General features: G+C 44.6%; 3 protein-coding genes and 2 pseudogenes across 5 annotated transcripts in view; 4 read left to right on the plus strand and 1 right to left on the minus strand.

Moving 5' to 3' along the window:
* The first annotated feature begins 18,897 nt into the window (after positions 1–18,897).
* On the plus strand, positions 18,898–83,467 carry HK2 (hexokinase 2). 2 transcript variants are annotated; one of them, XM_053588636.1, is made up of 18 exons: positions 18,898–19,417; positions 44,302–44,464; positions 56,746–56,894; positions 61,455–61,574; positions 62,570–62,665; positions 63,233–63,332; positions 63,600–63,783; positions 66,584–66,739; positions 67,402–67,635; positions 69,022–69,326; positions 70,743–70,891; positions 71,078–71,197; positions 75,146–75,241; positions 75,687–75,786; positions 75,882–76,065; positions 77,235–77,390; positions 78,577–78,810; positions 80,907–83,467. In XM_053588636.1, the coding sequence occupies exons 1-18, from the start codon at positions 19,355–19,357 to the stop codon at positions 81,049–81,051; spliced, it is 2,754 nt and encodes a 917-aa protein (XP_053444611.1). In that variant the 5' UTR covers positions 18,898–19,354; the 3' UTR covers positions 81,052–83,467. The 2 variants fall into 2 exon arrangements, with proteins under 2 accessions (XP_053444611.1, XP_053444610.1); XM_053588635.1 differs by lacking the exon at positions 18,898–19,417 and adding an exon at positions 39,319–39,425.
* LOC128583365 (metal cation symporter ZIP14-like) lies at positions 26,807–31,947 on the plus strand (annotated as a pseudogene). Its single transcript, XR_008379449.1, has 3 exons — positions 26,807–26,822; positions 27,601–29,743; positions 30,905–31,947. The product of XR_008379449.1 is annotated as a metal cation symporter ZIP14-like (transcript).
* Positions 83,468–96,769: 13,302 nt separating the features above from the next.
* On the minus strand, positions 96,770–97,266 carry LOC128583732 (60S ribosomal protein L27a-like). The gene has a single exon (XM_053588236.1). It carries the CDS (start codon positions 97,263–97,265, stop codon positions 96,819–96,821), a length of 447 nt encoding a protein of 148 aa, XP_053444211.1. The 5' UTR covers position 97,266; the 3' UTR covers positions 96,770–96,818.
* A 7,106-nt stretch (positions 97,267–104,372) lies between these two features.
* On the plus strand, positions 104,373–105,008 carry LOC128583733 (protein N-terminal glutamine amidohydrolase-like; annotated as a pseudogene).
* A 38,135-nt stretch (positions 105,009–143,143) lies between these two features.
* POLE4 (DNA polymerase epsilon 4, accessory subunit) overlaps positions 143,144–143,614 on the plus strand; it is a 5,784-nt gene continuing 5,313 nt past the window's right edge. Inside the window, exon 1 of the mRNA XM_053589747.1 lies at positions 143,144–143,578. Within this exon, the coding sequence (XP_053445722.1) occupies positions 143,159–143,578 (420 nt within the window). The 5' untranslated portion in view covers positions 143,144–143,158. The remainder of the gene's footprint in view (positions 143,579–143,614) is intronic.

Consider the following 143,614-nt stretch of genomic DNA (forward strand, 5'->3'; position numbering starts at 1 on the left):
AGCTGGGTTCATCTCTTGGTTTTCTATTCTGTTCCTACATCTACCTCTCTGTTTCTGTGCCAGTACCATGCTGTTTTGATCACTATTGATTTATAGTATAGTCTGAGGTTTGGTAGTGTGATTCCTCCTGCTTTTTTTTTTTTAATTAAATCATAGCTGTGTACATTAATGCAATCATGGGGTACAATGTGCCGGTTTTATATACAACTTGAAATATTTTCATCAAACTGGTTAACATAGCTTTCACGGCATCTGCTTTGTTTTTATTTCTGAGTAATGTCTTGGCTATTTGAGGTTTTTTTCTGATTCCATATAAAACAAAGTATTATTTTTTCGAGATCTTTAAAGTATGACAGTGGAGCTTTAATAGGGATTGCATTAAAATTGTATATTGCTTTGGGTAGTATGGACATTTTAACAATGTTGATTCTTTCCCAGCCCTGAGCATGGTATGTTTATCCATTTGTTAACATCTTTAGCTATTTCTTTTCTTAGAGTTTCATAATTCTCTTTATAGAGATCTTTCATGTCCTTTGTTAGGTAAACTCCCAAATATTTCATCTTCTTTGGCACTACTGTGAACGGAATAGAGTCCTTGACTGTTTACCTCTTTCATGTTTATGTGGATGGAGCCGGAACATATTCTTCTTAGCTAAGTATCTCTAGAATGGAAGAAAAAGTATCCAATGTACTCAGCCCTACTATAAAACCAAAATATAGCTCTCATATGAAAGCTATAACCCAATTATAGTGCAAGAAGAAGGGGAAAGGGGAGAAGGAGGGTAATCGGTGGGACCACACCTATGGTGCATTTTACAAGTGTACATGTGAAATTTACTAAGCGTAGAATATAAATGTCTTAACACAATAACTAAGAAAATGCTGTGAAGGCAATGTTAACCAGTTTGATGAAAATATTTCAAATTGTATATAAAACGAGCACATTGTACACCATGATTGCATTAATGTACATAGCTATGATTTAATTAAAAAATAAAAACAGTGCAGTTCAGGGGGCAGCTGTGACTCAAGTGAGTAGGGTGCCAGCCCCATATACCAATGGAGGCGAGTTTGAACCTGGCCCCGGCCAAACTGCAACAAAAAAATAGCTGGGCATTGTGGCGGATGCCTGTAGTCCCAGCTACTCGGGAGGCTGAGGCAAGAGAATTGTCTAAGCCCAACAGCTAGAGATTGCTGTGAGCTGTGACACCACAGCACTCTACGGAGGGCGACAAAGTGAGACTGTCTCTAGAAAACGAAACAAAACAAAAAACAGTGCAGTTCATTTTGAGCAGCATTTACTATTCTGGTGAAAATAAAACATACACACTTTACAAGCTATGAAACACAAATTGTACAATTCTCATGCCCTTACATTTGCATTTAAAACTGGAATCGCACAATATAAAGACAAACAGTAAAATCCATGCTGATAATTTAGAAATTTAACCTTTCTGTACTTAGAATGCTACTAGTAGCAAATGGAAAACAAGTTAAGAGAGCATGGAAGAAAGAAAACAGCCTTATATTTTAGTGTATTTTATGGTCCTTATTCTTTGAACAAGGAGTCCTACACTTTTATTTTGCAGCAGGACCCACAAATTATGTCTAGATTATAAGAATATAGGTTTTTAAAATCTGTTTTCTAGCTTTTTCTCAATGAAAATTCATTACTTGCATAAAAAATAGGCACTTATTTTTAAAGTTGAATTCTGTGATGGTTAATTCTGTTTCAACTTAGTTGGACTAAAGTGTCAAGATATTTGGTCATTCTATATTTGATGTGATTAACATTTAAATCAATAGACTTTGAACAAAGCTAATTACCTTCCATAATGTGAGTGGAGCTCATTCAATTAGGTGAAGTCCTTAATATTAAATATCATAAAATTAACTATGAGTAGCTAGAAAAATTAACATTTTCATTTAGCAAATATTTATTGACACAAAGAGTTTCCTATGTGATGAGAGTACAAAGATTGATAAAATGTAGTCCTTTTTCCCCAAGAAATTCCTCATCCTTTAGAGCAATGGTTCTCAACCTTCCTGATGCCACAACCCTTTAATATGGTTCCTCGTGTTGTGGTGACCCCCGACCATAAAATTATTTTTGTTTCTAGCAGGAAGGTTGAGAACCACTGCTTTAGAGGGAGGTAGTCACAGAAGCAGAGAGTGCAACAATGGGAAGGCTCCTAGAAGTGAATAGTACATCATCGGTTTGTAGGATACAAAATTTGATACAGATCTGTGAAATAAACCATAAGAGCTCAGAGCTTACCGTGTGTCTGAATGCAGATACAGGGTGGATCAATCTCATGGTTGAAGTTGTCTAAGATAAAACAGAACTTGGGTTGGACACAAAAGTGACAACTGAACCGCATCTTAATGACTAAGTAAGGATTGAGTGAGTAATGAAGGGAGAGAGAACAGGGCAATCCAGCTCCAATGCCTTTGAGTGTGCTGGTTCTCCTCCTGGAAGTGTGTTGGTCCCTACTCTGCTTGGCTGGCAGGTGGGGATGCCATACACGTTGTGTTTTCCATGAGCAGTTCCCCCTGAGCTGTGCATCAAGGCAGCCCTCTTTCCTAGCCAGGCAATCTAAAATAGCCTTCTGGCATCTTTCTCTCAAAGCACCACATTTGTCCCACATAGCATGTACAAATTGTATCACAGTTGGTACTACATATTTGTTTGCTTTTTATTTTTTTAATGTCAGTCTTCTCTATAGACTGTACACTCCATGCAGGTAAGGGTAATGCTCTTCATGGTTTTTTTCTTTCTTTCTGTCTTTTTTTTTTAGAGACAGAGTCTCACTCAATCATCCTTGGTAGAGTGCCATGGTATCACAACTCACAGTAACCTCAAACCCTTGGGCTCAAGCGATCCTTTTGCCTCAGCCTTCCAAGTAGCTGGAAGTAGAGGCACCTGCCACAACATCTGGCTATTTTTAGAGACAGGGTCTTACTCTTGCTTAGGCTAGTCTTGAACTCCTGAGCTCAATCAACCCTCATGCCTCGGCCTCCCAGAGTGCTGGGATTACAGGCATGAGCCACACGCCCAGCCCAGACACTTCATGTTAATCAATGAATCTTTGGACTTGATTCAATGCTTGGGATTAAAGGTGCTCCATAAATTCTTGTTGAATGAGCGAATGAAAGAAAACCTACTGGACAAGGGGAACAGGGTCTTACAGGGCCGGGTAGGAATTAACCAAGCAGCATATGACACCAATTCGGAGAGAACTCCAGGCTTGAGGGCACGGCATGCAGGTGCTTCTCTGGGTGGCTCATCTGTCAAAGCTCTTAGAACTGCATGTTGTTAGTTCTTTAAGCAGGAATAAATATTAACACACTATAATTACCCTCAACCTGCGTGGTCTTAGTTGAAGGCCTTATCCATGAATATAATCACCAGACACACAAAGTGAAGAGAGATCAGAATTCTCTGCCCTTCTTCCTCCCACCCTCCCACTCCTTACCCTGGGATTTGCTGCCCTTTCAAGCTTCTGTGTTTTGCCTTCACTATTTTTTTGTTTTTCCTTTCTCTATTCCCAGAAGGCTGCCCTTTCTTTTTGGCTCTGATTGTTTCGGAGGGGTCTCAGGCAATCTGGCTCTTGACTTGGGGCATGACTGCTGCATCAACCACCCCATGGTCTTGTCTTTCCTCCTGGTCTGTGGACATCTCATTTAGAGAGCCTCCAGCACCTGCCTGCCCCTGCTGATGGCATCTATCCATCAGCATGTCAACTCTGCAACCTGACAATCACTCTCTGAGGCTGCATACATGTAGCTCTCTCTCAAGAGGGAGGGAGAGCCATTTCTCATGCTCCTGTGGATAAAAACAGACCCCTTTCTCCATAGTCTCTTTCTACTTCTGTTTTCAACTTTTATATATACAGTCAATAGAAATTAAAACCAGAGCTCAGTGGGCTCCAAAGTTACTGCTGGAAAAACTACTAGTACCACCATATATATCATATATATTCAAAATTTCTTTACATTTTATCATCATGCACTTACTATAAAATTCAGCGAGTATGAAAAGCAAACAAAAAGTCTTAATTTTCTCCCCCAGGCTCCCACTGGCCCACTTCCTCACTGTGAGTCTCCCAAGTGACTTTTTATTGTTGCAGTTTGGCCGGAGCTGGGTTTGAACCCGCCACCCTCGGCATATGGGGCCGGCGCCCTACTCACTAGCCACAGGCGCCACCCCCAAGTGACTTTTTGAAAATCTGTGCATTTAAGAGTGTGCACATATCTGTACTCTCCCCCGCCCCCACTCATCCCTTGTTAGCATCTTGCTCTGTTCTCTGACGATGTTCTGCATCAATAATCCAAAAGTGTTCTAACTTTTTATAGTTTTATAGTATTTCATTCTGCGGAAAAATAATTATGTACATTAAGAAAATGGAGTATGTATTAATAATTTTACACAAACTATAATGGGACAATGGTCTTTTATTGATTTGTAAAATTTGCTTATATTTTAAAGAAGTTTGTTTATAATAGGTTTATCCTGAGGAATTAAACAATTTAATGTAGGTTAGTTCAGCTTTCTTTTAAGGCATCTGGGGTTTTGTGTGAGGCTTAGGAAACCTTTAATTGCAGGTTATTACAAAAATTTTCCTATGATTTTTTTCTTCTAATTTAATTTTTTAACATATAAATCATTGCTTCTCCTGGAATTTATTTTGCTATAAGCAGAAAGATAAGAATCCAAATTAACTTTTCTTCCCATGATGTCCCAACACCATTGGTTAATCCATCTTTCCCTTGCAGATTTGAAAAACCAGAACTTTAGCATATGCTCAACCCCCGCATGTCTCTGGATCTGTTTCTGGACGTTTTATCTGTCTACTAACCTGTTGAGTCATATCCAGCTCATGTTTTAAACTCTTTAACTTCTATTATTATGTCAGAGGGGTTACAACTGTTTTTTAGGCTAGTGTTAAGGCTAGTGTTGGTAGCTGGCAAAACTAACTAGGCCATATGCAGACTAAATCCTTAACTCTGGCCTAATTAACACTTCATTTAGTTCAGTGCCAACTCCTACTCCAAAACTGCTTCTGATGCTTCTAAGATGCACTAGGATGGAAACATTTAGACACCATTAAATCTTGCTCCCATTTAAGCCCCATAACCATCCTATGAGGTAGTGTGTTCTCTGAATTATTTTGATCTTATGAAACAGAGACTCACTGAGGCCAGTTCAGGTGATAATAGGTATTGTGTGTCCATTCTTATGGGAGACATGAATTTTAGCCATGTATTTTATTTTATTTTTTTTGAGACAGAGTCTCAAGCTGTTGCCCTGAGTAGAGTGCCATGGTGTCACAGCTCACAACAACTTCAGACTCTTGGGCTTAAGCGATTCTCCTGCTTCAGCCTCCCAAGTAGCTAGGACTACAGGCGCGCTCCACAACGCCAGGCTCCTTTTTTGTTGTTGCAGTTGTCATTGTTGTTTTAGCTGGCCCAGGTCAGGCTCAAACCTACCAGCCCCAGTGTATGTGGCCAGCACCCTGCCCACTGAGCTACGGGCACTGCCCAAATCTTAGCAATTTCATCAGAAAAAGTCACACCACAAGATCTCATAGAAAGGTCTCGTTTTTTTTTTAAAATTGCGCATCATTTATTTAATTTAAAAACATAAGCATACAGGGTGGTGCCTGTGGCTCAAGGAGTAGGGTGCCAGCCCCATATATTGGAGGTGGTGGGTTCAAACCCAGCCATGGCCAAAAAAAAAAAAAAAAAAAACTGCAAAAAACAAAAACAAGAACAAAAACCTAAGCATACAAAACATCTTACAAGCTTAAAGTCATGCATATTTAATGATCTATACCAAACATATTAGAAAGCTGGCCTAGGACAAGGGCTGGGAAGGAGAATGGGTATAGGTATTGGTGTTGAAGGGTAAAAAGAAAAAAATGAAAATGAAAAAATAAAAAAATACAAATAAAGGGACTTTGCCTGGGCCAATGAGAGTGTGCTACGTATTGAACATTAGTGAACCACCTACATCTGAGGTTCTTTAAAAAATTAAATTTTAACATGTAATACTTCAGACACTGGGATGTGAAAAGAGAGGTAGGAAGTTACAGGGCAAGCCTGAGGTGGTGCAGGGAGGAGGTGGAGGAGGAGGCAGATGGCCAAACATTTCAGTGTTGTTATCAGTCAGGGTGAGACAGCTTACACTGAACAGATGACTCCAAATCTCAGAGGCTTCAAACTAAAAAGATTTCTTGTGCATACTACTTATGGGGACTCTGTTTTCCCTTAGGGATTCAGGCTGATAGAGGCTCTACTTCTGTGCTTCTGTGATAGCCAGAGCTCAATTTTTTGTGTGTGCACTTGCTGAATTTTTCACTGGCTAAAGCAAATCACATGACCACATCTAACTTTAAAGTTAGGGTTGTGCCAAGTTTCCATGAACTTACAAGGAGAACTAGAAATATTTGGTGACTAGAACTAATGATCACCATGGGTAGTGACTACAGCTTATAGGGACATGAGCCATCGGATTAATTAACCTGATTTTCAAAGTTAGAACAGGACTGTAGCACAGTCATGTTGGCTCAGAAATCAGCTGATGTCCACAGGGGTGGAGTAGGGTTGCAATGTGGTTAAATCCTGATGACATCAGTTGTCTGCACCTGTTCTGCAGGCATGAATTAGGCTCAAGACTTTCCAAAGGTGCAGCAATGAGAAATATACGCACACATACACAATTCCTGGGAGGGCACGTCAACCCTGATCTTTGCCCTGGAAAGCTGGCCTTTGTAACTCATGATTCTGTTTCAATCCAAAGAGATATTGGATAAAACACTGCCTCAGCAAAAAAACAATGAACAGTGATGTATTGTTCCTTTGGATGTTTTAGCTGATACTTTAATCTCAACTCCCTGCATTCCTATGTCTCCTTGAGATATCCACCAGAGTTGCACATGGGAGCAGCCGACACATTTTCTCTGATGGCTAAAATTCTACCAATAGGGATATCGTATTTTCCTCTGTGATAAGATTTAGAGAAGCAACTTTGTAGTGTTCTTGGATTGACCAGTAAGTAAGTGTCCTGTGGCCATTAAGAGTGCCAGCATGCTAGTTCTGCAGAAATGTAAGTATTAAATAAAGAATTTTAGCCTCACTGGGTTCTAGAACTATTGCTTCATATAATCCAATCTCTAAACTGTCTATCTGGACTCCCCTACAAGGAGCAGGTGCTGGCCCCCCAGCACCTGTGAAGCAGTGATGGGGGGGACATGATTTGCTTCCTATCACATCCCTTCTTCTCCCGAAAAACCCTGCTATTGTTTGAGATCCGTCAGATGACTAGTGGGGAGGTGAACCTGTCCTCAGTGTTTGGGGTGGGCCTAAGCCATGTGTCTCAACCTCAGCACCACCGCCATTTTGATAATTCTTTGTTCTTGGGGCTACAGTACATACGACAGGGTGGTTAGTAGCATCCCTGTCAGTGGCACTCCCCACTCCAGTTGTAACAACAAAAACTGTCTTCAGATATTGTCAGATGTCTCCTGGGAGGGAGGCAACCCCCTGACCAGTTGGGAGGCACTGGTATAAGCCAACCATGATAATTCTATTCCTCCTTCTGGGTAGCTAACTGGTTTAAGAATGTATATGTCACACTTGAAGGATGACTTCTATAAGAAAAAGTAAAATTAAATAAAAAAATGAATATGTGTGTGACAGTTTGAGAAAGAATGCTGTGGAGATATTTCAGGAAAAGTCTTCTTCCTCATAACAAAGAGATTTGGGAGGACACGGTTCTTTCTCTTTTTCTGGATCTTGTTCATGGTGGAAGTCTGGGCACTTTGTAGTCATCTCTCCAGCAGTTTGAAGATGAAGCCAACTCAAGGAGGGAGGCAGAACCCAGAGGTTCTCAGGAAAAAAGGGCCAGAGCTCTGATGCACTGGCCTGGAGAGTGGCCAGGAGCCGACTCACTGCCAGGAAGCTTTTTATTTGAAATGACAAATATCCTTATTGTTGGAGGCAGGGTATTCTGTTACTTGCATCTTGCATGTAAAACCTTCCTAACTAAAGTCATTGGAAGACAGTGACAAAGACAGAGGAGCTTTAGTCTTCCACTGCTGCCACGAACGGGCCCTGGCTCATTCCTGCTGGGACAAGCGCCTTCCCAATTAAAAGCGAAGCATTTCCCATCAATAAAGAGACAGGAGGTTAGGAAGTTTACTTGAGTGTTTGGCAAGTTCATAAGAAGAAAACTGAGCTCCTGCTGTCTGGATGAGGCAGTCGATGCTGCTGGTACAGGAAGAGATATAGGACCACAGAAACGCAAAGGATTAAACTGGCTCTTAGGGGTAGAATGAGTCAGATTTAGCTGCTAAGACAGATTCAACCATCTCCCAAGCCCTGGAATCAAAACACCCAGAGTCACGCTAGAGTCCTGGCATTTACCATCAACTAAACATTGGAGTCACCTGGGGACCTTTAACAACTATTGATGCCTTGGTCTCACCCCAGGACATTCTGATGTAGTTGGTCTGAGATGTAGCCTGTGCAAGTTTTTTTAACTTAAATATTTCAATCATTAATGTATTCGGGTATCTTTAGTCCCAACCCCTTGTGGTTTCCACTCTATTGTGCTGCCTTCACTCCAGTAGGTTATTTTCTTAATTTAATTCCAGTTTTTTGGAGAATGGATAATACATGCACCCGATACAAGACTACATTTTAAAGTCTCTCTCTCATGCCTGTCTCCCAGTTCCCAAGTTACTTTACCTAGAAGATAGTTTACGACTACACACAGGTATATGTTTATTTTATTTCATTTTCAGTTACTTTTTATATACCAGTGGTGCTTTTCTATGCACATTGTTCTCCATCTTGCTTTTTTGACTTAACTGTATCTTGCAGATACTTCTATATTAATAGAGACTTTTTTTTATATGGTGGCCAGGCAATTCTGTGGATCTGCTGTACTCTACATAACTAGTCCCCAGATGATAGAATTTAGATCAATCCCAATCTATCTATGGCAAAGGATGCTGCAGTGGGTATACTCAGTATATGTGGGTATAACTATAAGAAAAAATGGGATTGCTGGGTCTAGGGGCAGGTATACTTATAATTGATGGGGAGTGTTGAATTGATTTCATGGAGGTTGTGTTCTACCACCTGCAATGTACTCTTCCATTGTAATAGTAAACAAAAAAGACAAAATACCTAGGAACTTAAACTGTACCAGGAACTTAGAAGAAGACTAGAATAAAGAAAGAGGCTTAAAAGGGCTTCGCAAATTTAACTTCCTCTTAGAGAAATCTGTTCACTTTAGAGAGTGCCTCTTTTTCTATGGTAAGGTGTATCAAATTGTTATTTGATTTTTGTACAGCTAATAAGCAAAAAGCAGTATGTTAGTGTGTTTTAAATTTGCATTTTCATTATTCTGGGTGATGTTAATCTTTTCATATATCAAATAGCCATTTGTTCTTTTCCTGTTAACTCTCAGTGTCTTTTACCCAAGGGTTGGATTTCTTTTTCTTAATAATTTGAAGAAGCTCTTTATACGGTAGAAAAATGAGCCTTTTGTATCTGATGTATATTTTTGTCTAGATTGTCTTTTGGCTTTGTTCAGTAGAGATTCTTTTATGGATCTTTTCTTTAATGCCATTTAGATTTTTAGTCTCTTTTAGAAATGGCATCACCAGTCTAGTATTTCAAAAGCAAATGAACAAGGTTCTTGCCATAGTTTGCAGGAATTACTTCTTTACTTTTCTTTTTTTTTTTTTTTTTTTTTTATTGTTGGGGATTCATTGAGGGTACAATAAGCCAGTTACACTGATTGCAATTGTTAGGTAAAGTCCCTCTTGCAATCATGTCTTGCCCCCATAAAGTGTGACACACACTAAGGCCTCACCCTCCTCCCTCCATCCCTCTTTCTGCTCCCCCCCCCATAACCTTAATTGTCATTAATTGTCCTCATATCAAGATTGAGTACATAGGATTCATGCTTCTCCATTCTTGTGATGCTTTACTAAGAATAATGTCTTCCACTTCCATCCAGGTTAATACGAAGGATGTAAAGTCTCCATTTTTTTTAATAGCTGAATAGTATTCCATGGTATACATATACCACAGCTTGTTAATCCATTCCTGGGTTGGTGGGCATTTAGGCTGTTTCCACATTTTGGCAATGGTAAATTGAGCTGCAATAAACAGTCTAGTACAAGTGTCCTTACGATAAAAGGATTTTTTTCCTTCTGGGTAGATGCCCAGTAATGGGATTGCAGGATCGAATGGGAAGTCTAGGTTGAGTGCTTTGAGGTTTCTCCATACTTCCTTCCAGAAAGGTTGTACTAGTTTGCAGTCCCACCAGCAGTGCAAAAGTGTTCCCTTCTCTCCACATCCACGCCAGCATCTGCAGTTTTGAGATTTTGTGATGTGGGCCATTCTCACTGGGGTTAGATGATATCTCAGGGTTGTTTTGATTTGCATTTCTCTAATATATAGAGATGATGAACATTTTTTCATGTGTTTGTTAGCCATTCGTCTGTCATCTTTAGAGAAAGTTCTATTCATGTCTCTTGCCCATTGATATAAGGGATTGTTGGCTTTTTTCATGTGGATTAATTTGAGTTCTCTATAGATCCTAGTTATCAAGCTTTTGTCTGATTGAAAATATGCAAATATCCTTTCCCATTGTGTAGGTTGTCTCTTTGGTTATTGTGTCCTTAGCTGTACAGAAGCTTTTCAGTTTAATGAAGTCCCATTTGTTTATTTTTGTTGTTGTTGCAATTGCCATGGCAGTCTTCTTCATGAAGTCTTCCCCCAGGCCAATATCTTCCAGTGTTTTTCCTATGCTTTCTTTGAGGATTTTTATTGTTTCATGCCTTAAATTTAAGTCCTTTATCCATCTTGAATCAATTTTTGTGAGTGGGGAAAGGTGTGGGTCCAGTTTCAGTCTTTTACATGTAGACATCCAATTCTCCCAACACCATTTATTGAATAGGGAGTCTTTCCCCCAAGGTAAGTTCTTGTTTGGTTTATCAAAGATTAGGTGGTTGTAAGATGTTAGTTTCATTTCTTGGTGTTCAATTCGATTCCAAGTGTCTATGTCTCTGTTTTTGTGCCAGTACCATGCTGCCTTGACCACTATGGCTTTGTAGTACAGACTAAAATCTGGTATGCTGATGCCCCCAGCTTTATTTTTGTTACTAAGAACTGCCTTAGCTATACGAGGTTTTTTCCGGTTCCATACAAAACACAGAATCATTTTTTCCAAATCTTGAAAGTACGATGTAGGTACTTTGATAGGAATGGCATTGAATAGGTAGATAGCTTTGGGAAGTATAGACATTTTAACAATGTTGATTCTTCCCATCCATGAGCATGGTATGTTCTTCCATTTGTTAATATCCTCTGCTATTTCCTTTCTGAGGATTTCATAGTTTTCTTTATAGAGGTCCTTCACCTCCTTTGTTAGGTATATTCCTAGGTATTTCATTTTCTTTGAAACTATGGTGAAGGGAGTTGTGTCCTTAATTAGCTTCTCATCTTGACTGTTATTGGTGTATACAAAGGCTACTGACTTGTGGACATTGATTTTATATCCTGAAACATTACTGTATTTTTTGATGACTTCTAGGAGTCTTGTGGTTGAGTCTTTGGGGTTCTCTAAGTATAAGATCATGTCATCAGCAAAGAGGGAGAGTTTGACCTCCTCTGCTCCCATTTGGATTCCCTTTATTTCCTTGTCTTGCCTAATTGTATTGGCTAGAACTTCCAGCACTATGTTGAACAGTAAAGGTGACAGAGGACAACCTTGTCTGGTTCCAGTTCTAAGAGGAAAAGCTTTCAGTTTTACTCCATTCAGTAAAATATTGGCTGTGGGTTTGTCATAGATAGCTTCAATCAGTTTTAGAAATGTGCCACCTATGCCTATACTCTTCAGTGTTCTAATTAGAAAAGGATGCTGGATTTTATCAAATGCTTTTTCTGCATCTATTGAGAGGATCATATGATCTTTATTTTTGCCTCTGTTAATATGGTGGATAACGTTTATGGACTTGCGTATGTTAAACCAGCCTTGCATCCCTGGGATGAACTTCTTTACTTTTCAATAGGAATATTAGAATCACTCTTTTTTAAAAAATCCATTATTTTTGGGTGGATTGATTTAAAATTTATAGATTAACCTAACAGGGAAAGAAATTCATGAAGCACTATTAGGCCTTCCTATTTATTCTAGTTTTCATCCTATTTCCAAGTTCCTTACACAGGAACTTTATCTTTTCATGCAGTATTATAATGAAATAAAAGATGTCATTATTATCTGTTGATTATTAATTTTGAAAGCTGTTTGGGTGATTATAATACAGTAGAACCACTGTAAGTTGACCACCTAATGAACTATAACAAACTGGTCAACGTTCAGAGGTGGTCAACGTAAGGAACTAGGCCTGCTGTACTGATATGTACATGTGGTCCAAGTCCAGTCTATGAAAATCAAATCAACTTAAGGAAGTGGTCAATGTAAGGAGGTGATCAGTAGGGGAGGTTCTACTGTATAGTGAACATACAAGGAGCAGGAAAGGTGGGATGCCCTGGGGGAAGCTGGCTGTAATCCAGGTAGGAGTATTTTGTAATTGATATTGTTTATAATTGCCAACCTATGGTAATTAAAAAAAAATAGACTGGGCGTGGTGGCGCACACCGGTAACCCCAGCATTCTGCGAGGCTGAAGTGGGTAGATTGCTTGAGCTCACATGTTTGAGACCAGCCTGGGCAAGAGCCAGATGGTGTCTCTAAAATAGCTGATTACTGTGGCAGGCACCTGTAGTCCCAGCTACTTGGGAGGCTGAGGCAAGAGAATTGCTTGAGCCGAGAGTTTGAGGTTTCTGTGAGCTATGATAGACACCACAGCACTCTACCCAGGGTGACAAATTGAGACTTTGCCTAAAAAAATAAAAAATAAAAATAAAAGGTTCTATTATTGTTTATAAATGCTCTATAGCAAGGCACCCCTCATTGCCTGTAGTAGGGCCAAGTGGCCCTATCCCTTGGTATACCTTGTTCCAAAGAGCAGCAACGTTGAGAAGCATCATCTTGGAGTTTTTCACCTCTCCCCACCTCTCATATTCAATAACTTCTCATGTCCTGTTCAAGCTATCTCTTATGTTATTCTCATTCCCCCACCCCCCTGCCTCATCCTTTTGCCATAAGTCTAGTAGAATCCTTCAGCATCCTTTCTCAGGACTCTGGTTTAACTCTCCACCAAAATGCCCTCCAAATTCCTTCTGGCCCAGGAGCTGTGTCTTTAAGCATCAATGGTATCCTATTACCTCCCTGCCTTTCAGCTGAGCCCTGTCAACATGCCCAGCCTCCTTCTGGCTAAAATAATCTCTCTAAAGCAGAGCACTGTGTTTCCATTTGGAACAATCCAGCATCTCCCATGTCCTTGAGACTCCACATTTATTGTTCCTGCCACTTGGATTTTTTCTGAAACCACCGAGATCTTATTGCATAGAAGACTTGATATTATGGCAATGTGTTTAGAAAACTGGTGTTCAGAATCTCCGAGGTAGCTGGGTGTTGTGGTGGGCACCTGTAGTCCCAGCTACTTGGGAGCCTGAGGCAAGAGAATCACTTAAGCCCAAGAGCTGGAGGTTGCTGTGAGCTGTGACATCACAACACTCTACCAACGGTGACATACTGAGACTCTGCCTCAAAAAAAAAAAAAAAAAGTATCTCCCAAGGTACCTCATAATCTCCCCAACTTTGCTGAAGAGAAAAATGGGGCTCAGAAAGGCCCGGGACCATGCTGTGTTCCCATGTCAGCCTCAGCATGCCACCATGTCCTGCTCAGCAAACTGTTCAAGGGCCATAGCTACGGCCCCAGGCCCATCAGGATGAAGGGATCAGACACAACAGCCCTCATAGTTTGGATGGCCTTGGACGAGGCCTCCTGGCAATGTCCCATATGGTCTTTTCCTTATCTACGGTGACACCAAATGCAGCTGTGGGCAGTTGCTAAGTTACAGCTTGTGTATAGAGAGGATGAATCATCCAGCTCTATGTCAACTCATTTATAGTCAGTTTTCCTGCTATCTATTTGCTTACTGACCATTTCCCCCCAATTTAACTCCCATTGAGTACAAATTATCCTATTTTTCAATCTTTTTTGATGTGTTTCAGATTTTAGAAAGCCAATTTGTCTAAGGGCATTTTAAACTTCTCAGTGTAGCACATTCAGTGACTGTTGGGTGTGGTGGATGTTCACCAAGCTTTGGGATTTTCCAGCCACTTTGCACTTCTTTCTTACATTTGGGAACATTTTCACCATATGACTCCTCACTCTTGTCAATTTTCTAGCTTCCCTTGCAGCTAGGGCATGGGCAGGGTGATCCAAGTTCTGACAACCAGCTACAAAATGCCAGTTTGGAAGTAGATACCATAAAGAAGGAGGTTCTATGCAGAACTTTTATCAAGACACAGACATTCAGCTGTCAAAGGTGGCTATGACCTGACTTGGCTGTATAATCCCATGCTTCAGAAGTATCAATAGAGATGCCAGTCCAGTGGCCATAGAAATAGCATTTCTGCTGGCAGAGTTTGATGGTATAACTTGCGTATGATTTTTGGCTGACTAGCCTCTGAGCCTACTCTCTGACCCTCCTGAAGATCCTACAAGGGACCTACTATTTTTCCATGAACTTTTTAATTTTGTACAAACTAGCTTAAATGGATTCTGTTTGTAACTTTGACAGATAAAATGAGGTTGTCGTGTGGCTTCCATTTTTCTATTTTACTTTTCTTCAATTGCCTTTCTTCCCTGGTCCCTCTAATTCATACACTGTAATTGAACTCTGAAACAAAGGGATTATCCAAATCATTAGGACCCAATAGTAAAGGTAATAGGATGCAAGGAATCATGGATATTTACATTCAGGGCAGACTTACCCTCAGTCTTAATTTTTTCTACATCATCCCATTACTTATGATAATGCTGGAAACTTGGTAAGTCCTAATTAGAAAAATGCATATTTGGTAGTTGGAAGTCATTTGGCAAAGTAATCTCTTCCTAGGACAGCTCCTGGGAAGCCCAATGGCCAGGCTCAGCTCAGTCCTATATGAGACCAGCACCAGCACTGTCCTGGCGTAAAATCGGAAGTGGCATTTACATCCCTCAGACAACCCTTGGCTGACTCTGGCTTGTGGCTCTGTCTCTTCCTCCTCCAAAACTTCATTCTATATAAAGATGTGGGCATTTTTGGCTCTTAATGATACACTTTTCTATTCTGTAATATTTGTTTTATATGTTGGCTTTATATCTCTGACCAAACAGTTAATCCCTCAGTGGCAAGAGTCACATCTTGCATTTCATTTTGTATTTTATTCCAAGCAGAATGTCCTGAATATTGTAATGGTTTAATAAATATTTGCTGATTGATTTCTTTCCTGAAGTGGTAGAGTATAATTACATCTGTTTACTTTTTGATGTGTGTGTGTGTGTGTGTGTGTGTGTGAGAGAGAGAGAGAGAACTGAGAATCAATAAATAATGAACTCCAGGCATGGAGTTTGGAGCCAAGAGAATCAAAGAAAAAAGCCACAACCTGTGTGGGTATCTTCTCCTTGGTTTGTCATGTATAAATTGGGGTTTATAATAACACCTACTTGAACCATCTCCTCAGGTAATTGGGGCTTCCTGAGAGATAATATGTACTTTAGAAACAGTACATATTATTTGTGATTATTCTCTGGTCTGCATGAAACAGGACCAGAGAGGGTAGTGGAGAAGAGGTACTAACAGTATAGTGTTGAGAAGGAATCATAGCTGATCTTACCCCATTGGCTTTGATCTCACCTTCCTGGGGTGAGATCAAAGATGGGTTTTGTAGCACTGGGCTATTAAATTTCCATGTGTTTCTAGGCAGCAGGCATCCTCTACTCCAAGCCAAAGTCATGAATTCTATCTCAGACTTTACAACAACTAAACCTATATAACCCTGCCCCACTCTCATCTTGGCTTGGATCCTAGTTTTATCTCATAGCTTCCACATCTTCCTGCCCCTGGTCTCTGACCTCCTGCCCCCCATTCACATGGAGGGCAGGTATTGCCCTAAAAAAGCAGGATTCCATCAATTCCTGCTTTCAGATTATCTGTTGGTTATCTAAGTCCATATACCTATGGTATGTCCATATACCTATGGTGTCTCCATATCCCAAGAGAGAAGTTAAGAAGTTGTAACAATCAGGTTAAGAGATACTCCGTTTGTGAATTAGAGTAGACAGAGAGGTGAAGATTTTGGAAATACTGTTAACCCTCTCTACATGCGTGTGTATTGTAATACAAAATGTGAACAACAGTTATCTCTAAGATTTCTTCTATTAATTTATGTAATAAATATTTATTGCATACCTGCCATGTGACAAGCATCATTTTAGGCATTGAAAATATGAGGTAACAACATAGATGCAGACCCTGCCTTCATGTAGCTCACATTCTACTGAAGAGAGAAAGAACATATAAAGAATATAGTGCCTAGTGATTGTCACTTGGGGAACTACTTGAGATGTGGGAGAAAAAGGCCCTCTGAGGAAGTGACATCTGAGCTGAACCACAATGAGAAAGAGTTAGCTGGAGCCAGGTCTGGAGAAGAATATTCCAGATAGAATAAAAAGGAAGAGCAAAGGTCTTTTCCTTGGTTGGAAAAGAGTCTGGTGTTTGTGAGGAAAGCATGCCAGTGAGTATGCCAAGCAGTGTGCTGGGGAAAGTCTTACTGGACATGGTGGAGAGGGAGACAGGGGCCACATTATAAAGACTTAGCAGTCACTGCCAGGAGTTTGAATTTTTCTTCTAAGAATGGGGGCCATCCCAGGCTCTGAGCCTGGGAAAGACTTAGTATGGTTTATATTTGAAATAAGTCACTTGACATCTGATTGAAGAGATTGTAGGTGTCCAGTTGAAGGTACACAAGCATGGAAGCAGGGGCCCAAGGTAGGACACTGTGGCATGGGCTCTGGCCAAGATGTTGGTGGCTTGAATAGGTGTCCAAGGACAGGAGAGAAGTGGTCAGCTACAGGGTCAGCTACAGCAGAGTTGACTGCTTTCTGATGAATGACTGAATGTGACTGGAAAGGGCAGAAAGGGATTGAAGATGACATAGGGGGATGGTGATGCTATTTGGTGAGACAACTGGGAAAGGAAAATATTTCTGGAAGAAAAGTGGAGTTCAACTTTGGACATGTTAAGTATGAGGTGCTTATCACTTCAGTGGAAGTGACAAATGGCAGCTGGAGAAACAGTCTTGCAGCTCTGGGAGAGGTCCTCACTGTGCATTTACTTTTGTGAGTCATCAGCGTGTAGATGATGTAATAGTCACAGGGATGGGAGGGACCATCCAGGGAGAGAATGTAACTAGTTTAGCCCCAGAATACCCTCGAACTTACCAATAGAGAAAATAGGGTCTGAGGAACCTGGGGAGTGAAGTTAGCCAGAAACCAACGAGCGGAGCCTCCCTGCCCCTACTGAGTGAGGAAGGTATGCCCAGATGGAATATTTGGTTAACTGCTCCCAACATCCTTGAGAGGCAGAAGACGACCAGGGCAGGGAAGAGGAGAGAACACGAGATTTGGCAACATGCAGATGATTTGGTGACTATGGCAAAAGCATTTGGGGCCCGACTTTGGAGTGCAGGGAAGGAGGGGTGAGGATGTGTATTGGACAAGGTACATGGCTTTCAAGAAGTTTTGCTGGATCATAGATGTTTTTGTTTTTGGTTATCATATATTATTATTTTTGCAACAAGAATTTATTACTTGTATAATAAGTCTATACACGTTGTAGATAGTACCCTGATGTTTGAGGGAAAGAGAAACTCCTCAGTCTAACCAAGCAGGCCTTCATCTTCCCTCCACTGCCACTTGCCCAATCCCAGGCTTGCCATTCTCCACCAGCACCGATCTTGTGTCTGCTGAAGTTGGTATTTCATTCTTGCATCTATCTATCTAGTCAATGGAGTTTAGTGCCAGGCATTAGCTGTGGCTCTGGCTTCCACTCCTTTCAGCATCTGTAAGACTTACAGCCTCCCATCCCACACACACCCAGGATCCAGTTATACATTTACCAAGGAGCAGAGTTTCACCCAGGCATCAGTCTCAGTGCTGCAGAGAATGCTTCTTTCCCGCCTTCTACTTCCCTGCCTCTTAGAGAGGCAGGTTAGGAAAATGGGGGAAGAGAACACAGTCTTAAAGTCAGATGGACACAGTTCTTTTCTCCTTCTGCTACTTATTAGCTATGTGATTGTGGGCATGTCTTTTAACGGCCCTATGCCTCAGTTTCCTCATGTGAAACGGGGTTAGTAAAACCTATCAGTGGTGAGGTTAGATAGGTCAACTTTTGTATTGCCTGGCACAGAGTAAGCAGCAAGTAAGGTGGCTCACTTTGCATCAGCGTTGAGCAAACTGGTTGTGCCATGATAGGTAAGAACTAGGATGTTTCAGACGTGTGACGGGGCAATAGGAACCGCTCGTAGGATCCCAACGTACCAGCCATGTGGTGTCTTTCCTCACAGGGCGTGTGCTGGTCCAGTGATCCGTTTTTCCAGCCGTCTTACACCCCGGACCCATGATCACGCGTCCCCACCCATGACAGAACCTGACCAGGCGGTGGCTCAGGCGCCTTTCCGCTCCAGCCTCTAGCCACGGACCACACGTCCCATCCCTGGCGCTCGGCCCCGCCCCCCGCCCAGGCGCGCCTCTCCAGCGGGCCGGCTCGGGTGTCTGAGCGGCCGCGCCTGCGGGCTGTGCGCGCTGATTGGCTGCACCACGACGGCGGGCGGCCCGCGGAGCACACACCCTCCCCGTGCAACCAATGGGCGCGCACACGTCACTGACTCGGCTACCCGCGAGCCGGCAGCCCCTCAATAAGCCACATTGTTGCACCGAACTCCAGCGCAGCAGTCCCGGGCCGCAGCTAGCGACGCTGTGTCATCCAGCTAAGAAGATCTGCCAGCCGGAGCATCGCGCGTGGGAGCTTGAGAAGTCCGATCGCCCTAGTGGAGCGGGGCTGCGACTCTTCTCAAGTTGAACCTTAGTGATTTTGTGGCTGAAGTTAGCGTCTTGGCGTGGGACAACCGGACACGTCTCCAGGAGTGATACTTAAGCGACTTCTTAGAGTTGGGACTCCAGAAACCTAACTAGAGACCCAAGATCTTCCCCAGCCGGGCGCGCCATCGCCGTTAGCCTTCTTTGTGTGCCACCCGGACTCTCCGCTCCCGACCCGCAGCCAAGCGCAGATACAAAGCGGTTGGACCGTGTCGTCCGCCTTCCCTGCACGCACTCCAGCCTTGGTTTCCCAACTCGGCGCCGTCGGGCCACGGCAGGATGATTGCCTCTCATCTGCTCGCCTACTTCTTCACGGAGCTCAACCATGACCAAGTGCAGAAGGTAAGTCAGCGAGGTCGGAGGCAACTGGCTTGCTTCTGATAAAAGTGACGTGGTCTTCGGGACTCTCCTTCTCTACCCTGCGGAGACCCGCTTTCCCCGCTCTCCGGAACGAGGACGAGGACGAGGACCAGGAAAAAGTCTGAGCAGCCGAGAAACTCCTGGGCGAGAAGAGCCACGTCTGCTAGACACCGGCTTGCGTTTGAGCGCGTGCGAGGCGCCGGGGCGCGCGCACCGCCGGGCTGTCTCCATGCCTGCGGTCCGGAACGCGCTCTCGTCTTTCCCCTAGACACTTTTTTCTGTTTCTATTGGGGCGGGCATCCCGCACGGAGTCCGGGATGGCTAGGCCCACGTGGGAGGAGCCCCCCCTTCTGCAGCCCGAGTTCCGGCGGGAGCACGTGGGGAGAATCGTGGCCTGGGGGAGGAGGCTCCTCTCCCTCTGTGGGGCTACCGGGCACCTCTCGCGCGTTTCAGGACCACGTTTAGGGGACAAGCGGTTCCCCTTCACTTTCCTTGCGGCCTTGCGGAGGTAGGCTTGGAGAGAAGCCGCCTCGGAAAGGATCTGGAAAGGGGGTAAAGGAACTCCTCCCGCCGCGCCCCCTTCCCGGAACTGCGGCTCCCGGAACTGAGGGGCGTATATCCATCCCCCACCCCCGGGACTGCCTCGGGACCGCCCCGCTTCGCGTCCCCAGGCCCGGCCTCCTAGTCTGGGGGAGACTTTGTTACTTTCTAGTTTGCTCCTAAAAGTTACTCGGAGAGGGTCAGCCCCTCATCCCAAATTTCTTAAGGTTTTTGCCGTTCTGAAAGTGAGCTTTCCTCCTGCCCTAGGCCCCGACCGGTCTGTGCCCACATGGCTTTCAGCGTCCCCACCACCGGAGCTCTCTCCCTGGCCCGATCGTGTACATTAAAAAAGCGCCTCGGGCCCTCTGGAGAACCTGGATCTCCCTGCCTCGGGGAAAGTGGGTGGGACCAGAGCTGGGCCGGGCTGGGGGCACTCTCTGAATTCAGTTTCTGAAAGGCCCGATATTAAGGGTTTGGCTTTGAGCCAGAGCCTTGGCTGGGGATTTGAGGTAGAGGATGAGCTGGGGAGTGGCTAATGGGGTTGTTTTAGTGCTGTGTGGCAATGACTGAACGTTGCTCAATTACATGCTTGAAATTTCAGTGTCTGGTGGGAACACATTTTTGGGAAAAAGTCTTGACATTATCGTTCCGTGGGGCAACCTGCCCGTATTCCCATTCTGGCGGTCCTGAGGGCAAAAGAGAAGATGATGGGTTTCCTCCATATTGATGTAATGAGGGCAGATGAACCTCCACATAAAAATTGATGTTACTCAGCCTCAGAGTGGAGGAAGGAGTCGAGGGCGGCAGGTTGTCTTGAGTTTTACCATGTTCATAAACGGTTGTTACTCTCTAACTTATTCCTGGGACGTGGCTCTACATTTTACTTCAGTTTACTTAACAACGTGTTTTTGAGCTGGCAGGGTCTTGGCAACTTCTCAGCTTCCAAGATATGAGTTAACTCTTGGTGAAGGATATTATGTCTTGGCAAGTCCCAAAATACTAAGTGGAGTTTCCATTCCATAATCTTAGGAATGTCTTCTCAGTTGGACGTCACCCCGAGGACATTTGAATTCTTGTATAAATTTACTGTTCCCAATCCAGTGGGAGACACTAGCACTGGAAACTCAGTGGAGTTTTATCACTATCATTGGGGATGGAGGTTATCTCTCTAGTCCCAGAGTGGAAAGGGCATTAGCCAAGGTATCTGGAAGTGAATTCTAATCCTTGTCTTGTGGACTATTTAACCACGGGATTCTGAGTCTCTTTGGATAACCCATTTCTTTTTCAAAAATGCAGATGATGACAGCAGGCTTGCTCACTTATGAGATTGTGATGATTAACCACCACAAAGTGAAATCATCCCTCCTATCAAATTCTTTACCTTGGCAGCAGCCACCTTTCTGCCTGAGAAATGTTCCTGAGACATGTGTGCATTTCCTTTAAATTACCAATGGGGGCAGAATAGAATCAGGCCTTTAACTCACTAGGGGTCCAGAACCTCTAACTTAGACTCCCTGCTTAGGTGAGCATAGCTGTTTTGTACCAGCTGCAATTAGATAGGAAATAGGAAGAGAATGAGAAAATATTTTGGAGCCATGTTTCTGCATTACTGTTGGAGGGAAGAATTAGGAGAGAATGATGAAGATTGAGTTTAATTTTATAGTCTCTTGAAAAGATCTTTTGATTTGGATTCCTCTGAAATCCATTTGTGAAAACATCATTTTACATATTCTGGGTTATTGTCTGAGGACACAGGGAAGGCTTAGGTTTACCTGCCCAGCAGGACCACTTGTCTCCTGATGGAAGTCCATAGTTTGCTGCATGAGAGACAAGAGAGTCTCTCATTTGGCAAAAGTGAATATTTGTGTTTGTTCTTGAACTTGGAATTCAAGAGCAAACACAGAGCATTTACTGTGTACCTGGGACCTTCTAAGCTCTTTACATATATTAAGTTATTTACATTCACACCAACCTCATGAGGTAAGTACAGTTGTTATCAGCATCTGTTTTGCTGGTGAGGAACTGAGGCCTAGAGTAACTTGCCCACGGTCACTAGCTTTTTTGTAAGAGCTGGGGATTGAAGCCACACAGGTGGTTCCAGAGCACTGTGCTCATGACCACATACTTGTCTGCCTCTGGGGAACATTAGTGGGCTCATAGGCCCCACCTGTGTCCTCTCATGGATGCTGGTAGTACCCTCATCCTTTCCCCACAAAAGGAACTAGCTCTCCTGTTTGATCAATGACATGAGTTAGTACCCTCTGGCTATTCCAGCTGAGAGCCTTGGATTCATTTTCACAAACTTTCCCTTCTGACTTTGTTAACTGGTCTCTGGGCTACTTTAGAGGCCTCCTAAGGATTTCCCTGCTTCTAGTTTCTTTTCTTGAGCCAGACTGGATCATTTCAGAAGGCTTCTACAACTGCACTGGCTGCTGAATACCCCCGATGCCTCTCCTCCCATCTCAGCCTTACCTTTCTCTCCATCCTTTCATTCCCAGAAACTTAATTTCCATCCTGTCATGCCTGTGCATACTAGGTCCTTTATTCCTTGTTCTTTCTGTGAACTTGAATGCTTTGCTTGTCTTTTTCCCTTTTAACCTTTTCTAGCTCAAATGCTGTCCCCTCTCTCAACTCTCTCTACCTCCTCCCCTTCCTGTGTACCTACATTAGTGCCCTTGAACCTCGCATGGCATTTGTTTCATTCCATCATACATTAGAGTTGGTTTTTAGTTTGGGTTCCTTCCTCAGGACAAGAAGGATCCTGGGTTTTTGCTTTTGTCACGATAGTTCCTGGCCACTGGTGAGATGCTGAGTTAGTGCGGGAATGAAGGAGAGGATCTTCCCCTATAAAGAAGCTGAGTGAGAGCTGCAGGAAGTGGAGGAGGGTGGGAGGCAGCTGGGGGTGGTTAGCCCTGGGTCAAAGGGATGGGTGTGTGGGTGGACACTTAGAGGGAAAGGCAGTTCTCGGGATTCTTTGTTCAGGCTCAGCACCTGTGGCTCAAGCGGCTAAGACATACACCTGAGTTGGCGGGTTCAAATCCAGCCCAGGCCCGCCAAACAACAATGACAGTTGCAACCAAAAAATAGCTGAACGTTGTGGTGGGCCCCTGTAGTCCCAGCTACTTGGGAGGCGGAAGCAGGAGAATTGCTTGAGCCCAGGAGTTGGAGGTTGCTGTGAGCTGTGATGTCATAGCACTCTACCCAGGGCGCTAGCTTGAGGCTCTGTCTCAAAGAAAAAGAAAAAGGATTCTTTCTTCACCCAAAGCATGTTCTGAGGCTAATCATGTTCTGAGCTGATCTTAAGGGGAGAGGAATGAGTAAAAGTTTCCTGTCCTCCTGTAATCAAGGTTCGAGTCCTGTCTGAAGAGACAGAAGATTGTTTTTATATTAATTGAGGTAAATTAATATATCAGATATGGGATCTTGTCTTTTTTTTTTCCAGTTTTTTGGCCAGTGTTGGGTTTTGTACCCGCCACCTCCAGTATATGGGGCCGGCGCCCTACTCCTTTGAGCCACAGGTGCCCCCTGGGATCTTGTCTTTTAAGAATGAGGATTAGGGTTAACCACAGAAGTGAAATGAAGTGTATACCCCTTTCTTTAGCCATTTACCACATTGTTTTAACATGAGCAGGCTAAAGCCATTTTTATTGGAATCCTGTAATATAGATTGCTTACTAAGGCCTGGAGGGGAATATCTTGGATGCCAAGATTCAACAGAGTCCAAGGTAGCCAAAAATTTTAATGTTTTTTGAGAACCTACTATGGGAGCAAGGCCTTCTGCAGAAAACAAAAACTGATAAACCTTTCTGTTGTCCTCAGAGATAAGACTTCAGGAAAAGATAATTAATGGCCACTGAGTCAAAAGAGGGTGTATTATCATGGGTGGGTATAGAGTTAAAGACCTAAAGGAACATTTTGGCCACCTGTAATGTGCCAGTAATCTCTAGATATGAGAGTAAAGTGTCGAGAGTCAACTACAGATTAAAACCTTAATAAGATTATTTTTGGCTAAGTTAATTTTCATGGGGGAAACTGAAATTGATAGGTATGATTTGTCTCGTTGGTTCAACTTGTAACGTCTTAGTATCCTTACCCCAATACTATCCCTTCTCCTGTTCAGAAGACAACTGATGGTAGTAGGAATACTTTGAAGCTTTTGCTAACTATTCCATTTGTATTATATTGTTAAACTTCTATTTCAGAGAATGCTAAGAAGCCCCTCCTTTTTTTCCCCACCCTTGAATGAATTAAAATTCCCTCTGAAGCTGCTCAGCCAAAGCCAACTTTTTTTTTAAACATCACTTTTTGAAGTGGAACTTTTCCAGCACTCTGGGGAATGTTAGGGCAGCTGGGGGTCCTAATCCAGGGGGCATGAAAATGTGGCAACTGGAGTAAGAAGATCTGATGTAGCGAGAGAACCTGCGAGGCCCAGAAAACTGGCTTCCTTTGTTCAGATGCTTCCGGTTTAAAAGACCAGCTCCTGATAAGAGGTTCCTCATTATCATTGTTGAGTTTGGAAGTCAGCAAGTTTGGTTTGTTTTCCAACACTGTATGTTGTCTGCCTTTGCCTTTTCAAAGCAGAAAAGGGGCAAATCAAACCCCAGAGTTCACACGGATCACGTGCCATGCTTCCTTGCCATGAACTGGCTGTTTCTGCTTATTTCTAAAGCAGTTTCCTCCAGCCTTGGTGCTGTTGACATTTTGGGCCAGATAAGTTATTTTTTCTCTTCTTTGAGAGGCTATCCCAGCCTTTCAGAAAGAGTTTCTACCTTATCCAAAATTTTAGGGGCAAAGCTTGTTTTTATTTTTTTTTTAATTGCCGGGGATTCATTGAGAATACAAAGGACTAAGTCACACTGCTTGCATTTGTTAGGCATTCCTTTAGATCAATAGTCTCAACTAGGAGTGATTTTTGGCCCCCAGTGGAATTTGGCAATGTCTGGAGACATTTTTGGTTGTTGCAGATGGATGAGATGCTAGTAAGTAGAGGCTAGGATGATGCTGGATATGACACAGTGTTTAGGATACCAGGTCCCTGCTCCCCCAAAGAGTTATCTGGCCCAAAATGTCTATAGTATTGAGGCTGAGAAATTGTTTTAGAAGAACATGGTCCACCCATCCCCTACCCTCTTCAGTTTTCAAGTGTGTATCTCATGGTCAAACAGTTAGTTAGGAGCCCCAGGTGGGAGCAGAGCCCTCAGCTGTCATCAGTGTGCCATGGCATGGGACAATCATAGTGGGAATTGGCTTTTACGAACGATGAACTTAAGGTGAGATCTCCAGTCCACTGCAGTCAGCAGATGCCCATGTTCCCTCATTGAAGGACATGTTTCCAGGGGGCAGGAGCCAGTTGCTGTGTCTCAGCCAGAAAAATAGGCAATGCAAGTTCATCAGGAAGCCAGTGGGAAAGAAGTCTGCTCAGTTGTCCTCAGTAGATGGCACCCTGGCTGTGCTGGAGTTTCTATGGAGGCCAGGCATCTGCCAGGCTTCCAAACAAGACAGACATGTGAGTTGGCAGAATGTGAGCTCAGAAGCTACCCTGGCTAGAGAGCAAGCTCGAGGGGCTGGGACACCTACTGAGGGACAGTCCCGCATTATTGAGAGAGGCTCCTTGGGAAGAAGGGTCAGGCTTCCTGGAGTTGAATCCTGGCTTGCTGCATAAAAAGCAGTGTGAGCTTGGGCTAGTTATGTGATACACCTCTCTGAGCCTCGGTTTTCTTCTCTTGTAAAGTGGAGAGATTGTTTGGATAATACTTTAATTGGGTCATTGTAGGGATTAAAGAGAAAGAAAGTTAATATATGTGAAGCTGTTAGAATAGTGCCTAACATATAGTCAATACTTTATATATTAAATATTGGTACAGATGGTCCCCAACTTATGATGGTTTGAGTTAGTGATTTTTTGAGACTTTATGATGTTATGGAAATAATACACATAGAATAGAAGCCATACTTTGGGTACCCATATAATCATTCTGTTTTCACTTTCAGTACAGTATTCAATAAATTACATGAGATATTCAACACTTGATCATACATTGGTTTTGCGTTGAATGATTTTACCCCATTATGGGCTAATGTAAGTGTTCTGGACATGTTTAAGGTAGGCTAGGCTAAGCTATGATGTTTGGTAGATTAGGTGTATGAAAAGCATTTTCAATTTAAACCCTTTGGGATGTAACCCCATTGCAACACAAGCAGCATCTGTCCATAAAGATACTTTCTTTCCCTCTCCATCTTGACAGGAGTGAACAGAGATCCTGCTTTGACTTGGGTAATTCCCAGGGGCTCCTTTTAGGTAGTGTGGGTCCAGGCTCATTTGCGCCATCTGTCTGATATTGGATTGGGTCAGAGAACAGAGAGCGCAGAAGGCTGGGAAGTTCCTGAAGCCAGGGAAGAAAGAAGTATCCTCATTGTCCGTTTCAAATTCTAAAACCACTTTTCTGGGCATAGCAGACTCATCTTTGAGCTCTTCCTCTAACTTGCTTTCCTTCTGGTCCTCTGAGAAGCAGTACCCCCATTCGAAGGTTTCTGGGACACCTTGTACACGGGTGCATCTCAGGTTGAAGCATCTTCTTTGATATCCCATGACAGACACGGCTATGCTGAGTGATCACAGCGTTGAAACTCCTTTTCACGGGAGAAACCTAACCCGCCCTCCCCTCAGTAACTTCCCAGAGGAGGGCAGAGGTTTCTGAGGGCAGTTGCTGAGGCTGCTAACTTCTGCTGGAGAAGTTTAGGAGTTTGCCAGTTAGATTCTTGCTCCCCATCCTCACCTCTGCCCCAGACTCTGGCTTCTCACTGGGGAAACCAGTGCCCTGTGCTGCTGTCATGGGATTGGGCCATGGTAAGTTCGGATCCACTGATTCATGAAGTGTCACTGAAGGAAACAACCACTTTCACCTTTTTTTTTTTTTTTTTGCACATTGGGTGAGGTTCCCCTGCTATCTTGGGGCTTAGCAGAGAGCTCTTGCCCCAAATTTCTCCCAACTCTGGGCTGTTCAGTGTGTCCCCTCCTGCTGACATTGGGGTGCCCCGGGTTCCAGGTATGGCCCAACAGAGTATGTGGAACCCCCCCATCCATCAACCCCGTGAGCAGCCTTTGTGTTATCCAAGTCAGGTGTTAGGAGTCACGGCCCTGCTCTCTGGACAGAGAATTTCATTTTCTCTGAAGTGCTACCTTCTTTTAGGGGTGGTCACACATTTTGTACTTTTGTCTGTGGATCTTTAAGGATTTCCTTGATGTTCCTTTTCCTGGACAGACCTTGGTAACCTCATTGCAGGGTTAACCAAGAGAGTGACTCAAGGCTCGTAGAACTTGGAGCCCACCCGCCCCCCACCTACCCAGTCTTCCTGCCCCTTTCAGAATCCTTGCCTAGAAGGCCTGGAGGTGGTCCGTGTTCCTAGCCTCTTCCTTCTGGCATCTCCATATTGCCTGATAAAGGAATGAGGCCAGATGTTTTATCATCTGACAGTTTTAATTAGAGTTAAATGAGGGCATTTAAAGCTGCCATTTTTCCTTTGTTCTTACTTGAAGGACTTCCTCTTCCTGCTTCCTCTCAAATTTTCCCATCTCAGGTTTAGGGAGGGGGTGTTCAGGCTAACTGCATGAGGCATGGACTAAGGCTCTTCTGCCTTGGCGGACTGCCTGGGGCCTTGGCACCACCTGGAGTCTTGTGGGCGAGGCTGTGCTGCCTTCTGCCATTCTCTGGAGCTCCGGGCTAACTTAGTCGCCTTGAAGCTGCTGCACCCAGCCTTCCACAGTGGCCTCCTGCTGGCACCACTCAGCTCATGGAAAGCTGCTCTTGAGGTTCATGCTTTGTCCTTGGGTCCCTGATTATGCCAGCCATCAGCACCTCTGCTTTCCTGCAGGAGCTTATGCATCACTATGGCAAGGGTGATAGCCTCACTCTGCAGCGGCTGAAGGCCTTGCTCAGCACTAGATGTTGGAGTGGGCTAGAAGAATGTTACCCTGCCTGTGCAGGGCCAGAGGAGCCTCTCGATGTGCTTTGCTTCTGGAAGACTCTTTGCTGCCCACAGTTGCAGTGCCCCATCTTGGATTGGGAGGAGTGAGTTCCAGGAGCCAAGTGCAGTAGAAGTGTGGTGATTAGGTCTCCTGTGTGGCCATCGTCTCCCTCTGGTCTTGCATGGGGGCCAGCATGGTGTCTGTCATGAAGAAGACCTCTTACAAGAGGCTGCTTTCTGTACCTCACAGCTCTGGTGATTGGAACCCTCTACTCCAACGCCGCCTTCCAGTTCATCCTGAGGCTTTTGGTTTCAACCTCTGGAATATTATTATGTCTCCAAGTCTACAGTGGTGTTTGGGAGCTTTTATCTTTTCTTTTTCACAGAGAAGGTCTTGAAGATGCTTTTTAAGCAGAAAAATGAACATCGCACAGACATTGCCATTATGTCTCTGAGACCCTGTCTTTAAAGGACAAGGAGCAAGACAATGATGGAAAAGTTGCAGAGGGAATTCTGGACCACGTGATTCTTCAACACTGCAACAGCGATCTGAGTGGCAAGGCCCATGGTAGACAAGAAGGTCACAGCAGCCTTACTCTGCATGCAGGACCTGCAGGCTTCCTAGAGCACCTATTATTGGCTAAAAGGTGTCAGCAGTCTGGCCTTGACGATCATCCTGAGTAATGGCCTCCATAGTTTCATTGATGGCCAGGCCATTGATGCTTCCTTTACTGTATCTGTTTTCCAAGGCATCAGTACCTCAGTGGCCATCCTCTCTGAGGAATCCCTGCATGAGCTGGGAGTCTTTGTTATTCGGCTCAATGCTCAGATGAATGTCTTCTTCAGCTTCCTTTCCACCTGCTGCTACTCCATGAGTTTGGTCGTTGGCATCCTGGCCGGCAGCCACTTCTCTGCCAACTGGATTTTTGTGCTGGCTGGAGGAATGTTTTTGTGTATTTCTCTGGCCTGCCAAGAGGATGAAAGGAAGGGCATCATCTTGATCCCCTTTGTCACCCAGAACCCAAGCCTCTTGACTTGGCTCACCATCATGTTGGTACTCACTATATATATAATCAGGACAGAGCCAGATTGGGTAGGCCCTGGGCTGCCTGATCCCAGGCTCAAGGACTCAGCATCCATGAAGCACCACGGAAGAGGCAATTCTCATAAGAATTGATGCAGACTGTATTCCTGCATTCAAATGTCAAACTGTTTTTAAAATGTTCTATCCTAGGAATAAGCCACTGTGCTAACCAGTCTCTTGGTAGTGCCTGTCACCCTCTCCTCTCCTTTTCTCACAGTGATTCTGGAACCTGAATGCAGCTTCTTGACGAGCCTAACTTTTTTTTCTGATCACTCTGGCCTTTTTCTCTTGGAACCACTGCTGAAAGATTTTGAATCCTTTTCCTAACAATGCAGAAATACAGCCAGGGGTTAATCTTGAGTTAGAAATATCAAGAGGTGAATCCAAAGTTTTGGGCCCATGAGTCTAAGTGTGTGTCCTGGACCTCAAGCTGCCCAGTTTCAAACCGGATCTACCCCGTCTCACAAGTGAAGAGACAACAAACAGGAATCCTTCCCACTTGTGCAAAGTCTGTTCTTTCTGTTGCCTATTACTTCTCTAAGAGAACTGAAAATCAGAGCAGAGAAGTCGGGTTGGAGAAGGGGCAGGGATCTTCCCGAGAGAGAGGGGAAGTAGAATGAGGACGCAGACAATGCATATCTTGTCAAGAGGCTCCTTTGTTCCCACTGGGGCGCTGAATATAGGTCCTGAGGCAGCACCTGCTGTTCCTGGCCATCCAGGTGAGGTAATATGGAGGTGTAGTTGCCTGGACCCCTTCTTTCACTGACAGAATGGAGGATCAGGAGCTCTGCCAGAAAATAATTGGTTTTGCTGTAATTTCTACCTTCCCTTCCTCTTTCGTCTTCTGAGAAATTTTTAGCTGCCTCTCCAGAAGCACATTCTGAGCACAAACAAGGTGTTAGAGGGGAAACTGCACAAACTATCCTCCCCTGACTTGTAGAATGAGGCTTCAGTTAATGTTCTACTTAGACAAGGATTGGTCATCAGAAATGGAATCAGTGCAGGCAAAATTTGGGATCTGCTAATTGTATAAATAAAAGTACAAATAATGGAGGACTCTGACCTACCGGGTCAGAAACTTGGATTGGGGCACTGTGGATGTTTGCAGAATGGTGGCCTTGATGATTATGCTGTAAATGAGTTTTAAATATCTTCTCTATGTTACCACTTCCTCTCTTCTCCCCACAAAAAGACTGAATTCTGTATTGAATTGAAGATCAACTGCTCTAATTCTTTCCAGAAAATAGATGGATATACATATCCATGAAACTATAGGCCAGCCTCAGGCGCTGTGGAGCCCTCACCTTAGAACTCTGGCTTCATTGGGAGCTAATCTCCAGGTTCACTAGGTGAACTGGTTTATTATTATCTTATTGATAATATGAGATTCTTTAGCTACTTTGGGGAGCCAATCTCTCCTGCAGCCTAGGGCCATGTTTGCAAACAGATTTGTATTCATGGCTATCAACAGTGCTGGTTCATTGCCAACACCTGTATTTTTCTTTTCTTGCACAGAAAAACTGTCCACTCTCTGTCATTAAAAGCAGCATCTGTTTTGCTCTTTCTTCTTGGGAAACATCCCACAAACCAGGAACATTCTTGAAAAGAATAAGAGCAGGAAAACTGCTGGTAATACTTAAAAGTTTTTTCCTTACCTTGCCTGTTGACTTTGATAGATTTGAGAAAAGGCTGAAGAAAGAGGAAAACTTCAGCAACCAAGATTCTAGATTAAATATCAGGACTGACTCCCAATAGGATTATGGCCCAGTTTTACCAAAGAACCAATTCCTTGAATGTTGGAATCTTAACTTTTTATATTATTATTTTTTGTTTTAAAATGAATCTTCGTTTCTGTTTTATTTTTCTCAAACTGTTTTCAGGAGCTAGCAGAAAATAGCACTCGAAGTTTAAGACTCTGGAAAATTTTGCTTTACTTCACTTACATTGCTGCATTACATCGGTAATTTTAGCATTCCCAGTATATCCTGTCATTCTTTATAAATACCCTGGGGAGTAGAATGCCAAGTTAGAGTTATGGGGTTTCTAGTTTGGGAGATGAGCTCAAAAATGTAATCTTTAGTAAATTAAAAAATAAAATATGAAATAGTAGGGTGCTTTTCCTTTTTGCACACACCTGTATTAAGCTAAGAAATTTCTTTTCATAGACAGCTGCCTCAAAGAGAAATCCTCTTTAAACTATATTTGGAGCAGAGGTCAGTCCTAGCTGGTGCTTAGGAGGGGTGGAGACACTCACATCATCCGACCGATTTGTAAGTTGCCAATGACAACAGATTTGCCTCATGAGTTGAAAATGGGGCAACTTCTTTTTGACTTTTAAATATTTTATTTGGTGTTTTAAGGATTTGCACATATCAGAGTCCAAGATGTGAAGAGTTGTTTTGAGGACTTTATCACCCCTGGCATTAGCAGCTTCAGCTTCCCTTTTTCTGGGTGGACCAGCTCCTACAAATGTTAGCAAGGAAAGTATGTCTCATGCAGGAATGGTAAGCCAGGAACAGGGGCTCTGCTACTTCCCACCTACTCCCTGGATGGGCAGGTTGCCATTGTCCTTGCCCTAAAGGTATTTTGTATCTTTTGTCACCTTGGAGTTATTCCTTTCTTGCTCATCCTTCCTGGAGGGTTTAAAAAAGAAGGTTTTTAGGCAACCTAAGATCTGTTTTTAGTAAGTTTTCTTCCAAAGAGATGGTAATATGTTGGAAATCTGCTTTTTAAGAAAAGTCTGATTTTTGCACGAGAGGTTAAGATTTTATTGTTCATATTCACCTTTACAGTTCTGCAATTCCATCACAGTATTTTTTTCAAAACTTAGGTGTTATGAGAAGAAATTAGAAAAGGAAATTAACTTATATGAACTGTAAATGTCTTGTTTGTAAGATTCTGTAAATAAAGCTATATATTCTGTAAAAAGAAAAAATTCTTTTTTCCTGTCTCAGTCCCCTCCACAGCCCTCTAGCTGTGTCCCATCAGTTGTTTGTATTATAGTAACTCAGGCCACCCTCAGGCCTGAAGAGGCCAGGCACAACTGGGGACAGTACCTGGCCTAGGGGAAAGCCAGAATTCAGTCTCAGGCAATCTGACTCCAGAGTGGCTGCTCTTAGCCCCCAGCATAAAGCTGCTCAGGACAACTAGAGATGGTCAGTTTTGTTTCAGTTGCATGGGGTCATATGTCAGGTGCCAGCTGGGATCCCAGTGAACCATTGGGATCATTATAGCCCAAACCCTTCATTTTATAGTTGAGGAAATCAGGTGCTGGGTACTAAGGGACCAGCCCAAGTTCACATAGGGTGAGCCCCAGAGCAGGACTCCGGTTTACTAATCCCCATCATTGTGAACTTTCATCATTTACGTGGGGGTTCCCCAAGAAAAAAAGGAAGGATTTGCCTAGTGGGTAGAGGACTGTATAATTTCTTGTCCAAACTGGGCCACTTTCATTAGTGAAAGAAGGCACTATTAACAGGTGTGCTGGTACCAGTGTCATAAACAGATTGTCTTGGGCAAGCAGCAGCGGATGGGTGCCTTGCCTATGGTGGATGTGATCTTGGGGTGAGTGGGGAAGACTGGGAGAGTCTGGGGCTGGGATATGGAGCAGAAGGACAGACACAGAGGGATTTGGCCCAGCAGTTAGACAGGTGGCAGCCTGGGCTTACAAACCATGCCACCGTGGGGCAGAAGGCTCAGGAACAGACCCTGGCAGAGTCTGACCTCTAGGGAGGTCAGTGTGCCAGGCAGGGCACCAGGTAGATGGGGAGGAAACGATGCGGCCTCCAGGCTCCTGTGCAGTGAGGGCGCAGGCCAGCTCTTCCCCCTTCATCAGGCTACTCTTCCATCTCTTCGCTCTTGCCTTTGCACACCTGCTGTATATAAACCACACCAAGGTTTCTTGAGCACCTTCTATTTCTCAAGTATTGAGATAGCTGCTGGCATCACAGATAAGAAGTTGGGTACATGTAGTCCCTGCTTTTAGTCCTCTGGGATCAGTGAGGATGAAAGACACAGGTGTCAAAAGCTCATTGGCAGCACTGGCGGGAGAGGCCATCTGTGCTGGGCCCTGGAGGGCCAGTGGGAGTTTGCTAGGCCCAGAGGAGGAGAACATCCTAGGCAGTGGGGCCAACATCTACATGTTTCTAACCTTTTGAAGACAAATACTCCTCAGATTTGTATTAATCTGATTTAAGTCATTGTACATCCATACTTTATTACAGTAACAAACTGCCTACTGTCTGACCTTACTTTTAGTTTGTAATTTCTCGTCAACACACGTACCTCCCTCCAGCAGACTGAGCCCCTTGCTGGCAGAGGCTGGTGTCTCAGTATCTGCAGGTGAGTGGTCTGTGGCAGGGTCTTGTGCGTCTGGGGTGCATTGCTCCTTTGCACTGCTGCCCGCAGCCAGAACAGAATGTCTGAGGACAGAGGACCCTGGGTGGGGTGCCCCAGTGCCCATGTCTTGGACCCCTCACAGGTGCTGCTGCCTGAGGTCTGCCTGGCGGTAACTTGAGGCAGCTGAGAGCTAGAACTGGCAGAACAGGAAACCCTGTGACTCACAATGGTGCAACAGGATCCTGGAGGAGTGGCCTTGTGTGTGCCTCCCTGGTCGGCTCCATACTCCCCCACAGCCCCAGGCACGTGCGTCAGAACTGCCATCTCCCTGAGGTGGCATGGCAGCGCCCACAAGGGTCCTGCTTGTCCCATTCAAAGCAAATGTCACAGCGGAAATGTTACCTTTGGTCAGTGGGCTTTCAGAGGACAGGAGACTTAATAGCTCCGTGTCCGGCGGTGTGTCTTCCTCCCCAGCTCATCTTTTTTTTTCTCTTTATCAGAAACATCTGGCCCTGCCTTGGCAATTTTACAGGATAAACTTGCTGCTCTTTGTACAGCGTCAGCACTCCCAAGAGGAGTCTGTGCGGGCATTATTATTAATGAGGTCACTGATAGCAGTTGCCTGGCTTTCCCAGGATGAACACACCTGGGCCCCAGGTGAGGCACTTGCCTGGCCACCGGATGTTGTGGGTCCTTCCAGGGACTAGGCCTGGGGTTGGGGACACTTCCCTAAGTCTCAGTTTCCTTGTCAAAGACTTTTGGTAAAACTCTGGCAAAGGAATAATACAAAAATATGAAATTCTTTGGAGGTAAGTTGCAAGCATGTGTCAGCATGTTGAGTCACTGGAAGGCTGTGTGTGGACAGATTTAAATTCTGAATCTTCCCTTGGTTTCCCTCTCTTGACCTCTTTGATCTCTTTTGGCTCTTTGGTCACATGTAGTAGAATAGAGCCACGTCTGGGCCACCTGCCTTTTTTTCTTCTTACTTTTTTTTTTTTTTTTGAGATAGTGTCTTGCTTTATTGCCAGAGCTAGAATGCAGTGGTGTCATGATAGTTCACTGCAGCCTCAGACTCCTTAGCTGAAGCTCAAGTGATCCTCCTGCCTCAGCCTCCCAAGTAGCTGAGACTGTGGGTGAGCACAACCATGCCTAGCTGATATTTCTGTTTTTTATAGAAATGGGGTCTTGCCATGTTGCTTAGGCTGCTCTTGAACTCCTGGGCTCAGATGATCCTCCTGCCTCAGCCTCCCAAAGTGTGGAATTACAGTGGTGAGCCACTGTGCTCAGCCTTTCTACATCTTTTTAATTGAAGTATAATACACATAGGAAATCGAATACACCAAGAAACCACCACCCAGTTCCAGTAACAGGTTATTACCAGTACCAGCCCCACTTTCTGTCTCTACACCCTCTTCCCCTACCTACCACGACTAAGTATAATCACTACCCTGACTTCTAACAGCATAGATCTGTTTTTTTTTTTTTTGTAGAGACCGAGTCTCACTGTACCGCCCTCGGGTAGAGTGCCGTGGCGTCACACGGCTCACAGCAACCTCTTAACTCTTGGGCTTTCGCGATTCTCTTGCCTCAGCCTCCTGAGCAGCTGGGACTACAGGCGCCCGCCACAACGCCCGGCTATTTTTTGGTTGCAGTTTGGCCGGGGCTGGGTTTGAACCCGCCACCCTCGGCATATGGGGCTGGCGCCCTACTCACTGAGCCACAGGCGCCGCCCAGCATAGATCTGTTTTTGTAGTTAATATCAGTGGACTTGTACAGCATGTCCCTTTTGTATCTGGCCTTTTTCACCCAGCATTATGCCATGCTATGAGATTCACCTATGCTGTTGCATGTGTTATTGGATGGTGCACTCTTATTGCTATCATATCTCCTATACCTGTTTTGACTGTGGTTGATTTAAAACAGATAGAACAGGTCATAAGGCTCTTGGCACCCAGAAGCCTCGGTCCTTTTTAAATTTCTTGCAAGGAGGCCAGGTTGGAACATTGGCCTAACATTGAGATGACCTAGTTGCCATGTTCAGGACAAGAACATAAGTGTTAAAGAAAGCTGCCTGGGAAGACATTCTAGATATTAAAGCTGAAATATCCCAAGATTAGAGAAGGAAGTTCAGCTGTGCCATGGGGTCTCTGCATCCTTCACTCTGAGGCTTCTTAGCTTGTTGGAGTCATTTTCTTATCCTATTTGATCACTTGAATGTACCTTTCTATGAGGAGGGTGTGTCCTGTAGAAATGACTGATGAGCATTTGCTCATTCATGTATTATTTCATTCTGCTTGCTTATTAAAAGGATTTGGTGATTTGGTTAAGCTTTCAGTAAAATGATTTCTAGAACAAGGAGTCATCAAATGGGCAAGGATGATTACCAAAGAAACCTTGGCAGAGAGCTTTCAGCTTTTTTTTTTTTTTTTTTTTGTAGAGACAGAGTCTTACTTTATCGCCCTTGGTAGAGTGCCGTGGTGTCACACAGCTCACAGCAACCTCCAACTCCTGGGCTTTGGCTATTCACTTTGCCTCAGCCTCCTGAGTAGCTGGGACTACAGGCGCCCGCCACAATGCCTGGCTATTTTTTTGTTGCAGTTTGGCCAGGGCCAGGTTTGAACCTACCACCCTTGGTATATGGGGCTGGCACCCTACCCACTGACCCACAGGCGCCGGCTGAGCTTTCAGCTTTTTGACAGTCAAGGCAAAAGGACAGTTCTGGAGGTAGCCCTTGTCATCTCACTGGTCTGTAGCAGGAAGCACAATGTGTCTGGGCAGCCACACTTTTTCCTGGCTGGGGAGGGAAGTGTTAGTGAACAGCACAGCAGCTTTCCACTGTGGACAGGTCTTCATGATGCTTCCTTCCTGTGGTCTCTTGATTAAAGGTTATAGAATTAAACTATGCCAATAAGCATTTTGTGGGGATCTAATGTAATGTAGTGAGGTGAGTAACTCATAATCTTCCAGGATCTTGGGCCTTGTGCTGGTACCTCCTGAGTCTTGTGCTGTCTCCACGTCCACATTTATCCACTGAGATGGCTTAGCCCGGAAGCCATCTTCTGTGAATGCCAGCCCCACAGGCCACTTAGACCTGAGATACCTCCCATGGTCTGTCTTCCACTGTGCTTCCTTTCTTACCTGACAAGATTCTGCCCTCCGTGCATTCCAGAGGCGCTTGTGGGTCTACAATATGAGCCAGGTTCTTTGCTGTCTTATAAAGCCCCAGAGAGCAGGGATCTTGATTACTGTAAAAAAATTTTGCTGTGATAAAATATGCATGACAGAATTTTCCATTTTAACCATTTTTAAGTGTATAATCCACTGGCATTAAGTATATTCACATTGTTGTGCAACCAACACTACTATTCATCTCCAGAATTTCTTTTAAAATTATGCTCTGTACACCGTAGTGCTTTGTATATAAATGGTGTTCAATAAATGCTATAAGTGGGAGATGCTGAGTTTGCAGTAATATTTAGGGATTCAGGGGCTGAATGATGGGAATCTTACAGATTTAGACTTTCCTTCTACACTTCCCACTTCGGGTACTCAAGGTAAGATTTGTACCATGTAGTACTTCTTATAAAAACTGTCAGCATTGGAATATTGCTTTCAATCTGATCACGGCCCATGTTCCACCGGGACCAGAAAGGCCTTGGGATCCAGGCATTGGTCACCAACCATTTGATTAGAATTGGTCTGTAAAATGAGATGGACAATTTCATCTCAGGTCAGCAGGGTTGTTTTTCACTTGGGTAATAAGGAGGATTCCTTAGTCTGTACTAAGTTGGCCTAAGTTGTGCAGGGCCTCAGTTTCTCTGAGATCCCTTTCTGGCTCTGCACTCCAGGCCTTTTCCTTCCCGGCTTCCTCATACCTGGCCAAGGCTGGGTCTGACTCACCCTGCCCACTGCCCACTTTGAAGTGGAGCCTCTGTGGGGGTGACCTTTTGCTGCCTCCATTCCTTGCATCGTTCCTGTGGCAGAATTTCCCCTCCTTTTTGTGCTGATCTGGAGGAATATGAGGGCACTTAATGGGATGGGTGTTAATGGCTTTCCATTTGGGGCATTAACTTATTTTATCTTTATAAAATCCTCTTTAGGATGGGGTGAAGTTCTCTTTAGGGCTTCCCCTGCCACCAACCTCAATTCTGTAGAGGAAACAAGTGTGTCAGACTGCTGTGTCATGGGAAAAAATGAAACTGACCAAAATTGCCCAATAAGGAAGTTTAAATCTTACCATTGCTAAATAGATATCAACTAAAACTGTTATCTCTTTTTGCCTAACACACACCCTCGCCTCCTGGCAGGCAGGCAGATGGGCAGCAGCCCTGTGTCTGAGCCAGGCTTTGCTCTGGCCTGCCTGTGACACCCCAGGTTGGAATGTCTCCACCTTTCCTCCTCTCTCCCAGATGGAGACTTAAAGAGAAGCAGCCTGCATGCACACCACAGAAAGAGAAGGAACAATTTGGGGAAGCAGCCAGGCTTTTTTAACTCGAGCATGAGTGAATAGGGTTGAGAAATATCCTTGATCCTCCAAGGTGCCACTGGGCAGAGAGACCTCTAGGAGAAAGAGGTGGAGGTGGGGAGGAAAGGGGGCCAGGTAGAGCTCTACCCTTGTTATCTCACTTATGCAGATGACTGTTGTGTTCATACCAAGTTATAGTGAGGAAGTTGGGGCTCAGTTGGGGAGTGAGTCCTCCAGCGTCACACACCCCACACAAATGCTGCAGCTCACGTTTCTGATGCCAAAGCCCTCAACTCTTCATCACCACCAGCTGCAAAATGAGGGGCGGCTGGAATGATTCTGCTTTGATGGTTTCCAGCAACTTAAATTTCTTTCTTTTTTCTTTTTTTTTTTAATTTTCTTGTTTTTCAGCAACTTACATTTCTTAACAACAAGTGCAGGGTTTGTCTTCCTGACTCCAGGGACCCTGGATCAGCACGGGATTATTTCACAGAGACATACTTGGCCTCATATCTTAACTACTCACTTTCAAGGACCCTAGGCAGAAAAGTGGTAAAAATGAGTGAGCAGTGTCGCCCAGAACAGGGCCCACCATTACCATATTCTTGTCATAGCGGAAACCTGCCAGAGGAGAAGGGCAGATTCTGTGCTCCCAGGCTGAGAGGTGTCCCTTTGGTTAGTCTGGTATGGATCTTTGGAATTCTTATTGTTTTTAAAAAGCTCCTCATGTGATTCTGATGTGCAGCCACATTTGGAAAGTCTTATCACAAGTGGCAGAATGGAGATTAGACAGAAGTTATCTTAAAGCAGATTTATCTTTGATTGAGGAAAATCTTTCAACTAGAGTTGACCAACAATGGAATTTAGGGAAATAGTGAGCCTCTCAGGCTTGGAAGCATTCAAACCTAGGTCAGATGGCTATCGATTAGGTGAAGAGAGACCAACTAGACGAACTCAAATGCTAAGTTCAGTGGGATTTTACTCCAAGGGGGCCTTCCCTTCTAAGAGTGAGTATTTTTCAGCTGTAGTCTCACTGATGTGTGTACACACGGTGTCCCCTAAATGGTTTTCTCTCAGGACTTTGAGCTTGGTATTCCCTCCCTCCACTGCTTGGTGCCTGAGAGTGGGCAGGATTCTGAAAGCTGCATTCACTCCCTTCCCCCAGTCTAGGAAAACTGTCTTCAAATGGCAGCCGTTGCTTCTTTCTGACTTCTCCTTCCCTTGGTACCATTCATTCAACGTCACAGCCTGCCAAGGCTGGGTGGGCACTGCTGGTGTGTTGAAGAAGCTATGACGTTAAGTGATTAATCATCCCTACCTGAGTGGCGCTTATAGGCTGAGTGGGTGCATCATAATGCCCAGGTGCCATCTACTCCCAAGTTTTGATCAAGGTGAAAGAGGGGAGGTTTGGACCAAGGTATTGGCCTTGGCATTTTTCACAGCTGTTTCATATCTTTTCTCTTAGTCTGTCCTCCTGTGCTGGAAGGAAACTGGAGTCCTGGGGGTTATTCAAGAAACCACAGGGCATGCACCACGCCCAGGCTAAGAGGGGCCCACAGCACCTTGCTGGTGGTCCTGAGGGCCTGACATTAGAGCTGGTAGGCCTCTGTTGAATACCAGCTCTGCCCCTCACTATCCAAGTGACCTGTAAAATGGGTACAGAAGTTTTACAAGAAGACGATGGAGATCAAGTCAGTAAAGCTATAGGATGATGCCAGACAGATAAGAAATGCCTGATAGACTGGACGTGGTGGCTCATGCCTCTAATCCCAGCACTTTGGGAAGCCGAGGTGGGTGGATTATTTGAGCTCAAGAGTTTGAGCCAGCCTGAGCAAGAATGAGACCCATCTTGGGCAGCACCTGTGGCTCAAGGAGTAGGGTGCTGGCCCCATATACCGGAGGTGGTGAGTTCAAACCCAGCTCCGGCCAAAAACTGCAAAAAAAAATAATAAGAAGAAGAAAAAGAAAAACTAGCCGGATATTGTGATGGGTACCTGTAGTCCCAGCTACTCAGAAGGTTGAGGCAAGAAGATCATTTGAACCCAAGAGTTTGAGGTTGCTGTGAGCTATGATGCCACATCACTCCACCCAGGGCAACACAGTGAGACTCTGTCTCAAAAAGAAAAAAAAAATGAAATGCCTGATAAATGTGATAAATGTTTAACCACTGTGGCTGTCATCACCATTGCTGGATATGTGAGAGATAGTTAAGATCCACTGACTGACGGGCGTATGACTTGAGTCAGGGGTGACCATGCAACTTGATTCTTCCAGGGCTAAGGATGAGAAGTGTCCAACTGGATTTCCAACAACTTGTAGCAGTTTAAACATCAAAGATAAACTAAGTTTGGCTGCTATAGAATTTGCTTTTTTGTGTACATGACTTCTCGATCAGGATGAGGTGGTGGGACCTCTGCTCTTCCATATAGGAGCTCTCCTTCCGCCTTTGAAAAGGCCCAGAGCCACCAAGGGAGGGTGTGTGTGGGGGAGGGGAGGCACCCGTCAGGGAGGTTTGTGGAACAATCTTTTTTTGGGAGAGTAGCAAGGTGGGAGGACAAAGTCCAGAGAAATGTTTGCTGCCCCCTGACCTGCTCAGCCAGCTCTGTGGGCCACACTCCCCGCTGTCTGCCCTCTGTATCTATGTCAGAGAATGAATTGAACTGAAGATTTCCATAATGGGCATGGCCAGCTTGCATGGCTGCAATGCTACTTGGCCTGTACAGACTTCAGTGGAAAGGGACAGTCACTCAGCAGCATGGACAAGAGTATAAGTGAGCCCCACTGCTCCATTTGTCCTAGCTCAGCCCTTGGATCTGTGGCCTTCTCCTCTGTAGCACAGAGGGACTGGCTGACACTACATACCTCAGAGGGCTTTCTGAGGATGAAATGAGTTAATGGAAGCAAAACCTTGGGAACAGGGTCTGGCATGGAGCAGGTGCTTCGTAAGGGCTTGCTGTTATCACTGTTGCCCATGAAAGCATTTTGGGCTGGATGTAGCTTGACATTAGTCTCTGGTCTGGGTGGCCTGAAATTTTGTATATCAGCACCAAGATGTGTAAGTTGTGACCAGTCAACATGTCATTGGATCTGGACTGGGAATCCTCTGGGGTGGTCAAAGTTGCCCTGTGCCTAGGATCACTGGAGACGGCTGGACGCTGTCTGACACTTCACCAGTAGGGAGGGGGCTTGTTTGGTGGCAGGCTAAAATCTCACCCTTTTGCCTCCTGTCTGTCAAATGTCATCATGCAGGGGGGGCATACCCTGTAGGAAGCAGAGGTCAGTGACTTAGCTTGGGGGATGGAGTCCTGGAAGACTGAGGCAGATTCAGGACAGTGGGGCTCAAGGTGAGTGAGGTACCAGGAGTCAGTAATCAAACAGGAGGCCCAGTGTGGTGGCTTACTCCTGTAAACCTGGCACTCTGGGAGGTTGACATGGGAGGATCGCTTGGGCTCAGAAGTTTAAGACCAGCTTGAGCAAAATCTAGACCCCCATCTCTACTAACAAGAGAAAAACTAGCTGGGAATTATTGCAGGCTCATGTAATCCCAGCTACTCCGGAGGCTGAGGCAAGAGGATCATTTAAGCCTAAGAGCCTGAGGTTGCTATGAGCTATGATGCCATGGCTCTTTACTGATAGTGACAGAGTAAGATTCTGTCTCAAAAAAAAAAAAAGAAAGAAAGAAAATCAAACAGAAGGGACAGTTGGATTCTTCCTGATTTAGTCCTATGGACTTTAGTCTGAGGTAGCTTTCAATAAATGCTGGCAGGGTGGCACCTGTGCCTCAGTGGGAAGGATGCTGGCCCCATATACTGAGGGTGACGGGTTCAAACCTGGCTCCGGCCAAACTGCAACAAAAAAATAGCCAGGTGTTCTGGTGGGCACCTGTAGTCCCAGCTACTTAGGAGGCTGAGGCAAGAGAATCGCTTAAGCAGGGAATTGGAGGTTGCTGTGAGCTGTGACGCCATGGCACTCTACCGAGGGCAATAAAGTGAGACTCTGTCTCTTAAAAAAAAAATAAAATGAAAACAAATAAATGCTGGCAATAGGGAAATTCTGGGAAATCCTCCTTTCTGTAGTTCCAAACCCAACATGACAAGCCTGATCTCTCTCCTGGAGAAGGGAGTGAGAAATGGTTTTGGTTGCTCATCAGGAGGAAGGTGCCCTTCTACCATTCTCTGCTCCTACTCTGTCCCCTGTGCCACCTTGTAGGTGAGAACTGCATCTCGCTATTGCCTTGTGTTTAAACCCTCAGCAGTTGTGGAGGGGGCTGGGCTGATGGCTGGAAACTCTCCTTGCTGACTCACTGCTGCTTGCAGCATTTCCTCGGACTCTGTTCTTTCAACTTTTGGGACTTAGAAGAGTGATAAAAGATGAGTACTAGTCAGGATCCTTGAAATGATCTGAGGAGGACCAATGTCATTATTCTACAGGGACAAAAATAGACCCAAAAGAAGAGTTTGCCCAAACTCCCTAAGGAGTTAGGATACAGCTTGGAAAGAAGATGTGTTAGGAAACTTTTCTCTTTTACTTTGTCACAAAGGAGGACACTGCATTTGTTCTTTGTTCTTAAATGATTAAACATCTTTTGTTGTTACTCTGGAAATCTTAGGCTGCAAGCTTAGTTAAAAAAAAAAAAAAATTCAAGAAGCCCTGACAAAACTGCTGGAAAGCATGGAAGACGCTACTAGTAATGAGCATATTTGTTGAGAAAGTTATTATAAAAGTTGTGCTTCAGGCTGGGCAAGGGCAAAGGACAGCCAGCCATCTACTTGTGTTTCTCACAGGAATGACAGTGGTAGTGGCCATCTGCTGAGCTTTGCTCTTTGGAGTCCTAGAATTTCAGAGCTGGAAAGAGCAGTGTCCCTTCTGGTGCCTCAGTTTGGTGACACTGGTTGGGGTGGGGGGTATGCCACTCATACCTGAAAGCACTGTTGGGACCTGGTCCAATACTCCTGAGTCTCTCCATTCCTGCTCTCCTACTGGCCAGGGGCGCCACCTGTCATGGACACTGCTGCTGGGAACAGTGATAGTGGGGAAACTTGTATGTCTCTTTGGATGAGTTTCTACCAGACCTTTTCTTTTTTTTTGTAGAGACAGAGTCTCACTTTATGGCCCTCGGTAGAGTGCCATGGCATCACACAGCTTGCAGCAACCTCCAACTCCTGGGCCTAAGCGATTCTCTTGCCTCAGCCTCCCAAGCAGCTGGGACTACAGGCGCCCGCCACAGTGCCCGGCTATTTTTTGGTTGCAGTTTGGCCGGGGCCAGGTTTGAACCCGCCACCCTCGGTATATGGGGCCGGCACCTTACCGACTGAGCCACAGGCGCTGCCCCAGACCTTTTCTTGATTGGAGAAAACTAGGACTATCCACGGCCAAGGCAGATGAGAGCTTCCAAGAAGGAAACCATCTGAAAGGGCTCCTAATACTTCTCCTTCTCCGGGTGTTAAATCTGGGAAATATTCACACAGATTAATGTTGAAGGCAAGGTCAATGAAATGGGTAGGGAGTGTTTCTTCTAGTGCTGAGCACAGGACTGGTTGCGTCATCATGTATATAGAGCCTCTCCTATATGTCAGGCACTGTGCTAGGCTCTGGGGGATGAGAAGGTGAGCACATAGTCACTGTTCTTCTAGTCCCTTTGTCCTTATGGTTCAGGCACTACTAAATATGTATTTCCAAATTGTGGATGGTCTCATGAAGGAAAAAGCTTGAGTGGCTGGAATAACAGGGAGGCTTGACTGTTACTTTCAGGAGGATCAGAGGATGTCTCTGCAGAGAGAGGATTGGTAAGAGACTGCAGGGCCTGTGTGCACAGGGTCCAGAGTGGGGAAGCTGGGGAAATGAGCCAGGGATAGTATTCTGCACAGAATGTAAATACATGACAATAAGATTAGGAGGTGGGCAGAGGCCGGACCTTGCAGATCCATGAAAGGATTTCAGATTTTATACCAATGGAAAGTGTTGAAAGTTTTAAGCTGTGGGTCAGTGGAGTGTGGCTGGGGGTGGAAAATGGATGAGGAAGTAAACGTAGAACTGGGGGTTGTGTACGTCCAGGTAAGAGGTTGTGGCTACCGGGCCTAGGGCCAGGGGCAGTGGAAGGGACATGACCGGCCAAGTGAGGTGTGTGGGGAACAAAAGATGAGGGTAACAAACCCTGGTTCCAGGGACGTTGTCACAGGCATTCGAACTCAACCATTCTGAAAAGAACTTACCTCTTCTCAAATAATCCTTTTCCCTGATCTGTACTATTCTCTAGAAATAAAATTAAACCTCTTTTTATAATTTCAATTTTTAGATTTTTTTTTTTGTTAAGACACAGTCCTTTCACATCAATTCCTATTACTGGTCTTTCATAACAACTTTCTCTGTGGAGCAAATTTTTCTTTTGAAGGGCTGCACGGTGCTCCCTGACACGGGCCAATGCCTACTTTATTTAACCCAGAGGCCTTTACTCTCATTTTCCTCCTCTTTCAGGTTGACCAGTATCTCTACCATATGCGCCTCTCTGATGAGACCCTTTTGGAGATCTCCAAGCGGTTCCGCAGGGAGATGGAGAAAGGGCTCGGAGCCACCACCCACCCCACTGCATCAGTGAAAATGCTGCCTACCTTTGTGAGGTCCACTCCAGATGGGACAGGTACTGCCCCTGGTGGGTGGCGCTGGGCGCTTTATTGCTGAGGGGAGGTTTTGTTGGCTTTGCTCAGTGACCCAAGAAACCATGTGTGAGTGAAGGGTCCTTGGTTTTAAGCCTCAGAAACCAGCCAGGGAATAGAACAGAAAACTGTGGGATGGTGTAGATGGCAACCTTGACAGTGGAGGGAGAAGCTGTCCCAGCCATTTGCTTTCCACCTTTGTGCTGAGAAAGGCCGCTTGGCTCAGTTTGGATCTGACAGCCCCACTGAAATTGCACACAGTGGTGGCGAAGAACAGCACAAACATGCCTCCCATGGTCACGACCACAGGCCATGGCAGGGGCTCTCTGTCCCTCCTGCACATGTCCCAACTGGCACCTTCTATAGGCATGCTGGAGAAACAGTGCCACACAGATTGTCCTAGATTGTTTCTTGAACCCCATGAAGAAAGTACCAGAAGTCTGAATAAACTTGGGGAAAATATGAAAAGCCACTGTGCATATGAAGCAATTAAAGGCTCTTAAGCCCTGCAGTGTGAACCTCTTAAGCTCGGTTTAATCCTCTTATTTGGATACAGACTCCTAATTTCACGGTGCAGCACCCAGAAAGTGATTTAATTATAGGGAAGAAAAGGGTTATGGTCAGAAAGGTGTGGGATAGGCCAGCTTGCAGAAGGCCTTGCGTGCAAGCCTAGAACACTGAGTCCTTCAGTAGGCGCTGGGGAGTAAATGCCAGTTTGTGAGGAGTGTGAGCAGAGCTGTCTATGAGGCGTCTCAGTATCTGCAGAGTGAGGAGGGTCATGTGAGGCTGGGAGAGGACAGACATGGCCCTGGTGGGTGGTGGCTGGCAGTGGCAGGTGGAGAAAAGAAGATGCGAGGGTGAGTTCAGCTGCCCGGGGGTGCATGTGGTTGGGTCAGAGCTTTGACACACCCGATTCATGTAATCCTCACAGTAGATGCCTCCATTCCCCAGACAAGAAAGCTGAGAGGCCCAAGAAGCCTGGGGGTGGGGGTAGCTGCTAACACCTAGAGGGCAGGGGTAAGAGCCCAAAGGGCAGCTGCCAGTGCAGTGGGAGGACCAGGGAGCACAGAGTCCGGAACCCAAGGGAGGTGAGATCTCCGAGACACTGGCTGGTGGCTGGGGAGGCGTCTGCAGAGGAGCCCTTGGGATGGTGTGTGTGTGTATGTGTGTGGCTCCTGGCTTCTTTATATACTTTATCTCTGTGCTATTTCCACCACATTTGTGTCCTTGAAGCTTACCTCCCCAGTGTTTCTAGAGACCTGGTTTGTCTAACATTTAGGACTTTGTACAGTTCCTAAAATAAATATGTGTTTGCAGAAGCCTTAGGACCCAGTCTGGACCCAGAACAGAGGGTGTGACCTTGTTAGGATTATTTTGAATATGTGTGTCACAGCCCTTCAGAGAGCCCCTTGAGGTGAGGGGCCTCTGAGTTATCCCTCTCCGCCCTCTGGGTTGGTATGTTTGCTGTACCCACAACTCCCTGACTGGAAACCACACCTATTTCCAATGTTTTTATTTGATGTTCTGACATTCACTAGCTTCAGAAGACTCAGGAAGGGCATTAATCTATTCATGAGAGATCTCATGACCCAAACACCTCTCATTAGACTGCCTCTCCAACATTGGGATCAAGTTTGAACATGAGATTTAGGGGGACACACATCCAGACTGTAGCAAATGGACACTAGTTAATTAATGCAGAAGACAAGAGTCCTCTGTGACCCAGTATAAACACTATAGCTCTGTGAGCTATAGTATTACGTGGAGTGTGATCTCATTTTGTAAAATAGTTACATGTATTTATCTATATTCATATTTGCAGATTGTGTATGTACATGTTTATGTTCAGCTGCATAAAATCTCAAAGATATGTATCAGACTGCTAATAGTGGTTATCCTAACATTTGAGTTTGGCAGTCTCTAGTAAAGGGAAAAATGTGTATATATGAAAACTGAGTGATTCCACTTCCGATTATATACCCTGAACAAATTCCCACACGAATCCAAGGAGACATGGTCCAGTAACGTTCATAGCAATGTTGCTCATATGCTGTCATATTGGAAAGTTTACAGTGTATTCATGTGATGGGATACTATACGGCACACCTTATATAAATGAGCACATATATGGATACATCTCAAACAATGAGTGGAAATGTTTGAGAGGGCATATATCTCATAGAAACTGAATGTAAGTTTGTTTTTTTTTTTGAGACTGAGTTTCCAGCTGTCGCCCTGGGTTGAGTGCTGCGGTGTCAGAGCTCAAGCAACCTCAAACTCTCGTGCTTAAGTAATTCTTTTGCCTCAGCCTCCCAGGTAGCTGGGACTACAGGCACCCACCACAATGCCCAGCTATTTTTTTTTTTCTTTTTGGTTGTCGTCATTGTTGCTTAGCAGGCCAGGGCCAGGTTCGAACCCGCCACCTGATTGAGCTACAGGCGCCGCCCCCGAATGTAGATTTTTCATAGCCCCTCAAAGCATTTGTCTACATTGCTTCTGGATACATACACACACATCGTAAAGTCATCAGCCTATAAACTGGAGTATGTATACCAGATAACTGATAGGGGTTATTTCTGGTGAGAAAAAGGGAAATGGACCTGGGGAGGAGAAGGCGCACGAATGTCATTGTAAGTGGTCAGCACTGAGGCTCTTAAGTTTGCTTTTTCAGTTGAGGGTGTGAGTTTTGGGATGTGGCAAGGAGGACTGGTGACTCCCAAGTCAACACAGACTATCATAATAAACAAGAATCCCTTGTCCTTGGCACCCCAGTAAAGTGCTGAGAGGAAGGCCTGGGGCCACAGCCTGGACTGCTGCTACCCAGGCTGGTGGAGATGAGTCTTTGCCCCTGTGGTGCCTGTTCAGTGCCACCTTTTTTTTTTTTTATCAGCATACTAGATTTTCTTTTTTTTTTTTCCTTTAACCGTATGATTTAATTCTTTTTCAGTGCCATCTTTCTCAGAACCTCCTTTCTCAGCCCAGTCATTCTCATTGTTTCTTTTCAAATCTGAGAAATTAAACCTCAGAACAGAACTCTGATCCAGAGGGATCTAATCCTTAAATCAATAGCTTTCTAACTTTTCTGGACTGTATCTTCATGGCAAGAAACACCTATGTGTAAATATTTATATAAATATTTGGTGTCAGCCAGGGTATATAAAAAAAGGCCTTTATTTGTTCTTTCACATTTTTTCCCAATTTTAAAAATGCTGAAAGAATTCTATAGTGCACATCCATATTTTACTAGATTTGCCTTATCACACTCATCCATCCATCCATCAGTCCATCTTGTTTTATTAATTGCATTGCAAAATAAATTGCAGAAATCAATTCATTTCGACCCTGAAACTCCAGCATATATCTTAGAGTTTAATATTTGTTCTTTTCCATTTGATGTAAGATCTATATGTAATGTGATCACAAATCTTAAGTCCATCACTTGATCAGCTGACAAATACATCTGTTTAATACAATCTCTGTCAAGATAGAAGAAATTGCTATCACTCCAGAAAGTTCCCTTAGGCCTCTTTCCAGTTCATCCCTGTCCCCCATTCCCTGGAGGCAATCACATTCTAATATTTTCCATATATATAAGTTTTACCTGTTCCGGAACTTCACATAAATGACTCAGACAGTATCTGTTTTTTATTTGAATCTTCTTTTACTCATCATAATGTGACATTTATCCTTGGGGTGCCTATCAGCAGTTCATTCCTTTTGGTTGCTGATTCCATGATATGATTGAAATCATATATGATGTGAAATTGATGGACAGCTGGACAGTTTCCAGTTTGGAGCTTTTATGAGTAAAGCTGCTATGAACATTCTTGCACAAGCTTTTTTGTAGTCACATGTTTTCTTTTTCTTGGGTAAACATCTAGGAGTGGAATTACTGGGTCATAGAGTTTGGTATATGTTTAATTTTTAAGAAACTGCCAGACCTTTTCCTCAAGTTGTTAAACCATTTACTGTCCTACAAACAATGTATAAAAGTTCTCCCTGCCCCATATCCTCATCAGTATTTGTTGTCTGTCCCCCCAACCCCCGCCCCTTTTTGCAGTGGAGAGTTGAGTAAAGAAAGCATTCATCTGTATCTGCCAGGAACCACACCACCCTGACCTCTCTGTAGGCAGTCTTAGTCTAGGTGACAGCAGTGCATGTGATTACTGAGGCTCTACCTACAGTTCTGTCAGGGCCACCACATACATTCAAGGGGGCTGGCTTTCAAAGGACAGTTCCTTCTTAAGAGGGACGTAGGAATAATTGACCTCATTTAATGAGCATCTACCCTTCTCTGCCCTGTTTCTGTTTACTCTCTATAAATACCTTAGATGAGAGACAGTCTCCCTTTAAAAATAAGGCAGCTGAGGGTAAAAGAGGGTTGATGGTTGCCAGGGTCATCTGTGGTCAGATGGTGACAGTACTGAGATTCAAGTGTAGGTAGCCCTGACTCTACGGCCATTAGAGTCACAGTTTACATCGGCTCATGTTGCTGAACGAAAGTTTCCAGGGCAAATCAGATTATTATCTTTTAAAACGGATCATAAATAGGAGTTGGCTCTGTACGAGTAAAATAAGAAGCTCAAGTAGAACCCAACTGAAAATCTACAAGTGTTCCAGCTTCCTGTTCTAATTTAGCAATGAAGTGTCTTTGTGGTATCTTTATACCCTCGTTGTTTTGGCAAGGTCATTTCGACATAACTATGCCTTATAAGGCAGAGAGAGGGTGAGGCACTGTCAAGTCGATCATTTGATCCTTCTCCACTTCCCTGAATTGCGAATTATTTTCACAGGTAAATTTATCTCCATCCTCAAGCCAGACTGAACTCCCTGATAATGATGCTGCTGACAGTGATGATGATGATAAAAATTGTAAGCTAAGCGCTGTATTCGAGCCATCTCATCAGGTCTCACAGCGATCTAATGTTAGGTACACTGAACTTCATTTTAAAGAAGAAGAAAATAGATTTAGCAAAATGAGGCAAGCTGCCCCAAATCACATAGTGAGCAAATAGCAGTATTGGGGAAGCATCCCCAATGCCCGGGCCCTTGGGCACACCACGGATGGCATGTTTTATGTTTATGCACCCCCTACACTGCTAGCGCAAAAACGCTATGCATTAATTCTTCTTTTAGTAACAGGTTAAGCTGTTCATTCAGTCGTCCTCCTGGAGGCAGGGTCCTCTGTGCTAAGCTGCCTTGTGCCTGCCTTTAAGAGTGAGAATTGTGCTGGAGAGATAAGGTCTATGCAGACAAAACAATTAGAGAGAGATACTGGGCCATATAATGTAAGCACACGATATGATAAAGGGAGACGGGGCTGGTGATAGGTTGCATGGAAGCTAGTTAAACCTGAAAGAAGCCCTTATCTTGGTTGCTCTGTGTTATATCAACAACTATGCAGGAGAGACATATATCAACAGCTAGTACACAAGAAAGGTAAGTGTATTTATGTGGTGTGGACTGTACTGATAGATAGCCTCTGATAGCAGATGGCATTTACACACACCAGGCGTTGCACCCGATTACATTGAATCTTGACAACTTAAGTGTGTATACATGTATGTACATTATTTTCCCCCCCAAAAGGGGGGAATAATCATAACCTTTTATGATTATTCATAAAGGAGGTGCTGGCTAGAAGGTTATGATTAGTCCCCCCTTTTTTAAAACAGATGATGAAGTCCATGTGTCATATATCTAATAAATTACCCTAAATCACATCACTAATACATGTTAAAATAGGATTTGAACTTAGGTCTGCCTGCCTAAACAGCTTAATATGCTCAAAACCTACCCAATATTGAAATAATCTTGTTTTAATCCTTTGAAGAGTGATTTCATGATTTCACATCTGTGAGGCTTACGCCATTTCTCTCTGTGACTGGCACATATTTTCAGCTTAAGAACTATTTCCTGAGTAAAAAAAAGCACCAGGACACTGCTTTCCAAAGGTGATCTAGGAGCTTGAACTAACCTAGGAGCTTGTATTTCATGTGCTCCAAGCCCCAAAAGGAAAAAATAAAGCCCTCTCAACCCAGCCCCTCTGTAGAGGAAAATGGGAATGTTTAGTGCAGTCACCTGGGGCCACTGGAAATGCTGTTGTAGGGCTGGAGGGCGTTGGAATTGGATGTGGAAAGTATAGGTGTGTCTTTGACCACTCCCAAGTTAAGGCTGCATCTCTCAAGCACTGGGTGACAAGGAAGGGCCAGAGGCTCTATGGTCAGATCTATTATAGTCCAGCCATCCTGATTTGCTTGAGCCCCTCCCAGGCTTACCACTGAAAGTCCCATGTCATAAAAAACCCTACTGTCCTGGGCAAATTGGGGTGGTTGACTCCTCTACGTGGCCCTGGAACCCAGGCCTTCATTGCTGTTCAGGTGCACTAGTACAGAGGCCTTCTAGCCAGCCTCCATGGTGGTATTAGAGCCCTTCTGAAAATAGTCTGACCTTAAGAACAAAAGAAAGTCCTTGGCAATGGCACTTACTATGTGCTTTTATTGTTTTTATTTTTATTTTTTAAGAGACAGAGTCACACTTTGTTGCCCTTGGTAGAGTGCCATGGCATCACCTCCAGCCCTTGGGCTTAGGTGATTCTCTTGCCTCAGCCTCCTGAGTAGCTGGGACTACGGCACCCACCACAACACCTGGCAATTTTTTTGTTGCAGTTTGGCTGGGGCCAGGTTTGAACCTGCCACCCTCGGTATATGGGACCAGTGCCCTACTCACTGAGCCACAGGTGGCACCCTACTGTGTGCTTTAGCTGTGTCTTATGAGCTCTATGTTATAGTCACTCTGGACATGCCATTTTTGGCAGCCGTAAATCAGAGCCATCTCATAGTTATACCAAACCTCTGTCCTGCTTTACTGGACAACCAAGCATGCCAGGAACCTCCACACCTGCCTATGTCCCCTTCTCTTCATACTCACTAGGTCTTGGCTGTCTCATCTTGCCTTCTAAGAAGCCTTCCTTGTCTGAGCAGAAGTAATCATTTGTTCCACAATAGCTCTTATCACGAAACTTGCTCACTTTCTCTCTGGCAAGTCTAGGGTGCATATGGCACCAGGCAGCTGAGAAGTTTTGGTAACTATCCACAGTGCTCAGTGTTGAAACAACTAATTGCAGAATGGAAGTATTTTGTTGTAAGGTCCTAGAATGAATTCAGTTTTGACTCTTAAAGTAGTGATTTGCAAGCATTTTTTGAAATGGATTTTTTTCCAATTTTGGAGGTTTGAGCCACATTTCCAAATTTAAACCAAATGAAAATCTTACACAGAATTTTACATAAAAGACAGTTAGAAGCAGAGAGAAGTAACATTGGAAGTGAGGGTGCAAGGGGGGAGCCATACCTCAATTAGCCACCCTTAAGCCTCACTAGGGACAGCCCTTGCTACCTTTTAGCATCTCCAGAACATTGGGAAGATGTGTACAAAATCCACTTGTCTAAAAAGGGGGCCTCTGGACTGCATAGTTTGAAGTTTGTCCAATCCCCTGCCACCCTGGGGTGAGGGACTGGGTTCCGACTCCACATTTCACCCTGGCATCACCATTTCTCAGCACAGTGCTTTAGATAAAGGGGCACTGCTGCTTAAAAAATATCAAACTAAAACAAAACTGCTAGCAAGTCACTCTTGGTCACTCTGGTTGGCACCCTGCCCCAAATGCCTGAGAAGAGGAACAGGTGGTGATCTATTTTAATTAGTGGCAAGAACCTAATGATTGAAATAGACCCTGCTGGAAAATTTGTTTGGCCCTTGCCCCTCACCCTTCAGAAAATACACAGACATTGTCAGGTACCAGCCCACCTGTTAATACATACTTTTAACAGTGCTGGAGTGATGACTGTTCAAATAAATTACTGATGTCACTTCAACTAAAATGACATTGTCTATCATGCTCAGGCAGTTAGTCAAGTGCTGTTTTAGTCCTCAGCCTTTCCCTGTGACAGGGGAGTTCCCAGAGAAATTGAAACCCCTTTATCTTGCTGACCTTATGTGCCTGATAAGAGTGGAGCTGAAAGTGAGCAGAATGGTACTCTGGATGGGAAATGAATCAGCAGCCAAACCCCGCCAGAGGGAACCACTTGAATCTTAACTGTTGGGCAATTTGATGGGAGGTGGCGCAACCAATACTCCAATACTACAACAACTAAGTTCCGCTTAGCTGTGGACCAGCACCATTTCCTTGAGTACCTTCTTTTCTTTTAGTAGAGTTAGTGCCCCTTCTCTTGTCTTTTATTTTATTTTATTTTAATTTTGGGGCGTAGGAGTGGGAGCACTTTCAGTGAAGAGGATCTTCAGCAGAGGGCACTTGGAACTCTGCAGTGAGGTGGGAACAGAGGTCTGGTATCATTGTGAGAGGGCACTGATTGAGATTACCAAAAAAGGGCCTGCACCAATAGGCTTTATTTAACAGGTTCCGGGTCCCTCTGGGAGAAGGGGATGCCACCTCCTGCCTGCTGGTGTGTATCTGCTGCCTCCTTCACCGGTGCCTCCTCTCAATACGGAAGGTTGGGTCTGAAAAGGGCGTGGCCATCCTGGAAGCTCAGGAGTGGGCTGTGTTCAGGCCACTCTTGCTTTCTTTCTCACCACTTTATGGTTTCCAGGAACCAGAGCCAGGAAAGATGTGGGTGTGGTACTTAGGGGCAGTCACAGGCTTTGGAGTCAGACGGACCCCTATGTGACCTTTACGAAGTGACTCAACTTCTGAGCCAAAGTGTTACTTCCTCATCACCCAGCCTAGCTTGGAGGCTGCTGCCACCTCTGGGTTTTATGCTCCTGGCATTGTTAGCTAAGAATTCCCAATTTAAGGATTTACCGTGTTCCCGTGAGCAGCACCATGGCTTATTGCAGTAGAAAACCTGGGTTTTCTACTGCAATTGAACCTTGATTTGAATTACTTGACCTGAGTCTCTGTTTTCTTATTTGTAAAACTGGGATTATAATGCCTAACTGGGTCATTGAAGATTAATGGGATAATGTCTATAAACAAAATGCCCATTGCTTAATACACCTTCATTTTCTCTTGTGCTAAAGACATCTACATATTGGGCCTTTAGTCTACTAAATCTCTCTCACACCTGCCATTGTCTTTTCATTGTTTTATTACCATGATAATCCAGATGCAAGTTTTAACATGCAAAGAGCTTTTTTAGATTATCAAGGAAACAAGTGTATCTTTTTAAAAAAGAGGGATGAAAAGATAGAAGCAGATGATTCACAGAAAAAGGAGTCCAGAAGACCAGTCAACATTTCAAAATATTAATATCACTCAAATGAAAGAAAACAAGTTTAAAAAGTGAGGGATCACTTTGGTCTAGCAGGTTGGTGAAGATTAATTACTACTTGGGACATGGGTGAGTGAAGCACACTGGATTGAGAAGAAACTGATAAACATTTAGAAAGATAATATGGCAGTTATTTTCCAGCTTGAAAACACACATCTTTGGGAACAGAAATTCACACCTTTTTTTGAAAAATGTGTGTTACAGCTTCCCCTCTATTTATAAAATAAATGCACCTAAGGACACCCAAGAACCTTTAATAGTGATTATTTTGGGATGTAGAGAAAAAAGGAGATGGTACTGCTTTTGTACTGATTGTCCTTCACATGAGTCATATGTTCACGCTCACTCTGCTCTGGGCTTCTGGAGTGTCCTGATGTTCACAGTGGAGGCAGATCTTGAGCCACCAGGTAGCAGTATAGAGGGTTTGGAGTGACTGAGGAGAATGATAACAACAGTGGCAATGACCGCAGCTGGCGATTGGTGGCTTCCTGCGTGTCCGTACATTCCTGGGTAATGTAGTCCATATTTCATGTGAGCCTCTGGAAATAGCATCATGTTCTACAGGTGAGGTGACACGCACAGAGAGCCTGTCACGTGCCCGTGCCTCACAGATAATGAAGCTGCTGAGCTGGAATTCAAAATGAGACCTGTCCACCTGTCCCTGGGGGCCTCTCATGCATGGCATGGAGGTGGCTGTTAGGAGAGAGGGGTCCACACACTGCCCTGAGGGTCGCCTCCGGATTTCTGGATTCACTTTCTGGGCGTGCCCCAGATCCTGGACATGGGAGTACAGCTCTTGACTATGGTACTTGTGGTCGTGTGTGCTGGCAGAGGGCGGTGCTGAGAGGAGGGTTCAGAGGGTGTCTGTTCCAGGAGTCCATAAGCAGAGCCAGGGATGATGGTCCCTCTTGAGAACTGAATTACCAGCAGTACTCTATTATTCATTGTTCCCCTCAGTCCCTCAGAAAAACACTACCAAGCCACCATTCTTGATGGAGCTGTGCCCGTCGAGTGTGTCCAGCTGGGCTGACCTTGGGTGATGACCAACCAGGGTCAGCCCCGCCGCCTCGATCCCCCGTGGCCACTGATTCAGCGGATCGCCTGTGTCCTGGATTCAGAGCGCTGATGAGGCAGTTCATCTTTGATTTCCTTTTCATCCCTCATGACAACCACCACGTAGCGTTTCCTGGTATCTGGCTGAGGTCCCACTATCAGGGAAGGCCCAGAACGGAGTGTCTGGAAAAGTCACCCATGGCCACGAGGCGGGCAGAATCACTCCAGACAGGGGTGACATTGCTCTTGGCAGCCGGCAGCTGGAGCTAGTGGAGGGACTGCTTCTAGTCGACGGGTAGGGGATGGAAAGTCAGTACTCCCGAGGGGAGGAATGCTGACGTCACCAGGGCCGAATGCAGTGGCTTTTCTTGGACAGGTTTTCTGCCCATCATGGGCTGGGGAGACTCAAGTGTTGGTATGAGCACTGTTTGCCAAGAGCCTGGAGAGAAAATATCTAGTACTTAGTGTGTCCTGAGTTGGTACAGTGCTGGGTTCTTGAGGAACATTGTCTAATTTTTCCCCTCTTGGCAACCCTATGAGATAAGATATTCCCATTTTAGAGATGAGGCAGTTGAGGCTCCAGGCTAACAAAATCGCCTCAGCTAAAATGTGGCTGGGGTTCTGATGTAGGCTCAGAGCCAGTTTTCATCTGACATATCCCTGATGGCTGGTTGTGTGGGAGTCTACTGGAGGAAGTCTGCCCCGAGTTTCCCCTGCGGACACCAGGTACTTCAAGGCCAAAGAACTAGAGCGGGGGGGGGAGAGGGGGGGAGGCGCAGCGTGGGGGGGAAGGGGGCTCTGGGCACAGATCAGACCTTGTCAAGTCATTTAATTGGAGCATTACCCTGACCCTTTGGCCCATCCTGTCTTTCTTCACATGGGAAGGGGACTGAGTGCTGATAAACATGCCAAGAAGTGACACCCCCCACCCCAAGAAGTTTCCCAACCCCCCGAGGAAACTGCCTCCTCTCCTTAGACAAAGTGTGTGGCAGGGCAGTGGGAGTCCAGCCAGGAAGCTGCTGTGGGGGTGCGCCTTGCCTGTCCTTGCCTGGCTGCGGGCTCTGCGCCTCTTCAGCACTTTCGTTCTGTGACACACAATGGGGTACTTCCCTGCAGCAGACTGCATTATTAAACATCCAGAATCTGGATGTTTCCCGTCCACACTGCTACTTCCTGGAGGGAGAGAATAGTACCTTCCTGGTGACACATGAAGATCTTGGCCCATTTGTGTCTGTGGCTCCCTTTCGGAGTCTCAGTCTTCCCCTCCCTGGCTCCCTCACACCTCGGCGGCTTGTCCGAGTGTCCCAGCTCTTACACACTCTGGGGCCAGCATTGTCTCACACTCTAGTGAGCCCAAGATCCTTCTGCAGAGCATCTGCTTGTCTCATTTACTAGGCCTTAATTTACAGCCAGTTGGACCCATTCCACTCATCATGGGACCCTCTAATCCCACTGTAGGACATCGCCATCCTGGTATGCAAACATTAGAAAGGACATTTTATACTGTAGTCACAATTTGGCAAAAGGCCCAGCGCCCTGAGGCCTGCGGCAGCTGAATGTTCTGGGGGTCTGAAGAACAAAACTGAGGCATGGACTCCTGGCGCAGGACTTGCTGGGCCCTGGGACCTTGGTTTGGGGGCTTGCTGAAAGCACTTAAGAGATAATTGGCTCTTGTGGGAGGGCGAGTGCCCCCAAATGGGAAGTGAAACTGTCTCATTGTTGCTGTACATTAGAAAAGCAATATGAAAGTACTCAGCAGTAGGAAAATCAGTCCACAATGGAGTGGAGATAAGTAAATTCCCTGGGCTGCAGGTGACCAGCATTCATGGAGGGACTGGGAATTGAAGTCTTGGTTGGTTTCTGAAGCAGTTTGACCTTCTCATCTTTTCTGAAAGTAATAGTGGCCCTTCTTCCTTTCTCTGCAGAACATGGAGAGTTTCTGGCCCTGGACCTTGGAGGGACCAACTTCCGTGTGCTTTGGGTGAAAGTAACAGACAACGGGCTCCAGAAGGTCGAGATAGAAAACCAGATCTACGCCATCCCCGAGGATATCATGCGGGGCAGCGGCACCCAGGTATGGTCTTTTTCTGAGGGCAGCTGCTGCCTGAGAAAAATCTCTCTGTGCCTCTCCAGCTGCTCCCAGTCACCCAAGACACCCCTGGGTACCAGCTCAGGGGCAGGGATTTCCTCCTGGCTGAAGCTTGGGCTATTCCTGCCATATTTTATCCACAGAATGTGTTTAGGAATAAAAGGAGTGAGTGGAAGGGAAATAGTAAGGTGCTATCCGGTGTTGTCATATCTTAGGTCCCAGGGTGTGGAAGAGGTAGAGCCCTGTGACTCCTGGTCTCCTGTTCTTTCCACTACACCAGGGCACCTCCTGGGAAAGGAATTTCTGACCATGAGTGGAACACGTGAGGGAGATATTTTTAGACCCTTTATTTGTCCTCTGTGGGGTGGCTCTGAGGTAAACCTGCTTTCCCTGATTTAATGCTGGGGTTGGCAAAGGGAGGCTGGGTTCCTGGGCATTTTAGCTTTCCTGGGTGGCGGGGGTGTGTAACCCAGCTCCAGTGTAGTGTCAGGGAGGACACAGGGCAGAGGCTCCTCCATTGCCTCCCCTGTGCATGCTGCGGTACCGACGAGGTGGGGCCTTGTGTTTGGGTAGTCTGGCTGTGCGATTCTGGGCAAGCGATGGCACCGGACAGAGAGGCTCAGTTTATTAATGTGTAAAGAGGAATGATAGTGCCTAGACCGAGGTGTGGGTTAGAAAAGATGATGCCTGTTCTGTATTCAGTACAATGCCCAGCACATAAATGAGTACTCTTGCTGTTTTCCACAGGGATATCTGTCTATCTAATTGCTTCTTCCTACTCTGCTCTCAGTTTCTGTGGCTAGTAATTGCATCACTGCCCAGCATGGAGGATATGGTCACCTTTTCTTCTGTCTTCCTCCACCAGCTCCATCCTCCAGGTTACAAATATTTGAGAAACTAGCAAATAAGGCAAAACCAAAAAAAAAAAAAAGGGCCTAAAGTTTGGCTGTGATTGTGAAAAAGACATGCAACATGATGATGATATGCTGGGCGAATGTCTAAGTTTTTATGAGAACAACATCCTGCGTGCATGTCTTCCCATCTGCATAGCCTATTGCTCGTACTTCCACACCGTGAAGGGCCCAGGCACCTCATGCACCTTGCAGTGTCCTCCCCAAAGCCTAGCAAGGGCTTGAGGCTCCCACTGACAATGACACATGTCTCTGCCAATCAAGAAAGAGAATCTATTTCAAACACTCAAGATGTGAGTTAAGTTTTACTTGAAAAACTTACATTAAAATCTTTCACACCACATAGAGTATATGAAGAAAATTACTTCTATTTTGCGTACTATACATAAACAAAATGTTTTAGTCCACATTTTTTAAAAAAAACAATTATGAGGCTCACCTCGAGGAAACAATATTGGGACGTTAGAAACATGTTGAATAAATGGGAAAAAATGCCATATAAAAGTGAAACAGAAAGAAAACTAGAAGAAAATTTAGTTGTCTATTTCACTCTAAAGAATGGAAAGAATACTGTGTGCCTAAAAAACAAAAGAAACCCTTGGAAAAAAAGGCTGGAAGGAAGTTCATAGTGGCTATTTTAACGGTGAAATTATTGGTGCCATTTTCCTGTGTTTTCTATTTTTTTGGTATTAGGCATCAATTTTTTTTTTATTGTTTCAGACAGTCTTATTTTGTCACCCTCGGTAGAGTGCTATGGCGTCACAGCTCACAGCAACCTCAAACTCTTGGGCTCAAGTGATCACCTTGCCTCAGCCTCCCAAGTAGCTGGGACTATAGGAGCCTGCCCCAACCCCTGGCTATTTTTAGAGACACCATCTCGCTCTGGCTCAGGCTGGTCTCAAACGCATAAGCTCAGGCAATCCACCCTCCTCGGCCTCCCAGAGTGCTCGGAATACAGGTATGAGCCCCCACACCTGGCCTCAGGCATCAATATTTTAATTTAAGAAAAACAAACTAAAAATACAATTTAGTTGAAATCAGGATCAAAGCTGGGCATCATGTCATGTGCCTGTAGTCCCAGCCACTCAGGAAGCTGAGATGGAGAGATCATTGAGGCTAGGAGTTCAAGGCTATCGAGTGCTATGATTGTATGTCTATAAATATCCATTGCACTCCAGCCTGGGCAACATAGTGAGACCTCATTTCTAAACAGAACAAAACAAAATACAACAAAACTCCAAGACCAGATCACCAGCCCCCAAAGTGCAATGCTCTTTGAAGAACTGTGAACCTGGGCAGTGAAGGTCTCTAGGTAAAATCTGTCCTTTGGCACATTCCCTGAAGAGAAGTGTATCGCACACCTGAATAGCAGCTACTCAAGATCTTAAAAGCGTATCTTGTGGAAAGGGAAGATTCTCAAAGCAGATTCTCAGACCAATAGGGAAAGGGCACCATTTAAACTTCATAAAATGAGGCCCATTGAGCCTTTTTTCGATAGGAGGGTTTTAGCATTTTTTCTCAACATCTTTATCTTGGGTTCTCAGCAAACAGAAAAGGAGATAGTCTTCCAATTCAAGAAAGCAGATGATCTCCTCTTCTACTTTCAAACAGGTGTAGGTTCTTTGAACCCAGCACTGGCCAGTGGGACTTTTGGCAGTGATGGAACTATTCTATTCTGTGTCTGCCCTGTGCAATATGGTAGCCTGGGCTACCCGTGGCACTGAGCACAGCTGGTGTGACTGAGGAACTGAATTTTTAATTTAAAAAAATTATAATTAATTGAAGTAGTTACAGGTAGCTACTGGCTACTGAATTGGGCAGGGCAATATTTAATGCCTCTTCTCTGCCTCCCCTGTAGGAGTTTAATTGGGAAGGGAGCAGAGGTCATGGCTGGGTGTGGGGAAATTATTTTGCTTCTAAAGACCTCTGCCCCCAATCTTCAATTATCAATCTTATCTCTTTGTACAGCTTCTACAACTTCTTTTTTTTGGATAAATGCTGTTTGTGCTAAAGATTATTTTCACTAGGATACCAGGAAGAAGGTGCTGGGAATTTGTTTAATATACATATTGTATAGTTTGCCTCCAACCAACTTTCTGACAGGACAGAACTTGCTTAGTATCTCTCTATTTACATACTAAAATACTTGACCTCTGCTCAAGGGAATTAGCTCGTGTGCCTTAGTGATCCCCGAGGTGGGATCCCCAGCCTTATCTTTCCCAGCCCTTGCTCTTAAATGTTTTGGTTTAGAGGTCAAAGCTGCAGCATCAGCTGTGGTCAGCTCTGCATGGAATCAGCCAGGGGACACAATCAGTGCAGAAGGCTCAGTGAGAATCAGTCACCTTCCAGACTGGGGTGGCCTCGTCTAGCTTGTTCCCTCCCACTGACCATAGCTCAGAAATCAGGGGATCCAGTCAGCCTGCCAACCTGCCTCCTTCAATCTCTCAGTTCCTTTATAAGTGCAGATATCATCTGTGGTTTAGTGCAATGCTTTCAACTAAAATGCTTGCTGACCCTGAACCCAGTTTCTGCTGAAGTAGGTCCAGGGCGAGGCCTGGAGGTGGAGGTGGGCACGTCTGACTTGTGCCCAGTGACGGTGGTGATGCTGCTGCTCCAGGACCATAGTGTGGGACCTGTGTGTGAGTGGAATCTCCTTGCTCATTCCTGGAGAGGAAGAGAATAATTGTCTTCTCACACTCACCTTGGCTTTTAGCTTTTGCCACCTGGTGAACTTGGCTCTTGGAATCTGCCCAGCCTCTTTGGCCTCTGCTTACTTTTTGCTCCAGAATGCCCATGGCCTCAGCCCCTAAGCATCTAGCCGTTCACCATCTTCTCTTTGAGGGTTCTGAGTGGGCAAGAAGTAAGCCAGGAGGTGGTAGGTTTGGGGGATGATTGTGAATATGGTTTTTGTAAGGCTTGGGAGCTGTGGGTCCTGCTCAGCTTGGTCATGGCTGGGAGGATACCCACCCACAAAATGCTATTTATTCTTCAGAGCTCTTCATGAACCCAGTGGGTGTTCTGTTTTGAAGTTAGAAAACAAAGATAACTTCTTTGAATTGTCCCCAGAGATTAGCTTTCTAGAATGGAGAAAAAATATAGAAGTTTCTTATTTTTGTTTAGTTGGTCATAGAATGCCAACAGAGATTGTTCTACCCCCTCCCCCAGTCACAAGAGACAGGGCTGCTAAAATACTTCTTGGCAGTGAAATGGGCTGTCTCTCTGGTAAGATAATTACCTGGGCATCCTTGTCAGTGGGATTCTGATAGGGCTACCAAAGGATGTTCTGTTCCCAGGGCATTCAGTGACTTTCTGATTAATGCTGGCCATGATTTCCCCTGGCTTGCCGGGTGGTTTTGATAGTGATTTGGGTAAGTGTTTAAGTGAAAGACAACATTTAATGAGTGCTAATTAATGTTAAGCCCTTATATACATAATTGACTCATTTACGCCTTTTGGTAACTTCATGAAGACGGGTCCAGTTATCATTCCCATTTTGTAGATGAGCAGATGAAGATTTCGGAGGTGAGACGGGTTCTGCAACTTTGAACTGGTTACTCTCTGAGCCAGAAGTCCGTGCTCTTAACCTCTGTGCTGTTCTGCTTCTCTCTCCTCTTCCTGCCTCGTGCGCCCTCAGCTGTTTGACCACATTGCCGAATGCCTGGCTAACTTCATGGAGAAGCTGAAGATTAAAGAGAAGAAGCTCCCGCTGGGCTTTACCTTCTCATTCCCCTGCCACCAGACTAAACTAGACGAGGTGAGATGGGTTCTTCAGACATATTTCTTGCTTCACCCTTGGAGCTGGGAAGACTGGGATTGGCTCCCGAGCCACCTGCTCTGGGGTTGGTGACAGCTCTGCGGGGTTGTGCAGATGGGGTTCTGTTCTTCTGGATGACCCCGTGTGTGTGTGAGTGGCGGGTGGGTGTGGAGGATAATGAGGAAGTGTCAGAGAAGGGTGGAGTGTTCTTTCTTACCCTCCCTTCCATGCATATTGCACAGTATCCTCATCCCATCCAGAGAAACGGGAATGAAAAGTCAGGAACTCTTCTTGCTCCAAGGTGTTATGATAAAGACCCTGGGAAGAAATATTCTTGGGGAATTAATTATGTGAAGATGTAAAAGTATAGTCATGTGTCGCTTAGTAATGGAAGTATGTTCTGAGAAATGTGTGGCTGGACAATTCCATCATCATGCAAACATCAGAGTATACTTATACAAACCCAAGTTGTGTAGCCCACTACACACCAGGCTGTGTGGTAAAGCCTCTGGCTTGGAGGCTACAAACCTGAACTGAGTACATACTTAATTGTAACACAATTACAATATCTGTGTATCTAAACATATCTAAACACAGAGAAGCTAATGCACTGTGCTACAATGTTACAACAGCTGTGACATTGCTGGGCAATAGGAAATTTTCAGCTCCATTATAATCTTCTGGGACCACTCTCATTGACCAAAATGTTGGTCATTGGCCAAAATACCATTATGCTACACATGACTGCATCTTAGTTTGGTAGTTTTATAGCCTCCCCATTCCACTTGTTGGTGGCAGTGCATCATGAAGAAATCATTCATTAATCTCCTTTCCTGGTCTTCCTAGGCTAGTCAGGAAGCAACACCCAAATTCATGACTTCAGGTTAGCCCAGCAGCATCTCTGGTTAGCATCTTTGCTAATGATGGCTATTTGAGGAGTGCAGTCTGAGTTTTAATTGTGGGAAATCAATATTCATTCTTTTGTCCTTTTCCAGAGTTTCCTGGTCTCGTGGACTAAGGGGTTCAAGTCCAGTGGAGTGGAAGGCAGAGATATCGTCTCCTTGATCCGGAAGGCCATCCAGCGGAGAGGGGTAACTGGGGTGGCGGGAGTTTGGGGTCTGCAGGCTCTTTGGGATCTGCTCTGAAATCTTTCCCTGTCTATCTTTGACTCAACTGGAGAGGCTTTTGTGAAGCTTTAGGAGAGATTTTCTTTTCTTTTTCCTGCCAGGCTGACATGATCAAATGCCTTTAGGGTTTTTAGATTATCACAATGGATAAATAATTTTAGCCTTGGTGCAAGAAAAGCTCTTTAGTCCTTAACCTGAAGAAGACTTGAATATCATGTTCAAGTAAGGAGGTTGGAATGATGTTGACATGAGGTGGAGCAGGGCAGAGAGAGGACACAGTAAAGATGCTATCACTGGAGGAGTTGCAGGGAGGGAGGCGATGAAGGCTGATGAGCAGTCGTGCACAGCTGGCGTCAGGAATGTTGCTGTTGTTTGACTAGTTTTAGACGCAGATTTCTATGTAACCTTCCTGTGGGCTCCCTGTTGGGTCGGTGAGGGGCAGCCCCGTTGCACTTGAGCTGTGTGTCCTTCTTCACCTCTGTCACCCTTCTGTGATGATGAAGGTCAGAGCCTTTCCTGTCATCCCCGCAGGACTTCGATATCGACATTGTGGCCGTGGTGAACGACACCGTGGGGACCATGATGACCTGTGGTTATGATGACCACAACTGTGAGATTGGTCTCATTGTGGGTGAGTGAACACTGGGCACGAGGGCTGGTACTGGGCCAGGGCAGGGGCTGGAATGGAAGAAGGGGGCCATGGCTGGGGGTTCCTTTGTCCCTCATATTCAAGGATAATGGTGCAGTCACTTTGGAGGGCTGAGCCAGACTCATGGAACTGGGGGCAGGAGAGGACTGTTTTGGTATGTGCCAGAAGTCCTCAGCAAGGAATGGCAGCCTTCCCCTGACAGTGGTGTCAGGAGAAACGGGGTGCTGAACAGTCCTTTGCCGTGTGCAGGCACGGGCAGCAATGCCTGCTACATGGAGGAGATGCGCCACATCGACATGGTGGAGGGGGACGAGGGGCGCATGTGCATCAACATGGAGTGGGGGGCCTTTGGGGACGACGGCTCACTCAACGACGTCCTCACTGAGTTTGACCGGGAGATCGACATGGGCTCTCTGAACCCTGGGAAGCAGCTGTGAGTGGCCCCTTGCTATGCGGGTGGGTTTGGGGGTGGGCTCGGAAGCTGAGGTTGGGGCTGGCCAGGGCTGGGGTGGCGTCTTTACAGTCTTACATCCCCAAGAGTTGCCAAGGTGCCCACAGGTCAGTTATGGGAAGATTAGTCACTGTCAGTTGCTGAGAGGGTTCTAAAACAGAGCTGGGGGACACACCAGATTATAGTTAATACTTTGGCCTTGTCCTTCAAAGCAATCATTTTAGAAGTTCCTGTTCTGAGTCTAAGTCCCTCCTCTTTCTTTCTGCCTTTTATTTGTAAATTGCCACATAAGAAAAATTGCGTTGAGATGGCTGAGATCAGGGTCTCTGTAAGCTCCTTTTGTAGCTCCCACTCCATCGCTGCCAAGAGGACAGGATATGACAGTTGGCTACTCATCACTGGTCCACAGGTCCCAGGGCCTTCTTTCTCTGCCACAGGCAGACCCACGGCCTATGGGTAAGGAGCTTCCTTGGCCACTTTCCTGGACCTGTGACCCAGTGTGTCTTTGGATGGATTAGAGGAGGGGCCTCAGCATTCTGGGCCCTGAATGCTATACTCTCCAGCCTGGCTAGACTTAGTTTATAGTTACTTTTGCCTCTTACAAAACATGGTTCACCCTTACAAACATTTATCAAATGTCCCTGTTAAGATCTTGAAGCAAAGATTGCTGCAAGCTGTGAAGGCTATTGCAAAATGTTTTGAGCAATGCGTCCTCTCTGGTCTTGTTGCTATGATTGTTTTAGGAGACCTCTCAGGGCAGATCTCTACTTGGAGAGGAAACTCCAACCCTACACACCAGGTCAGTGGTAGATAGCCTTTTTCTTTACAGGATAGTCCTTGCTTTCTCAAAGCATGGTTTATTTACTTAAGTCCCAAGCTTCTCTCATGTGTTCAAGCATGGATCCTTTACTTAGACTTTTTTTTTTTTTGTAGACAGAGTCTCACTTTGTCACCCTGGGTAGAATGCCATGGTGTCACAGCTCACAGCAACCTCAAACTCTTAGGCTCAAGCGATCCTCTTGTCTCAGCCTCCCAAATAGCTGAGTCAACGGGCACCCACCACAACGCCTGGCTGTTTTTTAGAGACAGGGTCTCGTTATTGCCTAGGCTGATCTCGAACTCTTGAGCTTAAGCAATCCACCCACCTCAGCCTCCCGCAGTGCTAGGATTGCAGGCGTGAGCCACCATGCCTGGCCTTACTTGAACTTTCTTGGGAACGTGTAGGTTGTTTCTGACCTGGGTGGTAAGAGGTTTACAAAACTGCAGAATCATCCACTTGATGTCCGTTTCAGTGGCACACCCAAGTCCTTCTGAGGAACCACATGTCCTTTGAAATGTTAAAAAGACAAATTTGCCAGTCAGGCCATGACAGCACACCCCGGCCTAGCCTTAGATGAGACAAGGGCTAGGACGTATGCCGGATTGTTGGCCAGGGCAGACCTGAAGTCATTATAGACAGCTTTTACCCCCTTTAATATATAGTGTGTTTCTAAGTAAATATCTTCCAAATATTCACTGGAACAAAGTGTTTTTAAACTAGAATAAAAAATTGTAAAAAACCACTTACAGTATGGAATCCTGTGGCCCCTGGGCATTCTCCCTGCCTCTCATAGAACTTAGCTGTGCAGGGAGTTCTTTGCTATTGACGTAGGGCTGCTGCACAGGCTGTGTGCCGTGTCAGTGGGTTGACATTTTAAGTATGCTGTGTGCTCTTAGCAGTTTTGCCAACTTTCACCTAGCTTTGATTCTGCCATATCTGCCTTGGGTCTTGAACAAGTCACTTCCTGAGGGCCCTGGTTTCCTGTCTGGTAGATGACTTTGGAATCCCTTGCACTTCTCTGGTCTACGTCTCCTGGCTGTGTGTAGCCCATCCTAGTTAGTAGGCAGTTCACCCTTGGTGCTTCCTTTCTGTAAGACCTAGATCCTTTCTGAGATCCCCAGAAATGGGCCTTTTTGCCAGGGCTTGATTTCCTCTGTCATGTAGTCCTAGCCAGAGAGACCGATTTCTACAGGAAAACAGTACCACCTAGTGTTGAAAAGTTAAATTACCTGACTGTCCTCTCACTTTGCAGGCCGGCCTCTGCCTTTCTAAGGCATCCTTTATCTTGTCTCCTGCCTGCTCAGAAGTGCATTTCACTTCCAGATTCCTGAGACCTGACATTTAGAGTTCAGAGCTGAGCTCCCATCCATCTGAGTCAACCTGTCCGTGTAATCTTGTCCCAGCATACCCCTGCCCCAGGTTGGATTAGAGGAGGGAGATCCCACCATTTTTTTCTGAAATCCACACATGGACTGGGCAGTGTGAGTTGATGAATTGCTAGGCCTGTGCCCCACATTTAATGAGACCGACTTCTTTTCTTGTGAATAAATATTGCTGCTCTACATAAGATTTTATTTTTAAAGAGCATTTCCTCGCTAGAGAAGCATTTAAAAAATTACTACCCTATATGTGATATGTAATTTATTTTACCTAAAACTTGGGTTTTTAAATGTTCCATACTCCCTGGATATTTTGTTTGGCTGCTTAAGGCCCATTCTTCTCTATGGTTCAGAGACCATCAGCTTGTAGGGACAGCTCAAACCCCCCAGCTCTTCCAGCACCCCTGAGCTATCACTTCTCCACACATCTCATTCCTGGTGATCCTCCATAAGTTAACTCTTAGTTGTATACCAACTGCTAAAGTATGCTGAAGTTTCACATGTGTGCATCTTGCTTCCACAGGAGAGCTGTGAGTTCAGGGACAACAGGGGCTTTATCAACTTGGTCTGTGTCTCCCTGCAGGTTTGAGAAGATGATCAGTGGCATGTACATGGGGGAGCTGGTGAGGCTCATCCTAGTGAAGATGGCCAGGGAGGAGCTGCTCTTCGGAGGGAAGCTCAGCCCAGAATTGCTCAAAACGGGCCTCTTTGAGACCAAGGACATTTCAGATATTGAAGGGTGAGTTTCCAGCCCTGCCACCTCTAGTGACTTATATGACTCTAAGTGGAGACTCCTGAAGGAACTGTGCCTACTTGTTGCTAAACCCAAGGTGATGCAAGCGCTCATATTTGTGAGGCATTTAGTTCCCCCAAGAAGGGTGCCAATGTCACAGCACCAGCCCTTCATTACCACCTTTAAACACAAGCTAAAGCTGCGCCAGCTTCATGGTGAAATGCAGTAGATTGTGCTTTAGAGAGCGGCACCTGGTGGGTGCCACAGCTGGACGCGTGTGTTGAAAGGTTGCTGTGGCAGAGATGTTGTCTGTCCACCCTAAGATAAGCAAATGCAGTGTGTGCACACACACACCCCTCAGTGTATGATGCACCAGGGCCTTGTCCTTACTCAGCACACGCATGAGAAAACTAGTTTTTCTCATCAGGAAAAAGGGGCACCTGGAGGGGTGAGGCAGGGCAGCACCGCGTGTGCGTGTGTGTATGTGGTGGGTGTGGAAGGAGCCCCTTGATGGCTGAGTTACAATTTATCCCCTCTCCCTCCTTGTTCCACCCCCACAGGTGAGCTGAGCAGTGGAGAGGGGGTTTGGCAGAGCTGAGGGGTTTCCTCCTCACGTCCTGCTGCAGTGGGTCAGACACGCGCCTACATGCTGTCTTTCTGTTTCCCAGGGAGAAAGATGGCGTCCGGAAGGCCCGTGAGGTCCTGGTGCGCCTGGGCCTAGACCCGACCCAGGAGGACTGTGTGGCCACTCACCGCATCTGCCAGATCGTGTCCACTCGCTCGGCCAATCTGTGCGCGGCCACCCTGGCGGCTGTGCTGCGGCGCATCAAGGAGAACAAGGGCGATGAGCGGCTGCGCTCCACCATCGGGGTGGACGGCTCAGTCTACAAGAAGCACCCCCAGTGAGTCGGCCTGCGGACCCGGGGTGACGGGGCTGCCAGAGCACCTGGGGACCCGGCTCCGTAGCCAGCTCTGTTTTTGCCTTTAGGGGTGACCATGTGCAGTTGAGGATCCTGGTAGAATAAAAGTTCTCACTTGGGCAAGGGGGAGGGTGTCACTGCCACTGGTGCTGGGGGACTCGAGCTGCCCTCAGTGCTCCGCTGGCTGCTGGGCACTCTTTTTACCACTCTCTTCTACGAGAGTTAGTGTTTCTTCACTCTCTCTCGATTTTTCATGGTTCCTGCAGGTGCTATGTCCTCTGCCAGGGGCCACCCCAGCCCAGTGGGTGACCAGCCTCTCTGGCTGACCTTGGTACTAGATTGAACTATGTCCTCTGCCAGGGGCCACCCCAGCCCAGTGGGTGATCAGCCTCTCTGGCTGACCTTGGTACTAGATTGAACCTGCCCTGTTCAGGCTTTGATCCCTTGGGTCATATTGTACCAATACATCCAAATTTCATTTGGGACCTTGAATACATCTCTCTGGTGTGCTCACTTACTTTCCCAGATGAATGCCAGGTCACTGTGCTTTCATTACTTTAATTGGTTGGTGCAGAAGGTCTCAGCCCCGAGATTCCCCAATCCTAGCCCAGTGCCTCAAAAACTTTACTGTGTACACAAGTCACCTGGGGATCTGGCTGAAGAGGCACATTCTGATTCAGAAGGTCTGGGGTGAGCCTGAGTCTTACATCTCTAAAAGCCCCAGGGAGGCTGCTGGTCCACAGACTGTACTTAGAGTAGTGAGGCCCCAGAGACCACGGTTAAAAGTGGCCACCACCCAGAGAGGTTCTTGCCAAATGTACCATTGTCTTTAGCTATTTAGACACCTTTGGGATCATTGGCAGAAACTGTCTAAGTCCAGGAGAATAATTTTTCTATTTTGGGTCCTTCCCAGGACATTATCTAGTGAAACAAGTGCTAGAACAGAAGAAGTAGGTATTATTGGAACCACCTGACTCCACTGGGCTGCTCCAGCCGAGAGGCTGCACGTGGCACATTGTGTGACCCACTGCAGCAGAGGCAGGGGCCCTACTGAGCTGAGGAGGTGGGGCCCGCAGAACAGCTAGATGAGGAAGGAGGGCTGTGTGACTGCATGCATGGGACAGTGGCTTGTTAGAAGGGTCCTTTCCTTCAGTGGGGGGTACCCAACCCAGGGGAGTCACAGTCGAATATCTGAGTTTTTACAATGACTCCTACCTTGGGAAAGAGAGAGGAGATGTTCAGGCAGCATCTGCTCCTGCAGGTGCCTCCTGGCGTTTGGGCTGAGGTGGCGAGCTGCTGTCCCACCATTCGTACCACTGACCCTAACTGTGGGCACCTATCTCTTACCCCATCTGTGGGCGACTACAGTTTTGCCAAGCGTCTTCACAAGGCTGTGCGGCGGCTGGTGCCTGACTGCGATGTCCGCTTCCTCCGCTCTGAGGATGGCAGTGGCAAGGGTGCAGCCATGGTGACAGCAGTGGCTTACCGGTTAGCTGACCAGCACCGAGCCCGCCGTAGGATCCTAGAGCCTCTGAATCTGAGCCATGAGCAGCTCCTGGAGGTCAAGAGGAGGATGAAGATAGAAATGGAGCGAGGTCTGAGCAAGGAGACACATGCCACTGCCCCCGTCAAGATGCTGCCCACCTACGTGTGTGCCACCCCTGACGGCACAGGTACAGCAGACTTGCCCCCTGGCTTATATAGTGGGCCTCTGTCTTGGTGATGCCCCAGGAAGGTTCCCTTAGCATTAGCACTGGTCATTTTAACCAGAACATGTTTTCTCAGCTGTATTGCTAGGAAATTCTGGTGTTCGATACTTGAGGCATTCCTCTGCTAAAATTAAACAGTATTAATAGTCCATACTTATTGACTGCTTACTATATGTCAAAGTACTTTATGTATGTTAATCCATTTAATCTTTGACTGTTAAAAATATTAGCAGTTGGCTGAGCACAGTGGCTCACGCCTGTAGTCCTAGCACTCTGGGAGGCTGAGGCAGGTGGATTGCTTGAGCTCAAGGGTTCAGGACCAGCCTGAGCAAAAAAAGTGAGACCCACATCTTTACTAAAAATAGAAAGACTGAGGCAAGAGGATCACTTGAGTCTAAGAGTTGGAGGTTGCTGTGAGCTATGATGCAACGGCACTCTACCCAGGGCGACAGCTTGAGACTCTGTCTCAAGAAAAAAAAAATTAGCAGCTAATCTTATTAACAAACTATTATGTTTGGCAGAAAACTGTGGCACAAAGATGTTAAGAAACCTGCCCAGGTTCACACAGTAGACTATATCAGAGCTGGAATTCAAACCAAGAAATTCAGGGTCTAGAACCTTTTTTGGTGACCCCACATTGGTCTGGGCCAGGGGTCAGCAAACTATGACCCATGGGCCATTGGCCCACCCCCTGTTTTTATAAATAAAGTTTTATTAGTACACAGCCATGCCCATTTGTCTGTACATTGTTTACAGCTGCTTTGCATTATCATGGCAAAGTTGAGTGGTTGTGACAGAGACTGTATGTTTACTGTCTAAATCTTATAGAAAAAGATTTCTGACCCCTTGTGTAAGTATTGCAACCTAAGAAATGTGGTCTTTTCCCAGTCAGAGAAGACAAGTGATGACCAAGCCAGTGCAGCACAGTGGGCTCCAGAAATAGAGACTGGGATGTGGTACCTGCCATCCTTTGCTCTGGTCACATGACCCTAGTCAAGTGACTTAACTTTGCTCAGCCAGGCCTCAGTCATCCAGAGGAGAGCAATGAAATGCCTCCCTCACAGGGCAGCCTAAGTATAGGATGAGGAGTTTCTCATTTTTAAATGTTTCCCTTCAGTTTCCTTCAGAGAGCCGGACTCTGCCATTCTTCTCTACTCTAGAATCTATCATAAGGTGGCTTTTGATTTCAGATGAGTGGTGTGTTTGGAAAGCCCCATCTCATTTTCTTCACTGTTAGGTAGAACTCACTGTCCATCACCCACTGAGCCATCAGGGCTCTGGGGAGACCCCTATATAGGGAAAGATGCCTTAACACTGTCCCTCTTTGTGGGGTGAGATGGTGGTGCCCCAGCTCATCACCTTCCTGGGTTTACTTTCCAGAGAAAGGGGACTTCCTGGCCTTGGACCTTGGAGGAACAAATTTCCGGGTCCTTCTGGTGCGTGTGCGGAACGGGAAGTGGGGCGGAGTGGAGATGCACAACAAGATCTACTCCATCCCACAGGAGGTCATGCACGGCACTGGGGATGAGGTGAGGCAGGTGGCGCCTCGGGGGTGTTGCTTTCTCTGCTTGCTTGAGACTCTGGGGAGGGCTTGGTGGACCCCAGGCCCCAGGCTGGTGTTCTGCACTTCTGGGTGGAAGCCTGTGCTCCCTGGGCCCTGCTAGGGGCAGCCTGCCCTGGCCAGGCTCCTCCTTCAGTGCCTGATTTCTCTGCAGCTCTTCGACCACATCGTCCAGTGCATTGCTGACTTCCTGGAGTACATGGGCATGAAGGGTGTGTCCCTGCCACTGGGTTTCACTTTCTCCTTCCCCTGCCAGCAGAATAGTCTGGATGAGGTAACGGTGCCTCCCTAGAGGGCTCTCCAGTGTCCTGTGGGCTTATTGAGCCTGAACCAGTCAAGTTCGGAGGATGGGGAAAAGAAGAGCTGAGATTAGGGAAAGAAGGGCATGAGTGACCAGTGGGGGCAAGGTGGCTCTTGATGGGAATGATTGACTCAGAGTTGGTGGCTGTTACGGTGGTTAGCTGTTAACATTCTTTCAGATGGTGATGAGGATGCCACCCAAAAATGTTAAAAACTGACTTTTTTTTAAAAGCACTTACTTTAAGCCAGGTACCATGTTAGTCTTCCTGTGTGCCATTATCTCATTTAACCCTCACAGCAACCATATACCATAGGTGTTTGCACGCCCATTTTGCACAAAGAGAAATAAGGGCTATAGAGGTGCTGGGTATCTTGCTCCAGGGCATACAGCTTGGAAGTGGCTAAGCCATGATTTGAATTTGGTTTCCTGATGTTTGAGCCTGTGCTCTCAGTTGTGCTGTGCTCTCCTGGCTATGGGTTGTGGGATTTTCACTTCATCTCCTGTGTGTTTTCTGGGTGCCCCGGCTCTTTCCTAGTCTCCCCTTTTTCGATTTGCCTTGGATGAATGAAGCAGGTGGGTGAAGATCTGGCACTCCCAGGTGTCCTGGACACCAGTGCCCTGAGAAGTGGAGGAGACCTCAGGGGGCAGTGCTTGGCTCTGGGCTAGGATCGGCTTGCCCTCTGTATAGATGTCACAGCTCTGCTACTGAAGCAGTCATGTCTCTGTGTGGCCACCATTAGAAGCACACATACACACTGCGGGTGTGTAGCAGGCTGTGGATGCAGGCATCTAAGATGCCTACAAACAAGCTGGGCTGATGAAACAAACCTAGAAAAGTAAGAGCTGCTATTTGGAATGTGGCATCTGTGGGGCACTGCAGCCCCTAGTACATGCAGTGAGATAGTCTAAGCACACACCTGGGGTGGGGCCACGAATACTTGTAATAAAGCAGAAATGGGTGATGCGCAAGAAAGGTGGCAGGCCTGGCCAGTGTGGAGAAGGGTATGTACATGTAAATAAGTCATAAGAAGGGCCTGGACAGGACTGGGGAGCCCACCCCAGTAATGGGGAAGGACTGGCATTTCCCTTGGGTCCCTGGAACACCAACCCTTGAGTTCCACTGAGCTATGCAAATGCCTCCCTTGCTTACCCCCATGAGAGTTCAGTTTCCCACTAGTATAATTAAGGTTTCAGAAAGTCCTGCAATAAACCCTGCTCGGTCTGGTATTCCCCAACACCTACTAACATTTGTCCAGTGTTCACTGGCTCACTGTGTGGTTCACACCTTGTTTTTTGCAGTGTTAACACATTAGATTTCAAAGGTTTCACGTTTTCCAGTTTGGCAAAGAGAATTATCAAATGTGGATAAATATCTATGTAATATTTAATAGAACATTATTATAGCAAAGTTGTTAGAAAAAAACTTGCTCAACAGGCAAGTAACAGTTAAATATATGAGCCAATTATTATCCAGTGTCAGCGTTTAGTTATTTGAAAAAATTTCAATGATGTGGGAAAATATTGGTGGTATGACTAAAAACTTTAAAAAAATATTTTTCAAAAAAAATATATATTTTTCTTTAAAAACTGTAATCTCCTGCAATATGGAGGAATATAATAATATGATTAATAGAAAGATAAAAACATAATACTTTAGACTGTATCCTTCCAGACTTCCTACTAAAATATTTTTAAACAAGCTTCATCTTAAATTTCATGTCAACACATATGTATTTTTATTTATATATTTATCAAGTAAACTAGAAAGCATGTTAACAGTTTCTGTCTGAATTGTAGGATTTCTGGCCATTGTTTTAGATTTTGTTCTCTATGTTCAAAGTTCTTGTGAGAAGCATGTGTTAAGCCTAGAATCATAAAAGTTAAGAGGAAATGAAACTGAAGATGGTTCTGTCTGTTGGCTCTGGCAAGCTCATCCTGATGATGGGGAAATCCCCAGGCCCAGAGTGGGGCCCCAAGGCCCCCAGCTCTGTTGACAAGCCGCTGGTCCTGGGCACGTCTCCCCAGCTGCTGGGGCTCTGCTTGTCTTATCGTCAAGGATCACCTGAAATAATGTTATTTGAATATTCTATAAACTTTATTATTATTATTACTATTTTTTGAGACAGAGTCTTACTTTGTCATCCTCAGTAGAGTGCTATGGCATCAAACTCAAACTCTTGGGCTCAAGCAACTCTCTTGTCTCAGCCTTCTGAGTAGCTGGGACTACAGGTGCCCTCCACAATGCCCGGCCATTTTTGGAGATGGGGTCTTGCACTTGCTCAGGCTGGTCTTGAAAACCGTGAGCTCAGGCAGTCCACCTGCTTCAGCCTTCCAGAATGCTAGGGTTACAGGTGTGAGCCACTGCGCTAGCCTATTATTATTATTTTTTGAGATAGAGTCTCACTTTGTCGCCCTGGGTAGAGTGCCATGGCATCATACCTCACAGTAGCCTCAAACTCATGGGCTCAAGCAGTCCTCTTGCCTCAGCCTCCCGAGTGGCTGGGACTACAGGCCTGCCCCACAATGCCTGGCTAGTTTTTTTTTTTTTTTTTTTTTTAGTAGAGACAGGGTTTTGCTCTTGCTCAGGCTGGTCTCCAACTCCTGAACTCAAGCAATCCACCCACCTCAGCCTCCCATAGTACTAGGATTACAGGTGTGAGCCACTGTTCTTGGCCTTGTAAACTTTAAATTGCCAAATACAAAATTTTGTCAGATATGAAACTGACATGTAGACAAGAGAGATGGCAGAGATAAGCACACTTGTCTGGCTGTGGGCGTGTAAACCAGCACTCCAAGGGAATGTAGTAATACTTTGCCTTTCTGGCTCTACCAAGATATGAACATGGCATTACACGTCCATGTTGATATGAATGAAAGGTCTGGCTAATGGGCATGAGCCACCAAGCAAGGCCAAGAGAAACCAGGCCCGGGGGCAGGTGGTGAGCACACAGCCCACAGATGGAGGCTGAACTCTTGGGTGAGGAGCCTGGGAGGCCCCATGTTCAAAGCCATTGTGCATTTACTCCCAGAGGGCCTCAGGACATGGTAAAAGGGTGTATTAAAGATAGGGGCCCAGGGTGGTGCCTGTGGCTCAGTGGGTAGGGCACTGGCCCCATATACCAAGGGTGGTGGGTTCAAACCCAGCCCCGGCCAAACTGCAACAAAAAATAGCCGGGTGCCTGTAGTCCCAGCTACTGGGAGTCTGAGGCAAGAGAATAGCCTAAGCCCAAGAGCTGGAGGTTGCTGTTAGCTGTGATGCTACATCACTCTACAGATGGCAACTAAGTGAAACTCTGTCTGTAAAAAGAAAAAAGATAGGGGCCCACAGAGGATTCCAGGGAGTAGCCTGGGTGCTTTCCTCACTGAGAAACATGGGTGAAGCCGAGTTATCACTTGATCACCAGATACTGAGTTTGAGAATAAGGGACACACAATGAGCCTTCTGCTACAAGTGAAGGAAAGGGACAAGGCAAAGTGTTCTGCCCAGTGAGGAAGCTCAGTGTATAGGAATAAGTCCCATAGCAAGACAGCTTCATGGTGCCTGTGAGCCCATTCATCAGGTTAGCGGGCCTGCTGGGAGTTCTGCTTCTCCAGCTTCGGTCTTGCCAGCTATAGGCCTTGGGCAAGCTACTTCAGAGCCTTAGCTTCTCTTAAAGCAAGCATGATAATGATAATTATTCCACAAGGTGCTGTGAGGATTAAATGCTGTAACACATGGAGTGCGCTTAGCTCAGTACCTGGTGCACAGTGGGTGCTCAATTAATCCACCCACCGATACTTTAAACTCACTTGGGCATGAGATTTTTGGTGACTCCAGGGAGCCTGATCTGTGAGGCTGAGAGCTAGAAGCACAGCTGGGCCTAAGGTGTGATTGGGGAATCCTCCTCTGATTTTCTCTCCATATCCGTGTGTGATTTTTAGAGCATCCTCCTGAAGTGGACAAAAGGCTTCAAGGCGTCTGGCTGCGAGGGTGAGGACGTGGTGACCCTGCTGAAGGAAGCCATCCACCGGCGAGAGGTGGGAGAGCAGTGGCACCAGACCTGATGGGTCAACTCCCTGGTTCCTCACAGGGCCTGGGCATGCAGAAAGTGGGGTCAACATTAAGGGCAGTTGCATTGGTTGGGGGAACATCAGCAATTATTGGGCGTCCACTGTGTGCTAAGCCATTTCAGCACTGTGGGTTTAGGGGTGATCACAACAAAGTCTTGTTCTGTAGCTTGTTAGGTCCTAAGAGCTCTGATGAGAAATGGAGTTGGGTGAGGAGAGCAGGTAGAATGTGCTGGAAAGGGCGCTCTTACATAGCACAGCCAGGAAGGGCTCTCGCAGGAGACCCCAGTGAAATGAGAGAATGAACCATGGCCTGTGAGACACAGTTGACCCACGTCTAACTCTCCCTCACAAATGCCTGCACGGAGTGCAGTGGGCTCCCTTGTGGACTGGGCACCTGCTTCTGCCCTCTCAGGAGTTCGACCTGGATGTGGTTGCTGTGGTGAATGATACGGTCGGGACGATGATGACCTGTGGCTACGAAGACCATCACTGTGAAGTCGGCCTTATCGTCGGTAAGGACCGGGACTGGCTCCCGAGTGGGGTGGACGCCCTGCTGGGTGCCAGGAGGGTGGCGCTGAGCGAGGCCCTGGCGTCCTGTGCTTGGCAGGCACCGGCAGCAATGCCTGCTACATGGAGGAGATGCGCAACGTGGAGCTGGTGGAAGGAGAGGAGGGGCGCATGTGCGTCAACATGGAGTGGGGGGCTTTCGGGGACAATGGGTGCCTCGACGACTTCCGCACGGAGTTTGATGTGGCGGTGGATGAACTTTCCCTCAACCCTGGCAAGCAGAGGTAGGCGCCCAGTCTTGTGTGGGCCCCGCTCCGTACACCCCAGATCCGAACCGAGACGAGAGAGAGGAGCCCCGACCACAGCGGCTCCCCAGCCGTCCTTTCTTGGGAGTTGTTCATAGAAGAGGTTTCCTTGGAAAGCGTTTCTTATCAAGTACACTGGAAAGTTCCGAGTTAGTAGTTAATGTGAGAAGCAGCTCCCACGCCGAGGACTGAAACAACAGGCAGGCGAGCACTAGTACTGGGTCTGATACTGAGGAGAAAGAAATAGAGAGTGGAACCACCTGCTCTTTGCTGAGCTGCCCAGACAGGAGCAAATCCTCCCTTCCGCCTTTGACCATCCGGCGTCTAGCGCCCTCTATTGTCAAACCTGAGCAAGGGGCCTGCCCCGCCTTCACAGAGCTCTGTGGATGGTGGGGTAGGGGTCTGAGTTGAGGGAAAGTAGCTTAAGATCTAACATACTTCCCGTCAGGAAGATGGTGCTCGTAGTGTTTCCTATCCAGATAACTAAGGACCTTAGTTCTTCAGAATATGTTTTGCAACACATTTGTCTAGAATGGAGGTCACAGACTAAAATGCCTCTTGGGGCCAGACAGGCAGTAAAGGAAGCAGGCTGGAAGACAAGTTGGGGTGGATGGCTGGCTATGGAGTCTTGAATGAAACCAGAGGCCTTGACATTTTTTTTTTTTCAAGACATCATGCAGAGTCTAAAGACCCTTAAGCCACTGCATGGTCGTGTTTGGTTCCAGTAGCTGGGACAGGGGCTCTACAGTGTGCACTAGTTACTTGAGTAATAATGATTGGGCCTTAAAGAGTGCATGCTACATGCCTAGTGAACTTAGGGATTAAGAGTCAGCATCCTGTCCTGCTCCCAGGAGTGTGGTTGAGTTTGGAGAGTGTTCCTTCTTGAGGGCTTGGAAAGCCTTGGAAAGGAAATGAGATCCTGGGCAGCATGGTCAAGTTTGCAGAAGGTGGTAGATTAGCATACAAGGACATCAGGAATCCTGCCTAAGTGAATTATGCAACATTTCCTTTCCTGCCAGGGGCAATCTTCATGCCTTCTGCTTTCTAATCCATTGGGGGTGACCAAGCGGGCCTGTGCCGTCTCAGCATCCCTTACCACCTCCCTACTTACCCTCCACGAACATTACTCTTGTGTCATTTCATTTCAGGTTTGAGAAGATGATCAGTGGGATGTATCTGGGTGAGATTGTCCGGAACATCCTCATCGATTTCACTAAGCGTGGGCTGCTCTTCCGAGGCCGCATCTCAGAGCGGCTCAAGACAAGGGGAATCTTTGAAACCAAGTTCCTGTCTCAGATTGAGAGGTGAGTGTTTAGGGCTTAGTGTAGGGTGTGGCTATGTCCTTCTCATGGACAATCAAACTGAAGGATTTCCATAGTTCAAGTAAGATCAGGGCATGGCTTATGCAAAGATCAATTTTGTGGCTAACGCATTTATGTCTAGAGTGTTTGCTTAAAGCACCTTATGGACAATTGCCATTTTAAGGGCAAATATATAACATTCTCATGAAAGATCATGCTAAGCTTGGCAGGAGACCAGGCAAAGTGATATTGTTGGGCTTTAGACTAAATATCAAAGGTAGAAAGCTACCTGCTGGTAGGATGTAAATTGAAATTCACAGAATAATTAAGCCATCCACACTTGGCTTAAAGATCCTTCCTAACTGTTGGGCATAGTAATCAGGCAACACGGATGAACAAAAAGTTGGAACTGTCAAGGCAGTGTAGAAACATGCCATGTGGAGACTCATTAGAGCAAAGCTTCCCTTCTCCAGTCTAATGGCAGAAAACTCTGCTCCAAACTAGAACAGTGAATTGCAAAGCCCATTAAAAATTAATGCTGTGTCATTACTCCCAGTGCATAGTAAAATAGGCACTGGACAACTGGCCTGAGTGGGCCCCTTGGGCATCTGCACTAGTGTATAGGAATAATATGTTCTAGTTTGCATGTTTGTTTGTGTGCAAGGAGATGATTCCAGACTTCTAAAATAATTCCCTTTATATGTATAATAGGGTTTACTTTCTTCCTACAATTCTATTTACATTTGTTTCATAAATAGCACACATGTAGAGTTCAGACCACTCAGGGTGGCAGAGTAGAAACAGAGCAAGTGTCAAATGCTGCTTTGTTGGTACTGTCCTGTGGACCCATGAACTGCAGTGAGACAATGGATAGGAAAGAGCTTTGTAACTGGAAACGGACACGATCATTGTCATTATTATTTCCAGCTGAGTAGAATACATAGTGAATTTCCTTCTGAGTATCCATTTTGCTGTAGTGATGCCCTACTTTGTATAGGGAGATGTTTCTTTGCATTCCTGTCACCCTCAGGAAGAGTGCAGGGGATTGAATGCTGATCTCAGTTTAGGAAAGGGAGCCACCTCGCAGAGCCAGCTGCTGGAGGGGTAGACCCCCTGGAGCCAGTCCCTGAAGTGGTGAGCCACCAGCTCTCTCGCTGCCTGACTGATCCCTGTCTCCCTCTCACCCCAGCGACTGCCTGGCCCTGCTGCAGGTCCGAGCCATCCTGCAGCACTTGGGGCTTGAGAGCACCTGTGATGACAGCATCATTGTCAAGGAGGTGTGCACTGTGGTGGCACGGCGGGCAGCCCAGCTCTGTGGCGCAGGCATGGCTGCTGTGGTGGACAAGATACGAGAAAACCGGGGGCTGGACACTCTCAAAGTGACAGTGGGTGTGGATGGGACCCTCTACAAGCTCCATCCTCAGTGAGTGCCTGACTCTGGCCTTCCCTGCCTATCCTCCTCCTCCCCTGTCTCCCTCTCTCCTTTCTTATCTTATGGTGAATTATCAGCCATTCCAAAGAGTGTATATAATATATTTATTATAGTTTAAAGATGACTAGCCAGCAGTAGGCTGAGTTTTACCTTTATCATCAGAAGTTTCTAGGAACCCCTTCCCAGTTATACTTCACTGTCCTCTGCCAGGGGCAGGTGCTATGCTGAATTAGCTCCTTGCTTTTCTCCTCCCCCCAAATGTAGGTATATGCCTATGTTGTTCAGTTGTACTGATTTTTTTTAATATACCATACATAGAATTTAGGATATCTCTTCTGTGACTGGCCTCTCTCACGTGGTGTGTATATTCTGAGATGCAAATATGCACTTACAGTTCATTAATTTGGGGGGCTATGGCTGGGCACCCATAGCTCAGTGGTTAGGGCACCAGCCACATGCACTGGGGCTGGTGGGTGCAAACCCAGCCCGGGCCTGCTAAACAGACAAATAACAACAGCAACAACAACAAAAATAGTGGGGCATTGTGGTGGGCGCCTGTAGTCCCATCTACATGAGAATTGCTTGAGCTCAAGAGTTTGAGGTTGCTGTGAGCTATGATGCCACAGCACTCCATAGAGGCAACAGAGTGAGACTCCGTCTCAATAAAAAAAAAAGAAAAATTTGGGGGGCTATCTATATGCCTTTGAGTATACTATAGTTTATTCTCTCGTTGATGTGATATTTGTGTTATTTGTAGATTTTGACTATTACAAACAGTGCTGCTGTGAACATTCTATCAAATGTATGCTAAAACTCTGGAGCAAGGTATTTTTTTATAGTCTGGAGCAGGAGTTGGCAAATAGCAGCCACAGCCTGATTTTGAAAATAAGGTTTTATTGGCATGCATCCCTTCACATCAGTTCACGTGCTGTCTATGGCTGCCACATACGATGGCAGAATTGTCCCCCAAGACCACAAAGCTAAAAGCATTTATTGCCTGGTCTTTTATAGAAAAAGTTGACTTCATACCCTCTGCCCCACCCCTAGTATGGGAGAACTACATTTGTTTTTCTTTTTCCTCTATTTCTTCATCTCTCCTTTTTTTTCACCCTTCTTATCACCATTTTTCTTCTCTCTTCTTCCCTCATTTACCTATGTTTTGAATAATTCATTTAGAAGTCAGGAAGTGCCCCAAATCCTCTTCCCTAGAAGCCTTTCAGACAAAGATTAAGAGAGTAGATCCATGCCCTAGCCCAGGCAGTAGGCACAGGATGGGCTGGAGGATGGAGAACATGTGACCAAACCTTACCTGCTTTCATTAGGTTTATTTCAAGGAGAGAAGAGGCTGTCCCAGAGTCTCAAAACAGTTAGTGAAAAGGAAACTTTAGAAGTTCTGGATCCCTTTACTGGAGGGTCAGTGTCATTGTACAGATAGGAGCCTCGGTCCCAGAGGAGGATTAGGATGGGGCCCTAGGACTTCGCATCCTCAGCTTCACCAATGGAGAGGGCGCCCTGACCCTGCTGTGGGGGTAGATGGTGACAGCTTCTTACTCTAGTTCCATATGGAGGGGATTTGGGATCACTATAAGGTCCTAAGAGTAACTCTGTTAAGTCTGCTTCTTTTGCCTTCAGTGACACTTTGGAATAGATGTGGAGCTGATGTAGGGCAATACCCCTGGAAAATATAAAATCACATTCATGGATCTCAGTCCTCCCCTCTGGAGTTTGTGAATAGATTATGTACCTCTGCAAGGCACACATGGAGCTTCCATGACTGTTGAACTTCTCTTTTACTGATTGGTTTTAAGAGCCCAATTTGCAAGAATTGTGAACATGCCACAATTGGGGAATCTTAGCTCCCCCAGTTGCCTCGTGTGATGTTTTGGGCAATATTACTAGCATCTCCAAGCCTTGGTCTTCTGGTACATAGTACACAGTAAATATTTAAAACATTGTGACTGTCATCCTTTTCCTCATCTTAACTATTCCTGGGTTTCCAGCATCCATTCGTAGGGTCATATTTCTGAGTATACAAGTTAAACATGACTAAGATGGTTTTTCCTGTGTCTTCCTCCCACCTTTTCCAGCTTTGCCAAAGTCATGCATGAGACAGTGAAGGACTTGGCTCCAAAATGTGATGTGTCCTTTCTGGAGTCGGAGGATGGCAGTGGGAAGGGGGCAGCTCTCATCACTGCCGTGGCCTGCCGCATCCGTGAAGCTGGACAGCGATAGAACCTCTGAAATCAGAAGGGACTTCCTCTTGCTCCCCCTCCTCCCTGTTTTAAATTACAAGGTGTCATCCCCTGTGTCAGAGACAGACCCTTAGGCTTTTCCTTGGCACAGAGGACCCTGTTGAACTGGTTTTTTTCTTTGCCTGTATTCACTATACAATTTGGTGCCCGAACCTTGGCCTTCCAAGATAAACACAGATTGAAGCAAGGATTTGTTCACAGTGGTCACAACCATTCTCATTAGTTCTTTTTAAAACTTTAAGAATGTTAATCCTTAATAATTAATCCCCTTGGCCAAATTCCATGTCCCTGCATAATTCTACAGGGTTGGGGACATTAATGAAGACATGGTTGCTTCACCTTGGAGCCTGAACATGACATTTCTAGGTGGAGAGCATCCCCCACCATGATGTTGATACTGATCTCCTGTCAGAGATCTGGGAGGTCTCTACTACAACTTGAGCCTGATTTTCCTACAGGCATATGGGGGGGGGGGTGCATGAAGGGGAATCCATGGATATACATGTGGTAGCCCCTTTTCAACCTCATCTACAATCCGTTGCCCTGTGGATTCCAGCATCACTGTTCCTGGGATCAAGGAACCTTGAGTCTGGACAATGAAACCAAAGCCAAGAATTGATGCATCCTGCATGTGGGCTCTGGTCGTATCTCCATGTGGATGGACAAATCATCTGTGAGCAATGGACTTTTGGGAGAGGGGGAGCTTATTGGTTTGTTTTAAAAATCATTTTTCCTGCAAAAGCAGAAACACTGTATTTTCATTTTAATTTATATTTAAAATTTATTTAGTTTATGAAGTAGGTCTGCTCCTTCATCTTGATGTGTAATGGTCAGTTGCACGTAATGTATTTATATGTTAATTTGTTATGTACATAGATAACGCAGGTCTTGTCTGAATTGGCCTCCTTAGTACATCAGTGTGGTTAAAGGTGGAAGGGGAAGATACTGACTAGTGACTAGAAATACCTCATTCGCCTGTGGGAAGAGAAGAGAAAACTCTTCAGGGCGAGTGAATGGCAAAGCAGTTGCCTTCTGCTTCCTCCTTTCCTGCAGTGTTGGGAATGTGAGGAAGGCGGGGCAGAGAGAGGCTGGGCCTTTGGGTTGAAGAAACCATGGTGACTGGCTGCTCTGTTGGGAGACTTTCCTGGGGCAATATTACATGGGATGTTAACCCAAGGAAACCAAAAGAATCATTTCAAATAGACTCATTGGTTAGAAATCTTTGTTCTTAGGGCAGTCAGTAGTATTTTAAAGCTTTCTTACATGGTAAAGGAAGCCACCAAAAACTTTTCCTAAAAATATATCTAATCATTGACAGCAAACCAAAACGGAATAAGTAAACAACCAAACAAACAAAACCTCAGGGACAACATTTTGGGGGTATTTGTGCCCTCCTAGCAAGTTTCATCTTGGCTTGTTTTGTAAATGTTTTATAAGAATTGTGGTCCATGTGCTTCCCCAGTTTACTGGTACTGGTCTACTGACCTGTTTTTGTGGTTTTTATACACAGTATTTATTTTAAACTATTGGGAGGGATGGGAAGGATGTAAAAACTTTCATACTCTACTTTTCAAGAGTATAGTTAATTCTGAATCTGAAAGCCCACTTCTGCCCTGAAATACGCACAACTCCAGACATTAAACCTGGACACTACATGGTAAAGAGAGAATGGCCTTGTAACTATTAAATTGGATGCAAGGACCAAACTGAAAACAGGGAAAGAAACTCATGACTGAATCACACCCAGTTTTTGCACATTTATCAAACTTGTGCTGAAAACAGTGTCTGATTACATGTTTTTTTTGTACAAGGTTGTGCGTAAATAGGTGAAAACTGCCCAGATCCTCCTGACAAGCACAGAGGGCAGAGGGGCTGGTCCTTCTTGTTTGTTCTGGTCTCACTTTACTGTTGGGTGCAACTCCTCTGCCTCTCTCGTGCTCACTAATTGATCCAAAACGTGGGTGCATCCTACTACATGGACGCTTTTGGCTTTCATGTAGATTTATATTTCATTAAGGGTGGGGCAAAATAGAGATGGATTTTTAACTGAAATTTTAAACGTGAAGATTAGGTACTATCTATGAAATTACACATTTTGTTTTTAAAGGTAGAGCTGTATGTGTAGCGACTAAAGATGTGTTGTTAGTTTCCAAAAGGGAGCACTGGAAAATGCATTTTGAATGTTTGTGTTCCCAGAACTAGGTTGGCTATCCCTTGGTGATGCTGCTTTGCTTGGTGTAAATACAGTGGATCTCAGTCTTTGGGGTGTGCTGATCATCTCAAATCCTTGAGCACTCAGTCTAGTGAAGATATTGTCATTATGTACAATAAATAACTAGTTCAATTAACTATGTGATGTTAACTATTATTAATAAATTTTAACAGTTTTCAAAATACTTGATGTGTGATTCCTCATTTGGTCATATCAGTACTTCCTGGCCAGTGTGCTAAGTGACTTACGAATGTCTTGATTTTGAGTGTTTGTTTATGTGTTTGACAGGCGTGTAGCCGAGACCTGGGCTGATCCCAGGACTTTCTCTTCTTAGAAACTCAATCCCAATAGAACTAGAAGGTGGTTTTTCCTGGTCTGCCTTTGGGGCCCTAGATTTCCAGCCCCATGTCCAGCCCTGCAGTCCACTGTTTAAACAGCTTGGCTGAGATGTGTGTAGTATACCCTCATGGGCTCTGGCTGGTCTTGGCAGGTAGATGTGAGTCATAAGCACCTGCCTCTGTCCTGTCCCTACTAAACTCTCCCTCTTCCTTAATAAATAAGTAAAACTCAAATCTGAGGAATAAATTCCTCAAAATTCCCTAGGGATACCCACTGACATTGTCATGGGTCTTCTTGCCACTAACTGAGAGAAGAAAATGACCAAGGCTAAAAGGGTAATAGATACAGCCAGCAGGTACAAGAAAAATTAAAACTGGACTGTGTTTTTCCTGTTATCAAATTGGTGAGATTTGGAGCATGTTTGTACATTATTAGTGGAAGTGTAATTGGTATAACCCATTTAGGAGGAGAGTTTGGCAATATGCCACAAAAGCAGATTTTGTGTAATTTTCTAGAAATTTGTGCTAAGGAAATACACAAGTTAGGGACTAAGAGTTAGCTTTAAGGGTATTAACTATTGTCTGGCTTGTAATAGCTAAAACGAGAATTTGTATCTATGTGATAGGTCTGCCTACTCTGTGTCAGGGTTCAGGCGGGGAAATCATTCCAGTGACTGCAAACATTTAATACAGTGACTTGCTTATGCTGATGGTGCAAATGCTGAGAATCCAATCAGTACAGAAGCAACCCAGAGAAAAACAGCTTCAATCCCACTGGCTGGACCAGAGTTCCAAAGCTGGGGAAAGGTGGAGGGTAGGCAGGATCGGGGAGCGCAGAGCTGGGCGGGTGATGAAGGGTTTCCCACTGGTTGAGCCTAGCAGGACACAGCTGGGCTGGGGAGCCTGGGAAATAGAGCATCCTGTGATACCGGGCCAGGGATCTGAGCAATTAGGAAGGTAACCGCCATGCACTATAAAACCATTATGGAGGTATAGAGGATATGGGCATTTAACATACAGAAAATGTTAATGATATATTACTTCATGCCAAAAGTGTGTTATGGAACAGTATATAAAATATGATCTCATTTTTGTTTTAAAAATACTATATGACATAGGAGTTGTAATGGGTTTCTTTTGAGGCAGGGGAGAAAAGCAGAAGTGAATTTTGTTCCAGTAACTCTGCACAGATGCAACCGGTTGGGGCACTGACAGGACAGTCTGTGGTAAACTAAAGTTAAGCACAAAGCTACTGATTACAACCCCCACTGCAGCAAATGTTCCTGTTATCTGTATGCCCTTAAGATGTATGTTGTAACCTATATAGTGACCTTGTAACTTCCTTGACCTTCTGTTGTCTTTGAGAACAGGTAGCTAAGCACTGAGGGCATGTGCTGACCTGATTCGTGAGTTTTTTTGCGTGCACACGAGCCCAAAAACTATAAATGGAAAGCCAGAAATTGAGTCAGGAGCTCAGTTCTTAAGACACTAGTCTGTTGAGTCTTTGCTGGTGAATAAAGCCACTTCCTCTTCCAACTAGTGCCTGAGTCTTTTCGTCTGCCTGGGCTCCTGCTACACTCTGAGTGCCTTGCCGCCTCAGTGAGTGAGCCGAGCAGAGGCCTCAGTCCCTTTGTCAACAGCTCCCCTCAGATGATCGGCCCCTTATGGGGGTCTGGGTCCCCAGCCAGCGTCAGCCAGGCTGCTGCTCAGCACAGTTTTGCTGCCACCCACACTCCCTAGGTCTCTGCTGCCCCCCTCCCACAACCTCAGGGAAGAGCTGCTCTTCCCTTTCCCGCTGAGGGCTTCTGAGAGGACATAGATTGTAATTCTCTACAGATTGTAACACCAGACAAGATGTTCAGAAGAGAATTTTCTCAGTGTATAATTTAAAATGGGTTCCTCAAAAGCCCGCACTGTCCAGACTCATGGGCTTCTCTGGGGCTGCTCCCTGCCCAACTCCAATCCTTTTGGGGTTCCTCGCTATGGGGGAATTTCTTTGCTGGGGATCAGAAAACAATGCCTCCCTCCCAATATGGTGCTTTGCTGTGCCTCAGGTGTCTCTGACCTTCTTTCTACCCCTCAATCTCTCAACCCTCGGTCTTTCCCAAAGCATAGGAAGAAGCTTTTGTCTGATACTCCTTTATCTGCATGAGAACTAGTCTTATTGCAGAAGAGAAGACAGGAATGGAAATACACTTGGGCAGACTTTTTCACAAGATAATGTCTACCTCTCAGGCTTATTCAAACTACATAGAGAATCATGATTTACAAGTTAATTGCTATCTCCCAGGTATGTTCATTCTTCCCAATAATCACTTACTACCACTCAGAAAAATTGTGGCATTTCTCCCATCTCTCCTTCCCCTGTGAAGAAGGGAATATAAGCATGTGGACCTCACTGGCTTATTGGATAATCTCCCTGCCACTTCCTGCCCTCTGCTATGCACAGTCAAATAAGTTGTATGTCTTTTTCTCCTATTAATCAGCCTGTTGTCAGTTCACTTCCAGCAAACCCTCCATGAGTGAAAGGGGAAGCTTTCCCTCTTTATTCTATAGATTGGACACTGTGAACAGGATAAACCACATCTGCTCTGCTCTTCTGGAAGCCACAAAGACACCGAGAACCTGACAAACTGGCACAAAGGGTAAAAAGTCTCACCAGTCAGACTCCCAGGTGTCTGTAGGATCCATTTGAGCAGACAGTAAAAATCACTGCCTCTTTGTTATCCAATTTCAGATTAATAGGAGAAAAGCATTTGTATGGACCAGCCCTAGGTTCAGAGAGTCTGATGTTTTCATCATGGGGGCTGATCTTCTGCATCCATTTAAAAAATACCTCATATGCCTATAGTCTGCTAAACCTGGAAAGCTACCTCTGATTTTTACATGCCATCTGTAGCTAGTGAAACGTTCCTTTCTTTAAGTTGTCTTTGGGAGAAGTCTAGATTTTTTTTTGCTCCCTCTTTGGAAACTTGGCTAAAGTCACAAATGGCTTCTTTGTTTTAGTCTCATGTGTGCTTATTTTTTGTTATTTGATGGTATACCCCTGGTTTAAAACTTTGGTTTATATTTAGAATGGGATGGCAACTCCTCCCTTTCCCCCTCCTATTTATCTTGCTGTCTCCACCAGCTGGGGGAGTAAGGCCATGAGCTGGCATGGCTCCCCTCCAAGGCTCAGGGGGACGTGCTCCTCCTGCAGCTACCAGCACCAATTCCCTCAGCAAAAGCCAGTCAGCTCATGAGGCAGAAAGTTTGTTGCTTGTATATCTAAAATAATTTTTCAAAAGGACCTATCTGGTCAGAAGGCAGCTTAATGAAAAGCTGATATTCAGATTGTTTTTTCCCTCCAAAGCTTCTCAGTTCTCTTTCAGATCCTGTTCCTCTCAGGGAAACTTCTTAGTTGACTAGAACCCTGTTTTTCAAACCCTTATTAACTAGAACTTTATTGGCCTTCTGGGAACCTTAAACACTCCCTAAACTGGATCCTCCAAGACATGTTCTTCCACTCACTAAACCCCAAATGCTTTTCGAGCTCATTTGACTTTAGTAAATCTTGGATAAATAAGGCTAGTTTTAAAATTGTTGATGAAATGAAATAGAAATGGTCTTCAACAGTGTCAGCGTTAGGCTCGGTGCCTATAGCACAGTGGTTACGGCACTGGCCACATGCACTGAGTGAGGGTGGCGGGTTAGAACCTGAACCGGGCCAGCAAAACAAAAATGACAACTGCAACAAAAAAATAGCTGGGCGTTGTGGCAGGCACCTGTTGTCCCAGCTACTTGGGAGGCTGAGGCAAAAGAATCGCTTAAGCCCAAGAGTTGGAGGTTGCTGTGAGCTGTGACGCCATAGCACTCTACTGAGGGCAACATACTAAGACTCTCAAAAAAAAAAAATTGTCAGTGTTAATTCAGACATTTTTGCCTGGATCCATTGGTTAGACAGGGTTGTGCTATCTCTACCGGATGTTATAAGATCATTAAACTTGCTTCTGTGATAGTTTTTTACTTGCTTGATTTGTCCGTAAGCTAAAGCTGTGAGGGCTGGCTGTTGTGCTCCCCTGAAACTTTACACACATCTTGCTGTTGAGAGCACTTGTAGTGAGAATAAGATGGAGTCACAGCACAGGTGGCCTAGTTAGTTTAGGTCCTACATGACCTTCCTTTCATGTTTTCCATCCTTGTTTTGTAAATTTAGGGCAATTGATTTAGGAGATTAACATTTGAGTTGAAATGTTGTTTTGGGTGATGGATTATACATGCTGATTATTATTTATTATGGGTCATGGGTTATGATGATTATTATTGTTTAAGATGAGGTTAATTATTATTGTTTAAGATAAGGGTTAATCATTGTTGTTTAAGATAAGGGCTAATGTGGGTTTTGCTTTGAACTTATAAAACTGTGGTTTTAGAAATGGAAAGAGAGAACAGGCTGTAAGAGACTACTCTCACTGTTCTCCAGAACTGCTGGACAGCCCTCTGACAAAAAAGCTCTTTGGATCTAATCCCCATTTCTGCATTTGGCTGACAGTGACAGGTGGCTGGACTCTCTTCGTCGGGTAACACCATGTGAACTTATGTCTTTGGTTTTGAGTCTCTGAAACCTAGGGTCTAGATAGGTAGCCATGGTAAGGACTGGGGACATCTAAGTCTGCAGCACAGGGCAGAACCAAGCCCCATGTGGCTCCATCGTCCCTGTCCCAACTCTGCCTCCTGGCCATGCTAAAAGATATTGGATCCTCCAGGTGTGGTCTTCATATCTCTGTCCTCTGTCTTGAGCTCGGTAGTCACTAAGTGAATCTGGAATCTGTACAGGTCCTCCCTTCAGAGCCATCTGGTAGCAGCTACATGGTTACTTTATAGGGTTCCTAGCCTTACAGCAAGAATGTCACTTTCTGATAGACCCAGAAATATCAAGATGTTTTGGGGACCTTGAGAAGAAAGAAATTCACCTTGATTGCACAGGGATTACAGATACAGTCTTACAGTTGAGTCCTTGGCTTGGCTCCTGAGCCTTAAGAGGCTTAAAAGTCTAATTTGAGATTCCTTATGAAAAGTTCCAGCAAAGCCAACTTGAAAAGAACCTATTTGTGTTGTCAGATGAGGAGGGTCCAGCTGCCTGTCACTGTTAGCCAATATGCAGAAACCGGGATAGGTCCACCAAACTTTATTTGTCAGGAGGTTGGCAATTCTAGAGAATAGTAAGAGTAGCCTCTTCAAGACTATTATGTTCTTCCATTTCCAAAACTACAGTTTTATATATGCAAGTTCAAAGTAAAAATCATGTTAATCTTTATCTTAAACAAAAATGCATGACCCATAATTAACTATAATCAGCATAACCCATGAGCCAAAACAACATTTTAATTCAAATGCTAATCTTCTAAATCAATTGCCCTAAACTACTCAAGATATATACACTTTTAGATTAAAGCTGGATTTACAAAACAGCAAGAATGGGAGACACGAGGTGAAGGTCACGTAGGACCTAAACTGACCAGACCAGCTGTGTCGTCTCAGCGCTAGCCTGAATAACTCCATCCTATTTCGCTACATGTGCTTTCATATGGTCAATTATCATTCTTGATGGTCAATCATCATTCTTGATAAACTTATGTAAATAATCAGACCAAAGACTAAACATATTTTGACAATAAATTATTCTTACCATGATTATCTTTAGCAGAAATGGGAGGACTAGAGGGAAAAAATTATGTTTATGAGGAAAACCTGTAGATTTTAGTTCATTTGTGTGTGTGTGTGTTTTATCCTTTACTTGCAGTTTGAACTGGATCCATATTGCTTATGGTTTCCTCTAATATCTACTGTAAGTCTTCAAACTAATGTTTCCAATTTTTCTGACTTGAAATCACTAAAAATTAAAACTGCCTTCTTCCTAAGGCTGAAGCTAGTCAGTCAACATGGCTTTCAAAAAAAATTACCCCAATAGCTTATACTTTGTACACACAAACCGCAAACCATAAAAGTCTGTCTGATCGCCACTAATCTTCTCAACTGACTGCCTTCCAGACTTCAAAGAAACTAGTTTATAGACTATTCCGAATATTAACCTTTGTTTTTCTTCTGTTTCCATAGAAATACCTCTTGTCAAAGATCTGTTTTCATATATCATATATAAAGGACTAGCTTTTCTATCTGTGAAAAGACAGCTATGTAACTGGACTAGTCTGTTCCCTGGAATGGGGAAACTGGTTGAATGAAATCCTTTGTCTCAGGTGGCGCCTGTGGCTCAGTGGGTAAGGTACTGGCCCCATATACTGAGGGTGGTGGGTTCAAACCCAACCCTGGCCAAACTGCAACAAAAAAATAGCTGGGTGTTGTGGTGGGCACCTGTAGTCCCACCTACTCAGGAGGCTGAGGCAAGAGAATCGCCTAAGCCCAAGGATTTGGAGGTTGCTGTGAGCTGTGAAGCCAGAGCACTCTACCGAGGGTTAATAAGTTAGACTGTGTCTCAAAAAAAAAAAAAAAAGAAAAGAAAAAGAAATCCTTTGCCTCCCAGCACTAACTCCACTTTTTCCTCCACAACTACCAACTGAATTTTTAATATATAGAACTTCTAGGGACATTAAGACAGGGGAAAGTTGGGGCTCAGAAAACAATGCCCCCAAATACGGAGTTTTGACATGTTGAACTGAAGAAGCAGCCTCAAGGTCTTTCTAATCTTCCCTCTCTGTCTCTCCCAAAGTACAGGATGAGGCTTTTCTCTGATATTCCTTAACCTTTATAGAGACTGGACCCAGTAAGAATACAATTGTTCTCCATTCCCTCCTGGAAATCTCATCATCTGCTGCAGAAAAGAAGGCCAAGAATGCAACCACACAGTGAATGGACTTTTTCACCAGATAGTGTCTGTCCTTCAGGCTTATTCAAATTCCAAAGAAAATAATTTACAAGTTAATTTTTGTCTCCAGGGTCCATTCATTCGCCTTAATAATCACTTCCTCAAAAAATCACATTTCCCCCATCTCCCTTTCCCTAGGAAGAAGGGTATAGAAACATCTGCACCTTTGTTGAGTTATTGGGTAATCCTTCTGTGATTCCCCATGTTATGCATATTAAAATAAATTTGTATGCCTGTTTATTCTCCTGCTAATCTGCCTTTTGTCAGTTCATTCTCAGCAAAACATCAGAGGGTAATGAAGGAAACTTTCCCTCTCCACCTCATACCATCAAACAAAGGGATGGTCTGCACCTAAGTTGCTTGCCACCTTGGAAATTGCTTTTCCTGCTTCTGCGAGTCCATTGAGCCTTTTTTCTTTTTCTGCTGTTTCCTTTAATTTGGGTCCCAGGTGCAGAGGCTAAATTGATCGTATTTCTGCTTCATTCGGGGCATTTTTTTAGCCTTTGCACAAACCCTTCTTGTTTTTTTATTTCCTTATTCCTTTTTATCTTCATTTCTTGTTCTCCACTTAACAATTGGAAACTATGTCATTGTACCTGATGTGCAACTTCTCTTTCTATGTGTCTTTATTGAGCATGTATCGTTTTGAGTACAAGATTTCTTTTTAATTTACAAAATGCTATTGGTTAAAAGTCTCTTTCATTCCCACAAAGCACTATGCTTTTGACAGATGCTCTTATGTGTACATCTAATTCATTACATCCAGTTGCCACATAATATCCTTTTGTGTGGATGTAAAATATGTCCCCATCCATTCTTTACTTAGTGGACATGTGCACTGCCTCAACTCCATTTGCACAAACATTGCAATGAGCATCTTTGCACATGTTCCCATAATCATTTTTTTAATAATCTCTCTGGGCATCTACCCAGGAGCAGGATAAACTGGATCATAGGGTGTACATTTGTTTCATTTGACCTCCAAACTCCTAGATTGCTCTCCTGAAAAGCTGCCTCAGCCCTTGATGCCACTAGCAGCAAATCTCTGCTAACACTCATTATCCAGCTTTCTAGTTGTTAATCTGTGGAGTGTACAGTGAGATCTTTTGGTTGTTTTACATTTCTCTAATTACTATGCACTAGAGCATCTCTTCATATGTTTCTTAGCCTTTTGGATTTTCCTTAATTGCCTTTTCATATTCATTGTTCATTTTTCAAACAGATTTTTTTTTTCTTCCTGATTTGTTAGAGTTCCTTGTTTAATTTAGCTATTAGCCCCTTCTTGGCTTTAGATATCGCAATCTTCTCCCAACCTGTTAATTTTGTCCATGGTGTTCTTTGTCAACTAGGAATCCTTTCTTTTGGTGTAATTAAAATCCACCGATCATTCTTGCTTTATGGTTTATACTTTCGACCTTTCTTACTTTTAGACCACTAATATAACCTATTAATTTTATTTAAAGGCACAGTTTTTACCTTAAAGGATTAATAAAGCCCTCAGAGATCTATCTTTCTAGATAATATTAGGCAAGGTCTAATTTTATTTTATTTTTTCTGTGTTACTAGTGCCTTATTAATATTGTATCTTTTCTTGCTGACCTGGGACACTTTTTCTGAAACATTCTAAGTTTGACAGGGTCTGTGTCTGAGTGTTCCTTTGTTTTAGGAAGATGAGGGCTTGGCAGAGTGAAAGAATCACCCCACCACCGAAATAAGGAAGAAGGGCTTTTTATTTCAGCCAGTGGAGCCTCAGTGGTCTTGCATCCAGAATAGCCAAGCTACCCAGTCTGTTCTGTCCTTGTCCTTTTACAGGACTCACATGTAGACAAACAAAGGAATTATCATATTGCCCCTCACTGGAGATTGTAAAACACGTACCAAAGTGCATGTGCAGGAAGGCAGTGTGGGATTTACAGAAGCAGAAGCAAACACTAGTTTCTGAAAAGTTACCAGGCTTTTTGCCAGTCTTGTGGCCCCTGTCTATATGCCGGCCTCTGTGGCCGCCTGGTTCTTCCTCACATCTGTTCCCTTGATCTGTTTTATTTGTTCTTGGGCCAATAACATACTGTTTCTATTAATAGGGCTTGGTAGAGCACTTTAATAATCTAGCAGGGCTAGTCTTACTTCTTCCTCAAAGTTGACTGTGCAATTCATGGCCCTTTATTCCTCCATGTAAATTTTAGAATAAGATTATCTAAGAGTAAGATTATTAGAAAAAAATCCAGCCTATATGTCGATTGGAAAGTTTTTCTGCCAAAGATTTGCTCTACTCAATGTTATAATTTTTTGATGTATTTCCATAGGTGGCTCCAACTCACTCATTTTAACTTTGATTGAATAAATGTATGAATTAAAAAAAATTTGAGGCCAGGTGTGGTGGCTCACCCCTGTAATCCTAGCACTCTGGGAGGCCAAGGCGGGAGTACTGCTTGAGCTCAGGTGTTCAAGACCAGCCTGAGCAAAAGCGAGACCCCGTCTCTACTAGAAATAGAACAATTAGCCAGGCATTGGCGTGGGTGCCTGAAGTCCCAGCAACTTGGGAGGCTGAGGCACGAGGATTGCCTGAGTCCAAGAAGTTGCTATGAGCTGTGATACCAGAGCATTCTATCCAGGGGTGACAGAGTTTGACTCTATCTCCAAAAAAAAAAAAAAATTTTTTTTATTGCACTGTTAATAAATTTACTGATTTGGATGATAGAACTGACCATTAAAATACTCACAAGGGCATAGAATATCTCTCTGTATATTCATAACACACTTTCTGCCTGTGATCAGTTTCTCTGTGGAGAAACAGTTTTCTTTGTGGAGGTTTTGTGAATTAAGTTAATGTCTGCAAAGTTTGTAGTTGCTGTGCTTAGTCCTTGATTTTATTATAGTTTCTGGTTGGTTATTATAGTGTACAGCATGATTTTTCAACCTCAGCATCATTGACATTTTGGGCTGGATAATTCTTTATTGTGGGGGGTGCCATCCTGCACATTGAAGGGTATGTGGCAGCATCCTTGGCTTATATCTATCTGATGACAATAGCCCTCCAACCCCAGCTGTGATAAAATAAATACCTTCAGATGCTAAAGTCCCCACAGGGTTGATGGACAAAATACAGCACACTCAGTATTTTATCCCAGATATTGCATGGGACAAATTTATACTAAGTAATTTTTCTGATTCTCACATTTTACCAGGCATCCTATATTTTTATTGACTAAATTTGTCAATTGTACCTGAAGAGCAAAATCATTTCTAGTTGAAAATCACTGGTGTAGAGAAATGTTAGAAATTTTTGTAAATTGATCTTATTTCTGATAACCTTGCCACATTTTATTACATGTTATTAGTTGCAATAGGTTCATTGTTCTGTTGGGATTTTTTTTTCCTATGTAGATGAGCATATTGTCTACAAATAATTATCTCTTCCTTTCCTTTCAAATTACTAAACCTTTTTTTTCCTTTTCTTTTGAGACAGAGCTTCAAGCTGTCGCCCTGGGTAGAGTGCTGTGGCATCACACCTCACAGCAACCCAACTCTTGGACTCAAGAGAGTCTCCTGCCTCAGCCTCCCAAGTAGCTGGGACTACAGGTGCCTGCCACAACACGTGGCTATTTTTGGGTTGCAGCCGTCATTGTTGTTTGGTGGGCCAGGCTGGACCCGGGCTGGATTCAAACCCACCAGCTCAGGTGTCTGTGGCTGGCGCCTTAGCTGCTTGAGCCATAGGCGCCGAGCCTCAAGTTACTAAACCTTTGAAAAAAATATTTTCCTACATCATTAGTTTAGATTTCCAGCATTAAGTTCTACAGTAGCAGTAATAGTGCATTTTTGTCTTCTTTCTGGTCTTTTTTTTTAAATTTTATTTATTTATTTTTTTTAAAGACAGTCTCATTTTGTTGCCCTCGGTAGAATGCTGTGGCGTCACAACTCACAGCAACCTCCAACTCCTGGGCTTAGGTGATTTTCTTGCCTCAGCCTCCCCAGTAGCTGGGACCACAGGCACCCACCACAACACCTGGCTATTTTTTGTTGCAGTTTGACTGGGGCGGGGTTTGAACCCACCACCCTCAGTATATGGGGCCTGCACCCTGCTCACTGAGCCACAGGTACCGCCCTTCTTTCTGGTCTTAAAGGGAATGTGCCTAAATATTGTTGATGGAAAAACCCAAATTGTGCCAAAATATCGAAGAGGTCTATTTTGAGTTGAATTATGTGTCTGACTATGGCCTGGGAAGCATAGTCTCAACAGGTCTTGAAAACATGCACCTGAGGCGTTTGGTTTTATATATTCATGGAGATAGAAATTACAGATAAAACCATAAATCAATACATGGAAGGGATATATTGCTTAGGTCCAAAAAGGTAGGCGATCTTGAAGTAGGGGCTTACAGTCATAGATGGGCTATAGGAATTTTTTAGTTGGCAATTGGCTGAAAGACTTAAGTTTTGTCTAATGACCTGGAGTCCTTAGAAAGGAATACTTGAGTTAAAATAAGGGGGTCTGCAATCTCACGTGTTGCTATTCAGAGTCAGGCTGGAAAGTAAGATACATTATATTAAGTTAATAAAAGGCTTGTTAGGTCAGGTGCAGTGGCTCATGTCTGTAATCCTAGCACTTCGGGAGGCTGAGGTGGGTGGAGTGGATGAGCTTATGAGTTTGAGACCAGCCTTAGCCAAAGGGAGACCTCTGTCTCTAAAAATAGCCAGGTGTTGTGGTGGGCACCTGTTGTCCCAGCTACTTGGGAGGCTGAGGCAAGAGAATCGCTGGAGCCCAAGAATTAGAGGTCTCTGTGAGCTATACTTCAGGGCACTCTACCCTGGGTGAGAAAGTGAGACTCTCTCTCAAAATATGTAAATAAATAAAAGACTCATTGTAATAAGATTTTATGATTTGTAGGGCATGACTCATCAGGCCTCTTAGAAAGGAATTTGGGAATGTGAAAACAATGGTCAGAGTTCAGCCCTGAATTTTCTCCATAAGAAAAATGTTTACTATAGATTTTTTTGGTTCCAATTCAAAGAATTTCTTTATTATTCTTAGTGTCTTGGACTAAGACAGGCTGCTTGCTCTAACACAATATCTTAAACTGGTGACCTTTAAATAGCATAAATTTTTCACAGTTCTGTAATCTGGAAAATCCAAGATCAAGGTGTAGGAAGATTTGGTATAGGGTGAGGGCCAACTTCCTGGTTCATAGAAGGCATCTTCTCTCTTTATCTTCACATGTGGAAGAAGAAACTATATTGTTTTCAGCTCCTATGGGGCACTAACTAATCCTACTCATAAGGGCTTTACCTCACAACCTAATGATCTTCCAAAGTTTCTTCCTCCTAACATCATCACATTGGGAATTAGATTTCAATATATAAATTTGGTGGGGGGACACAATCATTCAGTTCACAGCACTTAGTTTGCTAAGATTTTTAATTGTAAAATCCTAATAGTTCTTCAACTTTGTTAATGGTATCTTGCAACTCTTGAACTAAAACTTTTTTTCTTGTATACTCTTTACTGTCATGAATATCCCTGACACATTCTCCTATAAATCTTCCTTATACTGCTGGTGTAAACCATATCTGATTTTTAGTATATTGTTATCAAGTTCAGCTGACATTTTATATAGTATTTTTGCAGTCTCTTTCATAAGTGAAATGAACCTGTCATTTTTTTCTTTATATCAACTCAATCCAATTTTTTCTCAATCCAATTTGAATCAAACTATTATTAGCTTCATAAAAAATGCTGGAAAGTTTTCTCTTTTTATGGGAATAATTTGTGATGAGATAAAAGATTATCTGTCCACTAACAGTTGGGCAGAACACATCTATAAAACTCTCTGGGCCTGGAGCTTTTGATTACCCTTTCAATTTCTTTCTTTTTTTTTTTTTTTCCCAATTTTCTCTGACATATATTTCAGACTAGAAAGAAAACTTACATTTCATGATTAAATCTTTGAAGATCCTGATGCACAGGGACCTATGAATCTCATGACAACTGCTCTCTGGAATCTAGCCCACTTTTAACATGTATGGAAGCCCTGTTCCCTTTGAGCCATGTGGAACAGTGGCATTCTCCCACTCACTGTAAAATTCGAAGTGCAACACAAATGGTCCTTTTAATAGGTACTTCAATTATCAATAGGTATCATTCTCACTTTTGCCTCTAAGTGTTGGTTCTATTTTTACTATGCACACTTTGAGGGTAATCAGCAGGAACCATGCCCTCATATCCTTAGTAAAACTGTTAAGTGGACTCCCAATATGCAGGTAAGGCAGAGATGCCACCAAAGAACCTATACTCAGACCACAAGGAAATAGCATTTAATGAACCTCCCCTCCATTTGGCTTCAAGCCACCAGGACACAAGCCCCTCCAACACCCTTAATCTTCTCTTCAGCTCTTCTGCTGAAGAATTTGGCCTTCACAATGACTGGCTGCTTTGGGAGTTTTCCCTTCCCCAGAACTTTGTAGTAGCCCGATCGTACTACATCAATGATGGGAGCAACTCCTGCCTTGTTTTTGGCAGCATTTACCCGTGTTCGTTCACTGACCAATGTCCACAGTTTATCAAGGTTGACAGTTGGGCAGTAGCTCTGGTTCCTCTTTAAGTGGTAATGCCTCATACCAACTTTCCCAAAGTAAACTGGGTGATATTTGTTGAAGTTAATCCTGTGATGATGCATGCCACCAGCATTACCTCGGCCTCCTGGGTGCTTCCTGTGTTTGTCGATATGGCCATGGCCGTGGCTCACGTGGCCCCGAAGCTTCCGGGTCTTCCTCAATCTGGATGGCATGTCGGCGGCCGAGACCTACCCTTTCAATCTCTTTGATGCTTATTGGTTTATTCAAATATTCTATGTCTTGGCATTTCATATTTCCCCAGAAATTTACCAACAATGTCTAGACGTTCACATTGGTTAGCATAAAGTTGTCCATAATACTTTAAAAACTTTACTTTTAGAAAACCTTAGATACATCCATACATGAGTAGGTTAATAATAAGCTCCTGCTGCTTCAACAGCTGTCAATTCATGACAAATCTTGTTTCATTTATAGCCCCACCAAAATCTCTTCATAATACCTTGAAGCAAATCTCAGCTATAGCACCATGACATCTGCAAATGCACCAAATGGAAATCTTCCAAAGATAAGGACTATCTTTTTCAACCTATCTGCAATGCCATTACTACCTCCCATGTGTCTTCAACACCAAAAAACTTTCAATTAGTGTTTAAGCTTCCAATTGTCTCACAAATGTCTTTTCTTTTTTTTCTTTTTTGGTAAAGTTTGTTATTTTAATCAGAATCCAAATAAAGTCTACACATTGCACTCATGTCTTTTAATCACTCATGACCTCTCTTCCCCTGTAGCTTTCTGTTTTGCTTCCTTCTAGAGAAATTGGTTCATTTGCCTAGCAGGGGTCCTCAAACTACGGCCACATGAGGCAGTGTGGTTGTATTTGTTCCCATTTTGTTTTTTTACTTCAAAATAAGATATGTGCAGTGTGCATAGGAATTTGTTCATAGTTTGTTTTTTTTTAAACTGTAGTCTGGCCCTCCAACGGTCTAAGGGACAGTGTTTAAAAAGTTCGAGGACCCGTGGGAGAGTCCCATGATTGAATCTCTAGTTTAACATGTTCCCTGTTCCCTGTATTCTGTACACTGGTAATTAAATCTCAACTCTTGACCAGATTTAGGTTTGATATTTTTACCAGGCTACTTCTAAGAGGTTATTGTTTTTTCCTTATTTTCATCTTTGTTGTATCTGTAATTGTTTCTCCCTTTTACATTGCAGATTTTATCTATTTGCAATTTTACTTTCTCACTCCTTTTCTTGATCAGTGTTGCCAGAATTTTATGTGATTAATCTTTTCGAAGCATTAGCTTTTGATCCTGTCAGGTTTTTTTTTTCCCTGCTTTTTTTTTCTCTACTCACTTCATTGGTTTTTGTCCTAATTTATTTTTCTTCTTGTTTCTAGGATTTGCTTGCTGTTGCTCTTATTTCAACTTCTTTTTTTTTTATTCCAACTTCTTGAATTAACCATTTAACCTGTGTTTGAAGTTGCAGATGTCCTTCTGTCTACTGCTTTAAGTCCCATAAATTTTGATACATTCCCATTTCACTGGTATTCTATGTACTTAGTAATTTGCGATGTTTTATTTACCTTTTAAAATTTAATATTCTCTTATTCAGTTTCCAGTAATGTTTTATAAACCATCCCTTTGTCATTTACTTCTGATTTTTTTTTGCATTATGTTCTGAGAACATGATCTGTTTTAAATTGATTGTTTGGAATTTGTTTAGTAGCCCTTTGCAACCTGGTAATGGGCAATGTTGTAATCTTTATATGTGTGCTTGGAAACTGTGTTTTCTCTGGTGTTTGGCATAGAATTAGAGAAAGAAGGAGTGAGAGGAACAAGCTTAGAGGCAGTGTGACAGAGGATATATTCCAGAGCACTAACAGAAGTTATTTCTACGTTTCTTGATGAGGGAATTACAGGTGGCCTTTATTTTCTTCTTCTTGGACAGCAGTAGTTTTTACTTATCCATGTTTCCAAACATTTTGAAAACAAACGTCAGAGATTTCACATGCCACCCACTTCCCTGGTGAGTAAGAGCAATGGTGAAAAAACAGTAACACTCGCATTGCTTGTGGCTTAAATTTCCTCACCTGCCCTTCTGGGCCCGCCTTCCCGCTCTGTGAACTGAGGAGATCAAGCTCCCAATCAAGTCGAACATTTATATTCTGTTACTTACAAGTTCCATCTGCTGCTGGCACAGTTACCTACAGATCCCGGAACCTTGGGATGTGGTCCAAGCCCTCAGGGGCCAGCATAGCAGGAAATTTCACAAATCTGGCCCTGAAAGGAGTGAGTAATCCCACCTGCGGGGGAGGCAGTGAGGCCTTTCTCACTGCATTGTCAGGACAAGATGTGGCCTTTTCCCTTTTTTCATTTAGCAATAAACACATTTCTTTCTCCCATTCAGCAAAACAAGAAACACGCCAAAAGGAGCGTTGAAATAAACAGGAATCAGTATCGCTGGCAGTGCCTGGACCTCAGGCCCACTGAGGGACAAACGAGTGCTGTGTTTTATTAAACGTTTTTCTTCCTAGTAAGCAGTGGAAAATGCCAGAACCACCTGCAGCCACCTGCTGTCCCTGGCACTGGGGAGGGTGTAGTACTCTCATCAGCCTTTGGGCAGACCATGCTTTCCCTTTTCTGACTGCTCAGTCTCAGAGGGAAAGTTCTCACCTTGGGGCTCCAGAATCGCTCCAGGGAAACAGCTCCACCTTTTAAACAGGCAGGATTCTACTTCTGACAGGACCCAGTGACCCTCTTCCTTGGCAACTTTCTACACATTTCTAAGCCCCAGACGTTGCCCTAAGGCCATTTTCCTGTCCTCCATAAAATGAAAGTGTAGGAAAAACAGTTTGTGGATGCGTATTATTCAGTTTATATACATTATGCATGAAGTGAGCATGAAGTTGCTGCACAAAATCTTGGATACAAGAAATGTCACAGTACTGAATCAAATTAAATTCATTTCTGCACCCTCCCTCACTGGGGGATGAGATATACTATGCCAGGTATTTCCCAGGACAGAGCGGGAGTCCTTGGGGGCCATTACAGACAGGAGCTGCCTGAGAAGGGCCTCCAGGCTTCAGCCCATTGTGGCTTCCTGATTTCCAGGCCCAGGTGGCTTCTTGGAGAGCTGGGGTCAGGGGGCCGCCAGCCTGTCTCCGCCTCTGAGCTTGCTCAGGTAGTACCCCGCCTAGCAGCGGACGCTGGGCCAGACCCTGTGGAGAGATGGCGCCCCTGGAGGCGCTCCTGGGCACTGCATCTGGCAAACGTCCAGCCCTTTGTATTATCCCCAACTCCACCTCATGCGCGCCCTCGTGTGGCCACACACAGGAACTGCCTCCTCGTCAGGAAGCATTCTGGAGTTTATGTCCTGATTATCCCGGTTCCTAAAACTCCAGCCTGGGCTTCCCATTCACCTGGAAGATAGGGGGCTGCTCCTGCCTTAGACCCTAGCTAAATCTTTTCCACTGAGATTCCCCTAAACAAGCTGAGTAAAGTCGTGTGTGTTTTCTCTGTTTCTTAAGGTACAGACAGCATTTCAAGGGAGAAGGGCAGGGGAGGAGGAGGAAGGGGATGAGGGAGAGGGGAAGGTACTAAGCAGTCTTGTCCACTCCAGCGGATGAGCATAGGGGAAGCAGGGGCGAGTTTGCTGCAAGCAGAACAGGCAGAGGGCTTTGGTGAGTATGCTCAGGGCACTGCCACACACCCCTGAGTCCTCTGTCACCCCCAATGCCACTGAGTCTCCATCCTGCATGGATTCACCTCAAAAGCTCCAGTCTAGTGCCAGGGAGACCTGTCATAAGGGGATGGCCAGATTTCCCATGGCAAGTGATCCACACTGGGCAGTCTAGAAGAAAACCCACAATTGTTTAGGATTATTGTAAACTAATAATTTAAATTTCTCCACCTGAATGCTATGGTAAGGGCAGAGATCAGGCTGGCTGTGAAGAAAATGTAGACTCTGAAATGCACACCTGGACACCTACAGGCTCTTGATGGGATGTTCCAAGGGCCAAGGGCCTCCCTCAGCTTTGTGTGGCATCTAGATGAACACAGAGACTTTTGGATTCCCTTGTATAATATTTATGGATACCCATGACTGCATATTTCTCCTCCTCACATTGTTTCTTCACCTTTATATCATCATCCCTTCCAGCTCTCTGGAATAAACATTCTTGCTTATGCTTCAATGCTGAATCCTGACTTGACTGCAAATTGGATGAGGCATATCTTATAGAAGACTAAGAAGGGACATTTCCCATTGGTGACATTTCACCAGGTGTAGTAAGATCAGGAGTCAACACTATATTCCCCTACATGAGAGGGGAAAGGAGAGGTCTCTCAGCTCCTCACTGTCCCAAGCTAGGTGTCCAAAGTCCACTACTATAATACTCAAGTCACATGTGACTTCTGCGATTATAAGAGATGCTCAAGATGACTTACATTTATCTTTTGTCCTTGGTATATGTTGAGTATTACAATTTTAATACAGTTTTTTCCTTTCTTAAAATGTGTACACATTTTTTGTCACTCTCTGTATATACAGATGAAATGATGCAACATCTCTGTCTAGGACAGCTTCAAAATCATTCAGGGTGTTGGGGGGAGAGAAACAAGATTGGCCCTGAGTTGGTAATTGTTGACCCTATGTGGTGGGTAGATGGGGATTTGTTACACCAGTCTGTCCTGTCTGTCTGTTATACTTAAGTGGATGTTTGAGATTGTCTGTTACAGATAAAAGAAAAAGAAAGAAAAGAAGGGAGAAGGAAGGCAAGATGGAAGGAAAAAGGAAAGAAAGAAAGTAGGAAGGAAAAGAAGGAGAAAAACATTTTGTTTTGTGTGTGTTCAGTTTGAGATACTGAGTAGATATCCAGACAGAGATGTTGGGTGGATTAGTTGAGTATGGGAGACTGAAAGTTCATGAGAGTATTAAGACAGAGATAAAAATTAAGGAGTTCTAAATTTATAAATGTATTAAAATCATGAAACTGGATGAGATCACCTTAACATGAGTAGGAATAAGAGAAAAGAGATGTTATAGGCAAAATTTGGGGGATTTGCAAAATTGAGAGGTCAAAAAAGGAGGAAGAGAAGAGAGGGGACCTACTCATGGTCATCATTAAGGAAGGGGGCATGTCACCTGGGTCAAATGATCTAGTGAAAGCAGCTGAGAGTTGACCTGGGCATTTGGCAGAGGGGAGGCACCTGGACCAGAGAAGCTGGGAGAGCCAAAGAGTAGAAATCCAAGTGGGGTGGATTCCAGAAAGCAGAGGAAGGAGAAAGGTTGTGAGCACAGTTGGGCTTTAGAGGAGTTTTGAAATAAAGACCAGCAGAGAAATGAGACAGAGGTGAGTGAGATGGGAGGCCAATTGGGTTCTATTTTTTACAATGAAGGAGTTGCAGGATGCTTTATTTAGATGGAAAATGACCCAGGAAAGGGAGGGGCACTTGCTAATTGGATGTCCTGAATCACCCAGTGGGAAGCAGGTTCATGATCAGGTCAGCTCCTGCATTTGGTGTCACAACGCACACATTTTGCTGTCAGAGATCTTCCCAAGGACCTCATAAAAGTGCTGACGTGGCCCTAACACTAATGTGGCCTGCATTCTGGAGTTGTATCCATGGTGAGGAGATGGGGAAGGGCCTTTTAAGAGCCTGCAGTCAGTGCTTGAGTCTGTGCTGAGGCCAGGCTCCACTGGGCGGGACATCTAGATGCTGCTTCTGGGTGCAAGGACCAGCCCAGAGGCGAGGCTGGCATGAAGCTGGGACAAATGGTTGCTTGATCAACCCACCCTCTTCCCCGTGAACATTTCCCTGTGTTAAGTTTCATTTTATTTCCCTGTTAGTAGTAAGAACAAGCCTGGTAGATCTTTGAGTACCAATTACAAAGATCATTGCTGATTGTGGCAGCCTCCCTGGTATCTGCACATGGCTCCCCTAAACACATGTGGATCCTTCAGCACACAGAATGGAGGTCTGGGTGGCTTTCCACACCCGAGTCCCACAGGGAGGAATTTTCCATGCAAAGTGTGGAGCAGTCATTCCAATCTCCCTTCCCCAGGTTTTTAGTTCTGGTTTAGGTAAACGGGCAGCCCTTGTTTCCTCAGGTGATCTGCACCCTGTATCTAGATGCTTTCTGGGATATTGGGAAGTGCCCTGGATGGAGGGTCCAGAGAACTATCGTTTATCTCAAGCTCTGCACTGACCAGCTGTGGGCCTTACTTCCTCAAGTTCAACACATTTTATGTTCTAGGCACTGGAGATGCAGGGGTGACAAAAGAAAATTCCTGCCTGCATAAAATACACATTCTAGTGGGGAGACAGGCATTAAACAAATTAAACCAAATATATAATATGCCAAGCAGTGACAAGGGTAGAAAGTGGAGGAGGTGGGCAGTGTGTGTGCGTGTTAGATTTTACATTAGGGAGTCAGGGAAGGCCTCCATGATGAGGAGGTGCTTAGCAGAGACTCAAGGAGAAAGACCCATGGTTACTTGGGGGAGAGCCTGCAGGCAGAAGAAGGGATGTGGGGAGAGAAACAAGATTGGCCCTGAGCTGGTAATTGTTGAGCCTATGTGCCGGGTGGGCACAACTGGTGCCATACCCAAGGAGTAAGGGAGTGACCCAAGGAGAAGCGGGTAGATTGGGTTCCAGGCGGGCAGGCGTGTACCCTCTCGGGCTGTTGTCAGGGCTCTGACTTTCACACTCAGGCCCATGAGAAACATCTGTTAGGGAGGTTTGAGAAGAGAAGCAACAAATTTCAAAGAGTCTCGTGGGTGGTGTGTGAACACTAGAGTGGGGGTGGGTGGGAAGGGCAGTTAAGAAGCTGTTGCAGTTATCCAGGTGAAAGATGCTGGTGCTTTGAAGGACCTGTTAGGAGGGGTCAGATCCTGGATAATTTTTGAAGGCACACAAGGTTTGCTGGTGGATCTCATGTGCAGAAGAGGGAGTGGAGCATAATGTGTCATTAGAACTATTTGCAGCTATTTTGGGTGTTTTTGGAGCATATAGTAGATTTGCATTTCCCACGCTCTTTTAAGTCAGGTGTGACCATATGACTTGCTGTGGACAATAAAACATGGGCAGAAGCATTTAACTGCAAGCACGAGACCCCACAATGTGCCCCCTCCCCCGGTCTCAACAAATGTGAAAACATGTTAAGATGGAGCCTCTGTCAACTCCAATGTCCAAATGAACCTTGTGAGAAGCCTCCTACCAACTCAGCTTGAACATGAACAAAACCTTAAATGTTCATTGTGTTAAGATCTCCCCCCGGGACCCGCGAGGTCTGCAGAACGCTAGCTTCTTAGTGCGTCGGGTCGGGTCGGTCCACCTTGGGCCTCGACCCTGGCAGAGCAAGCCCGCCATGGAGGGCGATGGCCCCTCCGCCACCGCCCGGTACCAGCCAGCCAGCCCCCCAAGAGATGCTTGCATTTACAGCAGCTGCTACTGTGAAGAAAATATTTGGAAGCTCTGTGAATACATCAAAAACCATGACCAGTATCCTTTAGAGGAGTGTTATACTGTCTTCATATCTAACGAGAGGAAAATGATACCTATCTGGAAACAACAGGCAAGACCTGGAAATGGACCTGTGATCTGGGATTACCATGTTGTTTTGCTTCATGTTTCAAGTGGAGGACAGAGCTTCCTTTATGATCTGGATACCGTTTTGCCATTTCCCTGCCCATTTGATACTTACGTAGAAGATGCCTTTAAGTCTGAGGATGACATTCATCCACAGTTTAGGAGGAAATTTAGAGTTATCCGTGCAGATTTATATTTGAAGAATTTCGCTTCTGACCGATCTCACATGAAAGACTCCAGTGGAACTGGAGAGAGCCTCCCCCACCATATCCCTGTATTGAAACTGGAGATTCCAAAATGAACCTGAATGATTTCATCAGTATGGATCCTGACATTTTGTGTCCCTCTTGATGATCTGAAATACCTAAGAATGTCTGAATTATCGGTGAGAACCATGGCTTTAAAATGTATTTATCACATGCGCCTTCTTGAAGATGATCTGATCATTTGGGTTTAATCACACAATTCTAGATAAAAGATATTTGGCATTAAACTGGCATATAGTAAAAAAAAAAAAAAAGACCCTAAGATCTGGGGTCTCTTTGTTACTGCAGGATCACCTCATTCATGTTGACAAAACAAATAAGGTCTGTTCTCAGCAACCCCAAGACTGAAGCTTTCCTTTCTGGAGATGGAAAATGTATGGAAGCAACAAGTTTAGGGGAAGGGTTGGAATTTGATTTTGGACAAACTAAGTTTAGAGCTGTTAGGCATCTGAGTGCATGTGTTGAGTGAGCAGTTGGATGTACGGGTTTGAAGTTCAGAGGCCAGGTCAACATGGAAATATGCATTTGGGAGTTGTAAGAGTGAGGCCAGCCAGGATCATGCTCAGGAAGCCAGGGTAGGGAGGGAAGTGTATAGGTAGCCTCAGGCCCTTGAGTGAAGAGACTCAGCCTGGTAGAAGGCTGCTGACAGGTCACCTAAGATGAAAGTTCTCAGTTAACCCTGGGACTTGCACTGTGGTGTGGTTAGTGACCTCAAGAGCAATTGTGGAGTTGTAAGAATGAAACCTGTTTCTGAAGGGAGTTCAAGAAAGGACAGGAGAAGAGAAAGTGGATTCTGAGTATAAATGACTCTTTTGAAGAGGATTGATGTAATACAGTGTTTTTCAACCTTTTTAATCTCATGGTACACTTGAACCTATAGTTAGACTTCTGCTGTACACTTCAATGCTGTTGATCAAAAAAGAAAATACTTACTGTGCTTTGAAATTCTTTTAAAAATAATTTAAATAATGATCTTTGAAAGTTTTTTTGGCGCACCTCTGATCCTCTCATGGCACAACAATCGAAAATCACTAATGTAATAGAATGGCAGGGACAGGAGATTTAGGGTCAGGAATTTTTTTTTTTTTTTTTTTTGAGTTAGAGTCTTATTATATTACCCTCGGTAGAGTGGCAGGCCCAGGCTGGGTTTGAACCCTCCAGCTCCCGTGTATGTGGCTGGTGCCCTAGCTGCTGAGCTACAGGTGCTGAGCAGGGAAGATTTTTTAATGTAGGACACATACATGTTTATGGGAATGATACAGCAGAAAGACAAAAAAAAAAAAAAAATTGTTGAAGTATGTGAGAGAGGGTCCAGTGGATGAGCTGATATCCTTGGGTAGGCACCAGGCTGGCATCCAGTGCACAAACTGAGGGGCTGCCCTTACAGAGGGAAGCACTCATCTCTCCCAGCAGGAGGCAAGGCAGATTCCTGAGTAGGGACTCACCTGCCCTGATGTGTTGTGGGGAGCCTGGGGGTTGTTCTAGATGATGGATAAGGCTTTTCTCAAGTGTAAACATGTATTATCTCAAACACAAACTTTTCATTATCACCTTGTCTTCAGCAGATCCAATCATTAGGTACTGTTGACCTCACCTGTTGGTGGGTCCTGTCTGTAGAGCCCACCTTGGACTGTGGGCACTCCCACAGCCCAGTCCTGCCCTTGAGCGTGCTGGGCAGTGGCCATGTGGAATTTGAACCCAGCTGGACTCCATGGGACACTTGGTAATTTGGTGGCCCATTCGAGGAGTGACTTAAGCTATGTTTTCCATGGTAAAATCAGGGTAGTAGTAGTACTACCCCACAGGCCCATTTAAAGAAATAAAATAAGTAACAGGTGTTAAACGTTCACACTTCTCTGGCACACTGAGCTCCAGCCGTGGTCATTTTCACTCTTCTCACTTCTGTGTTTCAGGGTGAGCTTTCTAGAAGCTCAGATCTCTGTTTTAGAGCCTCTGACCCTCCTCGCTGCCCTCACTGTCGTCGGATTCGAACTACTTTACTTCCTGTCAAAAGGTCTTGGCGACCTGGCTCCTTGCCTGCGGCGTCCCAGCACTGCTCTTCCGGGTTCCCTGTGCTACAGCGCGCAACAAGCCGTTCTCCAGCCCATGTCCTGTCTTTCCATTTCAGTTTTACAGACAATATGCGCCTCCCTCAGCCCCCGGCCTGGGGAACCCTGCTCACTCTTTCAGGTTTAAAGTAAGTAGTGTTTCCTGCTGTACTTCCCTGACTTCCTATGGGATCCATGGTCTCCAGGCTGGCGCCTCCTCAACCGGCCTCTTTTGAGTCTGTCTGTGCTCCCGCCGGGTGGTCTTTGGGAGCAGGAGCTCGGTTTAATTCCTTTTTTCATTTTTGGTGCCTTGAACAGTACTGGCACCGAGGAACGCCATAAGGAATGACTGCGGTAGTTAGTCCTTCCTCTGTATCCCTCTCCTTCCCAGCCCTTGCATTGCACTTGGCATTGTTTGTGGGTGGCCTGGTTTCTCCATCACGCCCTGGGTGTCCTGGGAGGCAAGACGTTATCTGTATTTCTCCCGGTGCCACCAGAGCCTGACACCCAGCACTGTTTCCCTAAGGTGTGCGTGTGCGTGTGCGTGTGTGTGTGTGTGTGTACAGAGTCTCACTGTCCCCCTGGGTAAATGCTGTGGCTTCACAGCTCACAGCAACCTCAAACTCTTGGGCTTAAGCGATTTTCTTGCCTTAGCCGCCAAAGTAGCTGGGACTACAGGCGCCCGCCCCAACGCCCGACTAGTTTTAGTAGGGACGAGTGTCTCACTTCTGCTTAGCCTGGTCTTGAACTCCTAAGCTCAAGAGTCCACACGTTTTTAATGGATAAAACAAAAGCAGCAGAACCCAACAACTCCGAAGCTACGTGGAGTCCGCAGATCTCGAGGCGGCCTCCAGGTGGCGCCCGCCGCCGGGAGGTGCGGGACCGGGGCGAGGTGCGCGGAGCGGCTTGGATTGGTGCTCGGGGCAGGAACTACCACAGTCCGGGTGCGGGTCCCTCCTTGGCTTCGGTCCCGCCCGGAGGTGGCGGGGACCGCGGGATTGACTCACTGTTTCCTTCCCGCTGGCGTGCAGGCTGCGTCGGGCGTGCTGTCTCCTTGTGCTCTTGGGCCTCCCTGCAAATGTTTTAGGGATGTTAACTGGGGAGACCGTGGGAACTGCCGCCTTCAGGCGCCCCTTGGGTGACACCTAAACCGCAGGTGCTAGCTGGTAAAGGAGTCAGCTCTCTGCTGGAGGCTGTGGAAGCTGCAACACGTGCACACGCGAAAAGTTATCTGTCCTGATAATAATCTGCGGGTCTTATAGACACCATCTAATAAAGCAACCGAGCGGCATGTCTAGCACTATTCTAAGTGCTTTATGTGTATTAACTCAAAGGCACATAAAAATATAATAAAAATTAAACATTTCCACTTTATAGTGAGGAAATGTAGGTGCAGAGGTTGGGCAACTTGGCCAAGATGGCCCATTAGCAGTGGCAAGACAGGGTGAGGACCCGGGGGGAGGGGGGGAGGTCTCCTTTTTGTGCAGCCCTGTTTCCCTCTCACTGTCCAGCCAGCCAGCACCAGCCCCCCAGACGCAACTTTTAAAAGCACCTACTATGTGCCAAGTACCTTGCTTAGTGTTAGTATTTCCCTATCAGGAGCTCCAGCCTTTTGGGGAAGAATGACAGGTTGGGAGGTGGATGTGCCAAGTGGCAGTGACAGCAGTCATGGGTGCCCCCCGGGGAAAACTTGCCTGATCCATTAAGCTTTGATTTCCCAGGCTTCAGCCCAGCCTTTCCGTCTGTTCTATCTCTGCAAAGCTCAATGCTACGGCCCCTATCCTTCTGGCTCAGTCTCACTTCTACCCCAACTTTATTAGATGGTGTCTGTAAAACCCGCAGGTGGTAGACTCTTTCCTTTCCTAATGCGCAAATCCTCTGCCAATTTTGCCTCCTCCTTCACCCATTCTAGATGCCATCTCTCTCTTGCTGTCCCCCCCCCCCAACTTTTCTGCCTCCTTGTGTACATCTGCTGCTCTGCTGTGGAATCTCCCAGGCTGGATCTGCTCTCTCCATTCCCGCACCTGGGCTGCTTGGCATGCAGGAATCCACACAGTTGGCAGGCGGGTGCCAGGTAGGACTAGCTACATGATGTATGGGACCCAAATATGTTACCAGAATTCCACTCTTGGGTAGGTCCTTGGTCTCAGGGATTGGAGGAATAAACCCACAGACCACAGATCAGTGGCAAGACAGGATTTTATTTAGCAATTAGAAAGGAATACAGAAGGGCAGTGGGTAGGGCGCTGGGCTCGTATATCAAGGGTGGCAGGTTTGAACCTGGCCCTGGTAGGCTAAAACAGCAATGAGAATTGCAACAAAAAATAGCCTGGCGTTGTGGTGGGCACCTGTAGTCCCAGTTACTTGAGAGGCTGAGGCAAGAGAATTGCTTAAGCCCAAGAGCTGGAGGTTGCTGTGAGCTGTGATGCCACAGCACTCTACCGAGGACGACAAAGTGAGACTCTGTCTCAAAAAAAAAAGGAAAAAAAAAGAAAGGAATACAGAAGAAAAAAAAGGCACCAGAGCTTTTGGCAGGGGGAAATGAACATGCAGGGCCCTTGTTAAAAAACTTAAAGAATTTCAAGATGGTGACAACAGACAGCACTTAAAGTAAGTGCCAGGCCCCTCTAAGCATGAGACCTGTGTGACTGCACAAGCCACGCCCACTCTAAAACCTACCATCAAGTCATAAACACAACCCCCACTTCCCCAGAGCTTCCACAGCTCTGATCACTCTGGTGTCTCAGACCTGTCTCCCCTGTTCTCGCTAGTAGCCTGCCACGAGTATTGTCCTCAGTTATCCCTGAATCCCAGTCCTGGGCAACATTCCCTCCAGCTTTGCTTGTGTTATGGGCTTTCTCCAGTGGAGGAGAGAGACTGGACTTCCCACCAGTGTGAGAGTCACGTGGACTGTGTGGTGTGGGAGACAAAGAGAATCTCTGTCTTCAGCGATCCCCTCAGAGGCTGGTGTCCTCAGCTGCACATGGGCCTGGAACTCGATGTCAAAGGAAAAGACAGGGTGGGGAAGGAACGAACAAGCAGGCTCCTTCTGGTTCCTACTGGTTAGGCACTTCACGCTGGGTCTAATCCTTTAGGGGACTTTTATCTTCCCTGATTCATAATTTTAGAGATGAGGAAATAGGCTCAAAAGGTTAAGCATCTTGCTCAAGGTCACACAACTAATAACCAGTAGCAGCAGGCTTTAAGGCTAGGCTGGTGTGAGGGCAAAGTCCACCTACTTTCTCCTTAAATCTCACTTTCCTAAAGAGCAAAGTGAGGTCTTGATAGTTATTCCCTAACCAAAGCCAACCCTTCCTGCCCTCCTCTCTCCTCCTACCCTCACACTGATTACCTTCTGCAGAGATTTAATCTCATCTTTAAAAAGCTGCCAAGTGGAACTTCTATTAACTGATAATAAAAAAAATACCCAGATTTTCCGTAAGAAAAAGTCACTTTGCTCTCCGACAGTCCCTTTTCAGTTGAATCTTCACCTTTCCATCTCACTGGGAAGGAACAGGAGAGAATTCGGCCCTTCTCTGCTCAGCATTTGCCCCTGGCTCCCATGCTCCCTGGGTATCTCCCATCATTTCTTCCCCTTTTGAAACTTTTACCCCCGCCTGGTCCTGGCCTCAGCTGTGCCACTGGTCCCGTCTCACTTCTTGCCCCTTGCTTCTTGATCATGCTTTGGCTGGTATCCCTCCCGAGCCAGATGAGAGTGGTATTTAGGAGACACTTGGAAATGAGATCACTGACTGGATACTTGATGATATTAAGGATATTTTGTTAGCTGGGTGTGATAAAGATGTTGAGATTACATTTGTTTAAAATATAATCTTTTTTGTTTTTTTGAGACACAGTTTCCCAGGCTAGAGTGCTGTGACATCAGCCTAGCTCACAGCTACCTCAAACTCCTGGGCTCAAGTGATCCTTTTGCTTCAGCCTCCTGAGTAACTGGGACTTCAGGTGTCCACACTACGCCCAGCTAATTTTTCTATTTTTGGTAGACCACAGGATCTTACCCTTGCTCATGCTGGTCTTGAACTCCTGAGCTCCAGCAATCTTCCCACCTCAGCCTCCCAGAGTTCTAGGATTCTGTAATCCACCTGAGCCATCACACTTAGCCCAAAGGAATCATTTTTAAAAGTTATGTTTTGAAATATTAATGATTGAAAACAAATGACATTTGAGATTTGCCTCAAAATAATATTGGAGGGAAAAGATTAGTGGGAATTGATGGTTGCTGAACCTTGATGATGGGTACATGGGGTTCATTGTATTGTGTTATTTTACCTACTTTGAATTTGTCTAAATTTTTCCATAATAAAAAGTTTTTAAAATATTAGGAATTAAAATGAAGGTCAGCAAATACTCTCTATGTGTATGAGAGTAGGGGTGGGTTGGGCAGAGTTGGGAAGAAGCCTAAAATTGTTGAGTACAACCAATCAAAGTTACATTTCTGTTTTCCTAGAATTACTTTCTAACCAGCTATAGCTCCCTCGCCCCTGCCATGTCCCCACTGCCATCAGCCACAACTAGGGGTCCCTGGTGTCCATCTCTGAGGTTCATCTCCTCTATCACATCTTATTGGCATCCCCGGCCTTGAGTGGGCTCCCCAGGCTTCCCCTGGAAGCTTCCGTGTGGCTGCTCTTGCCTTTTCTGACATGGGAATCTGCTTCTGAGCACTGGCCCTTAACCTTGGCATCTCTTGTTTCCAACCCCAGCAGAAGGGTGCTTCCCTGGGTTGGGGCTTCAGAAAGAAGGAGGCTGGCTCCATGGTGATCCCCTTCCCTCCGCTCTGCTCTGCCCAGGTGACTTCTTTTGTTCTCTCGGCATCCCTGGGCTATGATTTTAGAAGCCCTGCCCTAGCCCTCACCACATAGAGGGAGAAGTCCGTGGGTTACATCTATGTGCCAACAGGGCCAGTCCTCCCTTTAGACTGGTGATATTCAGCTGGTGTGTCGCAGCACACTGCCATGCTGCAAGAGGATTTTAGGTGCACCTTGAAAAGTTTTAAAGATCATTAATTAAATTATTTTCTAAAGAAGTTCAAAGCACAATAAATGCATTCTTCTTTTTACACTGTTTTTGATCAATATAATTTAAGTGTGCCGTGGAAGTTTTACTACAGGTTCAACTGTGCCATGAGATAAAAAAGGTTGAAAAACACTGCTTTAGACCATGCTTAGGTTCCCCGGGCCAGAATTTCCTCAAATGCTCCAGCCTCTTCCAGGGCTGCATGAGCCTCCCTGTACCTATACTGTCTGTGGCAAGTAGTCTAGAGAGGCCTTGGGGGTAGCTGAGGATGGCTGCTGTTTCCAGTGAGCCTTTGGACAAAGTTTGGACATGTGGGTTGAAGTGTTTGTTCAGTACCTACTGGTGCAGTTTGGGGTGCTGCCCAATTGCCTCCACATACACTTTGCAAATGTTAGGGGCAGATTTGGGTCTGGGGTCCATTTGGGATAGGGAAAATTATGATTCCTTCTTTCCTTCTAAGTCCCCCCACCACTTTTTCTATACTTCCTTTCCTTTAGGGTGGATTAATATTTAGTTAGGTTTTTTTTTTGTAGAGACAGAGTCTCACTTTACCACCCTCGGTAAAGTGCCATGACATCGCATGGCTCACAGCAACCTCCAGCTCTTGGTCCTATGCGATTCTCCTGCCTCAGCCTCCTGAGCAGCTGGGACTACAGGCGCCTGCCACAATGCCCAACTATTTTTTTTTGTTGTTGTTGCAGTTTGGCCAGGGCTGGGTTTGAACCCACCACCCTCGGTACATGGGGCCAGTGCCCTATGAGACAGTCTCATTCTGTCACCCTGGGTAAAGTGCCATGGTGCCATCATAGCTCACAGCAACCTCACACTCTTGGGCTCAAGTAATCCTCTTGCCTCAGCATCGCAAATAGCTGGGATTATAGGCACCTGCCACAATGCTTGGCTAATTTTTCTATTTATAGTAGAGACAGGGTGTTGCTCTTGCTCAGACTGGTTTCAAACTCCTGAGCTCAAGCAATCCGCCCATCTTGGCCTCCCAGAGTGCCTCTAGGGTGGATAAAAAGGCTTCTTTTTCCCCAGAAAAACACACCAACACATGTTAGGCAGGGACCAAATCTGTGGTGGCAAATATAGGTCTGGAGGGCAATTTCTAGGGGTGGAAAACCTGGGGGACCAGTCAGGAGAAGGGACTGCAGGAAAAATGCAGAACACTTGTCAGTGATGTTTATCAATCATCTGGTGACAGCCACACCTCCCATAAGCCCTCCCCAGACCAGGCCAATGAAAGGGGACCATCTGGGAGTCCTTAATGTCGTTCTGTATTCACGGAGACTCACCTGTTCCTCTCTCTGGAACATATTTTTGCTTTGTATAGCTTCCTTTTTTTCTGCAATAAAAACTATCTGTGTGGAATTGCTCCCTGTCTGTGGTCACTCAGTTGTGCTGGCCTTGCTTGTGATTATTCCAATAGGTTCTTTGGATGGGTGGTGTCAGGTTCATCAACAAATGAACAAAAAATAATACCTTACGCTATACATACCAACAGCCCCAACCCACACACCCAGAAATGGAGCCGGCCACTCTGCCCCCATGCTTTAGAAAGGATACTGTTAAGAGGTTTTGGGGGTGGGGTGAGAATGGATATTTGCTGCAGTCTGGTAGGGACAAAGATCATGGCAGTGGAGACCAGGGGAAGTGAGCCTTGCTGGCTTCCTTAGTGTCTGGCATTCCTGTTGGATTGAAGGATTCTCTTCCTGGAACAAGAGTTTCTAAGCTGCTGTTCACTGCAGAACATCTTCAAAAAAGCTAACTGGGATACCCACTATGAGAGACAAATGTTAGTGGAGATTTTCTGGCTAAAACGGGTTGGGGTCAGTGTTACTGGTGATCTGCCCATTTGTACCCAAGGAACAAATAAAATACTTCCAGATCTTGGGAAATGCACAGGTTTGGTAAGGGAAGCATAGGTCAGGGTGCCTGAGACTTGTTTCAGACCCTGGGAGCATGAGCTCAGGGACGAAGCCAAAGCAAAGGACACCAATTCTGGATGCTTGCGACAGTCTCCTGTTCTCCTCATGTGACAGTGTCAGCACACACAGGCAACTACCCACATTACCATTAGCTGCCTATAAATAAGGTAATTGTAAGAGCTTTTTGTAAAGTGTATGGAATGGACTAAACGTGGTAATTTCCACCAGGAAAAGGTGTGGGTGTTTTGGTGCCCGTTGTTTCATCTCAGGGCCTCCCATTATCATTTTGTTCACACACCCTGTGTTGGTTATGAAGCTGACATCTCTTAGCTCACTTGTCTATACTCAGTAATTCTGGAGCAGGGACCCTGCAAACCACAATTCTCTATGGCGCCTGGCACCACTCTGAGCTCTGCCAGTAGGGGGAGGACTGCATATTTGCAGGAGGGAGCAGAGACTTCTTCATCCCTGTGAGCAACACCGCAGCAGTGACACTCCACCCTGCTGTGACAGTTTACTCCAATACCAATAGATTCTGGTTTTCAACTTCTTCCCTACACTCTCAGCTCCAGCCTCAGAGATTCTAGGCACTCACCCTCCTTGGATGTCTGGGTCCCAGCTCTGTGGGACCCCTCTTCCAAACTTCTTAGTTATTAAACCCTAATATCTTCCCTTTGTTCTTCAGCCCCACAGGTGGGTCTGCTTCCTGCAGTTACTATCCCTATGTTTATCTTGATAGTCCTTTTTTTGACTCTTCCGCATCCATGGCATGCTTACCCAATTGCCTAGATTAAATTCTCTCTGTTAACATTCAGGTATGGTTTCCTCTTTTCCTAACTAGACCTGACCAATACATGCCACTCGGAGGCATAGCCTTAGAAGTGCTTTAGGGTGTAGTTGTACCTTGGAGGGTTGCTCTGAAGAACTCAATCTCAGAAACCCTGCCAGCAGTGCCAGGAAGTGAAACTCTACAATAAAATAACTTTTTTTGCCACAGGAAAGCCTTCTAATCTAAAGCAACATTTATAAACAAACTAGCTCCAGGAAGGAGGGTTTAATTTGAGAAAGCCAGTAGGGACCCTAAATCTTTTCATTCCAATCAGAGTTGTCACAGACAGTTACTGTCAGAGGCCCCATTCAGGTGGCCCCCAAGTCTGTTTACCCAGCAGCAGCTGTCCTGTCACCTAGGAAACCAATGTTAGTGAATAGTGTCCCCAGGAACCATCCTGAAACTCAGTTGCCTGATGTGTTTTTCATTATCAAATCTGCTGAAGTGCAGCATCTCTTGCAAGAATGATTTTCTGAAACTTCTCCCACCTCAACCCCTCCCCCTATCCTTTGTTTCCCGACTAGAGAATATGCCCACTACTAAGAGAGACATGTGCTGGCACGCGTGACAGGTAACAAGAAAAGTCACTTGTTTACTCAACAACAGATGAGGCTGACTGCTGCACTGGCACCAGAACTTGTGTTTGGGGGGCACCTCTCCCCACTTTTCCAGGTAACAGTATCTTCTGGCTCTCCATGTCTTTCATTGGTGACCACTGTATGCCCATCCTCCCTGAGCAGCAGCACCAGGACAGCATGTTCCTTTACTTACCTTTCTTTTATCTAAATTAAAGTGTGACGATGCCATCACCCTGCAAATTAAACAAATCCGCATTTTACTGATGGCTGATAACTTCAATGTGATAAGAGGATCCATTCACTTATTCAATCATTCCACAAATGTCCATTGAATACCTTCTATGTGTCAGGCACTAGGCTGAGCATTGAGGTTAATACTACTACTACTAATTTATGAATGGAGCCAATGGGCACTTAGGAAGTATGATCAGGGAGAGAAGTTTGGAGAAAGGGATATATCAGCTAAATTCCAGTTATCTATTGCTATGTAAAAAATCGTCCCAAAACTTGAACAATAGCAGCAGTTACTTTGCTCACTAATCTGCAATTTAGGCAGGGCCGGGTGGAGACAGCATGTCTCTGCTCCACCCAGCATCAGCTGAAGGTGGGAACTGGAATCATCATTTACACGTCTAGGGGTAATGTTTGCTGGTGGTAGGGACGTCAGCAAGGTCTTCAACTGAAACAGGGCATGTGGCTGCTCAGCTTTGTCACAGCATGGTGGCTGGGTTCCAAGTGCAAAATTCCCAAGGGAGAATCAGGGGAAAGCTGCATCACCTTTTTTGACCTATTCTTAGAAGCTACACGGAGTCACTTCTACACCATTTAATTCACCAGAAGCAAGTCACTGAGCCCAATCCATGTTTGGGGCAGCGGGGAGGACTGGGACTCCAACTTTTTGAAGGATAAAATCAAAGAATTTGTGGATGTCATTTAAAACCACCACATACTATGACCTAAAGAAATTAGTGGAAGAACATTCCAGGAAAATGGATGAGTATACAAAGTCTCCAAGGGTAGAAAAAGCTTGGTATGTTCAAGGAAATGAAAGGCCAGCAAGACTTGAATGCAGCAAACATGGGCAGAATGTATAAGATGAGGTTAGAGGTGGATGGAGCCATGTTAGGTTTGGATTTTATTCTGGGTTCAGTGGAAGCCACTGAAAGATTTACATTCACATCACTCCAGCCGCCATGTAAACAATGAATTGAGATGAGATAGTGATAGGGAAAAACAGAACACTATTGGAATTGTCCAGGAGAGAGTGATGGACTGACAGGCATTGTTGGCACTGGAGATGAAGAGAAGTAGATGGACTTGAAAAATGATGGGAATAAATGAAAAAACCTACCAACAGACCAATGTGACTTTATTTGGAGATAGGGTCTTTATGAAAGTAATTGAGGTTAGGCTCAGAGCTCAGTGGCTAGGGCGCCAGCCACATACACGGGAGCTGGCGGGTTTGAATTCAGCCTGGGCCTGCCAAATAACAATGACAACTACAACCAAAAAAAAGCTGGGCATTGTGGTTGGCGCCCATAGTCCCAGCTAGTTGGGAGGTTGGGGCAAGAGAATCACTTGAGCCTAGGAGTTTGAGGTTGCTGTGAGCGGTAACACCATAGAACTCTATCCAGGGCAACAGCTTAAGACTGTCTCAAAAACAAAAAAAGAAAGTAATTGCGGTAATTGAGGTTAAATAAAGTTCTAAGGGTATAACCCTAATCCCGTAGTACTAATGTTCTTACAAAAAGAGACAGCAGAGTGCATATGCTTTCTCTCATGTGAACACAAAACAAGAAGGCAGACTCTACAAACAGGAAGACAGCACTCACTCACTAGGAACCAAATTGGCTGACACCTTGATCTTGGACTTCCCAGTCTCTAGAACTGTGAGAAATAGATTTCTATTGTTCAGGCCACCAGTCTGTGTTATTTTGTTATAGCAGCCCAAGTGGACTGATGGAATTTATTTACATGATATCTTTCCTTTTAGAGAGCATCCCTATTTCCCAAATATTACCTGGCATGATGCTCTTACATGGCAGGCACTATAATAAATATTTGTTGAATGAATGATTAGACCATCTACAGCAAGGTAGGCATTATTATTTTCATTTTTAAAGTGGAGAAAATTGATATCAAGGAAAAGGTAATTAATACTTACAATCTAGGGACACAAATGGCATTTCCTAAATCAAAGTTAGCTGAAAGTAGAAAAGGATCAAATACTGTTTTCAGGCACAAACCACATTAAAAGTTGCCTTTTAGTTGGTTCATGAGGAAGGTCACATTTGTCTTGATTTCACTCAAGTGTCCTCTTTCTAATCAGGATTAGAGATTTCCCAGGCCACATCTGGTTTGTTCCCTGTACATTAGTGCCCTCAGAGTCAGCAGACAGATAAAAAGCTTTGTGGAATTTCATTGCCCAGGGCAATGTGGGGATATCAGAGGATGAGGTCTTTTTCCTGAGAGACCTCACAGGGTGGCATTATTTCAGTAGAGGGTCTGAGCTGTGCTCCGCAGGTTTAGAAACTGGATCTGTCAGCGCACTGAGTGTGGATCCATCTCTCAGCTTCAACTCTAATTAAGCTCTAAGAGCTGATGCATGAAACCAGAATGTCAATTTGTTGATGCACAAGCAGACTGGAGCTGCCCCTGTGTCTGGAATACTTGTCTCCACATGACTTGCACATTCTTTCACTAAAGACAGACCTCCATGGAAGGCAAATTATCAGAAGGCACTGGGATTATTCAAAGCTGTTGGTTGAGGCGCCATCTCCAGTAAGCATTTCCTGCATGGCACTGCGCTGTTCATTGTCTTCGTGCTCAGCGCTTTCGTGACTGACCAACCCTGCTTTACTGGCCCTTTTAATCTTTACACTTACTAAGCTTTCAGTCATATTCTGTCTCTTTCAGATGACTTTATCCATTTCCTCTCTGATCTGTTTTGTGTAGTTGTAGAATGTAATCTTCAGAGGATAATCTTATTTCTTTAATTTCACATACTTGTGAGAGGCCTCATGAAATTCTTCAGTAGCCAAAAAGGTAGTTGACTTCTTGTAGTTCTGTCTCACTTTATTCAAAAGAGGTATTTGACAATACTTATCAGAGATCTTATGTCTCATCTTTGTACTCAGCCCAGATTATTCCCTTTCTCTACTTGTCGATAATCTTCAATTTAATAACCACTTATTTATTTTAAAAATTGACTCACTGAGTACAGTTGACCCTTGAACAATGCAGGGGTCAGGTGTGCCAACCATCTACCCCCCACTTAGTAAAAAAATCTGTGTATAATTTTTGACTCCCCCCAAACTTAACTACTATTGACCAGAAGTCTTACTGATAATATAGTTGATTAACATATATTTTATATGTTATATGTATATACTGTATTTTTACAATAAAGTAAGCTAGAAAAAAGAAAATGTTATTAAGAAAGTTGTAAGGAAGAGAAAATATGTTTACTATTCACTAAGTGGAAGTGGATATTCACAAAGGTCTTCATCTTTACCATCTTCACATTGAGTAGGCTGAGGAGAAGGACGAAGAGCAGGGTTGGTCTTGCCATCTTGGGGTGGCAGAGGCAGAAGAAAATCTGCATGTAAGTGGACTTGCACAGTTAAAAATCTGTGTTACTCAAAGATCAACGGTAATTCAACCCATCATGTGGGACATTCTATAAGGTAGCTCAGTTAGACATTTCAGAATGCTAATATCAAGAAAAAAGTCAGTAGACCATTTTATTAAAAGAGCCATGATAATGAAATACAGTGCATGAAACTTGATTGGGCTCAGTTTAAAAATAAAAATTGAGGTATAAGAGATATTCTTGGGAAAAGACAGAAATTTGAATATGGACTTGTTATTAAGTGACATTATGGAAAAATTTCATTTGGTGTAATAATGGTATGTGGTATTATGGTTATATAGTGGACTGGCTATGCTCCAAAGATGAAGGCAGGGTATTTAGGGCTGAAGTTATGATGTCTAAAATTCACAGTAAAATGATTCATCCAAAATGAAAATTGTGTCTATCTATCTATGGAGAGAGAAACAAATATAGCAAAATGTTAGCAATGTTGAATCTAGGTGGAGAGTATTTTACTATTCTTTTAATTCTTTCAATTTTTCTATATGTTTGAAATTTTTCATAGTAAAAATTAAAAAAATAATTTAATATAATAAGGAATTTATATCTACAAATTATAAGAATAATTGAGGCTGAGTGCAGTGTGGCTCATGCCTGTAATCCTAGCACTCTGGGAGGCCAAGGCAGGTGGATTGCCTGAGCTCACAGGTCCGAGACCAGCTTGAGCAAGAGTGAGACCCCATTTCTAAAAAATAGCCAGGTGTTGTGGTGGGCACCTGTAGTCCCAGCTACTCTAGAGGCTGAGGCAAGAGAGTTGCTCAAGCCCCAGAGTTTGAGGTTGCTGTGAGCTATGACACCATGGCACTCTACCCAGGGCAACAAATTTTTTTTTGAGACAGAGTCTCACTATGTCACCCTTGGTAGAGTGCCCTCCAACTCGTGGGCTTAAGGGATTCTCTTCCCTCAGTCTCCTAAGTAGCTGAGACTACAGGTGCCTGCCACAACACCCAGCTATTTCTTGTTGTTGAAGTTGTTTAGCTGGCCCAGGCTGGGTTTGAACCCGCCACTCTTAGTGTATGTGGCTGGCGCAGTAACCACTGTGCTATAGGTGCCGAACCAAGGTCAACAAATTGAGACTCTGTCTCAAAAAAAAAAAATAAATAAAAATAAATTGAGTAATGATTTACTAAAAAGTAAAAATTGCAAACCTAGGCAATAATCCTTCTTGGAAAGTTGGGTAAATCCTTACCCTGCTGCCAGGCTTCTATTTTATCACTTTAAATCAGGGAGGTGGAGTTGGATTAGGCAAATCTTTAATGTCTATCGGGTTGCAATATTCCAGAGTTCCACGTAAAGTACAAATGTGCTTCATTTTGTGTTTGCTGTGCCCTCTTAGCTATAAAGATAGATCCCTCAGATCTGGCCAAAAAACTTCATCAATTGGATAAATAGTCCATTTATCACATTGGACATCTTTTCAATAATATTTAAATACTGACCTGAAGTTTTCTATGGGCAGGCTTAATGGCCAAAAGATAACTGAATCTTGTGGGGTGGAGCAAGATGGTGGCCGAGTAACAGCTTCCTTGCATCTGGGCACCGTGAGTCTGGGGAGATAGGACACCAGGCATCTCTGGCTGGTGGGATCTGCCTATCATCACCCCTGTGAGGATACAGGGAGTCAACGAGAGACTTCTGGACCCCAAGAGGAGGACTAAAACAGTGGAAAAACGGCAAGTGGTCACGTGTGTTCAATCCGTCTAAACCTGCCCGCAACTGTAAGTTCAGTAGCAGCGAGACTGCAAACCAGAAAGGCCTTACCTGTGAACTGTTTTGGTGTCTTTGGACTTGGCACTCAGTTGAACTGCCTTGGGGAGAGCCTGAGTGGGAGTGCGGAGAACTTTGGCCATTGTCTAGGGCCCCAGTCTGAGCCGCTGAGCCACACGGAGCTAATAGCGTTTGGCTGTGGGTCACAGGGAGCCATTGTGAGCGATCTGCCCTGGCAAGCTCTGCCCTCAGGGTCGCAGAGCTAGAATCGGGTGGGAGCTGGTAACCCAGTGACCAAGTAGCCTAAGGGTGGGGTCTGAGCCGCCTTGCAGCCCTAACCCTCAGGGGCAGAGTGAGACCGGTTTTGGCACACTGGGTAAGTGGATAGCCACTTCAGCAGTGATTCCAGCGACAAGCACTTTCCTGGGAAAGCTTCTGCTCAGCAAGTTTACAAGTTCAAAGTGCCTTTTAAGTGGGCTGAAGAGAGATTTAGGGTGTCTACCTGCTGGTGTTCAGCAGCCTCCAGTCGTATCAGAACTGTGATTAACATCTCATACCCCAGAAGACCACGTGTTGCCCAGACAATATTCAATAACATATACATACTGCTTTGTTTTTGGTTGTGATTTTTTTGTTTCTTTTTTTTTTTGGTTTGGTTGGTTTTTTTTTGTTTATTTTGATGTTGTTGATGTTGTTTTATTTTTTAATTTCAACCTTTTCCATACAGATCCTTTTTCTTTCTCAATTTTTCTAGTGTAATTATAATTTCCCATTGTTGCCTTTTTCAATAACTAGAACTTCATTTTTGCTAGTGTTTCTACCACTATTATTTGGTTTTTCACCCAATTTTATCCCGTAAAGTTTTCTGTTGGCTTCTTTTGGTTTGATTTATAGCATTTTTGTCTTTCCTCTCTACTTGGTGGAGGTGGGTGTGTCTGATCAGGTCAGCAAAGAGCTGCTGACCTCAAGGGAACCACCCAACTGGGCACCCCCAGAAGGTGGGTTTTTTTTAAGGTTGTGTCAAAGTACCCTACTGTACACCTATATTGCTCTGTCTCCCTCTTTCTGTGCCTCTCTTCTTTTTGTCAATATTCCTTCTACCCACCCCCTCTCTTTCTCTATTTTTTTTCTTTTCACTCAGTCCTCCTTACTTTCATCCCTTTCTTGCTCCTCAACCTTCTCACCCTTCTGGTCCTGTACCAAAAGGACTCATCTAACCCTTAGTCCACAGGCATGAGAACTTAAAGAGCAAGAGGAAGTGAAAGGAAAATTAGGGCAAGGAAACAGATAAAAGAAATCACTCATGAGGAAGAATCAGCAGAAAACTCCAGGCAACATGAAGAACCAGTCCAGAACAACCCCGCCAAGGGACCATGAGGTAACTACTGCAGAGGATTCCACCTATAAAGAAATGTTAGGAATGACAGAAAGGGAATTTAGACTACACATGTTGAAAATAATGAAAGAAATGATGGAAACAATGAAGGAAACTGCTAATAAAGTGGAAAATAACCAAAAGGAAATCCAAAAACAGAATCAAATAAGAGATGAATGATATGAAGAATATAAAAAGGATATAGCAGAGCTGAAGGAACTGAAACAGTCAAATAGGGAACTTAAAGATGCAATGGAAAGTATCAGCAACAGTTTAGACCATGCAGAAGAAAGAATTTCAGAGGTAGAAGACAAAGTTCTTGAGATAACTCAGATAGTAAAAGAGGCAGAAAAGAAGAGAGAGAAAGCACAACGTTCACTGTCAGAATTATGGGACTTTATGAAGCGTTCCAACATACGAGTTATAGAAATTCCAGAAGGGGAAGAAGAATGCCCCAGAGGAATGGAAGCCATACTAGAGAATATTATAAAAGAAAATTTCCCAAATATCACCAAAGATTCTGACACACTGCTTTCAGAGGGCTATCAGACCCCAGGTCGCCTCAACTCTAACCGAGCTTCTCCAAGACACATTGTGATAAACCTGTCCAAAGTCAAGACAAAAGAAAAGATTCTGCAAGCTGCCAGGAGTAAGCGCCAGTTGACCACAGGGGCAAATCCGTCAGAGGGACCGCAGACTTCTCTAATGAAACTTTCCAAGCAAGAAGACAATGGTCATCTACCTTTAATCTACTTAAACAGAACAATTTCCAGCCCAGAATTCTGTACCCTGCTAAGCTAAGCTTCAAAATTGATGGAGAAATTAAATCATTTACGGATATACAAACATTGAGGAAATTCGCCACAACAAGACCAGCTCTACAGGAAATACTTCAACCTGTTCTGCACACTGACCACCACAATGGATCAGCAGGAAGGTAAGAACTCAGAAATTAAAGGACAGAACCTAACCTCCACACTGATGCAAAAGATAAAACTAAGCAATGGACTCTCACAAAATAAGATGAATAGAATACTACCACACTTATCAATTATCTCAATAAATGTTAATGGCTTGAATTCCCCACTGAAGAGACATAGATTGGCTGACTGGATTAAAAAACACAAGCCATCCATTTGCTGTCTGCAAGAAACACACCTGGCTTCAAAAGACAAATTAAAGCTCCGAGTCAAGGGTTGGAAGACAATTTTTCAGGCAAATGGCATTCAGAAGAAAAGAGGAGTCGCAATCTTATTTTCAGATACATGTGGATTTAAAGCAACTAAAGTCAAAAAAGACAAAGATGGTCACTTTATATTGGTCAAGGGAAAAATACGACAAGAAGACGTTTCAATTCTAAATATTTATGCACCCAATTTAAATGCTCCTAGATTCTTGAAACAGACCTTCCTCAGTCTGAGCAATATGATATCTGATAATACCATAATAACAGAGGACTTTAACACTCCTCTTACAGAGCTGGACAGATCCTCTAAACAGAAATTAAACAAAGATATAAGAGATTTAAATGAGACCCTAGAACAACTGTGCTTGATAGATGCACATAGAACACTCCATCCCAAAGATAAAGAATATACATTCCTCTCATCACCCCATGGAACATTCTCCAAAATTGATCATATCCTGGGACACAAAACAAATCTCAACAGAATCAAAAGAATTGAAATTTTACCTTGTATCTTCTCAGACCATAGGGCACTAAAGGTGGAACTCAACTCTAACAAAAATGCTCGACCCCACCCAAAGGCATGGAAATTAAACAATCTTCTGTTGAATAACAGATGGGTGCAGGAAGAAATAAAACAGGAAATCATTAACTTCCTTGAGCATAACAACAATGAAGACACAAGCTACCAAAACCTGTGGGATACTGCAAAAGCAGTTTTGAGAGGAAAATTCATCGCTTTAGATGCCTACATTCGAAAAACAGAAAGAGAGCACATCAACAATCTCACAAGAGATCTTATGGAATTGGAAAAAGAAGAACAATCTAAGCCTAAACTCAGTAGAAGAAAAGAAATATCCAAAATCAAATCAGAGATCAATGAAATTGAAAACAAAAGAATCGGGCGGCGCCTGTGGCTCAGTCGGTAAGGCGCCGGCCCCATATACCGAGGGTGGCGGGTTCAAACCCGGCCCCAGCCAAATTGCAACCAAAAGAAAACAAAAGAATCATTCAGAAAATTAATGAAACAAGAAGTTGGTTTTTTGAAAAAATAAATAAAATAGATAAACCATTGGCCAGACTAACGAGGAATAGAAAAGTAAAATCTCTAGTAACCTCAATCAGAAATGATAAAGGGGAAATAACAACTGATCCCACAGAGATACAAGAGATCATCCCTGAATACTACCAGAAACTCTATGCCCAGAAATTTGACAATGTGAAGGAAATGGATCAATATTTGGAATCACACCCTCTCCCTAGACTCAGCCAGGAAGAAATAGAGCTCCTGAACAGACCAATTTCAAGCACTGAGATCAAAGAAACAATAAAAAATCTTCCAACCAAAAAATGCCCTGGTCCAGATGGCTTCACTTCAGAATTCTATCAAACCTTCAAGGAAGAGCTTATTCCTGTACTGCAGAAATTATTCCAAAAAATTGAGGAAGAAGGAATCTTCCCCAACACATACTATGAAGCAAACATCACCCTGATACCAAAACCAGGAAAAGACCCAACCAAAAAGGAGAATTTCAGACCAATCTCACTCATGAATATAGATGCAAAAATTCTCAACAAAATCCTAGCCAATAGATTACAGCTTATCATCAAAAAAGTCATTCATCATGATCAAGTAGGCTTCATCCCAGGGATGCAAGGCTGGTTTAACATACGCAAGTCCATAAACGTTATCCATCACATTAACAGAGGCAAAAATAAAGATCACATGATCCTCTCAATAGATGCAGAAAAAGCATTTGATAAAATCCAGCATCCTTTTCTAATTAGAACACTGAAGAGTATAGGCATAGGTGGCACATTTCTAAAACTGATTGAAGCTATCTATGACAAACCCACAGCCAATATTTTACTGAATGGAGTAAAACTGAAAGCTTTTCCTCTTAGAACTGGAACCAGACAAGGTTGTTCTCTGTCACCTTTACTATTCAACATAGTGCTGGAAGTTCTAGCCAATACAATTAGGCAAGACAAGGAAATCAAGGGAATCCAAATGGGAGCAAAGGAGGTCAAACTCTCCCTCTTTGCTGATGACATGATCTTATACTTAGAGAACCCCAAAGACTCAACCACAAGACTCCTAGAAGTCATCAAAAAATACAGTAATGTTTCAGGATATAAAATCAATGTCCACAAGTGAGTAGACTTTGTATACACCAATAACAGTCAAGATGAGAAGCTAATTAAGGACACAACTCCCTTCACCATAGTTTCAAAGAAAATGAAATACCTAGGAATATACCTAACGAAGGAGGTGAAGGACCTCTATAAAGAAAACTATGAAATCCTCAGAAAGGAAATAGCAGAGGATATTAACAAATGGAAGAACATACCATGCTGATGGATGGGAAGAATCAACATTGTTAAAATGTCTATACTTCCCAAAACAATCTACCTATTCAATGCCATTCTTGTCAAAATACCAACATTGTACTTTCAAGATTTGGAAAAAATGATTCTGCGTTTTGTATGGAACTGGAAAAAACCCCGTATAGCTAAGGCAGTTCTTAGTAATAAAAATAAAGCTGGGGGCATCAGCATACCAGATTTTAGTCTGTACTACAAAGCCATAGTGGTCAAGACAGCATGGTACTGGCACAAAAACAGAGACATAGACACTTGGAATCGAATTGAAAACCAAGAAATGAAACTAACATCTTACAACCACCTAATCTTCGATAAACCAAACAAGAACATACCTTGGAGGAAAGACTCCCTATTCAATAAATGGTATTGGGAGAACTGGATGTCTACATGTAAAAGACTGAAACTGGACCCACACCTTTCCCCACTCACAAAAATCGATTCAAGATGGATAAAGGACTTAAATTTAAGGCATGAAACAATAAAAATCCTCCAAGAAAGCATAGGAAAAACACTGGAAGATATTGGCCTGGGGAAAGACTTCATGAAGAAGACTGCCATGGCAATTGCAACAACAACAAAAATAAACAAATGGGACTTCATGAAACTGAAAAGCTTCTGTACAGCTAAGGAGACAATAACCAAAGCAAAGAGACAACCTACACAATGGGAAAGGATATTTGCATATTTTCAATCAGACAAAAGCTTGATAACTAGGATCTATAGAGAACTCAAATTAATCCACATGAAAAAAGCCAAGAATCCCATAGATCAATGGGCAAGAGACATGAATAGAATTTTCTCTAAAGATGAAAGACGAATGGCTAACAAACACATGAAAAAATGTTTATCATCTCTATATATTAGAGAAATGAAAATCAAAACAACCCTGAGATATCATCTAACCCCAGTGAGAATGGCCCACATCACAAAATCTCAAAACTGCAGATGCTGGCGTGGATGTGGAGAGAAGGGAACACTTTTACACTGTTGGTGGGACTGCAAACTAGTACAACCTTTCTGGAAGGAAGTATGGAGAAACCTCAAAGCACTCAAGCTAGACCTCCCATTTGATCCTGCAATCCCATTACTGGGCATGTACCCAGAAGGAAAAAAATCCTTTTATCATAAGGACACTTGTACTAGACTGTTTATTGCAGCTCAATTTACAATCGCCAAAATGTGGAAACAGCCTAAATGCCCACCAACCCAGGAATGGATTAACAAGCTGTGGTATATGTATACCATGGAATACTATTCAGCCATTAAAAAAAAAATGGAGACTTTACATCCTTCATATTAACCTGGATGGAAGTGGAAGACATTATCCTTAGTAAAGCATCACAAGAATGGAGAAGCATGAATCCTATGTACTCAATTTTGATATGAGGACAATTAATGACAATTAAGGTTATGGGGGAGGAAGCAGAAAGAGGGACAGAGAGAGGGGGGTGGGGCCTTGGTGTGTGTAACACTTTATGGGGGCAAGACATGATTGCAAGAGGGACTTTACCTAACAATTGCAATCAGTGTAACCTGGCTTATTGTACCCTCAATGAATCCCCAACAATAAAAGAAAAAGATAACTGAATCTTAAATTAATCAAACTGACCAATCAATAAATATTTATTAAGAAATGTCTTTGCAATTGTCTGTTAGGTGCTGTAGGAGAACAAAAGAAATAGGACATCATCTCTGCCTCAAGGAACAGAATGTTTTGGGGAAGACCCAACTGGTATATACAAAGCAATCAAGGAACAACCTTGAACAACCTAGTCTACTAGGATTTCTAAAAATAGAAAGAGAATTGAAAGTCACTTGGGTAGGACAAGCCTGTGGAGAAGCTGGCATGAAGAATAAAGAGCAACTCACTCACTCCCTTACTGTCCATCAGTATTTGATTTATGTGTTTGTCCTTAATTATGTATTTTTTTATTTGATTTCCCTTATCAAAGTCTAACTGTCTTAAAAAAGCAAATGGGGGGGGGGCAGGTAGGCAGAGGATGTAAGCTGGGAGATAAGTCAGGGAGGACCAGGGTTTAGGCAGGACCAGGTGAAATGGTTGGGCAGGGGAAGGTCAGGTGCAGTGGCATGACCAGCAGTGGATGATCCAGGCAGAAGCCACAGCCAAACATTAGGCATGGCTGTTAAGAAGTTGTTCTAGGATCTAGGGCAGGGTCAGAACATGAGGTGAGTTTAGCTATTGAGGTCTACCAGAGGCCAGGATCTGATTCAAGTACCAAAGTTAATTCCTGGGCAAGACAAATGTTCCTAATAGGAAATCTTTCCAAATCTTAAATATCAGGGCCTGCTAGGTAAAGCTAGTTCCTCGGTGTCAGGGACTGTGTCCCCACACTTTATCACCACTCACTGAGCACCTCTATGGGCAGTGCTGTGGGCTTCTGGCACTCATGGCTTTATTGTCCCCATTTGCCTTCTTCCTCCATGTGATACCAAAACCCTCAGAATCTTCCCTGTCCTTAGAAATTTGGGTTTGGGCCTGGGTCTGGACTGGATTTTGATATTCTGTAGTGTCTGAAGACTATTTTGATAGGGGTACTAATTATATGTGAGAAAAGTGGGGCCAATTTTTGTTGAAGGTTGATCATCTTGAATAATCCTGCCAGGCCAGGTGGCTCATGCCTATAATCCTAGCACTTGGGAGGCTGAGCCGGGTGGATTGCTTAAGCTCACAGGTTCAAGACCAGCCTGAGGGAGAGTAAAAAATTAGCCAGGCATGGTGGGCACCTGTAGTCCCAGCTACTCAGAAGTCCCAGCTATTCAGGAGGCTGAGGCAAGAGAATAGCTCGAGCCCAAGAGTTTGAGGGTCTGTGAGTTATGATGCCATGGCACTCTACCTAGGGCAACAAAGTGAGACTCTGTCTCAAACAACAACAACAAAAGCAGCAATAAAAAATAAAATCAAAAAACAAACAAAAAGAATAATCCCTTCCTTCACTTCCATGGGGATATCTTTAAGGGAATTTTTTCTAAGAGGCAAATATAATCTCTACCAATAAGATATCTTAAGAAGGCAGAATTAGAGCAAAATTATTGCTCACTGAATTCTAATTTCAATACGTGTATTAAGCACAACGTTTCTCCTGCAATCACACACACACACAGATGCACAAACACCTGCATGAAGAATGCATAATGACTAACCCAGTCAGCACTACAGGTCTGAGAAATGTATGAGGCAGTGTCTTTAAGGGTAGTATAGACAATTTGCCTCAAAGATATTAATCAAAGCTAACTCTCTCTTCATTCACATCTGGGCAAGACCAGGCCATGTTTGGGTGATTTGAAATATCAGCATCCTTCAGGACCTGGTCTAGTCTGGAAGCAGAGGAGATGTGTCTTATCTCTACGGTCTGTGATTTAGGTTGGCATATTTACTCACCTGGTACATCTTCTGGCACACAAAAGCAAATGCATACCTTTAGTTATGCTTTACAAACCATTTCTTCCCTCTCATTCTTGTCCATGGAGCCCAAGCTGTCCTGCAACAGGTGGAGTTGATCACAACCCAGGCTACGAAGGCGGGCTTCACTGGTGGTGGTGTGGTGGACTACCCAAATAGTGCCAAAGCAAATAAGTTCTTCCTCTGCTTATTTTCTGGGCCTTCGATCTTTCTGCTAAAGGGGCTGAATCAAAATCAGGATGAAGAGATCACCAAGGAGTCCTTGTTCACTAATGAGAGGGTCCCATACAGGATGGTGAGGCGGGGGTTAGTGAGGAAGAGCCGACAGTGGGTGCTGGAGAAGAAGGAGCGGCGCAGGTGGCAGGGCAATGAAGTCAGACCTGACACTCAATACACGGGTACAGCTCTGGGGCCACCACAGTTTGCTGTGCTGTCTAGGCCTGGTACTTGCTTCTGGAAAGTTCTCTGTATTGAGATGTTTCCTTAATCAGCTGACAAAGTAGTATTTTAGGAAAGTTTCAAATTTCTACAAGTATTTTCTTCACTAAAATAAGTTCTCTGAGTTTGTCGTATTTTGTTTTAAAAGCAATAAATCCTTTTTAGTGCAAAAAAAATAAAGAACAGAAATACAGAGAAAAAAAGGAGTTCAGGTGCTTGGCAGGGTTGTCAGATTTCTTGTTAGCATTACAGAGCCACTGCACAGCAGAAATGCTGATACAGCCATCAAAGGTACCTGGTTCGAAGGGGACACTCCGGCCCATGCCCCTAGAAGCAAGTCTCCCTCTGTGTCTTGGTCCAAGGCTGTATCCAGCATGGCAGGACTGATGTTGATGCCCACCCAGTTAGTGCCCCTGATCTGAGAGAGAATCTCCACTCAGCCCAGAACCATGGCCAATATCCAATAGCTAACAGGGCCGACCCTCAGGCAGACAAAGGAGTTCCAGTGCTCTCCCAGCCATCTTGGTCTGGACATCAATCATCCATGATCTGCGAACGTATTTCTGGGCTTCCTTCTTGTGGTAAAGCAGCTCTGGAGGTCTGCCATGCTCCGGTCTCCCACCACTGAACACCATCTCCATGCCACAGCAGCACGCCTGTCTTATAATACTAGAAAATTTTTCCTTTCTTTTTCGAATTAATTTTGTTACTATTTTTTAAATTACAAGAGTAACATACAATGGTCAGGACCAGGGTGCTGTAATTTAGGTTGTTTCCACATCTCAGTGACTTGAGATGTAATTCTCAAATTCTAGCACTCTGGGAGGCCAAGGCAGGAGGATTGCTTGAGCTCATGAATTGGAGACCAGCCTGAACAAGAGTGAGACCTCATCTTTACTAAAAAAAGAAAAATTAGCTGGACATGTGAAAAACACCTTTAGTTCCAGCTACTCAGGAGGCTAAGGCAGGAGGATCATTTGAACACATGAGTTTGAAGTGCTGCTGTGAGCTATGATGAAGCCATGAGACTCTGTTACCCCCAAAAGTTACCCCAGCCCAAACCCATACATTCATTGTAACCAGACAGATAATGAGAAACACTTAACAATCAACAATCCCTGTCTCTCCCGATCCTCTTTCTTCCCATCCCCCTGAAGTAATAAAAAATGTTAGTAGCCCAGTGTGTACCTCTGCACATCTTTCTTCCTACATGATCTCCCCACAAACACACATAGACACACACACACAGAATGTGACAGGGCCAGCAGTGGCTACACAAATGGAGTCTTCATTATTAGTGTGAGAAAATGATAAGACCAAGTCACCCTTCAATTTCTGCCTCCATGGAATTCAAATCTTACCTTTGCATTTTGATAGCTTTTTAAGCATTGTCTTACAGTCCTGAGAACATACTACTTAGAAAAGGTGAAAAATACCCTGTTTTCCCGAAAATAAGACAGTGTCTTATTTTAAGGTGTGCTCTCAAAGATGCGCTAGGTCTTATTTTCAGGGGACATCTTATCTTTCCTGTAAGTAGGTCTTATTTTCGGAGAATGTCTTATTTTCGGGGAAACAGGGTAGAGCAGGGGTGGTGAAAGCTCTTTTCACTGCATCAGACCAGAGAAGGATGCTTTAGTCTTGTCATCTCTCACCAGACTGGGGCAGGTGAACAGCGACTTACCAGGATTGCAGCATTTATTAAGTGCCAAAGAGCAACACACAAATGGTAGAAGCCCATGGCTAGGTATCTACCCAAAAGAAAAAAAATTATTTTATCATAAGGACATTTTCACTAGTTTATTACAGCTCAACTTAAAATCACTGAGATGTGGAAACAACCTAAATGCCCATCAACTCAGGAATGGATTAACAAATTGTGGTATATGTATACCATGGAATACTATACAGCCGTAAAAAACATGGTGACTTCGCATGTTTTGTATTATCCTGGATGGAGTTGAAACACATTCTTCTTAGTAAAGTATCACAAGAATGGAAAAGCAGTTATCCAATGCACTCAATACAATGTGAAGCCAGTAGACAATCCGATGCATGCCCACACAGGAGAAAAACTCATTTCAAGTTGGGAAGAGGGGTAATGAGGGAGGAGGAGAGGGGCCAGAGGTTGGGGTTCTCTCACTGAATGGGCACAGTGTGGTGGTGTTTGGTACACCTTTTGAGTGTGGGACATAACCACAAGAGGTACTCTACTTAATAAAATCAAATATTGTGACCTGGTTGTTTGTACCCTCACATTAACCTGAAATTAAAAAAAAAAATAAAACCGCAATTTACAGGAAAAAACAAACGGTAGAAGCCTATATTTTGACCAGATGACTGGAATCTACAACTTTGTGAATTAGCTGGGCAACTTCAGTCAAGAATGTGAGCCAGCCCAGGGCCGTGTGGGGTGCAGAGGTAGTATAAGAAGGTACCATGCAGGGTCTGTAAGCATGGTCTCCCAGGCTAACATACAGTTAATAGTCTTAATAGGCACAGCAGGCATGCTTCTCTGATTGTGTGGAAACCAATTTGGCTATGCTTTTACATAGGGGCTAGGTTGGAAAATCAGCTGGAACTAATGGCAAAGCTGCTTCTCCTCCTTCTCCTTCTCTCTCCTCCCCATTCCCTTCCTCCTCTCCTCTTCCTTCTTTTTTGAGACAGCAGGGTCCTACTCTGTTGCCCAGCCTATTGTGCAGTGGCACAATCACAGTTCACTGCAAAATCCTGGGCTCAAGGGATCCTCCTGCCTTGCCTTCCCATGTAGCTGAGACTACCGACACACACACCTGCACTGGTTAATTTTTTCTTAATTTTATGGGGTCTTACCATCTTTCCCAGGCTGGTCTTAATCTCCTGGCCTTCCAAAGTGCTAGGATTACAGGTATGAGCCGCTGTACCTGGCCAAAGCTTCTTAATTATGGAGTAAAAGCTAGCTCAAAGTGCTTGGGGGCGGGGGGGGGGGGGGATTGACCTGAATTCTGAGACCCAGTTGCCCTTACCTTCTCTGTCTGGAGCTTGCTGACTTGGGGAGACCACCCCAGAGAACAGACACTCAGGGACTGCCTTTGGTGGCCCTCAGTCCTAGGCAATCAGTCACGTGTGAAACCTCCGGCATACACAGCTCAGAGGAGCTCACCCAGTTTGCCCTATTGCAGGATGTTAGCTTTTTTACTCGGTACTTTTGAGGTCTAATTTTCCCTTCCTTTTAAAGTGTCTATTCTTTATTGTCTTTCTAGAAAATTTATTTAGCTAATATTACTCTTTGTTTATTTTGTCTTCTAAATTTCTAGCTTTTAATCTTTCATATTTTATTGTGCTTCCTAATCTTTCTGCTATTTTATCTATGGTCATGTTACTGGTCAAAGAGGGTCTGGCCACCTGTCACTATCAGCTGATATGCAGAGATGGGGATAGGTCGACCAAACTGTATTTGTCAAAAGGCTGGGATTCTGGAGAACAGTGAGAGTAGTCTCTCCAAGACTGTTCTAATCTTCTATTTCCAACATTATAGTTTCATACATTTAAGTTTAAAGTGAAGACCATGGTTAACCCTTATCTTAAAAGATAATTGGCAGGACCCATAACCCATAGTAAACAATAATCAGGATAACCCAAGACCCAAAACAACATCTCAATTCAAAAGTTAATCTCCTAAATCAATCCACCTAAATGACTCAAGGTAAATCTTTAGAATGGGAGCTAAATTTACAAAACAGTAAGAATGGGAGACAGGGGTGAAGGTCAGGCAGGACCTAAACAGACCACACCAGCTGTTATCTGCCCTAGCCTGACAGACTCCATCTTATTCTCAGTATAAGTGCTTTCAGTAATGATAATGGCATAACTTTATTTTCAGTAAGCTCCCTTTACTAACTTTATTTCCACATAACGTTTTTTCTGGCTCTGACCATAACTATTAAGGGTTCAGAGAAGTGAGGACACAAGTGGCAGGATCATGAAGAGGGCTCTTGGCAGAATAAACAGGAAAACTTTCTCCTTCCCACCCCCCAGGCCTTTTCAGTAATTCAAACTAATTCATCTATTTTTTTCAAAGTTGGATTCCTTTCACCAAACCCTTTGACTTTGTTATTCAGTTGATCCTCAGACTAGGAAGACAATATTTACACCTACCAAGGAGGCACCTGAGCTGCTGGTAGCATCTTGGGTCCTGGCTGGGCTGGGCTGGGCAGGAGGGAAGGTGGGGGGTGGGGGGGAGCCTGAGGAGGGCACCCCAGGGCTGTGCGAGGCTGTCTGGAGGGATTTAACAATCACAGCCAGCAATTAGCAAAGGTAATCATGTTTGTAATCCTTGAGCTAATGGTATAGCAAGACTGCGAATTTGCTCATAATTAAAGCTGACAAGAGAGTTCTTACCCCAGGCAATGAGACAGAGTGAAAACCACAGAAGGAAGCCTGTTCTGGGACCCTACTTGATGAGCCTGGTCCTGCACATCCAAAGCGGAATTATGAGATGACCGTGCCACGGCCTGCAGGGTAACGGTACTTGTCTCCCCCTAACAAAGAAGGAACTAGATTCCTTAAATCAGATTACCCAGCTTTGGGACGCCCCCTGTTGTTGTTTCCCCCAGATATTTCCCAAGGCCTTAAGTAAAAATGCTGTTTAAATGTTTCCTCTGGCGGGGCTTGGTGGTGCATGCCTGAGGTTGTAGCTACTTGGGAGGCTGAGGAAGGAGAATCCCTTGAGCCCTGGAGTGGGAGGCTGCCAATCTGAGTGCTGCCTTTACTCCAGCTTGGTTGGCAGAACCAGACTCTGTCTGAAGAAAAAAAAAAAAATTCCCCATGACTCAGTTGAGGTATCAAAGCTGTATTTCTCCAGATAGGTCTGTAGATGTGTTCTTGAGGGAGAGAGTGCTCCAGATGAGAATTTTCAAATTTGTGTTTTATTTGGAAGATAATCTTAAAGAAATAAAAGTAAAATGTTTTGCAACATTATTTTAGGGCTCAGGGCTGAGTTTGCGGTCAATTGAAGAACATCAAGGCATGCTGTGGGAAAATGGATTTTGCAGTAAGTTTGAATAGAGAAAGGTGGTAGAAAAATGGATCAATTTTATGGCCCAAAGATAGCATGGGCCTCTTCAATTCAAAAGATTCTCTGCCGTGGCAGGGGCATATCACGTCGAGGGCAGAGGTTTTGTGAAACACACCAGCTGGCACTGTGTTCAACATCAGGAAAGAAACAATAAGTAATTTTTATTCAATAGTATTGTTAATGTTAATCTTCAGTATTGTTTATTTTGCAGTTATTGGAATGCACTATTAAATTTATCCGTCCCTCAAACTGATGGATCAGTAGCTGAAGCAAGCTTATTACCAAAATGAATAAATTCTATGATGACATGAAGAAAGACTTAAGTGATGGCTCTAATATTGTTCAAAGTCAAAAGAATCAGGTGGACAGAAAGTGAAGCACAAAATATACAAATAGTAATTCTATTAAACACAACATTAGTAATTTAGTTCCAGCAAAACATCATCCATCACATTGATGTTTTCAGTTTCAACTATAGTGGTTTTATATGTTTGTTTGTTTTTATTTGCAACTTTGCTTGAGTTTTAAAGTAATTTAAGAGCTATATGTATGAGAAATTTATACCTAGTTTTATAAGTATTTGCTCATTTTAAAGTAACATAATAAAAAAATAAAGTAACATAATAAAAATAATATAGATGAACAGTAGGATTTAAGGGTTTTTAAAATTTTAATCATTATTCAAACCTAAGAAATCTATTATAGAGAATTAATGGCAGGTTCTAGCGTCTACTTTTGCTATCTCAGGCTAAAGTTGATTGTTTCCTTAGGCTTATAGGATATCCGAGTTCTAAGAAAATCAGGAGAGGGTTCTACCCTGTTTCCCCAAAACGGGGAAACTGCAGTGTTGACCCAGAACGCCTGCAGTTCCTTATGTCCTGAGACGGGGAAACAGGGTAGAACCCTCTTCCTTAAAAAATAAAATTCACAAAGGTTGTGACTAAGGGAAACCCACATAGACAGGATGAATTGGTCCACAAATAAGACAGTGTCTTATTTTAAGGTGTGCTCCCAAAGATGCACTAGGTCTTATTTTCAGGGGATGTCTTATCTTTCCTGTAAGTAGGTCTTATTTTCGGAGGATGTCTTATTTTCGGGGAAACAGGGTAAGTGTTAACAAATCTGAGTAGAATAAAAGTGGATATTGAGGTAGGCATAGAAAACTATAAATTTCAGGTGATGGAGATGAGATGAAATTTATGTGCACCTGGGACAAATGTACTTGTGTCTGGCACAAATGTATGTGTGCATGCATGTGTGTGTACGTGTGGGTACCTGTGTATTTATGGTGAAGGTCCCAAGAAATTTGCCTACAGGTGTGTGTGAGTGCCATATGGGAAAGAGGAATGGGAGATGTTTTTCCCCAAAGGGTTTGTTCTGGGACTTCCTTTCAGGTATAAATTCAGATGTTTCGTGGAGTTTCCTTGAGGTTGGAGACAAGATTCCATAATTGTTTTTCAGAACTGCTACTTTCCATTGCGATCCAGTTTTGTAGTGCTCATGTTGCTAGTGGAAGGTCATGCTCTTTCTACTACTTATTCCAATACGTATTTCAGTTGTTGTAAACATGTGTATGGCATGAAGAACTAGAAACTAGGGTTTATCTGGAAAGGGCGAAAGGCAAGGTGATTCCACACAGATGGATGTCGTTGGAGAGAGAATGCCAGGGCTTATTGGCATTTGTGACTCCATGGGGCCTCCAGTAGCCACTTTCCAGCACTGGTAGATTTAACATTATGTACAAAAAGGTTACCTGCTCTCTCCTGTGCTTGGTGCTGATCAGTGTAAGTCTTGGTGTACCTGGTGCACATCAGGATGACTGACTGCTGCTGTGAGCTGCCTGTAGTTCCTCTGTGTACTGGTCACCTGCTGGGTGGTGGCTGCTTGATGCCTCTTTGATACATGGAAACCTACCCCAGATACTGTGGAATGGACTCTTCTGGATGCAGTAGTGGGGTAAGCGTGCAGGTGTGTTATGTGTGCAATGGGCAGCAGCAGTAGTACAGGTCTAGGACTATTCAGTGCTTTCTCCCTGACTCTCTTGAGTGATGGAAGACAGATGAACTAGAAAATTGAGAGACTTTGAATAATACCTTCTGGATTAAGAATACAAATTAGGATCTGAGGTTTTCCTATTACAAGTTCTTATGACAACCTATAGTTTCCTTTTGTTACCTGTAATAGTTTGTAATGACATATTTGTGTACACATTTGTGTCATTACATATTTGTGTTTATCATGTCTTATATTTTAAGCTATATAAGGGCAGAAATTGTAGCTACTTTTACTTACCAGTGAGTACCAGATGCTACTACACACCTGAGAGAGTGGGTTTTCAACAAATTCTTTAAGAATGCCTGACTGCTATTCCTAATTAGAAGTTTTAGTTATCTATTGTTGCATAACAAATTACTCTAAAACTTAGCTGCCTAAAACAACAGACATTTATTATTTCACAGTTTCTGTGGGCTGAGAATTTGACAGTAGCTTAGCTGAGTGGTTCTGGCCCAGGGTCCCTCATGAGATTGGAGTCAGCTGAAGGCTTATGGTTGGAGGATACACTTCTTAGGTGGTTCATTCATATGGCTGCTAGTAGGTTTTGGTTCCTTTGGGTTTTTCCCTCAATTTAAAAAATTGATATATTAGGCTGGGAGCAGAAGCCCATATCTGTAATCCTAGAACTCTGGGAGGCCAAGGTGGGTGGATTGCCTGAGCTCACAGGTTTGAGACCAGCCTAAGCAAGAGCGAGACCCTGTCTCTAAAAATAGCCAGGCATTGTGGCGGGTGCCTGTAGTCCCAGCTACTCTGGAGGCTGAGGCAAGTGGATCAAGATTTCGAGGTTGCTGTGAGCTAGGATACCACAACACTCTACCAAGGGTGACAAAATAAGACTCTGTCTCAAATAAATAAATAAATAAATGATACATAATTTATATATCATAAAATTTAACCCTTTTAAAGTGTACAATTCAATGTTTTTAAATATATTCACAAGGTTGGCTCCGTGCCTGTAGCCCAGCAGCTAGGGTGCCTGCCACATATACCAGAGCTGGCAGGTTTGAACCCAGCCCGGGCCTGCCAAACAACAATGACAACTACAACCAAAAATAAGCCAGGTATTGTGGCGGGCACCTGTAGTCCCAGCTATTTGGGAGGTGGAGGCAAGAGAATAGCTTAAGCCCAAGAGTTTGAGATTGCTGTGAGCTGTGACACCATGGCACTCTACCAAGGGCAACATAGTGATACTCTGTCTCAAAAAAAAAAGTATATATATATATTCACAAGGTTATGCAACCATTACCGCTAGATAATAGATTTTCTCACTTACTATGTTGTCAAGGTTCATTCCTTTCTATTGACAAATGATATTTCACTATGTAGATAGAACACATTTTGATTATTCATTCATTAATTCGTGAACATGTGGGTTGTTTTCACTTTTTGGACACTATGAATAATGCTATTATGAACACTTATTTGAGTGCAAGTTTTTGTGTGGACCTATGTTTTCAATTCTCTTGGTTATATTCCTATGGGTGGAATTAAGCTGCATACGGTCATTCTATGTTTAACTTTTTGAGGAATGGCAAAACTGTTTTCCAAAATGTCAGCGCCATTTACAGTCTGACCAGCAAGGTATCAAGGTTTGTTCCAATCTCTCTGTATCCTTGCCAACACTTGTTACTGTCTTTTTGATTAATATCATCCTGGTGGGAAGTGGTATATCATTGTGGCTTAGATTTGTATTTTTTATTTTTCTAACAAATAATGATTGTTGAGCATCTTTTCATATGCTTATTGGCCACTTGTATATCTTCTTTGGAGAAATGTCTACTTAAGTCCTTTGCCCATTTTTGAATTGGGTTGTCTTTCTATTATTGTTATTTATTATTTAATAGCTCTTAAATATTCTAGGTACAAATTTGTTAACAAATACTTGTATATAGTGTGCAAATATATTTTTTACTTTCTTGATAGTGTCCTTTGAAACAAAAATTTTTAAATTTTGATGAAGTTCCAGTTTAATATTTTTTCTTTTGTTGCTCATGTTTTTGCCTTCATATTTAAGAATTCTATGTCAATCCAACATCATGAAGATATATCTCTGTGTTTTCTTTTCTTTTCTTTTTTTTTTTTTTTTGGCCAGAGCTAGGTTTCAACCTGCCACCTCCAGCATATGGGACTGGCGCCCTACTCCTTAAGCCACAGGCGCCACCCTTTTTTATTTCATTTTTAGAAACAGTCTCACTTTATCGCCCTTGGTAGAGTGCCATGGCATCCCAGCTCATAGCAACCTCCAACTCCTGAGTTTAGGAGATTTTCTTGTCTCAGCTTCCTGAGTAGCTGGGACTACAAGCGCATGCCACAACACTGGGGCCAGGTTCAAACCCGCCACCCTCCATATATGGGGCCAGCGACCTACCTGCTGAGCCATAGGCACTGCCCTCTGTGTTTTCTTCTAAGACTTTTATAGTTTTTGCTCTTATGTGGAGGTCTTTGATCCATTTTGAGTTAACTTTTGTACATAGTATGAGGTATGAGTTCAACTTCATTTTTTGCATGTGGTGATTCAGTTGTTCTTACACAATTTGTTGAAAATGAAAAGACTCTTCTCTCCCCCAATGAATTGTTTTGTGCCCTTATCAAAAGTCAATTGACCATTAAGTATATGGGTTTATTTCTAGACTTGCAATTCTATTCCATTGATTTATATGTCTATCCTTATGCTAGTAGCCACCAGTCTTGATAACTATAGTTGCATAGTAACATTTTTAACGATTTTTATTTTATTTTATTTTTTTGAGAACAGGTTGCGTGTCCACTCCGCAGAGGTTGGCGCTCCCAGACCGGCCTGGATGGCCCTGAGGCGTCTGTGATTGCACCATCCTTGGGACTAGGGGTGATCGCAGACCCAGTGGCTCAGTAGATACTGCCACTCGTCACAGCCCCTGGTCCTGGCTGGGGCGTGAGAAGGCCGTGAGTCCCTGAGCTCAGGGAATGCAGGCGGGGAGGTCACCCACCTGGTCCCCGGTTCCTGCTCTGCTGCCGCTGCTGCTCCCCACCCACTCTTCCCACCGTCTGTGGGCGGGAAAGGGGAGGATGGCGCACTGTGGGTCCGACAGACAGACCTGACCCAAGGCGCTCTCAGTGCCAGGTATGCACCCGCGTACATGCCAGGACAAACCCTTGTATTGAGGGCTATGTTAGCATTTTTAACTGTGAGACTATTCAACCCATCTTCCCACTGTTTATTCTGAGCTGCCAAAATGGCCATAGAGGTAATTCCTTGCTTATTTGTGTCTGTATCATATGCTCTTTATTCCCAGTTCTCCTTATGTCCAGCTTCCCTCTAAACCTCACTATTCTCCTCACTTTCAAATTCTGTTTGAACATCGCTTTCTTCCTCAGTTTCTAATTCTCGTGACTCCCCAAACAGGAAGTTATCCATTGTTTTCTCTAAATGTCTTTGCTCACTTATTCTGAGCGAAGTTCCCTAGATTCTAGATTGGCCAAAGGTCCCACTTGCCCTGAGCAGAGTTTCCCTTTGGACTTCCTCCCACTGTCTACCAAAGCGTTCACTTACTTCCAAATGTCACTTTCTACTTTGGTCCACATCCCTGGTGTCCTGTTGTGTCTTGCTGGATCCTGCCTACTACACCAGATGTTACAGCCCCTAGTGGCCCCTATGGCCCTGGACTTGATTGCCGCAGAAAGGAACCAGGCGTGATGTGGATTAGAAGTACAAGCTTGTAGGAGGCGGGCTAACCTTATTTGCAGGATAGCCCTGAGCAACCTCTGCAGTAGCCTTTTATTGAGACAGCACAAGACAGTTGAGGGGAGTATTAGATAATGATTGTGTGCCTAAGGATTGCCATGGGCTCAGGCTCTTTGTCCGCAAGGAGCACCTGCGGATAAATCACCTGAGGGTCCATTCCCCAGCTGCAAATCATCTTGCTCAGAGGTCCTCTGGCTCTTGGTGTCCTCTGCACCTGAGGGTTAAAGCTGTAAGGCAGCTCAGTCCCTGCCTTTAGGTTACTAGCTCTCCCTAGGTCCTTGCTCTGTGACCCTGAGGGCAGAGCTTGCCGGGGCAGTTCTCTCACAATGGCTCCCTGTGGCCCATAGCTCTGACCCGTCAGCGGCTCAGTCTGGGGCCCTAGACAATGCCCAAAGTTCCCTGCACTCCTGCTCAAGCTCTCCCCAAGGCAGTTCAACTGAGTGCCAAGTCCAAAAACACCAAAACAGTTCACAGGTAAGGCCTTTCCGGTTTGCAATCTCACTGCTGCTTGTACTTATGGCTGCCAGCAGGGTTAGGCCAATAGAACACACACAACCACTTGCCAGTTTTCCACTGTTTTTGTCCTCCTCTTGGGGTCCAGAAGTCCCTTGTTGACTCCCTGTATCCTCAAAGGGATGATTATAGGCAGATCCCACCAGCCAGAGATGCCTGGAATCTTATCTCCCCAGACTCACCGTGCCCAGTTGCAGGGAAGCTATTACTTGGCCGCCATCTTGCTCCACCCCTGAAATGTATGCCCCCTCTTCTTTGGTGAGAGAGTAAAGCTCAAAGTCGTTTTATAAGAAAAACCCTACTGTATCCTATACAAGAAAGATGGAGCAGCTTTTTGTTACAAGTAGGGATCAGGGGAAAGATTGGTTCGAATCAGATCTGCCCTTGTGGGAAATTACTGAAGTGCATCAAAAAGACTAACAAAATGAAATGAACCACATTCAACCTCTAGAAGTAATGCTAGTGGGAAGCCAAGCTGAATTATAGTAGGATGGACTTTCTATTTAATTTGTAAGTCTCCTTCTTCCTCCTTTTGTTTAATGTGTGACCACCAGGACACAGGCTGCCCCTACATCCTTAAACTGCTCCTTGGATCTTCTGCAGAAGAACTGGCCTTTATGATGACTGGCTACATCAGGAGCTTTTCTTTTTTCTTTTTTTTGTAGAGACAGAGTCTCACTGTACGGCCCTCAGGTAGAGTGCCGTGGCGTCACACAGCTCACAGCAACCTCTAACTCTGGGGCTTATGCGATTCTCTTGCCTCAGCCTCCCAAGCAGCTGGTATTACAGGCGCCCGCCATAACACCCAGCTATTTTTTTTGTTGCAGTTTGGCCGGGGACTGGGTTTGAACCCACCACCCTTGGCATATGGGGCCAGCGCCCTACTCACTGAGCGACAGGTGCCGCCCCAACATCAGGAGCTTTTCTTTCTCTAGAACTTTGCAGTCACCTGACTATATCCATTTTTTTTTTTTTTTTTTGAGACAGAGCCTCAAGCTGTTGCCTTGGGTAGAGTGCCATGGCATCATAGCTCACAGCAACCTCCAACTCCTGGGCTTAAGCGATTCTCTTACCTAGCCTCCCAAGTAGCTGGGACTACAGGTGCCTGCCACAACGCCTGGCTATTTTTTGGTTGTAGTTGTCATTGTAGTTCAGGCTGGATTTGAACCCGTTAGCTCTGGTATATGTGGTTAGGGCCTTAGCTGCTTGAGCTACAGGTGCCAAGCCACTATATCCAATTAAAGACAGGACTGGCATTGTTTCAGCAGCATTGACCCTTGTCTAGTTCACCAAAGATCTACATTTTATTTTACTAAATTTAATTTTAAAAGTTACTTATTTAAAAATGTTATTTAATAGGTAATGTATTAGTTACTTAAAATCAACATTTTCAAACTTTGTTTTAATTCTGATTAAATAGTGATGTAACCTGCAGAAACAAAAGTTCTTTGTGGGTGGGGGTGGGGGGATGGTTCTCAATTTTTTTGTTTTTTTGTTGCAGTTTTTGGCCAGGGCTGGGCTTGAACCCACCGCCTCCGGTATATAGGGCCAGTGCCCTACTCCTTGAGCCACCGGTGCTGCCTTTTTTTTTTTAAGACAGAGTCTCACTTTATGCCCTTCTGTAGAGCCCTGGTGGCACAGCTCACAGCAACCTCCAACTCCTGGGCTTAGGAGTTTCTCTTGCCCCAGCCTCGCAAGTAGTTGGGACTAAAGGCGCCCACCACAACGCCCGGCTAGTTTTTTATTGCACTTTGGCCGGGGCCGGGTTCAAATCCGCCACCTTCGGTATATGGGGCCCGGCAACCTACCCACTGAGCCACAGGCACCGCCCGGTTCTCAGTAATTTTTAAGAGTGTAAACTTTGAGAACAAATGCTCCGTCCGACACAAGCCGTGTCCAAACAAACGCGGACGCCATTACTGCCACAGCTTCCTTCCAGGTTCTAAGCCTTTTTCTTGTGGTTTCCTCTACCAGTTACTTCTTTCATCTCTGCCTACCAAATTCCTGCCCTTTCTTCAAGAGGATTTAGAACTAGTTCTCCTTGGAGCTGGTCCAGATTTCGAGCCTTCCTAGGCAAACTCTTCCTGGATACTGGGCCCTCCGAAGAACAGCTCTCGGACACGGACACGTGCCCTTCTCAGTCTTAGATTAACACTCTGCATTTACTGGGTCTCCCCTGAGGGCCGGTCCAGGTTTCTCCAGACCCAGTCGCTCCTCTCATCGCCAGCCCCACACAGCCTCCACACTCACTGAGGTGTGTGCCTGGGCTCAACTATGCCAGAAGGTCGCCACGAACGACAACTGACTCAATCAAGGCCAGCAGTGGAATGACAGCAGATTCAATCAAGACCCGCGGCGGAAGCGCTAGCGCCAGGTCACCGCCCGTAGCGTTTTCGAAGAGCGCCCCGCCACGTAGGGGCGGAGCCACACGCCCACAAAGGGCGTGGCCTCCACCCTGCGCGGGAAAGGGGCCTGCGCCGGCTGCGCGCGCACAGCCGGCGGCCGCGCGCAGTTCGCTGAGGGCTGGGATGGCGGCGGCGGCGACAGCGACAGCTGGGAGCGGGACTCCCCAGGAAGAGGAGGGACCTGGTGGGGAGGCCCCGGCCACGCAGCCCCAAGCCCCAACGAGTGCAACCGGGGCTCGTCTTTCGAGGCTCCCTCTAGCGCGAGTGAAGGCCTTGGTGAAGGCGGACCCCGACGTGACGCTAGCTGGACAGGAAGCCATCTTCATTCTGGCACGAGCCGCGGTGCGACCCGAGCGCTGAGGGCGCGAGGGCGGGGTC

This window comes from Nycticebus coucang, chromosome 4 (assembly GCF_027406575.1).
Source record: "Nycticebus coucang isolate mNycCou1 chromosome 4, mNycCou1.pri, whole genome shotgun sequence".
Taxonomy (NCBI): Eukaryota; Metazoa; Chordata; class Mammalia; order Primates; family Lorisidae; genus Nycticebus; species Nycticebus coucang.

Coding starts and splice junctions, on each gene's coding strand:
- HK2 (XM_053588635.1), top strand. CDS start 39,354: ATGCACCACGCCCAGGCTAAGAGGGGCCCACAGCACCTTGCTGGTGGT. Junction 44,465..56,745: donor GTCCACTCCAGATGGGACAG/GTACTGCCCCTG, acceptor CTTTCTCTGCAG/AACATGGAGAGTTTCTGGCC. Junction 76,066..77,234: donor CTCAACCCTGGCAAGCAGAG/GTAGGCGCCCAG, acceptor ATTTCATTTCAG/GTTTGAGAAGATGATCAGTG.
- LOC128583732 (XM_053588236.1), bottom strand. CDS start 97,265: ATGCCATCCAGATTGAGGAAGACCCGGAAGCTTCGGGGCCACGTGAGC.